The sequence below is a fragment of the Botryllus schlosseri genome, chromosome 11 (genome assembly GCF_051294905.1).
Source record: "Botryllus schlosseri isolate E-star chromosome 11, Bs_hap1, whole genome shotgun sequence".
NCBI classification, from domain to species: Eukaryota; Metazoa; Chordata; class Ascidiacea; order Stolidobranchia; family Styelidae; genus Botryllus; species Botryllus schlosseri.
This window is the reverse complement of record NC_137246.1, coordinates 28,426,897-28,571,075: the sequence shown is the minus strand read 5'-3', so window position 1 is coordinate 28,571,075 and position 144,179 is coordinate 28,426,897. Positions and strand designations below refer to the sequence as shown.

Genomic DNA, 144,179 nt, shown 5'->3' with positions numbered 1-144,179 from the left:
TTACCAGCATTACCCTGATTGGAATCGCTGGCCTTTTTGCCTGATATATCAGCGGAGCAGCGATGATTTTAAGTTAAAGTAATTTAATAAAAAATAATTTAAAAAATAAATATAGTGTGAGCACAGGACACCGATTCCAAACAGGAGCATTACTACCTGCAGCCTGTATAAGTATGATTTTAGCAGTTATAATTATACGCAAATTTCATGGTTGAGTAAGCACGAAATCCTCATTCTTCATACTGCTGCAATTGCTCAAGAACCGATCAATAAAGTTATATTAATTATATTCTATTCTACTCAGAATTGAGTACTTTAGTTGTACATGATATTGCAGAGAAATCTGAGAGGGTGTGAAGACGAATTGAAATATTATTTGGATGTTGACTCGAATTACTGATAGTCGGTAAACCCAGAAGCACCCTTGCAAGCATAATGCACAGGCAATAAATAAAGGTACTCTCTGAGCATGGCAATAATTATCTACTGAAACACATTATCATATAACGAGTAGAATAATGGCAAAATCAGATAATCACTGAATTAATATAATTAAAATTAATTAAAAAATGACCTATTTTGCATTATGCACCATATTATATTTTTAACCATGTTGCTGTCAAATATCAATAATAAAACTATGTTTCGTGCATTCTAGTTGGAAACAGCTTTCAAATGACACCTTGCTTGTGAATTTTGGTTTAAATAGAATTGCACCAGATGAGTTGAAAAATATCGTTATGCATCACCGATTTTAACATATGCCAATTTTGAAATCACGTTTTGAACCTTGACCCAATACTGTAGAGCGGGGATATTCGTGGTAAGTGAAGAACATGTACCGGCAATTATTGCTAAATAACATTCAAACCTTTACTCTACGTAACCTCTGAGCTATATCAGTTACAATCATACACAGGTTTTGTGTTACCAAATTTCATGGTTGAGTAACCACAAAATCATCATTTTTCAAACTGCAATAACTCGAGAGCCGTTCAACGAAATTGTCCGAAATAAATTGCGTTGTACTCAGAACTAGATACTTTAGTTGTATGTAGATTTAGAGAAAAATCTTGAGGGGGTGTGGAGACGGATTTAAAAAATATTTGCATGTTGACAGGGAATTACTCTACTAAGACGTGAATGATTGTGTTTACAGCCATCACCGGTTTAAGTGTCGCTTACTGAACATGGTTAATGTATTGAAAAAGTTTCTGTCTTTCCTTAACTTTGCTGCTTGCGAATACTGTATGAAAATCATTACTAGTGGCTCAACCCGTAGTGCAATAGTTTGCAGACTGAGGAAACAGGTAGCACAAGAACATAGTTTGTAGCTAGCAGATTAAAATGCATACTACTCATTAATCGAATGGCAATGTGGTGTCAGCTGAAAATATACTAGTTCATCTCAATATAGATATAGTAATAAGTAGGCCTAATCAATTGTATATTGAAGTTCTGTATACCTCCAAGAAACTCTTCAGTGTTTAAACTGCTTATGACACCATATATATTTATACTTAGCAGTTCATTTTGATGTTTTTCGTCTGCTTAAAGCTTCCAGCTTTCACTTTTCTTGTGCAATTTATTTTCCAAGCATCACAATCAAATTTCTGTTCCCTGTGTTGTATTTAGGTCCACTGTCACATTACCTAGGCCTAATGCTTTTCTCTTCCTTGTAAGAATTAGGTGCAATGCTGCCTGGAGAGCACTCTGAGTTTGTTTTCAACGGAAATAAATGTTCTCTTCAAATTCAAGAAGATTATCTAGAGATACAAACCTTGAAAGAAACCAAAACCGTGGACAATTATTCTCGGAAACTCATCCCGTTTTTTGAGTTACTATCCGTCAAGTTTATAGACTGCCACGAGGCTCAAGAAAAATGGAAACAAGGACTCACTATTGCAAGCCGTACCAAATTACCGCACATTGAAATAAAAACTGTGAAACGATCAAAAGACCACAGATGGAAATTAACGCATATCAAGTTGAAGTCTTCCGACGGCGAATTGTGTGAAAAATGGGCAAAAATTTTGCAGGGTAAAATTTCAAAATTTAGTTCAACTCGCCCGAAACATCTTTTAGTTTTTGTCAACCCGTATGGCGGTACCGGTTCTGCGAAAACAATATATGAAAAGAAAGTGGCACCCATATTTGCAGAAGCAGGTGTGAAAACTGATGTAATAACAACGAGCCAGAAACATGAGGCAAAAGACTATGTGCAAAAAGAAGACCTTTCTACTTATGATGGAATAATAGCTGTCGGTGGTGATGGCATGTTGAATGAAGTCGTGAACGGACTCTTAACTCGAACTCAGCTCGAGCATGATGGGAAGCTCGATGCTTCAAACAGCGACCCGCGGAACTCCCCAACTTACCGTCGGCCGAGCATGCGTGTCGGGGTTATTCCTGCAGGTATGCATAGGCTACTATTCATGAACATTGAACGAAGTAGCAGTTATTGTTAGGGCGGGGCACAATGATTATAGTACTTGAATCTCAATCGAGTATTAATTCTGATGATTCGAGTATAATTGTGACAGATTATATTTTTCGAGTAGTAAAATTGTACGCTCCTTGGCACTAAGAGGTAATTTGTCAACGGCAATGGTAGTTTTGATAGAATTTGTCACTGCGGAAGCCTTTAAACCTAGATCAGTCGTATCACAGCATACAAAACATGTAATACAAAGCTACAATCGTTCCTGGAAATAACATATCAATGAAGTCGTGATCAATCAACTTTATTGTTACAAAGTGCAATGAAATAGGCAGCATGTTCGGAAAAATATGAGAGTATCTTTCTTTAATATAATGTAAAACTGGCATTATGTTCTTCGTAGTGTCTTGAAACTTGAATATATATAGAAAAAGTGTGTGAAACACTGGTCCAACTCTTGGATATTTTACCAATGTTCTGTGTTTGATTTTGCTTATTGGCAAATGAATACTTAATTCATATTGAACTATTGAATATATCATTCGATTGTGTATTGAAATTCTGTACCTTCACGAAGTCATTATTACGGTAACTGAATACGTAGCCTACTTGTTAAAAGTTATTATCCTGTCACACTGTCTACCAGTTGTGTGTTATCATTATTATTACGTCACGTTGAGACAATAGTTTGAATTTGATTCATCACATTACGGAAGTTTGTTATTGATGAGAGCCAGTCGAAAAGCTTTTAGTGATTAAATTTTTAATAAAAAGTTGTTATTTCATGTAGGCCTAACTAGTATAAAATTGGAAAGAACATGTACAACTTTTGATAAGCTATACAAGTTGTAGTTCTGTACTAGTTACTGACCCGAGTGCCAGCCAAAAATATTCGGGTTTATTTCAATATGATTATGCAGATAGTGAAGTTGTATTCCTCCAACAGTACCTTGATCATATTTCGTGTAATTCTCAATGGTTTGTTAGAAAAAACGTGAGTTTGAAGTGAAAGGAAAATTTTGAACTCATTTGTGATTGGCACCTTTTGTTCGATATCTCTTTGTCCGAAACGAGGTTTCTATGGCTGATGCCTAACATAACAAAAGCTCCTATTCACGAGACTCTTTGCATAGCTCCACAGGCACTGTCTGAGCTTCAAAAATTCTAGGTCCTGATTGATTTTTACCGGAACCAGCCAGTGCTGTGTGAGGTAATGTTGTAAAATATGGGTTATGTATGATCGACATATTCTTGGTCAATAAAGATTGCTTATCACGATCAAGTTATAGCCTAATCAACCCGATCTTTCCATCTGTGTAACCTTTGTACCCTGTCAAACTGTAACTTGTTTGTTACCGGCAGCCTGTATAAAGAGAAAAGGCAATCGCCTGGAAAACACCTAACACAATAAAATGCTCTTCCATATATATTTAGATTAAATTCCAGAATCCATCATCCGGATTCCGGAGTTAGACAAATGAAAAATTTTCCGCCCCCAAATTGTATTAGTTTTTTTCCAAAGTAGATTAGAATTAGAATGACTGAATTCAACAAAAAACAATTTCACTTCATATGATATCAAAGTTGATTTTCATGCATAAGAATGCCAAATATCTGTTGACCAAGCTTGGCTCGTTTCGCACGATACAGATCTACTGTAGCATTTTCAGCAAGACTATATATGATATCACTAATAAAATGAGAGCACAGAAACATTTTCCAAATTAAATTACTGGCATTTCACTCTAGTTTCACAACTAGAAATATCTAGTTGACTAAGTCTGCGATCGTCCATCAGACGCCCTGAATTTGTTTTTATATCGACAGGTTCGACAGACTGTGTGAGCTTTGTCACCCAGGGCATCAACGACGTGGAGACATCCGCGTTGCATATCATCCTGGGAGACTCTCATCCTCTGGATGTAGTGTCGCTGCACAAGGCAGACGGAAAATTACGGCAATTTTCACTGTCTCTCACAGGTCAGAAGCAGATTTGTATCAACTATTGCGTTTTCAAAATGTGCAACTTCAACTAGACATTCTCACTTTTCAAAACTGGCAACTAAAACTAGAACTAAAAATCAGCGGATACTAACTGTAGCACAACTAACTAGAAATTGAAGTTCAAAAAGAAAGGGTTTTGCTTGTGAAATGCGGGGTTATTTTGACCCCCGAAACCCACCCCCTGGCTACGTCGCTGTTAGTTGTGAGCTAGCAAAAGCTGCAAGAACATCACACAACACCGACATCATGGTTCTGGCTGTTCGGCAACTAGTTTTATTTTAAATATGCAACTAGAACTAGAAACACTCACTCTTCGAAATTCACAACTAAACAGTTAGTTAGTTGGTTAGTTAAACATGTAGTAGTAAATTGCAAATACGTTACTTCACACATTGGAAGATGAATGTGTCATCGTGAAAAATGCAATACTACTGATCACTTCACTAATCGAGCAATTTTGGAAAACATTGTCTGCTACCACACACCACACACCACACACATAATTTCATTGACAAAAAATGACACAGATCCATCCCAAAACTACTTTCTACTTTCATAAACTGAAGTATAAAAATAAGTGTTTATGCAGCAAAAACTGAAGTAGAAGCCGCGCTTGTCTTAATACAGGGCTGGCCAACCTTTTTGGCCAAAGGGCCACATTCGATTGACGAACTATTACGCGGGCCACTGGCCGCGCGAAGCGCGAAAACTTTTCGAACTTCATAGGTCAATAATATTGTCACTTGACTATATTGCGGGCCTGCTGTATATCGCTGGGCGCAGTTTGCAAGGACTGGACTATTCGTCGCCTGGACACATCGATATCGAATGCTTTGACCAACATGCATCAATCATTTTGTGCCTAGGTTTCATCGTCGACGGTCTTCCTGCTAGCGCAAACGCAAGGTCGCATATGTTGAACGACACTTTGTCTCGTAATCGCTAATATAATTAGACTAAATCTGATACAAGGCGTTCTTTCATTTTCACAAAGGGGTAACAATATTTAAAGCCAGAACTCGAGTGACGACATGTTGCGCGAAACGTGAAGAAAATTTTTACTTATGATAAATCTATCTCAAATTATTCTGCTATATTGTAGTGTACGAAGATATACCAAAATGTGACTGGCTCATGGATCTGCCAATGGGTCGGAACTGATATTTTGGTCATCACATCTCAAGTGTTGCGGCAAGACTAATCAAATTTTTGATTGGCCTTTCAAGTTCACAATCTGTGCAATCCATTTTGTATTATATTACTAATTTCGGAAATTACCTCGCGGGCCACTCAAAACCTTCTCGCGGGCCACATGTGGCCCGCGGGCCACGGGTTGGCCGGCCCTGTCTTAATACATAACCAGTTAAGCTAGTAGCGAAAGCCTATCAGGTGCTCTCTGAAGAAGTACAAGTACTTCGTTGCTGTCCACCTCTGTCTAGCAGGATGCTAATGCAAAAGCTTTTCTGCAGGGTACGGATACTTTGGAGACACGCTTCGCTACAGCGAAAATTACCGCTGGCTTGGACCTCCTCGTTACACAGTGGTCGGCGCCAATGTCTTCCTCAAAAACAGATCGTATTCGGGAGAAGTCCATTATCTGCCGGCTGATGTGGACACAGGTAGCTTTTATGTAGGATATCTGAGTGATGCGGGTCAGAATCAAATGTCAGGCTTTCAGTTCAACGTTCAAATGCATATTTTTTAAGCAACCACTCTAAAAATAATGTCAATTCTACATCAATTTAATGATAATTTGGTATTTTTTCGACCATGCCTATTTCATTGTACATTACAAAACAATGACGTAGGTTGATGACCAGAGGTGGTCAAAGTAGTCACCGTCGCTACTCAAGTAGAAGTAGAAGTAACGCCGGAATTTCTACTCAAGTAGAAGTAGGAGTGGTGGTTCACAAGTAAGTGAGTAGGTACTCTACGCTTATATTTGCCTACAAAACTGAAAACTCAAGTAGAAGTAGAAGTAGTCTAAAATCACAACTACTTAAAAAGTAGTGTGAGTAGGCAAAATCTACTTCAAGTACTTCAAAAAGTACAAGTACTTCGTTACTGACCAACTCTGTTGATGACAACTTCACAGAACTGCCATTTTTTCTCACGTTTGTAGCTTTGTAATACAGGTTTTGTATACTGCGACAACCAATTGAATCTCAAGACTTCTACGTTATGTAAATAGTGTCGATACCAGAATAACGTTGATGATAAGCATCTTATTATAATTGGCGTATCGTTTCAGTACTCGAATAAAACGTCTCTCACTACTTGGCTCGAACAATTACAATTGATATTCGATTCGTATTCGAGTACTCGAAGTGAAAGCATTTTGCTCAGCCCTGATTTTAGTTCAAGTTGTTAAGCTACTCATGTGAATTCAAATCTCGCTGCAGATCCTCGCAAAGAGTCTTTCTGTCGAAGTCCGTGCTCTGTTTGTAAAAGCGGACTGGAAGACTCGGAGACGGGGCTCTTCACCCCCTCGACACAGAACGGGACGTTCGAGTTGAGCATTACAGGCGAAAACGAGAAACCAAAGAATCCTCCTGGCCACGTCAGAAATCGGTCTTTGTCTGAAGGTCTGAAATTTGCTCTGCGGACGTATGGCATACTAAATAACAGCCTACGAGACTGGAGCATGCGACAAATCGGCCTGTGTGTTAGGGTGGGGATTACATTCAGGATTTGGGATGGTTTGGGTTTAGATTTAGGGATAGGTTAGGCCTTGATTTAGGGATGTAGGTTAGATTTAGATTCAGGGTTAGCTTGGGCTTAGATTCAGGATTAGATTAAGGTTGGGGTAAGTTAAGACCAGTGGTTCCCAACCCTTTACTACTCATCGCCCCCTTATCAAGCTCTGCACAAATTTTCGCCCCCCATATTTACAGATATCAAAAAAGAGGACATGAACGGGGAATTTATTCACCCAACTCTAATCGCTGATGAATTGAATAAAAAACGGTCAATTTTACGAGTAGGTGCTCAGAATACCGGTTTCAGTCAGTGTACACTTTCCGTTACGTTGACTATTTTTAATTGTACTTTCGCGTTATATGCAGGATAAGCAGTTTTTATGTGCATTTTTTGGTCGTAATAATTGAATATACCGGATCTCAGTCGATGCTCTAACGTTTCTGTCGCCCCCTTGTTTCTCAAAAGCGCCCACTGTGGGGACGATATAGTTGGGGCTGTTATACGGGTTGATTTCAGGGTTAGGTTGGGACTAGAATATACATACGGTATGCGACGGTTAATTTCAAGGCTAGGGTTGTAGTTATAAAGTCGCATGCTAATGTGACGTACGCTATTTCAGGTTTCAACTCGATCAAACCGTCCGATTTTGTGGATTACTCTGATAAGATCGCGGCAGGCGACACAAAAATCAAGGTACCAGAGCTACTCTGCTATTCCTTGGAGACTTTTTGTCACTTATCATTTCTCCCGTTCTAGTTTGAAGAGGAGCCATCTGAAGATTGTTCGAACGATAAAATCGTTCCTTCGGCAAAACACGATCGTCCCAATTCGTTGCGATTTAAAGATGAGGAAAAATGGGAGGTGATTTTGAGCGGTATTTTTCTCGACAATTTTGTTATGATGATCAGTAGCAAACGGTTCTATACCAATACCGAGAATGGACATTACCGAGAATGCCATTACCGAGAATGCCATTACCGAGAATGGCCATTACCGAGAATGGTCATTACCGAGAATGGACATTACCGAGAATGGCCATTACCGAGAATGGCCATTAACGAGAATGGTCATTACCGAGAATGGCCAATGTCAAGAATATAGCTACCTGGGACTGACGTTGTCGAGAAATGTATACCTGAGCATCGATACCGAATGTGGCAACGACGTGATGCTCTCACACGACATGTGCAATTGTGCATATGCATAACATGCCTGCATTGCATATATTGCATTCTCGGTAATGTCAATTCTCGGTAGTGTCCATTCTCTGTGGTGTCCATTCTCGGTAATGGTTTTCTCAGTATTGTCCGGACACCATAGCAAACAGGGGCGCGAACTTGGACAGCTAGATGTCGAATTAAAGCGAAATGGCGGTAATCTAATTTTCATCTAATTTATGAAATGTCTGTACGCTCATTTTAATTCACATCTAATTAGCGGTTTTCCTGAAAATGCAACAGGAAAACTGTATCGTGCGCAACGAGCCAAGCCCGCTGTACAGGCATTCGCCGTTCTCATGCTCACAAGAATGAACGATGATTTGATATTAACGAAAATTTAATCAAGGTCCAAGGTTTTGCAAATTCAATAATTTTAATTCTGCTATAATTTAAAAAAAAGCTTTGCAGCTGTAATTCCAATCTAATTTGAAAAAGCTTGAAACTTTCTAGTTGTCAAAGACTGCGGAGATGTTCAGAAACGAAGTGCTTGGAATTCTGGAGTACTGGAGTTGATTTTGCGTGCTCGCACTTCTTATTCTGGTGCTCGTGATTTTAGACTGCACTTCTACTTAACTGGTGTCAGTCTTCTTTAACAACATTTGACATAGAATACCTACTTTTTCACCTACTACTTGGAAATTGCTACTGCTACTTGCAACCGAGTGGATATTCACAATGGTAAATCTACTCAAGTACTGACAACAGATACTTTGAAAATTGCTACTTTTACTTGAGTAGAAATCTAGTTATTGAAAGTACTTGCAAATGACCCTGCCTACTTTTCAGGTGATCCGGGGCAACTTCATGTCTGTGAATGGGGTGGTGATGTCGTGCGCTTGCGAACGATCACCCCTGGGTCTCTCCCCCCATTCGCATCTGAGTGATGGGGCCGTCGACCTGATCATGGTCAAGTCCTGCACCAGGCTCGAGTTTTTGCGATACATGATCGCTCATGCCGGAAAGTATGTCGTAATATAGATAGAGACGGCTGACAATTTTTGGTCACTCCGTGAACTGATATAGTGACGCCAAGGCTTGATGATAGCGCAAAATTTATCAAAACTGTTTTTGAACGATTCCAAAAATATATATTATAATCTTGTCACGGCACTGCAGTTACCCCAAAATTGATCTGAGAATTTGAAAATTGCCATTTGTCATGACGATGCCAAATTTCGATATGAAAAAATGACATGTTCAATGGCTGGTTCTGTAATTAATAATTATAGAAGTGCCCACCATAAATACTATTATTCAGAATTCGAAACACCGATAATTTGGCTTGTACCAGGCAAAATTCAGCCAAATTTGCTATGCAGCTTTCATGGGATTGCCATTAAAATTCGGAAAAAGTGTATGGTATATTTAAATTTTTCGACTATAGCGCTTCGCTTCTACAGGTTGTAAATGAACCAAATTTGGCGCGTGGCATTATTTAAGCCAACCTAAATTAAATTTGTAGAAAAAAGTTGTTTTTGAACAACCCTAATGTACAGACATTCCCTTATTAGGATAAACTCTGAACTGATACTGAATGAACTTCATGCAATCATTCTGATTGTAATCTAATTCGGAAGAAACCGTGTAGCTATCATTCTAATTCTCATCTAATTTGTAAAATACTGTAGCTATAATTCTAACTAATCTAAATTTAGAAGGTGAATGTTTCTGCTCTCTTCTGTACAGGGGAGATCGTTTCGACTTTCCATTCGTCCAAGTCCGTCGAGTCAAAGCGTTTCAGTTCATCCCAATGCAGACCGCGCTTACCAACCAGTGTGATGTCACACTGCCCTCTCCCAGCTCAAGTACAGGAGGTCGCGTCCATCTCAGCCTCGAAGACCTGCGAGTGAAATACAAGCGTGGCCGAGGTTCCAAACCCAGCAAAAGTGAGAGAGAAAATAACGAGACAAGTCCCGTTAGTTCTTGGAACTCTGACGGAGAGATTATCGCAGAAGCAAACATTGCGGTTCGTGTTCATCGCGGATTGATTTTGTTGTTTTGCCGAGGGATAGAATCCACGGAATGATCAATTGCTCTATAAAATATGCTTTTAGAAGTACTGAATTTTAATGTCGCGACAAAAAATATGTTGATTATGACAAGTTGATTCAACTCGAAGCTTTTTCACCGACTATCACCAGTAGGGAACATCTTAAATGCGATAGAAGCCAAATTCGCAATATTAAATGAATTAATTTTAAATATAGCAACAATTTTGCCATTGCAACGTAAGTACACAGAATTGCGAATGGAAGATAACGGACACAAATTAACCTATAAAATAGTAACGCAAAATGATTGATATGTGTAATTTTCTGAAAATAGATTTGATCACCGTGCTACAGAGTCGCACAATAGCCCCCAGAATTACTTTTCTCGAATTTACAAAATCAAAATTGTTAAAAATCAAGTAATTTTGCCTAAAATCTCAATTGAAAATGGAAGTATTCAAATAACAGTACGACCCTAGGAAGATTTCTTTAGTGTTGTGTTGTTTATTTGGGTGTTTTCTAACCAAATTTGTGTCTGTGTGTTGTTGTTTGACTGATTCATCTTCTACCTGACAGTTTTTAGGCAGAACTACTTGTTACACTTTAGATCTTGCTAAGTAGAAAGTCATTTTGGATGGGTGTGCATCAGTATTATGAGTGAGATTGTGTGAAAATTTGCTGAAATAGCCTCTGTAGCAAGGTAGCCGAATGTGTTTTCGGAAAATCTGTCATTTTGCATTCGTATTTTATAGCTAAATTTCTCTCTGTTATACCGTAACTGTTGTCTGACGTTCGCAACTCGGACGAAATTTGGCTGACTGTATTTACAGATGTTCACTTCTGTTGAGAGTCGGTCAAAAAGCTTCCTTAAATTTGTCAATATCAGCATATTATTTGTTGCCTTATAAAATGAAATGTGTTTCTTCCTGTTTTTTAATTGCATTCTTCCCACCGGCCGGGTATTAGTTTGGAACTATGAAATTCTACCTATCGCAATAACCTTGTTCCACTTATTCTTCCGTCTCATAGCACTTGGTTCGCGGATGCCAAACCACACACACACACACTATTGCTTTTCTCTTCTGTTGCATTTTAGTGTATTTTCCGACTCACCCTTTCAATGATGAGAACGACTTTTATGCGTGTTTTAACCAGGGCTGGGTGAAATCGAGTAACTGAGTGATTCGATCCTGATTGTACTACGTGTTTCGTATGCTGCGATACGACCTATCGAAATTTCAGACCTTCCACAGTGGAAAATAGCATCGAAACTATAATTCAAGTCATAGATTAGCTTTTAATGGCAAGGAACGTATCATTTTAGTACTGCAAAAAATTGATGCTCGATTGAGATTAAGAGTTCTCGAATGATTGTGCCCAGCCTGAATTTAACGTTTTTATAGGATTCGCAATTTTGTAACTGTGATCTCCTTGATTTGGCACGTGAAACGATTGCCCCGACGACGCATCATTGTGCCATGAATACAAGCAGCTATCTAATAGAGCTACATCTTACGTGGTGTTGATCATACGTATGGGTACATTTTATTCGTTTCTCGGTAGGCGCTTTCAATTATGCACAGCAAAATTGCTTGTAATATAATTTTGAGAAGCATGTACGAATCTGATTTCAGAAAGTTCTCTGCTTAGCGAGCTTCAGCTAACTGTCAGTATGACTCGAGTCAACTACTCTGTCTACTCAGAATTGCTTCGCGGGTCGGATGAAAACATTGGCAGGCCGTATGTTTGATACCCCTGATGTAGCTATACATATACAGTTATTGACGAATTTTATTAGCAGTTCTATTTGTGCGTGAGCGATAAAACGCATTTTTGCATATATATTTAATTTTATATTCGTTATTTTATTCAAGATAACGGCCAATTAACCTGTCTTTAACGCATCTAGCAAAATGTAATGACTTTGAATGATCACTCATACTTCGAAATTTCAATTTGACTTGACTCGAGTCTCCTTCAAAAATCGATTGACTTGACTCGAGTCAAAATTTGCAATGACTCGTGACAGGAAGGTAGTGACTTGATCCCAACACTGATACAACGCCCTTTGCAATCATAATTAACTCCAGATTAAATAGTTGATTCAATTGGTGCCTAAATCATCTTGCGAAATGCATTGACTTAAATCATGACTCGTACTTCGTAAATTCGACTTGACTTGAGTCATGTCTAAAGTCAAAATGTGCGATGACTTGCAAAATTACTGGATTTTCGAATCTGCTAGAACTAGACGGGGATTTTGACTCCTAAAACCCATCCTCTGGCTGTGTCACTTGGTAGTGATGACTCTGAACTTGCAAGAACATCACAAAAGAACGATTCACGCCAAACGACGACGCATGTTCTCTAGTTGTTTGGAAACCCAAGTTTTCTGCAATTAGAACACTCGCTTTTAAAATCCGCGAATAGAACTAGAGCTACTCAGTTTTCAAAATTCACAACTGCAACTAGAACTACTTGAAAAGACAGTGGTTAGCTGTCCTCCAACTGACTGGATGGGTAGTTTGCATAGGTCTGGCAGCAACTTGTTCCTCACACTGCTGGCTGATACTAAGCTGCATCCAATGCAGTCCTGGTTGTTAGACAACTCAGTGTGGTCAACATTTGATTTATTGGCAATTTGGTCGAGAACATTCATACATATTCAAGACGCAGGTCTCATGATTTGGACAGCGATGGCACAATTTTTCTACAGAAGGGAGTTCGAATTGAAGGTAGATTAAGTAGGAAATATGGAGATACAGACAGAACTTCAATATACAATTAAATATATACTCATATTGAAATGAATCCGGATATTTTCGGCCGACACTCGTCAGGGGTAATCGTCAGCAGCTAGTAGAGAATTAAAAAGAACATTGTATATCAACAATCGTATCACCAAATATGATGTCACCGGCATGAAATTTCGAATAATCAGGGTGAAGAGATCGCTGTAACAGTTTAAGATGGTACACAAACTCCTGTTGGCACCAACTTGGTTGGCATATTTTGATAAATATCGACTGTAAGCTGGCACTCAAGTGAAAGTGTGAACGACCTTGCCCGATGACGTGAAATCTTCCCGATCATTTTTCGCACTACTAGCATTAACCAACAAATATTTGCCTCGAGTCACGATTTTCTGATGACTCGACTTGACTCGAGTCATTTTTCAAAATACGGAAATGACTCGACTCGAGTCAATTAGTGTATTGACTCGACTTGGACTCGAACCAAGTCATATGACTCGACACTCAGTCGGCCAAGACCGACATTTCATTGTAAATTCGAAGAATTGTAAAGCAACCACCATGTTGGGATTTCGTATATTGGTACTGTTACTTCAAAATGAGACCAGAAACTGCTAAAAGTGAGGAAAATTAGTATACTATAAATGCGAACCAACCGATATCACCAAACATAGTTATAAAGTTGGTTTCATCAAGATTTTAATCGGAAATTGAGCAGTCAACATCATGACTTGGACTCGAGTCATAATACCGTGACTCGGACTCAACCCTCTGCTCGATGACTTGGACTCGGACTTGACTCGGTGGTAAATCGAAAATGACTCGACTTGACTCGAGTCAAAACTATAAAAGTGAGATTGACTTGTGACTCGAAGCTTTGTGACTTGGTTACAACCTTGAGTCAAGCTTTTCTCCGAGCATAAATTGAATAACATATTGATATTGAAATTAACCCGAATATTTTCGACTGACACTCATCAGGGTTAATTGTCAGCAACTAGTAGAGAGTTGAAAAGAACTTTTATATATCAATAAACATATATCTTGTATAGTATAAGAAAGAGAAAGTGATATATTTTATTGATTAGTCCAACCAAAAAGGGAATGACTTGGAGGTACTATTCGGTCGACAAAATCATTTGTGGAATGCTCCGGTCTACTGCATTCTTTGTGTTTCTCCATCAATCAGAATTTACCGTGCTTACTACGGCCCAGAATAACAAGATGGCGAATAGACAAGGTCACCCGTGTATTAAAAAAGAAGAAAAAGAATATGCCTCATGACGATGGAGCTGGTAGGCCGTCAATCGGTGGTAGTACTTTCAGTTTGGGCCCCAAATCTGCCGTTTCATGTCCTTGAACTTGTGGCGACTCTGGTGCTGGAAAGAAATTGACATTTTGAAAAAGATGTGAGTCTTGGGGGTTCATAGCTGCAAACGAAAGAATTCATCTACATCAGACGTGACTCATGTCATTTGATTCTAACAATTAATGTTAATCTGTTGTTGGATAGCCAAGAGGCGACCTCCATCAAATTGTCGAATCTTTGTAGTATTTAACAACACGACAGGCCAAGAATACTTTCTAACTATATAAAACTGCAAGTTGACGAAATCCCACAAATTTTGAGGTTGACGGACAGACAATTTACTGATTCCTCCGAAATAAACATAAATTTGACTGGAGATGACGATATGACCTGTAACAGTGTTGCTACTCGTCACCACCATATTAGTGAACTTTAATAGTGGATAGTATCCAACTACATAACAGACACGAATAGATAAACACATATAAATGAAATAACAACAGTCAGCAATATGCTAACCATGGATGTTGAAAGCAGTAATTGGGGAGATAAAACATGGAACATCAGACAATCACGATCATTCACTCAATGATGCTGTTCTCAGCAAATGATCAATATATTGAGTTCTAAATTCATGGTAGACAGACAGACATTTATTGATTCAGAGAGAGAGAGAGAGAGATATGATATTCTTTTTCGCCTGCACCATCGAGATGCTTTGACGACGGAGTTGCGATACGGCCCCATGAGGTCATGTAGTCCGTGCCCCCGTCTTTTTTTCTCCTCCATGCTATCCGTAATTGCTGAGCGCCCAGCATGATAGCTGCGGATACCAATTTTCGAGTCTTTGGTATGACCCGGCCGGGGATCGAACCCACGACCTACCGCTCGAGAAGCCGGACGGATAACCATTACACTATCTCGCTCATCAAACATAAAATGTGACTAGAGGTGACGATATGACTTATAAAGGCAAGTTCTTTGAGACCTTCGGGCACACTGTTCTAAATTTTGGTTCCCTATATTCGATAGACTGTTGTGTCAATGCAGAGTTGATGCGGTGTACAAATAGACGAGCAGGTTCTGATGATCCAATGCACGGCAGGTATTGAAGAAAGGGGAAATCATTCTTAACATTTATGCATCAGTTTAGATATTTCATAATTATATACATCAGGAAGTTCAAGTAGCCTAATCTAAGACCGAGTAAGTTCTAGAGAATCTATGCCACAAATATTCCTTATGGCTCGATTTTGGATGACACAATTTCTGTGTGTGCCCTCTCCTATACACATAACCTATAAAGATGATGGAAGAAGAAAATAGATTTTTTGTTAGATGAAATTTGCCACATACTGGGATTTGACATCTTTGCGGAACACGTCGTTTGCTCTTGCTTTGTTACTGGCACAGTCACGCATCGATGAACGTGTCTCTGATTCCAGGGGGTGACGATCACTTTGTTTTGGCCGATTTCCCCGACCCGGTCCCAAACAAAACTACCGTGCAGCTTGAAATGAAACGTAGAGTAAAATTAGTTTCAAATTTTGAAAATTCATCTCATAACTCGTGCATTTATGCTTAGGGCTTAGTGATCCGAGTGCTTCAATCTGAATCGAGTATTCATTCTTCTGAGTTGATTAGTGTGAGATGATTTTCTCGATTACGTTAACTCAAATTATATGCTCCTTACCAGTAAGAGCTCATTTATCAACTGAACTGAACGAGAAATATAGTTTCGATACTATGTTATGTATGTATGCTGCGATGCAACAAATTCAGGTTTTGAGGATTCTACAGTGGAAAATACATTTGAACCCATAATCTCCGTTAATAAATTAACTCTTCGTGGCAATTATAATTACAGCATTCAAATAAATCATCTCACACCACCTAACTCAAATCTTTAGATTTAATACTCGATTCAGATTCGAGCAATCGCATCATTGTGCCTATCCCAAAACAACTCTCTTTATATCAAAATACAATGTGTAAAAAGTAGTAGTTACCTCAAAAACTGTTCAAGTGAAAGTAGCCTAAAACAAACACTTGCGTAAAAAGTTAGTGCTAGTGAGTAACACCTACATGAGTACTTCAAAAAAGTAGAATTACATTGTCACTAAGCATGTTGGTTGAAAGCGAATGACTCTCTTGACAATTAGGAATTTATGTATTCACAATAACGCAGTGTGAATTTATCTGATATTGTATTGAGGAGGTTAAAAGCCATCGATTTATGAAGTGCTATACAATGCTCCGTTACAAACATGGTTGGAGTTAATTTACTTTACGTTCTCAGAACAGCGGCCGGGCATGATCGGGAACATATTAATTGTCCTGTAACAATAAACACGAAACATTCCATTGTAAACATTACGAAACAAAGAATAGACATTTAATGGGAGGTATTACTTGATCATTTTCAAATCAAGTATTGATCTCTTGTCACGCGATTAAGAAATAAAGGACCATTTATATCCACAGCGTAAGAGATTCAGAGCAACAGGTCATGGCTGAAAACGTAGTTTCTTTGCATGTGGATGTCTGTATGGAATCTTTATGAAAACTTGCTCTGCGGTATGTTCTTAATAAAATTTCACAGTCAGACTTGTACAAACTACTGCATATTCAAAATGCGCAACTAGAACAAGAACTACTGTACTCACTTTTAAAAATCCACAACTAGAACTAGAAGTAGAACTACTCAAAAACCCAGTAGTTAGTTGGCAATCAACTGACTAAATTGGCAGTTTTTACAAATCTGTCCAGAGCAAGGGACGACAAATATGATGACATCATAAAACAGGAGCAGGTCTTAATTGACATGAAGACATCCAACCTTTCCTCTGATTGGTTCGTTTCTGTCAAGCCTCGAATTATATCCGTGTTTGAATGAAATGCTTTCCAGAAGACAGTCGCCCGAATCACAATTTCTCTTCGGTTCGTTAACAGGTACTGAAAACAGTGACAAATTTAATCGCATATTAATATACATAAATATCAAGCAATTTATAAGTAAAAAGTATTCTAGGGTCAGTTTTGCCTATAAAAACTCAAACTTGTGAAGTAACAATAGCAGTAGTCTGAAATTGTAACCACTTCACTAAGTATGGCAAATAGGCAAAATGTAGTACTTGTACTTTTCAAAGTAATTTAATTAATCTGTGCCAACCTCGACTCTGCCACTCAAATACTTCAATAATCCAAAATACTGAAAGTAAGTACTTGTTTGGAATAGTTGTGAAATGCAGGTTGCAGTAATGCTGCTAAAGTAGAAGGTAAAGTAGAGCCTCTACTCAGTTGCAAGTCGGAGTAGTGTTTTGTGAGACACCGTATTCTAAAACTGCAGGGACTATTTCACATTTAAGTAATAAAAGAAAGCAGTTTGCATCTAGAATCGTTAAGTAGAAGAGATTCTTGGAGATATAAAACTTCAATTTACAATCGAGTAGTATATTCATATTGAAATAAATCCAAATATTTTCAGCTGATACTTGTCAGGGGTAATCGACAACTGACGGTGAATTGGGAAGAACATTTTTCGAAATTTCATGCCGGTGATGTCATATTTTGTGATACGATTGTTGATATAAAATGTTTGTTCTAATTCTTTACTATATTTGCTGACGATTACCCCTGACGAGTGTCAGTCGGAAATATTCGGGTTTATTTCAATATGAATATACTATTCAATTGTTAAAGGGGCACTGCACTCTAAATATGATGTGGTCTCAAATTGAAGGGAAAAACGAAAAAAAAATTTTGGCCGCAGCTGTTCTCTTCAGAACGCCACCGTAATGGAGCTGCAATTTATTGAAATTTACACAAAAACTTCACGCTCCAGCAGTCACGCAGAGATTAAACTTTATATATAGTTGTTAGCCGATGTTATGAAAGAAATATGTCGTACACGCCATGGTGGTTTAGATACCGCGTTCAATGGAAGATGTCTAGTCAGGAGATTTATGTCAAAATCGGGCCAAATGTATTCTATTTCTTTAGGACAGAAATAGATCATGTCCTATTCTTATGTATAAAACATTGTTTATGGATAGAACATTCTTAGACATGATCTATTTCTGTCCTAAAGAAATAGAATACACTAGGCCCGATTTTGACATAAATCTCCTGACTGAACATCTTCCGTTGAACGCGGTATCTAAATCACCTTGGCGTGTACGACATATTTCCTTCATAACATCGGCTAACAACTATACAAAGTTTGATCTCTGCGTGACTGCTGGAGCGTCAAGTTTTTGTGGTAATTTCAATAAATTGTAGCTCCATTACGGTGGCGTTCTGAAGAAAAATGCTGCGGCCAAATTTTTTTTTTCATTTTGGCCTTCGATTTGAGACCACATCTTTTTTAGAGTGCAGTGCCCCTTTAAGTAGAAGTAGAAAGTGATGGAAACCAATGCCCTCCAACTGTTCAAGCAGAAGATGGAAGTAGTGTTACAACATCAGCACTCCAATCATATATTGACATTGAAATGAACCCGACTATTTTCGGCTGACAAGCCTCAGAGGTAATCGTCAGAAACTAGTAGACAATCCAAAAGAACATTGTATATCAACAATTGTGTGGTAATCCTGGCTATCACACACTTATACTCACAAATGCCTTTGGCAGGAATTGTGAACGGGTTGCTCGTGTGTCGCGTGTTCCTGTGTACCGTAGCGCCTCCTTGAAAGTCACATCTTTGAACTGTTTCCATTGATTTCGGGGGATCTTTCAGCGACTCTTCGCTTGTTCTTGATGGCCACCAATTGGTTTGTTCGGCGTCAGTGCTTTCTGTCGCTACGTAGCAGAAGGGTTCGTTCAACCACCTGCCAAAATCAAAGGTGCGTGTTTGGGAACAGACTTGAACAACTGGGTAATGTTGGTTGTCTAATTATACTCATTAGAACAAAATGCCGCTATTCTAATTTGTTGAATGTTTCTACACTCTCATTTTAATTCTGATCGTGTTTCTAGTTTTTCTGAAAATGCTTCAGGAGAACTGTATAGTGTGAAAGGCATCAAGCTTACTGTACAGACATTTTACATTCTCATGCTGATGAGAATCAACTGATTTCATATGACGAGCTTTGTTGCATTTCTTTAGAATTAAATAGCTGCTTCGTGGTACAGAACTTGAATATATATAGCTTTCAATAACCACATCCATTATAACCCAATATTTATTAAACTCGAACACTTTTCGGGTGCCTCTTTTCAAGAGTTAACGGCACACTAAAGGGATTTAAACAGATCTAAAAGCAAAAAACCAAAAAGGCAAAGTATGACGCAACAGTCAAAATCGCAGATCATGAAATTCGCATTGTACCAATGGCAACAATAACAAACTAGAAGTATATGGACATACGGTACTATAGTGGCAATGCAATTTGTAAATGCTCCAGGCCGAGGTGGGTGTGTGATTAAAAGACTACTCCAAGTCGTTTCGGCACCCTCCTATCTTTTCATAATACCGCAATCTTGTGGTGCATTGATTTGATAAAAATTTTAATAAAATGATGATGATGAAATATACTCTCTCTTTAAGATTTGTGGACTAAGGTTAGTGTTCTTTCCATATCTTTCACGTCTTATATATACTTATGTTACAATTCCGAGGCATTGTGAAGAGATTTTAAAATAGCTTGAGTAAACTGACTCATCGGAAAAGGAACTTACCTGACATTGTGTCTCAAGAATCTGCTGTGCCATGGATGTGGACAATTGCGTCGTTCCGGTTCCCTTGGATGAGTTGGCGTCGGAGAGTTCCTTCTCTGTGTGTGGTTCTTGTTCAGCATCGAGTCGCCCATTGCGTCATCGCTGATATTGGCGTCAAAGATTCTTTTGGAATCTGGGCTGCAATAAAATTGGCACATTTATTCAGACTTCTATTTACTGTAGGCACCAATGTTCCCTCTAATTTTTGACGAGGCTGCGCACACGCACCAACTCACTGCGCAGACCTTGGACAACAGTGCATAACGACTAAAAAAAAGGTCATCACTTCGGATTTTTTGTGCGCAACTTAGATTTTCTGTGCGCAGAGACCGTGTCAGCACTGCGCATTTGCGCAGCTTAGAGGGAACATTGATAGGCACACGTCCATTATACCAGACATGGAAATCTAGATAATTATAGTTGTTTAATTAGACTAATTAGAGAGAAATGCTGGTAATCTTATTCTTGAAATGTTTCCATGCTTTCATTTTAATTATACTGTAATCTAATTTCTGGTTTCTTGAAAAGGAAAATGCCACAGGAGGACTGTATCGTGCGAAACGAGCAGGCTTGGTGTATCGACATTTGTCATTCTCATTATTATGAGAAAAAAACTATAATTTGATACAAACTAAACTAGATTTTTCAAATTTTGTTGTATTTCTTTGTAATTCAATCTAGGATTTTGCGAACTGGATGTGTCCAGTAAATTACAACTTACTTATATTGACTAGAAACACGCTTTTTCCGAGCCATGTATATTTCCATTGTCTGATACATTTCGTAAACGCAATATACTATCTTGAATTAAATGAGAAATTCTCAGGACTCAGAATAGCAGCGCTAAGGTTGAAACCCGAGATTGCAAAACTTCGATAGGGGAAACACCATAAGCAAGTAGTATCCATAGCAACCGACACTATCAAGCGCTACGGAGTCAACATGACATCACGCCATCATCGCTATATCAGTGGTTCTATTATTTTCATTTGATCAAAACGCAAATGCTGTAATATATGGATAGGATGATGTTGAAACGACCAAGTACGACTAATCCATCTAACAACAACATCAGCCTACTGGTATTTAGGGTTACCATAATTTGGGAATCTGAAAAGAGGGCACTTTTTCAAAAATATCATGCCTGCCTGGAGTAAAATCCTGAGAAAATGGTGAATTTTTTTTTAAAAAAAAGGTCATCTTTCCGACTCAACTCCTGAAATACCCATCCCTCTCTGGCCTAAAAAAGATCATTTTTCTTATTCAAGTCCCGAAATGCACGTCGGATCGCTAGTAGTGGTTACTTGGCCGCCGATTTCCTATTTCTCAGTCGAATGCTAACAACCATATTGAATTCTCAACTTATATTCAACTGAAAGAGCATGTTCCTAGAGGCGGAAATATATTTTCTATTACAATTTGTGGACGACATCGCTGTTCTGTAGGCTATTTATCAAATTACGCACTGTGCATTCCCCTTTTTAATTAGCTTTCCGTTCTTGTACTGTAGACCTTGGAAGTCGTTTCGACATAGCTGTAAACGACTATGGTTTCGATTCCGTCCGTTGTATTCATGGTATTACAATTCTTGTGACGTCTTGAATCGTAATCGTGATACTGCAAGACTCACATTGTTCGATGCGATACACAGGACACAATGCGAAGTAATAAAAAGATAGTAAACTGAATGCATGAAAAATGAGTCGAAATACAAGCAATTACTACTAAATAAATACAGTCCATCCTCAAGATTACCGGACCACGACTGACCTATCGATCTCGCTTCCCATGACATGCCGCCCTATTTCTTGTCGCATTCTTTTTCTATACTATCTTCTTTACCTTCATTCAGTGTGCATGCCTCCTCTTTACATCGCCTAGGCCAAGGTGGGTGTCAGATTCCATAGACTACTCCTTGTCGCTTCGACATCTTCCTGTCTTTTCATTGTATCGCATTTTTGTGGTGTATTGAACTGATAAAATTGCTAATAAACCAATGATGATGATGATGATGATGATGCCGAAACGACCGGTTACAGTCTCTTGAATCGATTGTAATGGTGGTCGCTTCGAGTCCTTCCTGTCTTTACGCAGTATCGCAATATTGCGATAAAATTGAACTGATAGAATGCGTGCTGGTACCAAATCGAATGGGAGACATTCACATCTATGGTCAACCACTAGAGGCGCGCACTTCCAGTCCTTGATTCATAACTGAGGTATATGTCGAGTGCTTTAAATGGACGATGTCTCGTTGTTGTATTGCGTCCTTGTGACGGGGAATGGATGGATGTTGACCAAATTGTTGGTCATGTGTATTGAACACTTCGAAAAGAATTATTTTGTGCATGGGAAACGGAGTGAGGCAGCGACACGGGTACCTACGTGAGATCAGTCGATACAAGCAGACTGGTTGAAATCAAGAATCATCGCACCCGACAAGATCTCAAGATCAAGGCCCACGGGGTCTGAAGAGCATACAGTCCGAAAATCAGAATGCGATATAAATCGACAGCTATTTAAAAGTGAAGCTGACATATAACTCGACCGACAACGCTCTGCTCGGAAGAAACAGTATGCCAAGTACCGGTACTGAGTTTACCAAGCTGTCTGAATAGTCTCGAGCCCTTGATCTGCGGATCCTGAACTGGATATTTGAGAGTAGCTGCGTAATCGAGATACTTAGGGCTGTTGGTCGTACCGTCTTCTATGACAGCATGTCTTGGTATTGATTAATCTCATGCTCCATTTTTGGCGGGGTGTTTGCAGTCCAAGACTGAAACCTGGAGGGACTACCGCTATTGATTTTTCAAAGGCTATATATATAGCGACTAAAATCCGATTTGGAAATTTTCGAGGACGATATTATGGTGGTAGATGAAATGTATCTGCAAAATGTGTGCTATTTCACTGAGGTAACTACTGGCCATTATAGTGATGATGATACAGTCTTTCAGTCTGAGCCGTTGTTGAATATTTTGTTGCTGCCTTCATTGCCAAGAATCTATACAAAGTAATATGCGGTAACTACTGACTATTATGGTGATGACGATACAATCTTTCAGTTTGAGCCGTAGTTGAAAATTTTGTTCTGCCTTTATTGCCAAGAATCTATACAAAGTAATATGCGGTAACTACTGACTATTATGGTGATGACGATACAATCTTTCAGTTTGAGCCGTAGTTGAAAATTTTGTTGCTGCCTTCATTGCCAAGAATCTATACAAAGTAACATAAACTGCATTAGGTCTAGCTTATCCCTCATGGCTGATTAAACTGAATATAGATATGAACAATAATCGAGTTTGTTGCATAGGCCTAGGTTTCGGTTGATTATACCTGCATTGCAAGTGGTTCATTTTGTATTCGATTGCTTTGCTACTCTAGATTCGGCTAATTGGCTCGCATCTACCTGCACCGACAGTATTATGTGTGTTGAAATTTGTGATAGGTAAATCCCGAATCGCTTGTAATGATCATTGCAAAAATTGTACAGGTGTTGCTTTCCGGGTAACTGTGATCTTTTTATAAAAATATGCAGAAATTGGTTAATTCTTATCTCATAGGACACTCTGTTTTCCGCAAAGACATAAGAAGTGATTGTGAGAAATAATGTATTAAGAAATATGTTTCTGGAATCTCAAATTTAGGAGTATTGCTACTTTGGTAAACATTTTCCCCAGGTTCTGCAAATTTTGTTTCTAATATTTTTCAGTTATATGCACCATACCATTTAAAGTTCGATGTGTCTATAGTTGTAAAGTTCTATCTAACAGATTTTGTTGATATCATTTTTCTGTTATATGCACTATAGTTATCGAGTTCAATGTGGATCTCGTCTTGCAGTAGCCTATGACTGCAATAAACTATTTTTTACAAACATTCTGTCTCTGTGTGTTTATAGACGGTAAGAGTCAGGGAGCATTATGGCAATGTGGCATTTTCTGACCAATTAAGTGCACAGCTGGTAAGGGTGGGAAAATAGACTTTTGGCCTCGTAATGTTCATGGAAAGAGGCTGGGTGTAAGGACTGCAGACTGCATTGGATTCATCTTATACCATTCTACCAATGATAGGACGGCGTCTATACAAATCTCAAAGTCTATTCCAAGGGCCGAGGTCAATTCTTCCACTCAAGTCGTTTTGATACATGCCTATTGCCAATCTTTTATCGTATCGCAGTCTTGTGGTGTCTTGATTTATTAGGATTGTTAACAAAACGCGCTGATTGTGCTACTGCCGAGACCCGCACTACAGTTTTCCAAGCATTAACCAACTAAGCCAGATAAGAGACAAATTAGAAACTATTCCGGTACTTCAAAATGGGGCCATCAACCGTCTGTATAAAGCCCGTTTTCGAGTTGAAAAAGGCTGCTACTCCACGAAAAAACTGTTGTCGTCTTGAATAAATTCATGGTCGAGTATTTTTTAAGTGTTTTTGGTGAAGTCAACGTATTACCCGCAGCAGGAACGCGATACCTACAACGTAAGACCGTCCGTTGATAGCAGTTAACATATACCGCAGTGATGAAAGAAGGACTGGTATCGCGCGCCTCTAGTGGTTTGACCATAGATGTGAATGTCTCCCATTCGAAAAGATAAGAACAAATTTGAGTCCGGATTCTTCCCAACCGGATGCATTACGTTATCTCCGTGAAAGAGGCAAGGCTCAGCAGCGAATCAGCGAAAAAGGCAAAAAAGTCGATTTACCAAGGTATAAACAAACAGAATTAGCGTTTTGATACGAATTAGCGCTTGGCAGCTGAATTTATTCGTGACAGCCTTGATTCAGGAAAATCATTGCTGAGGAAATTTATTGTGTTGCGACTCTAAACTGTTTTGATTCATTCACGGTATACTGCATGAATGAACGACTTTCGTTAGTTTTGAAACTTTATCATTTCCCTACTGGAATCTCGGTACGTTTTGCCTAATATAACAGGTGAGCAGCGATGATTCTAGAAGTTAAAGTAATTTATTAAAATATAATTAGTAAATAAAGAATTGTGTGAGCACTGGACACCGATTCCATACATGCCTTCGGGCTCGACCAATGATCTATATGTATATTCACGAGATACGGTACGGGTACGGTATGTAATGAATTTTGTCGAAGCTTTGATTTTAATATCGTTATCAAGTAAGTCCTCAAGTGGAGCTGGTTGGACTTTGAACGTAGTCGCAATCAACTGCCAACTGGGTCCGGCTACTTATTGCACGTCTGATTTGTCACAGCTATGGTGCTACAATCAAAGACCCACAGTTGCTATTTGCTATATGATCCGGAGTTGGTATCCTGCCGACATAGCCGTGACAGCCGAACATGTCAATATTGCCTCATTTGCTATAGATACAGGCTTATAGGAGTTCTAAAATGCAAATAGCAAAATGCAATGTGAAGAAGATAGCCACAAGCTTTGTTCTGATTTCTTGAAACCAACAATGGCATGACAAATATATTGACTATATCGCTTGGGATTGAGAAATATATTTTTCTGTATTTTACCTACTTGTCATTGTTGGTAGATTTCCTCTTTCCTTCTTTCAAATTGTAATGAGAGACTCTTGGAGGTGCAGCAGAAATGTAGTGTACAATTGATTGATATATTCCTATTGAAATGAATCCGTAAACAGAAGGAGTTTCTGTATTATCTAGAAATAGTATACCTACCTACATTGGGCTAAGCGATCTGTTTGTTGTCTCGATCATTCCGATTTGCAATGCCGTTGACGCCATGTTTAGTGATATATTTATCTACAATGTTGTGTTCAATTAGCTGCTATAGTGCTGACAGTTACCCGTGCCGTGCCCAGTGTCAGCTGAAAATATTCGAGTTTATTTCATTAGGAATATATTACTGAATTATATTATACACACTTTTACTGATTGGAATGCAGCCAAAGTTGGTGTGCAATCATGTTTTAGACAACCACACAATTTTGTAAGTTAGCTAGTGAAATTTGGAAACAAGTCATAACATTCCAAATGTATGGTTTGGAATAGTGAATATAACATTGCGCTTCATTGCAGCGTTGCATATCGTAGATCATGTCCCGTAGACCACCCCCACCTCGTCTCGCCCCCAAACCGGGAATGGTAAAAACATACCGGGCCCTTTACCCATACGCTGCACAACAACGTGATGAGCTCACAATCGAAGAAGGCGACATTATCTATGTCACAGATCAGAGCGACGTCAACTGGTGGAAAGCCACTTGCAAAGGAAAAACTGGTCTCGTCCCAAGTAATTACATATCAGAAGACAACGCAGGATCGATTGATTTTCCGTTGCATGAAGCTGCCAAGCGTGGCAATTTGGATTTTTTAAGGGAATCACTCGCGGCTAGAATCGGAATCAATGGACGCGATAAATCCGGCTCTACCGCTCTATACTGGGCTGCACATAGTGGACACGGCGAAATCGCAGAAGAGCTGTTGCTGAATTCGTTGTTGGATATTAATGCACAAAACAAGCTGGGTGACACGGCTTTGCATGCAGCTGCCTGGAAAGGCCACGATCAAATCGTGAGCCTTCTTCTGGGTAAAGGCGCGAATCCTCTGTTACAAAACAATGACAAAAAGACGCCCTTTGAGATCGCGTCGTCTGCGGGCTGCGCGAGTTTGCTCAAGCCTAAAAAGAGAAATTCTCTGGGAAGCTCTAACGATGAATATCTCGGCGACGGAGATGATTCGGATTAAAACCAGATTTTGTGTTACATTTTGATTGAATTTACTGCAGACTTTCGGAATCATGATTAACGTATTGAACTTCAGACGCTAAGATCGTGTGAATTGGTTACTAGGGTTGGGCAAAATTGTCAGAGTCGGAAATTGTATCGAAACTATAATTCCGGTTGGCAACTTAAGATGTCATAAGAATATGATTGATGTGGAAAGTTCCAATATGCAACTAAAATAATGTAATGGCAGTCCACATCACATTGAAGATAATTTGGTATTTTTCGACCATACCTATTTTATTGCGCTTTGTGACAATGAGCGGGTTGATCACAACTACACAAGTATGTCATTTCCACTAACGTGTGTAGCTTCGTACTTTTATGTTTCTTATGCTCCGATACGACAAGTCGAGGTTGCAAGGCTCTCACTGCAGGAAAATGATATCGAAACAATAATCGCAGTTTTAAATTATCAGTACTCGTAAAAATCATATCTACTCGACTCAAATCATTGTGGCCAACCCGAGTGGTTACCTGACCACGAAATTTACAGTCACTGATTCCACTTTTGAAAGACTTTTACTTTATTCTTATGAAAACGTCTACTTTCTGGTACATTCCAGTATGTCGGATGCACTTGTCGGTGTAACAGTACCGACCATCATACAATCCACATTCATGATTGAATTATTATTGTTTGGAAACATGCATTTCATTGTTACGCTACTGTCTGCATGTCTTTCACTTGATACTTGACGTCATATGACCCAGAGCCGAACAAATAACATCTCTGGTCCGGTTGTTTTATTCTAGTTTTGTGACCGATATTTCATATTTACTGTACAGTGTATACTGACTGCAAAGTTATTAGTCATTGGGGTTGGGCAAAGTCCGAGTACTTGAGCGATTCGGCTCTGAAATGAGTTCTAGGCTTTGGGAGTCTAATTGATTTCAAGTATAACTCTGTATGATGTCATAACAGTATTTATGATTTGGAAAGTTGAACTATGTACCTTTTAGAAACCACACAACTTGAAGGACTTCGATAGTTTTTTCAACCATTCATATTTCATTGCACTTTGTGACAATGCCGTCGGTTGATCATGACTTCACAGATGCGTCATTTCCACTCACGTGCGTAGCCTTGTACTACATGTTTCGAATACCGCGGTACGACCAATCCAGGCTTAAAAATTCCAACATTGGAAAATAGTATCCAAACTATAATTCTCATTGATAAAATGACTCTCTTAGTGACAAGGAGTGTATAATTTCAGTACTCTTTCAAGACTCGAATCGTTAGAATTAATACTCGATTCAGACTCGAGTACTGGAATCATTGTGCCTAGCCCTATTAATCATAACGCAAGTAATTTTTTATATCTCAATTCTATGTCATACTCGGATATTCATTTTACTTATAATATACAGTTTATCGAATTTCTATAGCCAATAGAATGACTATTTGCTCATGGTGAGAAAAACATTGCATCTCTTGAATAATGTGCGGAAGAACAGCTTGTACATTGGAACCCGGTCAGCTAGCCAGAGCCGCAAGGTGATATTTGTTCGATGTTAGATATCTCTTGAATCATCACCTGTATTGATGCAAACCCACTGGAATGTGTTGACTCAAATGCTGGTGACTGTTAATGACTAAAAATTGTGTGGCAACTGTCAATTTCTGGTCATTGTTCGCTAGGAATCGATAACTTTGAGTACTTGTCGGATTGTAGTCTGACTTATCCTTCTTCAGACTGGCTGTTGCATTTGAATTTATATTTAACAGTATATTGAAATGAACACGAAGATTTTCCGCTGACACTCTTCAAGGGTAATCGTCGGCAACTAGTAGAGAATTCAAAAGAACATTGTATATCAACTATCGTATCACAAAATATGACGTCACCAGCATGAAATGTCGAATACGAGAGCGTTCAATGTACTATTTTAAGGTTGTACACAACTCCTTTTGTAGACAAGCTTGGGCTGATGTATTTTGATAAAGGTCGACTCCAAGCCACACAGATGAAAGTGTGAGCGGCCCCTTCCAAAGGCGCGAGATCTGTCGTCTTGATAATTTTTTTCACAAGCAGGATTATCCAACAGATGTTTGCCAATGGCAAAGTTTATGGCCTTTGATCGCTCAACATCAAGCTTTAGCGGTTGAGTCACGGGCGGGCTTTCCACCGAGCGTTATGCACGTGCACTTCAGCCCAAGCTTTGTCTACAGAAGGAGTTTGTGTACCATCTTAAAATAGTACATTGATTGAACGCTCTCTTATTTGAGATTTCATTCCAGCCTGGTGATATCATATTTTGTGATACGATTGTTGATATACATCCAGCAGGCCTAGTTTGTACAAGTCTGCCCATTATCTTCAATGCAATAGGATTACCAAATTAGCTTCCTGGAGGTAGTGATAATGGTACACAATCAATGCAGAGCTTGGAGGTACAGAACTTCAATATACAATTGCATAGTATATTGATATTGAAATGGACCCAAATATATTCGGCTATCACTCATCAGGGAGAATCTTCAGCAACTAGTAGAGAATTGGATCAACAATCGTATCACTAAATATGCTTCCACAGATATCGAAATGCAAAAGGCAAAGAAGTGAGTCCCAGATGGAAGGATGGCGACCAAAATAAATACCAACCGAGTTATAACAAAGCGCCGATGTCGTATTGCCCCATTCTGATTCATTCCCAGCATTTTTGCAAGGGGGAGGATTATACCAACGATGAAAGGGTGATTGTATCGATGAAGTGGGGGCTCGTTCCAACCTGGGTCAAAGGTGGGAGTGATTCAAGAATTCCATTGTAGCATCTCTCATTGCAGAGTATGGCAACTAGAAAATGTTCAGCTTTTCCAAATTACATTAAAATTGGAATGATTGAATTCGGAAAGACTCGGAAATTGATTTAGTTTCCGAATTAGAAAGGAATGTAACAAAAATCACTCGCGTCACGATTATTTGATGACTCGAGTCAATTTGTGTATTGACTCGATTTGTACCCAAGCAGACTTGGACAACTAGAAAATTTTCAGCTTTTCTGAATTAGATTAGAATTAGAATTAAAACTCCACAGTTTTTTTCAAATTAGATTAGAATTAGAGCTACATAGTTTTTCCAAATTAGATTAGAATTAGAGCTTCACAGCTTTTTCCAAATTAGATTAGAATTAGTGCTACTAAGCTTTTTCCAAATTAGATTAGAATTAGAATTAGAGCTACTTAGTTCGCAAAAACTTGGAAATTGCATGAAATTGTATATGGGAAATGAATACAGCAAAATTCAGTTCATATCAAATTACAGTGCGTGGTGCAAAAGACCGTCAGGCGATAAGCGCCACATCTTTTTGTTTAATAAACAACAACAGTGCATCCCCATAACTATGAGAATGGTCAACTTCTGTACACCAAGCTTGGCTCGATTTTTACCATACTTTAATAGAATATTACTCTTTTATGGTAACCATGGGCATCGCCCATGTTAGTCAGAACGGCGATGTACTAAAGTAAAGTTTTAAAAACTAGAATGTTGTTCGCAGATTACAAGTTACTCTAGCAGGCTAATATTCATCATAATATCTACTATGACTGCACGGTGTAAGTAAGGTGATGGCGGCTTGGCACTGTATTTACCTGCGCGAGAGGGATATTCTTGTTAACTCACTGCAATATGCCTCGGACAAAGAGGCATTTTCAGGAAAACAATAATTAGATTAGAACTAGAATTAGAGAATAGGGACATTTCACTAATTAGATTAGAATTAGAATTCGAGCATAAGAACAATTCACAAATTAGATTAGAATTAGAATTAGAGCATGGAAACATTTCACAAATTAGATTACTGGCATTTCGCTCTAATTTAGTGAAATTAGACAACTAGAATTATCTAGTTGTCCAAGTCTGTACCCAAGTCATTGTGCATGACTCTAACCAAGTCGTATGACTCGAGACTAGGACGACCTAAACAGACATTTCATGGTAACTTCAAATAATAGTAAAGTCGCCACTTGATTGCTATTTCGTCTATCAGTCCTGGCTGAGGAAAATTATGATATTGTGAGCGAGAGAGAGTCTTTATTTTCATCCAACCAAAATACATAACAAACGGCAGTGATGGTGGTACAGAAAATATGCTTGCACAGTATTCGGTATTAGATAGGAATGATCGATAAGACCGTGAAGGTCATCTAGTCTGATCAAGCCAGCATCAAACAGGTACACTTGACTCTGAACAGTCTGGTTGTAAAAAATGTTTAGTTAAGAAAGGAAAATAGTAAAAAATTAAACGATGGTAGCAAATGATCAATGAAGCAAAGTCTGGGCGAGGTAGGGCAACAGTCAAATCAAGCAGAGTTGAAAAGAGTGGGTTGAACTCAAAACTTGACAGTGAAGACAATGAATTGGACTTAGACTTGAGTCACAACACTGTGACTCTACCCTATACTCAATGACTTGGACTCTGACTTGACTCTGTGGTGAATTGAAAATGACTTATCTCATCTCGAGTCAAAACTAAAAAAGTGAGATTGACTTGTGACTCAGAACCTTGTGACTTGGTTACAACTCTGGTTCAGACGCATCCAGCACTCCTCAGTACAAGATGAACAACGCTCGGAGCGACACGATGTTAAGCAAAGCGTCGTACAGACGGCCTCTCGAGAAAGGCCAACGATGTGTCGTGTTGGCCGACGGCTTTTACGAATGGAACACGACAAAGTCTGGCAAGCAGCCTTATTACATCTATTTCAAAGATGACGAGCCAGGTGCGGGTGACTCTGATCAATGCGTCACACTTGTACAAACCACCAATCTAGTTGGCGATCAACTATAAGACCGGTTTTTTGACTAGTTCTACTTCTAGTTGCAGACTTTGAAAGTGAGTAGTTGCAATTGTAGTTGGGATTTTGAAAAGTGAGTAGTTCTAGCTCTAGTTATGCATTTTGAAATTTGAGTGGTAGTTGTAGTTCTTGTTGTGTAGTTTTGAAAGTAAGTAGTTCTAGTTGTGGATTTCGAAAATCCGGTAGTTTGTACACTTCTGCAATATGTCCATGTTTTCAGGTGGTAAGAAGCTCGTCACGATGGCAGGAATATTTGAACGACGCGAGGAAGACGGCGACGAAACCTTTTCATTTTCCGTCATCACAGTCGACGCGCATTCAGAGTTCTCGTGGCTTCACCACAGGATGCCCGCTATGTTAGGTAGGCTACCCCCGTACTAAGTATAGCATATGATTTTTTGATCCCCTGAAAATGCTACAGGAGAGCTGTATTGTGCATAACAAGCCAAGCTAATTGTACTGACATTTGACTTTATCATTCGTATGCGAATGAACTCTGATATGAAGTGGACCTGATTTCTTTCTACTTCAGTCTTCCATTCACTTTCACGCAACTGAAGATATTCTAGTTGTCCAACTATGATTGTTTGATAAAGTTGACGTGAATTGATGCTACCCCAGAAAACGAAGATGAAGTCCGCAGATGGCTTGACTTTGGCTCGGTCCCTTTGAAGGAAGCGAACAATCTCATTAAACCGAAGAGCTGCCTCGCTTGGCATCCTGTGGCGACTACTGTCAACAATTCGCGGAACAATCAGCCAGAGGTTTGATTGTGTGTGTGATTATAGTGTTGCCGTAGTTCTTGAATGCGGTTGGACAACTCGATAATTCTGTCATTCTAATCCTATTCTAATTTGGAATAGATGAAAATTCCCTAGTCCAACTTTGAGTCAAAGTGCTCACTGCTCAGTCAGCGCACGTACTAGAACAGAAGTACACATGGTCAAAGTAGCCAACATTGCTACTCAAGTAACAGTAGCCCCGTAATTCCCACCCAATTACAAGTAGAAGTAGCAATTTCGAAGACACGTAGAGGAGGATCTGATAAGTACTCATATATGTAGTTTTAAGGAATTATATTATTCCAGGGTTGTAACCAAGTCACAAGTCAGTCTCAATTTTATAGTTTTGACTTGAGTCAAGTCGAGTCATTTTCAATTCACCACCGAGTCTAATCTGAGTCATGGTATTATGACCCGAGTCCAAGTCATTGTATTGACTGCCCAGTTTCCAGTTAAAGTCTTGTTAAATCCACTTTCTATAACTCTACTTCGTGATATCGAATGGCTCGCATTTATCATATAATAATTTCCTCACTTTAGCAGTTTCTGGTCGTATTTTCAAGTACCAGTACCAATAGACGAAATCCCAATAGCGTGGTTACTTTACTTATTTACTATTCTTCGAAATGACAATGAACTGTCGTTGTTGGCCGTCTGAGTCTCGAGTCATGCGCAATGACTCGAATCCAAGTCGAGTCAATGCGCGAATTGACTCGAATCGAGTCATTTCCGTATTTTGGTGAAATGACTCGAGTCAAGCTGAGTCAATACACAAATTGACTCGAATCGAGCCATCTCCATATTTTGGTAAAATGACTTGAGTCAAGTCGAGTCAATACACAAATTCACGCGAATCAAGTCATTTCCATATTTTGGTAAAATGACTCGAGTGATGTTGAGTCATTACACAAATTTACACGAATCGAGTCATTTCCATATTTTGGTAAAATGACTCGAGTCAAGTCGAGTCATCAGAAAATCGTGACTCGAGTCATTACAACCCTGGATTATTCTAGTCGTCCAAATCGACTAGCTCGAGGTAAATGCCGGTAATATAATTTGTGAGATGTTTCTATGCTGTGTCACCTGTCATAAATTTAATCTAATCTTTGTTTTTTTATGAAAATGCTGTAGCAGAACTGTATCGTGCAAAACGAGCCAAGACATTTGCCATTATCATCCTTATGTGAATGATTTCTGATTTGCTATGAATGAACCTGATTTTTGTTGAACCGGTATTTCTTTCCAAATTGAAATTTGACTCCATTTTCAAGTTATTGCCAATTTAGACATAATGTATGTACGGAGCTATAATTTTAACTAATTTGGAAAAAGTGTGTAGCTATCATTCTAATTGTAATCTAATTTGAAAAGCTGACAATTTTCAAGTTTTCGAACTCTGGCGCAAACACGGATCTAATTTTCGTTTCTTCTGCAGTGCATCGTAAAAATCGACCTTGGTGAGAAAACACGGAAACAAAACTCTGAATCCGCGGGAATGATGAAATGGCTTTCAAAAGCTTCTCAGACAAAAGCAGATATAAAATGTGAGAGTCCTCGTCGGAGCGGAGAAAAACGAAAGTCAAAAGATACTGCTTTAGACTCGTGGTTGAAGAAAGCAAAGAAGTAGCTGACAATGGCGGTCGCTGCACTCAAGATTGGTGATTAGAGCACAACAACATCTCAAGATTTAGACCAGAGCTCGATCGATGATGGACCTACAACAGGCCATGTGCGCAAGATATAATCTCTGGCCTAAACAGTCGCGTCTCTAACAGGCCTAGTGCGCACGATATTATCGTTGGCCTGAGCAATCGCATCTGTAATAGGCCTCGTGCGCAAGATGTCGTTGCTGGCCTGAACTATCGCGTCGCGGGCTTTCGCTGCTATCTACGATTGTTTAGACTAGAGAGACATAATGCTGTTAATTGTATAATGATCAGGGATGGTTACGTCACGATTGCTCGACAGTGACATCGAAAAACAGAATGATATCGAATACTAAAACATAATCATCGCCGGTAACTTCTCATACGCGCAAGTTTTTCAACACGAGAAGCTTGTATAGTCGGCATTTACGCATGTATGCTATTCATGAACTGCGAATGCAGGGTGCGTACTAAACATGGGTACAGGCTTTTTCCCAGAATCTACATGCCATTTTAAGGGTGCGTATTATACTTGAAAAATTACGGTAGATGAATATTCTCAGGCTACCAGTCGCCGATTATACTTCTCTGACGCCTTACTGCCATGTGGTAACGGAACATTGCCGACATTCTTTATCTCTTGTGGCCGATACCAATATTTCTTTCAAAGTGTGATATCGTTTCGCTATGATTGGCGAAACGGTAATGTTTGGGCGACGGGCGTGCTCTACTCTGAAGATAATTTATTTGTTCGTAAAATATTTTTCCATTTCGTATCGATTTATTACGCCTTCCATCGGATGCCAAACCCGTTTTCTGTTAGGAAAGGCAACGATATATTGACTTTGATGTCATCAACATGGCTTGTGCAAAAATAAAATCATTTTCAGTGACTTGTATGTTTTTGCGTTTCGTGTTACTTTTCATTTGCGTCGACTTTCATTTGTTCAGATGTTACATACATCAGGGTTGTAATGACTCGTCATTTTCGCAAAGTTAGGAAATGACTCGACTCAATCTGTGTATTGACTCGTCTTGGACTCGAGTCATTGCGCATGACTCGAACCAAGTCATATGACTCGAGACTTAGATGGGCAAGACCGATATTATAATTTCGAAGCATAGTAAAGCTACCACACTATTGGGATTTCGTCTGTTGGTACTGGTACTTGAAAATGCGACCAGAAACTGCTAAAAGTGAGAAAAATTAATTTATTATGAACGCGAACCATTCGATATCATCAAACAGAGTAACAAAATGCGGGTTAACAAGGCTTTAACTGGAAACTGAGCAGTCGACACAATGACTTGGACTCAGACTCGAGTCATAATACCATGACTCGGACTCGACCCTCTGCTAGCTGACTTGACTCGGTGGTGAATTGAAAATGACTCGACTGGACTCGAGTCAAAACTATATAAGTGAGATTGGCTTGTGACTCGGAGCCTAGTGACTTGGTTACAACCCTGGCATGCGTTGAAGACAGTTGATATATAAAGTTCTTTCCGATTTTCTGGGGTCCCTGACGAGTGTCAGCCAAAAATATTCGGGTTTTGTTTCGATATCAATGTTATTCAATGACATACTTGATTTCAAACAGCAACGAGTCCATCCGAGTAGTGAGTACCGGTGATGAGAAGTTAGCGCTTCACCTGCTTGTTTTGTTAAGAAGCAATGTCAGCCACTCAATTTATTGAATTTTTCATCACAATACAAGATCACCATAAAAGAAAAAGATAAAAAGGTTTCGAAACGACTTGGAGTCATCTTTTATTTGAAAAACTAACGCCCGCTTGTTTTGTTGGAAAGCAGTGTCGATCAATCTACTTGCAGAGGTGGTCACTGGTCAGTAACGAGGCAGGCTACATGTACTACTTTTTGAAGTAGGCCTACTTCAAGTATAGATTTCGCTTGCTAAAGTGGTTATGATTTTGGACTACTTCCACTGGACGGTTTTTAACAAAACCAGGCATATAATACTTCTAATCTTCTACTTGAGTACAGCCGAAAGACTACTTCAATTATCAACTCCGGCTACTTACTTTTCATCGTGAAAATCGTTCCCGTATGTCACTCCCACAGTTTGTTAGTGGTACCAATTATGAGGTCCGCCTTCATCTTGGGCGTTTCATGTCCTCGAAATCGCATCATCATCTCAATACTTACAGCCAAACATATCAACACGCAGCCTTGTACTCATTCGTTGGTCTCCTGACTTTTCAAGCAATATAGCCTCTTTCTTTCAAAGCAGACAGACGCCATATAGGGCTCAAATATGTCACCGAATATAGTTGTAGGCTACGTATCTCCATTGTTTTGTGGTATTTGTACTTAGGAATTACACCTGGCCAATAGCGGATGCTACCATTGTGTTCCCTGCACGCTGATGCTACGCCAAAGTTCCTTCATTGTCGGATGCCAAGCTCCGTTATAATCATCCATCGATAGGATAAAATATATAGTCTGAAGTCAAGCATTTTTCGCTTTGAACGGGTCAAGTCCGACCGACTGGAATTTTTATGACATGATAATATAAGGGTATAAGAAACCCAGAGTTCGTTGAAATGCCGATTCGGATTAGAGGTAGCTTGAGTCAGGGTAAGGTGTGTACTGTGTATGTCACTGCGTAGGCTATTCTTTCTTGGTTGTCCCCGGGCTTCACGTAAATTAAAGGCCTGACTTTTTCTGCGTAACGCGGCAGCAGGCCTCGTATACAAAGACACCGATTGTTGTTTACCATACAGCATACACATGACGCATCGTCTTTATTGAACCAATAGAAATTCCGAATGCATTTAGTATTTCACAACAACACACAGTTGAATGTTGGGATCAAGTCACTACCTTCGAGTCACGAGTCATTTCGAGTCATTGCACATTTTGACTCGAGTCAAGTCAAGTCAATCGATTTTCGAAGGTGACTCGAGTCAAGTCAAGTCTGTCGATTTTTGGAGGTGACTCGAGTCAAGTCGGGTCAAGTCAAGTCAAGTCACGAGTCAAGTCATAATTCAAGTCAAATTGCCTTTTCGAGGTATGAGGCGCGATTACGTCATTGTACTTTGCTAGCTGTCTGAAATACAGATTGAGTGGTCATTGACTTTGAACCACTGAGCTATATGAACTTTGAACCGATGAAGGGATATAGAGTTAAATATACACGCAAGTAAGGCACTGTATCGCTCACATATAAGTAGAACTAATAAACTACGTAAGTAATTGCACAGCCTCAGTTTATAGTTACCAGCCAAAATAGAGAACAGAGAAACGAATTGATAAGATGCAATACATTACCCTTTTGCAAATTGATATGATACAATTCGAGCCTGGTCGAGCCTGCTGTGGTTAAGGGCTATATAAACTATTTACGAATTCAATTTCAATTAAGCAAGAAAACAAGAGGTTTGGTTAGGTTAGGGTTGCCATACGTCCGGAATTTCCGGACATGTCCGGAATTTCACTGTTAAAACTGCGTCCAGGAGGAATTTCTAAAATATGCCTAAATGTCCGGAATTTTGAAGTAAGCTCATAATTTTTCCTAAATCAACATAGACAATATTATTTTTTGGGCAGATTTACGCTACATGAAATTTATCGTCGAGCTGCGCGCGATTTAGTACCATGTATACTGCTTTTAATTTGGGGACTACGACTACCACCGTCGCAAAACTGCGATCAAAAATAAATAAAAATAACATTCAGTTACAGATACGGGGCTAATTGTTATCGCAATTACAAGATAACAGTATGCTCATAGAGTCGGTTTAGGCCGTTTGGACATGACTTAACGATGTACAATTACGCTCCTTGCGTTGTCCTATTCATCATCTTCCACCTGCTCTACCGCTAACTCTGATCATGTGGGCGTAGAGAGGATAAAATTATATAGTAATATATGGAAGAACCAATATTATTGACGTAAATCATTCAAATCATTTAACGTCCAGATACATATAGTAAGCCCCAGAAGTTGCATCGATTATTATGGGCTCAAGATCAGTGATAATTTGGGCGGGAGGAGGCTGAAAATGTGGCTTCGGCCCTGGTTACAACCTACAACACAGAACAACATACTCCTGAACCGGATTGTGACTACCTCTAGTCAATAGACAAAGCTTTGCTGGTGTGACGTCATATTATCCACAATGTGCTCATACCTCATTCTGAAATCCGCTAGTGGGCGCTAAAGAGCGTCTGGAATTTGGATTACAAAAATATGGTAACCCTAGGTTAGGTTAAGAACACAGAACAGATATATACCTTTTGCTATCAAATTACTTTACTATACTATAGTTTACTTCAACATAGGCTGTAAGCTTCGATCACTTCGTTTGCGATCAATATATTTGTGATGGAACAATGGAGGCTCAGTGAAACGCACGATCAAAGAATGATTGGTCGCTCTCACGGGTTACACCAGCGTTGCGCGAACAATCCGACCATATGCAAGATACAGTGATTTTATCGACACCGATTCCTTGATGACTTGAAATTGACTCGTGAATTTTGCTCCGAGTCACGAGTCAATCCACATTTCTGATACGCCGAGTCAAGTCAATTCATTTTAGCAAAGTGACTCGAGTCAAGTCAAGTCATACGAAAAAGTGACCCTAGTCCGACTCGAGTCAAGTCATGACTCGAGTCATCCCAACACTGGGGCATGGAGGAGTTTTTGTAATTCAAAGACCACCTCCCAATTTGAGGACCACATCAACCCTGTCGGATTTGAGATTCAATTAAGTCCAAACATCAATCCATAATCACTTTCGTTTCCTATCTAAACCGCGGTAATCACGTTGAAATCTGTTCAAAAGTCCCAAGGAAATGGAAAAAGTCCTAACCCACCTCAAATTTATCGTCATTTCATATCCGATCCAAATCCGTGTATTTTTTTAACCCGAATCCGGATCCATCCTAATTTTTAGTGCATTTGGACGAATTTTAAGGAATATAATGAAGCGTCATGTTGTTAACGCAACCAGTCGAGTGACTAATCGTTACAATTTGCATTTTCCATTTTCCACTGACAAGTCATCAAGAATGACGCTGCTCCGGTTTCCCAAGTACGGCCAATAAAATTGCAGCTGCATAAAAACGTCGACGTACAAATTTCTGCTGTCAAACTCAAGAGACGTCCAGGTATTATTCTTCAGAGCTGTAAACGTTTTCTTCCACAACAGAGGTCTTCCGTTCCCTGACCTCTTGCTATGCACGTATTCCCACATCCGTACCTGCAAAATGATACCGTTTATGAGCCTATGTATTAGGCTATGCTAAAACTTGTTTAAAAGTAGTCGGTCTAAATCAGGAATCTCATAAATTCATAGTTGGACAACCAGAAAACTTTCAGCTTTTCAGGATTAGATTGGAATTAGAAGATTAAAACAGCTGGATATCTTTACCTTGAGCGAAGGGAAAATTTACATAAAAGGCAAGGTTTTCTTAGCGCTTTCTCAAGTTGATTGGGGTGTTTGGTTGTAATAAGCGTGAGATTGGCAAGATCGTGCACGAGTGATTGCATGGATTCTGAATCTGGCATATGCTAATATTAGACTTCGACTTCAATATCATTCACCAAGAGTATGGATGATGTATAAAAATGATGCACCTTTTTTATGCGATCACCAAGAAGGTAATGCAAGTTTTACACCACATAAAGTGAGTTTGGTGTTTGGATCCATGCCTATATTTTGCAACGATGTCGCAGGTTTATCCAGACTTCATAGGAATGAGATTTCCACTATAACGTGCGTAACTTTGTACTATACATGTTTTGAATACTGCGATACGACCGAGATTCCAAGGCTTCGACATTGAGGAAAAGTATCGAAACTATAATTTTCGCTAATAATATAAATCTTATCGGAAAGGGGCGTATTGTATGGTTTCGATCATTACAGCAGCCTCACCATTTATTTGAGTGTATAAGTACTAAATACTTGATCAAGCTGCAAATAAACGAAAGACAAGCTTTACCTAAACGTGCACTGCAACTCGTAGAGAGTCGATATAGAACTCTCTGTCAGATAGGGCTGGGCAAAATCGATTACCTGAATCACGTAATATGCCACGTCTAGTAATCGATTATCACTCATTATGACATAACAAAATGTATTACGTCAAAGTTCAAATATTTACCGTTTATGCCACCACAAACAATATAATGCCTGTTAACCATCACGTAATTAGGAGATATTTCGGTATTTTTGCGACCATACCGATTTCATTCCTCTTGGTGACAATGATGTGGGATAATCATGACTTCGGAACTGTGCTACGTCCAGTAAACTTCGTAATCGTAGCTTCCTACTGTATGTTTCGTATGCTACGATACCTCCAATCAAGGTTTCAACAGTGAAAATTAGTATTGAAACTATAATTCTCATTGATAAATTAACTTTCAGTGGTGAGAAGCGTATAATTTCTGTACTCAAAAGAATGACTCGAATCGTTAGATTTAATACTCGATTCAGATTCGAGTACTCGAATCATTGTGCGCAGCCCTATTGTCAGACTGGTCAATATAGTCATGAGTGACAACTTGAGCCAAAACCATACACGCAACAGGCACTTGAAAAAATCCTCCATCAGTACTCGACTCGAATCATTAGAACTACTGTTCGATTCGGAATCGAGTACTTGAATCTTTGTGCGCATAGTAATACTTAAATATCGTAGCCTTGATTAATGTAGCATTTTCTTAAGTTGATTGGAGTTAATTGACTGCAACAGTTTTGCCACAGCTGTGAAAAAAGCTATTTTGATGTTTTCATGATGGAAATTTTGGTGTGATTTTCCGCCTCCTTTTCTTTGGGTTCGTCCACTGGGTTGGTTTTTGGTTGGGGCCGAGCACTTTGAGCGGTTGCTGCATTTAAATAAATAGTAATATTAATATAATTCGATTGGAGTCTTCAACTGTATTAAGTGCAAGTCAACAGTATATGAAAGAATAGGACTGTTTCTTGACTCAAAAAAGGGACACCACAGTAGGGTTACCATATTTAGGGAAACTGAAAAGAGGACAGTTTTTAAAAATTTCGAGACTTACAATCCAAACGGTAAATTTACTGCGAGTTTGTAGTTAGTTGACTGAAAAAGGGTCAACTTTCCGGCTCGACTCCCGATAGACACGGCGTATCGTTACTTGAGTATTTATTTCCTATATCTAAGTTGAATTTTAACATACATTTGACCAAAATTTTAAAAAAGATGACAAATTCTCAAAAAAGAGGACATATGGGCGTCCTCCGAGGACAATTTCAAAAATGTCAAAAAAGAGGACGTATGTATGGTAACCCTACACTACAGCTACTTCCTTATTGGACAAGAAATTTACCAGGCAGTTGTCGTTTGAAATAGGAATGATCCTATTCGTTGAGAACATGACTAAATCGAGAAAGTGAACAATAAACATACGACAAAGTCGTCCTCTTTGTCCGTCAGTATTGCGAAAACGCGGAACCGAACGCAGTAACTTCCCGGCGCAAATCTCGGCGTCCAAATCACGGCTCTATCCTTCGGTGAACTTTTCTCCAAACCCAATCCTAGTTTCAGGCCCTGCGAGAAACGTGTTACTCGTTATTCCACGCGGTATCACCTCACACCATAGTTCGACAACTATTAGAACGTTTTCAGCTTTTCAAAAGATTATAATCAGAATGATAGCTATACAGTATACACATTACGCAGTGTTTTTTAAAATTATAATTAGATTTTGCTCTAATCAGTCTAATTAGACAGGTCAAATGATCTAGTTGTCTAACCAAGTCTGACGTGGTCGCGACACGTTGCGTCCAATTGACTTTGTTGTTTCGTTCGTTCAGCATTCCGCAAAGGTCTCCGGCCGTGTCGAAATCGCAGCTCCAGCTCGTCAAGTAAGTCGAAGCGAACTTGATCACAGATTCGTCTGTAATCGAATCGACTCGAGCATTCTTAGAGGTGATCAGAAATGAAGCTTTTCTACTTTTTCGGAGTACTCAAGTAGTTTCTGCCTATTTGCACCACGTACTCGAGTCGTTTTGGTTTAAGATTACTTTCATTTTGATATTTGGGTTCATTTCAACATGAATATACTATTCAATTGTATATTGCAGTTCAGTAGCCTACCTCCAAGAAGCTGTTTAAATTTTGATATTTGCAATAAAAACTATTTACTTCTTATACTTTGCATTAAAATATTATAAATTATTCATGACATAAATAGTAAATAGCCTTCTCAAAGTACTCGAGTACGCTAAGAATAATTGCAAATAATTAGTTCAATAGTTGTTCACACACTTTTCTCTTCTTATACTAATAATAATTCCATTTTTATATCAAAACTACATACTTTATATATCTTGGTTTTATAAAGTAGAAAGTAGTTTTGCAGTTAGTTGCATCACTTTCACGTTACTCCTATACTTCTATTTGACGATTTCTACTTAGCTTCGCTTCCATTGGTTGGAATCGAGCCAAATTGGTTTCGCATCGTTTTTGTAGACAACTTAATAATTTAATTTAATTTTTAATCCTTTTTATAATTCATCCACAAGTTTCAAAGTCCAATAGCTTCGATTCTACTAGTTGGAATTGAGTCAGAGGTTTGGTTTTTAAGCCAATATAACAACTTTATCGAATATTAGGCGCAAAAATTTGAAAAGAATTTTTTTCAAACATTGCTATACTAACTATACTTTGACCATCCTCTGGTAATAAGACTTTTACTTACCATCACACACTGGCGACTTCATATGTCCGAGCTTGACGTGCCGATGGTAGAAGCATTCTCGAGGAAGCAAAAAGAGAACGTGAATAAAAGCTATATTCGACAAAGTGTTAACTTTCTTACGAACGCATCTCGGCACCGCGTCCAACTCCCACTCGGCCTTCAAGTTGTTTCCTGCTTGCAATTTGCAGGCGGCGTTCCATTCGCGCGCGTACGGGAAAAAGCGAAAGTCTCCTTTGCACGAAATCGAGCAGAACGATCCGACGGGTTTGCCGGCCGGACAGAATGTCGTGTTGTATTGTAGGCTGTTCTTCAGACCCTTCTGACCGCACGTGACTGTTTTCTCGTCGAAATAAGAGAAACGAGATATCAATGATCATTTATAAAACAGTGTCGTTTGTTATCAAATAAATAACAAATAACATTGACCTCTATTAGCTCAATTTCTACTAACAATTTCATCAGATCAACACACCACTGACCGCGATATACAATGAAAAGATTGGAAGGTGTCGAAACGACTTGGAGTGCGTCTTTGAAATCAGACCCCCGCCCTGTGCCCGATCGATATGTAAGGAGGAGGCATGAACACTGAATGAAGAGTAAAAGAACCTAACGCAAAATGACAAGCGACAAAACGAGGCATATCGCATATGACGATAATAGGCGAGGTCGATATATCAGGTCGTGGTTCGGCAATGTTATAAACAGTCAAATTCTCACCTCCTGTTGAAATGAGTCTGGTTGTTAGATCAGGCATGGTCGTTCGTCGAGTTGTTTGGGGCGCGGGCGAGCTGATGATGGGCAACATCTCGTCGTTACCTGCCATAGATTCGGTCAGAAGTTAGTTTGGATCAGACTTGGACATTGGACAACTATACATCATTATAGCTGTCAAATTAGACTAATTGGAACGTAATGCCGGTAATCTAATTAAAATCTCATTTGTGAAATGCTTCTACGCTCTCATTTGAATTCTAACCTATAGTTTCTGGTTTTCTTGAAAATGCTACAGGAGAATTGTATCGTGCGAAACGATCCAAGCTCGGTGTACAGACATTTGTCATTCTTGTGCTTTTGAGAATAGACGTTGATTTAATATGAACTGAGTCTGATTTTTGTTGTTTCTTTCTAACCCGAAATTTAATTCAATTTCTAATCTCTTTGCGAATTCAGTCATCATTCTTATTCTAATATGATTTGGAAACAACTGTGTAGCTAACATTCCAATTCTGGTTGGCACTCAAACTTGAAAGCCGTTATGTTTCAATGATGGAGTGCTATGAGTGACCTTCTTTCAATTGATTGATGTCTTTCCGAAGTTGGTCGGCGAGAGATCTCCATTCTGCTCTAAGTTCGTTGAGTTCTGGAAAAACGAACGTAGATTCGTTTCGGCCGCGGCGGATTTAAAATGTGTCCCACCTGTTTTCAAGTTGCGATTTTCTTTTTCGACGTTATCGAGGAGCTGGAGGCACGAAGTCGAAGTTTCAGATAACTCCATCACTTCTGAAATGAAAAAGTCTCGACTTGAATACAATTCAAGCCATGTTTTCTTCTTCATTCGCTTTTACGGTTAAAACGACACGGGGTACATTTTTCAGATATCGCATAGCTTTCAACAAATGCTGGTCTGGGAAAAATCGACTACCCGTAATTTTACATGTAGGCCTATAATGGGCAAAATTTTACCGATTTTTTGTCCTATTGGTAGAACAAGTCTGGAAAAAATCTCCCTCGAAATAAAACTTCAAATCACACATTTCTTTATGTTTGCTTTCAATCGCGCATCAAATTCAACCATAGTGCCAAGTATTTCGTATTATCAGCGTTGCGCGCTACAAATTGGCGCTAAGCGTGTTGCCAATTAGCGAGAGTCGTCTGTACTGCCCAATACTCGACTTGACTAGATTAAATAGTATATTCATATTGAAATGAACCCGAATATTTTCGGCTGACACTCGTCAGGGGTAATCGTCAGCAACTAGTAGAGAATTGGAAAGAACATAGTATATCAACAATCGTATCACAAAATATGACGTCACCAGCATGAAATTTCGAATGAGAGAGCGTTCAATGTACTATTTTTAGGTGATACACGAACTCCTTTTGTTGACAGAGTTTTGGTTGGTGTATTTTGATAAAAGTTGATTCCAAGGCACACAAATGGAATTGTGAACGGCCTCGACCTACGATTCGAAATCGGTCGTCTCGATAATTATTCGCACAAATCGGATTATCCAACAGATGTTTGCCGATGGCAGAATTAATTGCCTTTGATCGATCAGCATCAATCTTAAGTGGATGAGTTAAGGGTGAGCTTTTCACATCGCGTGACGCACGTGTTCTGATAAATCTGGGGACATGTTGGTTTATGCGGTCCTGCAGACGTCTTGACGTTCTTCCCACGTAGCCACAATCACAGTGGCACCTATATTCGTACACTACATTACTTTGTTGAAGTGCAGGAAGCACGTCTTTGCGTGTTGAAGGGAGCAGTTGTGTTGTTGTAAAAATCACATTGGTTTTGACTGTATCGTAACATTTACCGACAGCAGAAATCAATTGTTTTTCAAAGCGGGTGGAAATGGGGCCAATCCAAGGTAGATGGATATAAACATCTTTTATTGTTCGTGCGGTGGGCTCTGTTCGTTTTTCTGCGTTGAATTGCGTTAATTTCCTCTCCATGCCGCGGCTGATGACGTGTTCAGGGTAACCGTTATCAAGTAAGATTTTTCGGATGTAGTCAAGTTCTAAACTCAGTTTGTTACCCGAACATATCATCAACGCTCTATGCACGAGTGTGCCTATGAGGTTAATTTTTCTGCGCCGAGGACTAAATGAATTCCAGCGAAGGTATTGGCCTGTGAATGTCGGTTTTCTGAAAACAGACGTTTCAAATTTGTTGGTATTGCGCTTTTCAACTAATACGTCCAGAAATGATAATGAGTTATTGCGTTCTTTTTCTATAGTGAATTGCAAGGCCGGGTGAAGCGAGTTTAAGCGAATGAGAAATTGGTCACACTATAGTATGAATATACACACTACACACACACTATGAATATACTATTTAATTGTATATTGAAGTTCTGTACCTCCAAGAAGCACTTGACTAGATGCGTAATACGTCATACGTGATTCAGAATCGGATCACTCAGGTACTCGATTTTGCCCTGCCGTAATTGTGAGTAGCCTACTCGAATCATTGTGCCGAGCTTTTAATTCATTCTCTGATCACGAATACTTGCCTCCGGTCAACGTTGTAATTTTATGGGTGTTAGCCAGGTGAGAGTTGAGCAAAAGCTGATAACTCTGCGACGTTACGCCTGCCTCACTTCCGCCTCGACCTGTCTGTTTGCAAGTAATTGGAAACTCGTTCCTGCCCAATATGTCGGGCGATGATCTGGCTGGGTCGCACCCTGAGAAATGACAGCCTTCTCTTGCTTTACATTTTAGTTCTTCTTGTCCGATTATCACACCGATACTCAGCGCAAAACTAACTAGCATAAGCCTGAACATGATCGTCGATTCGTAAACCTAGCTTAGCGTGCTATTTCCAGTGTCCAGAGACGTCCGAAGATTCTGAATTACATTTCAAAACAAATTTGCTCCAGCGTTTATTTTCTTGACAGCCCGAGGCTCGGATTTCCATTTCGTTTGATTCATTGCAAATGAATTCAAACATACTTCGTCCACTCAACTTTTAACCGCACTCCTGACGTCATGAGATTGCGGTCTTCATTAGTTACTATAGTGAAGGTTATAAAATCGGGATTTAGAATTATAGGCAAAGGCCATATGTATTATGCCATTGGCAAACCTGTTAGATAATTCTGTTAGTGCGAAAAATGATCGAGACGACAGATTTCGCCTCGTCGGGAGAGACCGCTCACACTTTCATTTGTGTGCCTTGGAGTCGACTTTTATCGAATACGCCAACCTAATTTGGGCCCACAGGAGTTCATACCATCTAAAATGATACATCAAGCGATCTCTTTTCACTGATTAGTCGAAATGTCACGCCGGTGACGATGATTTTTGATATAGCCTACAATGTTTTTTTCCAATTTTACACTTATTGCTAGCGATTACCCCCGACGAGTGTCAGCCGAAAATATTCGGGTTCATTTCAATATCAATATATACTTTTTAATTTTCTATTGCAGTTATGTACTTCTAAGAAGCTCTTAGAGCAGTGGTTCTCAACCTTTTTGTCTTCGCGGACCCCAAACGTTTTAGTTCCAATTTACTTTTATGATCGTGCCATATAGTAATCTGTCATGAGCAAATATTAACTGTAGGCTAGTGATAAACGGCAACGAAATTATTTTAAAGCGAATTTTGCATAGCTGCAATTATTAAAATACATGACCGTGTCTTGAAAATCCGCACCGTTGGACATGAGCGACTGCCGAAAATCCTGTAATTTCCACAAAGATATGTATGGTATAGCCAATGTCATAACGCGTAGTGCTTGTGACCATGTGACGTCAAGTTTTGGTATGACCGCAACATATGTGGCACCAATATAACGTCCAGCCTATATAGTCATTTCTATCAGGCACAGGGCTGGCCAACCTTTTCAGCCAAAGGGCCACATTCGATTGACGAACTATTGCGTGGGCCACTAGCCGCGCGTAGCGCGAAAATTTTTTGAAGTTCATAGGTCAATAATATTGTCAATTGACTATATTGCAGACCTGTTGTATATCGCTGGGCTAAGTTTGAGAGGACTGGGCTATTCGGCGCATGGACTGGACAATGTGGACATATCGATATCGAAAGCTGCGACCAACATGCGTCAATCACTTCGTGCCTAGGTTTCATAGTCGACGGTCTTACTGCGAGCGCAAACGCAATGACGCATATGTTGAACGACACTTTGTCTCGTCATCGCGAATATAGTAAGACTCAATCTAATACATTAGGTATTCTTCCATTTTCACAAAAGGGCAACAACATTAAAAACAAGAAATCGAGTGACGACATGTTGCACAAGCTTGTAGAAAAGTTTTACCTTTGATAAATCTATCGCAAATTATTCTGCTTTATTGTAGGCTTACCATATGTCCTCTTTTAAGAGGATTCGTCCTCTTTTTTGACTTTTTTGAAAGTGTCCTCGGAGGACGCCCTTTTGTCCTCTTTTTTGAGATTTTGTCCTCTTTTTTGAAAATTTAGGTCAGATTTAGATCAAATTGCGAGCGATATGCCGCAAATTAGCCGAGAAGTGACGCTCCGGCGGGTATTTCGGAGGGAAAAGTGGTGATTTTAGCTCTGAGCGAAAAGAAGACTTTTTTTTTTTTTTTTAGTGAACCGATCACGAAGTGGGAAAAATTTACCGGTTTTTGAGAATTCTTCTCCAGTTTTGCATGTCTGAAATTTCTGAAAAAGTGTCCTCTTTTTACATTTCCAAAATATGGTAAGCCTAGCTTTATTGTAGTGTACGAAGATATACTAATATGTGAATGGCTGATGGATCTGTCAATGCCTCGGAACTGATATTTTAGGCATCACATTTATAGTGTTGCGGCCGGACTAACCAAATTTTTGGTTCGCCTTGCAAGTTCACAATCTGTGCAATCCATTTTTGATGATATTAGAAATTTCGGATGTCTCAGACTTGGAGTATATCTGAATGTATTTGAAGGAACATAATAAAGCGACATATTGTTACGTGAGCAGCAGCAAACTATGTCACGGAACCATTCATGTGATTATCCATTATAAGATTTGCATTTTCCCTTTTCCACGGACAGATCATCAAGAACCACACTGCTCCGGGCTCCCAGATGAGACCAATAAAATTGGAGCTGCATAAAAACGTCGACGTAAACATTCCTGGTGTAAAACTCCAGAGGCGTCCAAGTATTATTCTTCAGAGCTTTGGACGAATTCTTCCACAAGAAGGGTCTGCCACTACCTTGCCTCCTGCTATGTATGTATTCATATGTATATACCTGCAACAAGACGCCGTTTATGAGTTATGACCAGAGGTGGTCAAAGTAGTCACCGTCGCTACTCAAGTAGAAGTAGGCGTTATGGTTCACCAAGTAAGTAGGTATTCTACGCTTATTTTTGCCTAAAAAACTGAAAATTGTCAAGTAGAAGTAGAAGTAATCTCAAATCATAACTACTTAAAAAGTAGTGTGAGTAGGAAGTTTTGATATCATCCTATCTGTATTTAGGTATATAGGAATAGGATGTTGCATGTGTTTGTCCTTGATGTTTTTGAGGCACATACTACAACTCATGATGATACAGATTCACACGACACGTGCATGATGTGTCGGCTATGCCGCTGGACAAGGGAGGTCCAAAATGGCCTTGCAAGGCTTGCAGCACCCTCCATGCTACCCCAGTAAAACCGAGTACCAAGTGATGCAGTCATGGATACCAGTGGTACTAATCAAGTCGTTGGTCTGACCCGGCCGGGGATTGAATCCACGACCTATCGATCAAGAAGCCGCAAGTTCTACTATTACGCTATCTTGTTGGTCTGTTGTGTATCGCATTTTACATCAAACAGTAGAATACGTGGTCAGTAATAATGTACTTCTAGTTTTTGAAGTATTCCAAGAATACTTTGCCCACTTTTACCACTTACTCAAGTAGTTGAGATTTTACACTACCACTTCTCAACCGTTCCAGTTTTTTAGGCGAAACTAGGCCTGCAATACCACCCTTTGACTTAAATCTCTACTTCTTCATGTCAAAATTCATGGCGTTGCTTCTACTTCTACTTGAGTGACTGCTTTGGCTAGCTCTGAATATTAGAACAGCCGATTATACTGCAGAACAGCCGAGGGTTTTGTGTCAATTGATTGAGGTATTTGGATGTATTAATATCGAGTTTCATATCGCTATGTAGCAGTTTCTTAAGTTAATTGGAGTATAGACTGCTTCAGTTTTTGTCGCAGCTATTTGTTGGCCACGTTTTATATAGTTCCTTTTTCGAATCAGAGAGGTTCCATATTTGGTGAGAATGCTATTGAATAGAACAATAATGAGCAGAAACATACGACAAAGTTGTCCTCTTCGTCCGTCAGTATTGCAAAAACGCGGAACCGGACGCAGTAACTGCCCGGCGCTAATCTCGGCGACCAAATCACGGCTCTATCCTTGGGCGAACTTTTCTCCAAACCCAGGCCCCGATTCACGCCCTGAAGGAAACGCGATTCGTTTTTACACGCTGTATCACCTCACTGCCTACTTGGACAACTAGAAAATTGTCAGCTTATCTAGATTAGATAAAAGCTTGGAAATTCAATTCAATTCCGATTATATCAAATCAAAGTTCATTCTGATAAGCATGAGAATAGCAAATGTCTGTACAGCAAGCTTGGCTTGTTTTGCACTACTGTTTTTCTCGAGCATTTTCAGGAGAACTTAGAAAGTAGATTAGAATTAAAATGAGGTCATGTAGAGACATTTCACAAATTAAATTAGACTTAGATCCTGGAATTTCGTTATATATATATATATATATTATATTGAGACATCTACAATGATCTAGTTGTCCAGGTCTGGCTCACTGCTAAACGGTCCAACCGCGTCTGAGATCTTCACAACACGCTGCGTCCAATTGACTTTGTTCATTCGTTCATTCCACATTCCGCAGAGATCTCCGGCCGTGTCGAAATCGCAGCTCCAGCTCGTCAAGTAAGTCGAACCGAACTTGATCACAGATTCGTCTGCAATTGAATCAACTATTCTAGCATATTTGCTGAGAGGCGGTCAGAAACGAAGTAATTCTACATTTTCAGAACTTAACAGGTTCTGCCTTTTTGCGCTACGCCTTCCGTTTTAGATTACTTCGATCTCGTACATTTTACTAACCAAAACGAATATTACTTTATACCTCTTGGGTTTTATAAATAGGAAAGTAAATACTTCTAACTCATTGCTTTTCAGACCTTTATTATCCCATTTCAGTCGAAGTAGTTTTGACACATCTTGTAAGTGGAAATTTTCGGCGTTACTTATTCCACTTCTTTGAAGACCAACGTTGGCTATACTTTGACCAGTGCTATAGCCTTAGTTTAACTCACCATCACACACCGGCGACTTTTTCCAACCGAGCTCGACGTGCCGATGGTAGTAGCATTCTCGAAGAATCAAAATGTAAAACTGAATAAAAGCTATTCGACAAAATGTTCACTTTCTTACGAACGCATCTCGGCGCCGCGTCCAAATCCCACTCGGCCTTCAAGTTGTTTCCTGCTTGCAATTTGCAGGCGGCGTTCCATTCGCGCGCGTACGGGAAAAAACGAAAGTCTTCTTTGCACGAAATCGAGCAGAGCGATCCGACGGGTTTGCCGGCCGGGCAGAATGTCGTGTTGTAATGTCGACTGGTCATCAGGACCTTCTTCTCACACGTGACTGTTTTCTCGACGAAAAGAGGAGCGAGAGATCAGCGATCATTCAAATCATGTCATTACCAAATAAACAACCGATAATCAATGTATATTATCAGCAGCGGTGGTCAGTAACGAACTACTTCTACTTTTTTGAAGTACTCAAGTAGCTTTTCGCTACTTGGGTACTTACTCAAGTAGATCTAATTTCCTGCTACTTCTACTTCGTAATATTATGTGAGCGACTTACTTACTTTCGCTATTTTCAGTTTGTCAAGTAGAAGTTGTTTAATCCTCTAATAAGGAAGATATCCTGAGGAATTTCGAGGCTGTTTTCATGGAGTATCAACATTTAATTGCCATAAAAGTTGAATAAAGCCCAGAATTTTCGTCACGCTTCGCGCACAGTGGATATGGAGTGACCAATATGATTTCACGAAAGTATCGGTGAATATAATTAAGGTAGCGGCTTGTGTGGTTCCGTTCACACCGCATTGTCGACCATATGAAATATTTCATCACAGTATATATGGCCCATTATAACGTTTGAAACTGTTGTTTCGCAATCTAGCATTTAGTTATCATCTCATAATCTAGCAGCCCATGGCGTGGAAGATCTGGAAGAGTGGGGTCTGACTTTTTTTTGAGCTTTACACCTGTTTTAGCATACCAGCTTCGAAACTTTCTGGACTAAAGACATGAAATACATTTTCCGCTTTTAGAAGTAGTATTTGCATTTATCTTTCAATTCCCAGTATCATACTTTGAGTTCAAAATAGTTTCAGTTCTTTTGTATGCAGAACATACATGTTGAAGTGTAGTAAGTGTAGTAATGCCTTCAATTTCCGGAAATAAAACTACACAATATGGCATTTTTACGATCCACTTAATTTTTCATTAGCGTTTACTAATCGGGCAAAGTATTTACACCAAATCCGATACAACTTCCACGTATTGATCTTCGACTAAACTACAGGCGTTATAATATGGGGTAGGGCGCCATACCATGATATTTTCTAAAACGGGCTGTTCGAGTAAACAGAAGATTAGTATCGCATTTCGATATCAATAGGGCCTACTATTATTTTCACCACATGATGCGGAAGAATGCTTTTGCTGTCGAAAATTGGATACCTCCTGGGTTGCAGCAATATGAATCAAGCTCGGCAATTTTCGCATAGCTCAATTCGCACTTTTTGGCAATCCATGCGAACGAATTACGATCGTATTCACAACTACTTACTTACTTGAGGAGATGTAAAGTCAGTCAATTCTACTTCTACTTCAAGTAGTTTTAAGTTGCTCATGGAAGAAGTACTTCTACTCGTACTTGAGTTGGTTTTTTCGTCGCCACTTCTACTTCTACTTGAGTAACTTTCTTGACTACTTTGACCACCTCTCATTATCAGTTCAGTTTACTATTAACAATTTTATCCGATCGAAACATCAGACGATTGCGATACAAATGATCGAAAAGATAGGAAGGTGTCAAAACGACTTGGAGTAGTCTTTGGAGTCAAATACCCACCTGGGCCTAGGGCCTAGGGCTCAGGCAATGTAAAGAGGAGGCACACTGCACACTGGATGAAAAGTCTATAAAAGGACAAGCGAAAAATGCGGTGATATATGACGGAAGGCGAGATCAATAGATCACGTCGGGGTTCGGTAATTTCGAGCACTCTGACTAGTAGGCCTATTATAAACAGCAAACTTCTAACCTCTTGTTGAAATAAGCCTGGTTGTCAGATCGGGCGTGGTCGTTTGAGGTGCAGGCGAGCTTATGACGGGCAATTTCTTGTCGTTACCTGCGACGGATTCGGTCAGAGGTTAGTTTGGAACAGACTTGGACAACTATCTATTCGTGGAATTAGGCTGTAATTAGAACAACATGCCGGCAAACTAATTATAATACTATTCATGAAATGTTTCTAGTTGCTCTCATTTTAATTCTAATCTAATTTCTGGTTTTACAGAAAATGCTACAGGAGAACTGCATCGTGCGAAATAAGTCGAACTTGCTGTACAGACGTTTTCGATTTTCGTGCTTATTATGAGAATGAACTGAACTTGATTTTTGTTGTATTTTGTACTAAATCGTAATTGAAGCAAATTTCCACATTTTTGCGAATTCACGCATTCTAATTCATCTAATCAATATTTTTTTAAACTGTATATATAGCTATCAGGCTACTCTAATTCTACTCTAATTTGGAAAAGCTGAAAATTTTCTAGTTTTTCTACTCTGTTCGAGACCCAAACTTTAACGTCGTTATATATTCAATAATGAAGCGCTTATTCTTGACCTTCTTTCAACTGATTGATCTCCTTCCGAAGTTGGTGGGCGAGAGAGCCCCATTTTGCTTCGAGTTCGTTGAGTTCTGGAAATACGAACTTAGATTCGATTGGGCCGCGACAATTCGGAACGTCTCTCACGTACTCTTTTTCACGTCGCGATTTTCTGTTTCGACTTTATCGAGGCGCTGAAGGCACGAAGTCGAAGTTTCAGATAACTCCTTCACGTCTGAAATGAAAGAGTCTCGACTTGAATCAATTTCAAGTTCCTTTTCGAAATTTTAATTAATAGCGGCTTTTCACTCAATTAACAGATGCTGAGAGTAGGGTTTGCAAAATTGAGTATCATTGACGTTGTCGTTGACATCGACATTGACCATAGGAGAGATGTTGGAAGTTCAAACATTTACCTTTATCACAGGGTTACCATACGTCCTCTTTTAAGAGGATTTGTCTTCTTTTTTGAAAGTGTCCTCGGAGGACGCCCTTTTGTCCTCTTTTTTTGAGATTTTGTCCTTTTTTTTTAGAATTTTGGTCATATTTACAGCAAAATTCGACTGAGATGGCCGTAAATCAGCACCGAAGTGACGCCCCGGCGGGTAGTTCGGGAGCTGAGTGGGAAGTGAACCTTTTTTTTAGTCAACCGTCCACAAACTGGGAAAAATTTCCCACATTTTAGAAAATTCTCCTCCGGTTTTGTGAGTCTGAAAAATCTGAAAAAGGGTCCTCTTTTCAGATTTCCAAAATATGGCAACTCCACCTTTATGTGACAGATTTATACGTATGCCTACATCACATTAAAGATAATTTGGTGTTTTATCGATCATGCCTATTTCATTGCAGTTTGTTACAAATTACAATGGCGTGAGTTATTGCATGATCACGAATTCACAGACATGTCATTTCCAATAATGTACGTAGCTTTGTGCTACATGTTTCGTATGCTGCAGTAGGCTACGACCAATCGAGGTTCTAGGCCACTACATACGCTCCTTGTCACTAAAAGAGTTATCAACGTAAATTATAGTTTCGATTGTGATTTCTGCTGTGGAAGCCTTGAACCTCGATTGGTCGCGCGTCATTGTGCCCAGCCCTATAGCTTAGAGAGATTAATGATGAGCGTATATTGATTTCTGAGAATCCGAATCCGTCCGACAGCTTGAGTGTCTGAGCAATCGTCCGAGTCCGAACAATCTCAACCGAAAATCCATGCGAATCCGAATAATGCCGTCCAATATCCAAAACAAATCCGAATCGAATGACATTTCCGAAGAATCCTTGTACATCTGAGCTCGAGTTATAGTTTTTACAAACGCTAAGGTGTGGATTAGCTGGTATCTATATTTGCTTGGATCTTTGACTGAGCAACTTTATAGTGTTAGTGGTCCTATCAGAACGTGTTGACTGTCCGTGTTCGGTAATCCAGCTGATGATTTTTTTCTTTCGATTTGAAATCACGTCACGTCTGGTCAGAACTATCCAGCCGAGGTAACCATCCGAAAATATCCGAAACAAAATTTGCAATAGAATCCGAATCCGATACGACTGTCTCAAAATTGTCCAAAATCCGGTCCGAACACTATCCGAGCCCGTCCGATGCTCATCACTGCTATGAATACTCGCCTACAGTCAGCGCGGTCATCTTCTGGGTGTTGGCCAGGTGAGAGTTGAGCAATAGCTGATAACTCGGCGGCGTCACGCCTGCCTCATTTCCACTCCGAGCTGAAGCCTGTTTGCACGTGATCGGAAACTCGTTCCGGTCGAATATGTCGGCCTTGTCGGGCGACCATCTGGCTGGGTCGCACCCTGAGAAGTGACAGCCTTTTCTTGCCTTGCATTTTAGTTCTTCTTGCCCGATTATCACTTCGATACTCAGCATAAAACTAACGAGTATAAGCCTGAACATCGTCGATTCTTAAACTACGCTCTGACTGCTATTCCCAGTGTCCAGAGACGTCCGAAGCATCTGGATTATTTTCAAAACAGATTTGCTCCAGCGTTGATTTTTTCACTGCCCGAGGCTCGAATTTCCATCTCGATTGAGTCATCGCGAACAAACATCTTCTATACTCAACTGAGAACCTCACTGAGACGTCAAAGGATTGCGGTCTTAATTCACTATTACATTTGATGTTACAAAATCGGGATTTCAGGCTCACCTCAAAACTTCCAGACATGATGCAACCGAGTTTTCCACCCAGATCTCTTTTTTTCGACCTCATGCTCTCAAATTCAATCACTTTGACGACTTCAGTTAGCCATTTGTCATCCATTCCACCGGTTTAAGAGACTCTGCGACTACGAAAATTAGAACTGCTTTGGCCTTGGCATTATACGATGTAGTTTCACTGAATATTGGCTGTCATGTTACTGGTAGGCCTATCGCTTAAATGATTTTGTCGTTTTGTAATTGTAAAAGCATGCAACCATACATGTGTCGGTCCGACTAATCGACTGTTGTTATCTGCGTATTACTTCCAAAAGGGCCACTCAGAAAGTTTGACACCCAGGCCAGCGCTCAACGATAGCTAGCAAAGGAAACAGCAGGCTACGCAAGAACTGATAAGTTACTTGAAAATGATTTTATTTTGCACATGCCACGTTGACGACATTAAAGTCAATATATGGTTCCCTCTCCAGACAGGAATCGGGATTTGCATCCGATGGAGAGCGAAAGAAATCGATACGAAATAGAAAGAAATATTACGCAAACAAATAAATTATCTTCAAAGTAGAGCCCCAGCGAATATCGGTTCGCCGATCATATCGAGTCGATATCGCACTTTGAAAGAATGTCTGTATATGCGATAACAGGAGAATAATAACTCACATTTTCCTGACGTTAAACCATGGTAACAGGGACACAGAGAAGTATAATCTGCGACTGCTAGCCTGCGAATATTCATTTATTTTTTATAATTCACAAGTGTCCGTCTATGCCACCTTTCTAGTTTATTTCATGTCCGTCCAAGCGTAGATAGTAATCGCAGTGAAACTGTTCAAATGAATACACTGAAGTTTAGGAAACGCACCTTAAGCTAGAAGCCCTATCTCATGAATATCGGTGGAATAGTGCTAGTGCTAGTTTTCAGAGGTCACAGTGGCCATCGTTGCTGAATTTCTCGAGTGAAGTTCCGCTGGAGAAAAAGTCGAAGTAGCGGTTCCAAAGGAAGCAAAAAGAAAGTGTTCCAGACCTAGTTTTTGCAAGGCAACCGAAAACTGTCATGCGAAGTGGAAGAGCAGTGTACACCACTTGAGAAAGCAGTGCAAGTAGGCAAAATCTTTCAAGGCCTAGAACACATTCTTGTAAACTGCTACTTGAGTACAAATTGACATAGTTACTTCTACTTGAGTACCAATGTTGACTACTTTGACCACCTGAGTAGAAGCAGTCAAAAACATAATCACTTGAGGAAGGATTGCAAGTGGGCAAAATCTACTTGAAGCAAAAGTACATCAATACTGAGCACCTGTCGGTTTTCTCGATATTGCCTCAAAAGTATGATATCGGTCTGGCTCTACTTGGGAGAAATCTGATAAAGTCACAGCATCATTTTATCAATCACAGCCACCCCCGCGTACGAACGTCCTGTGCTCATTGTGGTGGGCAGCAAAGACCACGTATTCGTTTTAGGATTGTAGCATTCCACAGTGACCAAATTAGAAGACCCATCGTCACCCCCTACAACATACAATAGTCCGTTTACAGACGCGACCCCCGCGTTCCGCCTGCACATGTTCATATCCGCGATTTGCTCCCAATGATCGGTCGCGGGGTTGTAGACTTCTGCGCTTTTTTTGACGAGGGGTCCGTCGTGACCCCCCACCGCGTACAGCAACCCGTCTATGACCCCGACCCCGGCGCCGCTTCGCCTGGTGCACATTTCCGACACAAAAGTCCATTCTTTTGTTTGCGAACAGAAGCATTCCACGGAGGAGAGGCAGTTTCGGGACACCCCGTCGTAGCCCCCTACTGCGAACATGACAAATCCGATGACCCCGACCCCTACGCTGCTCCTGCGCGTGTTCATGGGGGTGCAGGGACGCCATTCACCGAGTTTGGAGTCAAACACTTCAATGGAATTCAGGCCTGAAAAGTGATGTTGTTAGCCGAGTTCGGCGACTAGAAAATATTTGGCGTTTCTAAATTTGGGTTAGAACTGGAATAACTACACAGTTCTTTCCAGATTACGTTAAAAATAGATTGATCGGTACACATTAGTGTTCAATTGGAATGATCGCCACACATTTTTTCATATTAGATTACAATTAAAATGATGGTTAGGGTTAGTTTTTCTGAATTAGATTCGATTAGGATGATAGCTACTGCTAAATTAGATGACAATTAAAATGATGGCTACACGGGTTATTTCCAAATTAGATTAGAATTAGAATGGTATCCACACTTTTTCCAGATAGACTAGAATTAGAATGATAGCTAGTTTTTTTACAAAATTGTATTAGAATTAGAATGATCATTACATTTCTTTCCAAATTAGAATAGAATTGGAATGATAGAGCTTTTCTCCAAGGTTAGAATTAGAATTGCTGAATTTGCAAGAAGTTGGATATTGAATTAAAAAGTAAGACCCCAAAAATCAAGTTCAGTTCATATCAAACCAGTGTTGATTATCATGAGCACGAGAATAGCAAATGTCTGTACAGCAACTTTGGCACGTTTTGCACGATACAGTTTTCCTACAGCATTTTCAGGAAAACCAGAAATGAGATTATAATTTAAATCAGGGGTTCTCAACCTGGGGGGTGCGCCCCCCTTGGGGGGCGTAGGAGGCTCTCAGGGGGGGCGCGAGAAATTGACGAAGTCAGTATAGGGGGGGCGCGAGAAATTGACAAAGTCAGTATAAATTGTACGTGTCTGAACATGTGTTTCACATCCATTATGAGAAGACGATTAATGAAGATGAAAGTTATTCCATATTCGAGAAAGCTTGCAAAATACAAACTCTAGCAACCGCGCTCAACGGAGTATAGTCTGATTTCAACTTCATTTGAGCAAATTTTTGAAATTCTTTGGAGATATACAGAGCAATTCCCACGTGTAAGTCATTCATTGCTTCATAGCTTTGACAGTAGCCTAAAGCTTGTCGCTCTAGGCAGCTCCTGTTAGTAGCTTGCGAACTGCACTGCCTAAGACAGACTTGGATGCAACATAGGTTGCCCGGTTTCGCCCTCAATTAGACTATAAATCTACACAATTTAATTACCTTCCAAAAATGATCAAATTCAGCCTGGCAGGACAGAACGACGCCTTGCTCTCTGTACTCACTACCAGCATCAGGATTAGTCTCAGGGTGACCTACCTTGAAATTAATTAATGGGTGTCTTGTTCAATGTTTTTTGTTATTTTCAAACATGTTTGGAGAAATTTGTCAGCAATGTAAAAGACTCAACAACTGGAATGCAGATTCAAAATTGGCGTAAGATATACCTTATGTATACTATTAGATCAGGGGTGGGCAGCCTGCAGCCGTAGAAGGGGATTTGAGCGGCCGTCGACACCTAATTCAATTAGTATGAGTTGGCGGCCGTAGACATGCAAATTGCAATTACGAATTCACTGCCGCATTTTCGAGAGATTTTAATTTATCTTGAAATTTTCTTCGCCCTCCGCGCAATTCAACAAGACTTAATTTTTCGATTTTAATGCAGTAGCGCCCTCCTTAATCTGAGCCGGAATGGGAATTGGCAAGAAATAACAATTCGTTCGCGGCCCTGAAAAATTTTCGCGCTCCGCGCGACAGTATGCACCACCCGGCAACTATTCATAACATTGCCACTCGCGATTTCGGTGCGTACAATAGGGCATTGTGAAAAGTAGAATAGTCCGGAGTTCACTGGGAATGGATATGGACTGTTTACCATAGGAATTTTGCGTCCAGATCGTTCATTGCGGCTATGCCCTGGAATGCGGCCTTACGCTACATAAGCAATCGAAATGCAGCCATGATTATCAAAAACGTTGCCCACCTCTGTATTAGATGATGTGCTCTTTTTGACATGACGATAAATGCAAGGGGGGTCAGGGGGGGGGCGCGATTTTTTTGATCATCTCCAAGGGGGGCGCGTGTCAAAAAAGGTTGAGAACCACTGATTTAAATGAAGCATTGAAAACATCTCACAAAATAGATTACCGGCATTTCAATCTAACTAGCCAACCCGAATTATGAAATGTCGCTACACTCTTGTTTTGATTCCAATCTAATTTCTGGTTTATCGGAAATGTTACAGGACATTCTCATACTTCTGAGATGAACTTTGATTTGATATGAGCAGAACTTGTTTTTTGTTTTACTTCAATCTAATTTTGAATTTTATTCAATTTCCAAGAGTTTGCGAATTCAGGAATTCCAATCGAATTTAGGAAGCTAAAAATATTGCAGCTGTCCATCTCTATTGCACTGTCCTCACCCGTTGAGCCGTCAAACCCTCCAACAGCGTACAGCAAACCATTGAGTACAGCTGCACCAAGCGTAGAACGTCTGGCCTCCATGGGCGGTCCGCTCATCCATTTGTTCTTGTTGGGGTCGTAAATGTCCACGGTACGGACCCGGAGTGACCCGTTGAAGCCTCCCACGGCCCAAATTCGGCCTTGATGCACAACCACCCCAGCCCGGCACCTGGAAAGTAAATAATAAAATTTAAATCCGGGGATACAGAACTTCAGTATGTATTTAATAAAACTTACGAAATGATTATATTAGTAAAATATATGACAAATCAGTATTCAGACTTTTGGGGTGCATATATTTAATTTACATATTAATAGTTCATTCATGCTTACAATAAAAGTAATATTAAAACGTATAATAAATATAATTTGAAGATACTTCCAGGGGTACGGACTTCAACATACATTTTGATAACAATATTTAGGCAATCAATATATTATTAAAACGTATGATAAATCAGAAATTTGAAAATACTTTTCTGGATAGAGGACTGTAATATACATTTTAATAATAATATCTTGATGCATTAAATACATTATTAAAATGTATCGATCAGAAATTTGAAGATAGATCAATATACATTAAATATTTTGGTATGGTAATGAATAGGCCTATATTATTGATATGCATGATAGACCAGAACATTAATATACATTTCAATGATATTTAGACTATGTAATGAACACATTATTAAAATGTAGGATGCATAATAAATTTTAATACATCTTTTGGGGTACATAACGCTAATACATATTTTAACAATATATTCATTACATCAATATATTAGTAATATTAATGAAGTATTATTAATATTTACATAATGAGTATATTACTAAAATACATATCAAATCAAAAATTTGGAGAGACTTTTTGGGACACAGAACTTTCAGGTACGTTTATATAATATATTTTAGTCTGAATTTAATATAATCATTTATTAAAATATTTGAAGAGGTTCTTGGAGGTATAGAACTTCAATATACAATTCAATAGTATATTCATATTGTATTTATTAAAATGTATAATAGTTCAGAAATTTTGTGACAATTACGTCATGAATATTCTTCTACAAATACCGACCTCCGTGTGGACATCTCGGCGACTTGACTCCAATTCTCTTCTTTGTAATCGAAACTTTCCACCGACCGAATAGCTTTTGGCGCCTGACCTCCGACAACATACAGGACTTTCGAAAGACCTGAACGTCAGAACAAGGCATGGTCAAAGTAGTTAGCGTGGCTACTCAAGTAGCAGTAATGATGTAAATTTCCACTCAATTATAAGAGGCAATTTCCAAGACCTATAAAAATCACTTCAATTACAGAAAACAAGTCTGAAAAGGACTCCACCAAGTAGTTTTTAAAAGTAGACTTGGTTTTCACTAGTTAATCACAGGTGGCTACTTTATCAATTTCAAGATGCATCTCGGAAACTAACAAAAAATTACCTAATGATGCCACATAATAGGTGATATCAAACAGTCATGTCCCCAGTCACCGGCATAAAAGCATTTATCTAAATCCGCCAAACTAATTTGTGCCCGGAGGAGTTTGCGTATCATCAAAAGACAATACATTGAGCTTGAGCCATCTGCTCGCTTCAATGATTCAAATTTTCATGCCGGTGACATAAAATTAATAATATATGACCTCTGACGAGTGTCAGGCGAAAATATTTGGGTTATTTCAATATCAAATATTATTCCAATGCATTTTTGTACTAAAATTTCCACAAATAAACATGTGCAAGATTTCAAGTACAAAACCAAACCTACCGGGCGGCACTCTGGGTCTGGTCCGCGGGTTTGACATGTGGGCTCGCTGGTCCGGTTCCAGGAGATGATATTTCATGGCTTCGATCAAGAAGTCTTTGCAGGCGTTGTTCTGGTTGATGAGCTCCTCCTGTCCGACGCGAGTCACCAGAAAGTCCCGCGGTAACAGAGGCAGACGAACGTATTCCAGGAGTGACGCCATCAAGCTCTCTCTGAATGATGATTTGAAAGCAAAGTTCTAATGACTTGAACCGAGTCGCATTTTTTCATTGATTTGACTCGAGTCATTTTCTAAATCATGCAGAATGACTCGACACGAGTAACTTTGTGTAACTGCTCGACTTGTACTTGAGTCATTGTGCATGACTCGTCCATATGACTTCGGGTGTACTATAAGACTTATACTTGAAAGACTAAAGGCCCTGAAACGGTCTTTTCTCTATCTTTGCACTGCTGCCCACCACAACTACTATTATGACCAATTACTGAATGGAAAGATAAATTTTTTCGTGATTTCCTTGAGAAATGAAGATTAATTTGAAAATCCAATTTTTTATCAATCATACTGCTTCAAAGTACATTTTGCAATAATTTTTTTTTGTGTAAACGGAATCCTACACGGATTTTCAAGTCCTCTCCCCCCAATTTTGTTTCATCCGTAACTTTTTTTTTCTTCCAGTTTAGAGCGAAAATGTTGATTTTTTTTCAATTCCTTGGCCTCAAAATTGTATAATTAGACAGTTTAATTGATTCTCCACCATCATTACAGCAAAAAATATGAATTTTTAAGATTTTATACTAGATTTTGACCAAGCCTACTCCTAACACAATTCACAGAAACCCTCACCTCTCTGCAATATCGAACTTCACCCAGCTCACGACAGCTTCAAAAACTTTTTCTTCCGAGCTCACGGAGAGTCTGTCACTATCGATGAGGTCGGTCAGTTGCTCGCCGGTCAGACTCAGGAACTCGTCCCCTGAAAAAGTAGGCAATTTTGACTAATTAACTCAACGAGAACTATTTGAAGAAACTCTTGGAGGTGCACAACTATTATATATTATCTACTAGTAGCTGATGATTTCCCTGCCAGTGCCAGCCAAAAATATTCGGGTTCATTTCAATGCCAATATATTAATCGATCAAGTAGAAGTGAATGTACCTGTGGGGAGTACTTTTAGTGGAAGTGGAGTGGAAGTACTAGTGCTCCAAAAAGTACATAGATACTATGTTATTGGCCAACACAGGAAGAAAACCACAGATAAAGAAAGACGCCTGTGTAGGTCTGCGAGAGGTAGCGGGGCTACATACTCATGTACTGCCTAGAACAGGGGTTCTCAACCGGGGGTCCGCAATTTCAGGGGGTCCGCGAGACCTCTAAATTTGTAAAATGATTGATAATCTAATTTTTTTTTAAATTAGGCAAAACATGAGGCAGTTTCCCTACACAACTGTTACTACCTCATCAGAATAATCGTCTGACATATGTAATATCTTATAATTCAAATTAATTTTAATTGCCAAAGCGCCACTAACCTATTGATACAAATATATTGCTGTTTAGAGGCGTTTTGTTGGGGTTTGTGGAAAAAATAATAACCAATATTCCATTATAACTAAATGCTAGATAAAAATGACTAGGCTGGATGTGATATGTTCATTAACAATATGTTTCTTCATTATGGTGCCATAAATCTTGCGATCACATCACAAATGTTGTCGGAAGCGTTACGCGTGCAAGCCGTGCATATCTTATTTAATAGCCTCCATCTATATTTGCGGGCCTGGATTTTGGCACTCGTTCATATCAAAACGAAGACGCGGATTTTCAAGACACCACCCCGTACTTCAAGAAGTGACCTACAGATATAAAATTAGCCATGGAATAATAAAGGTCTACCCAATTTCTACATGAATAGTATGATGTTATTTTCAATAAAAGTCATTTCGTTGCTGTTTATCACAAGCCTACAGTTCATATTTGCGCAAGACAGATGACGGTGGCACCATAATTGAGCTAAATTTGAACTAAAACTTTAGGGGGTCCGCGACGTCCGTGGCGGTCAAAAAGGGGTCCGCGAAGCAAAAAAGGTTGAGAACCACTGGCCTAGAATCAAGTAACTTTTACCATACCAAATTGATTCACGAATGTAATTCTGTGAAACTACCAGAGGTGGTCGAAGTAGTCAAGAAAACTACTAAGTAGAAGTAGAAGTAGTGGCAAAAAATCTACTCAAGTACGAGTAGAAGTACTTCTGCCACAAGCAACCTAAAACTACTTGAAGTAGAATTAGAATGTACTGACTTTAAATCTACTCAAGTAAGTAAATAGTGAAAACAATCCTAATTCGTTCACATTGGTTGTCGAAAGGTGCAAATTGAGCCGTGCGAAAGTTGCCGAGCTTGATTCATATTGATGCATTCCAGGAGGTATCCAATTTTCGACAACATACGCATTCGTCCGCATCATGGAATGAGAATGCTAGTATTGATATGGAAATGCTATACTAATCCTCTATTTTCTCGAACAGCACGTTTTAGAAACAATCATGGTATGGCTCCCTCCCCTATATTATAAGGCCCGTAGTTTAGTCGAAGAGCAATACGGAGACATTGTATAGGATACACACTTTGCGGCGATTGCGCGATTAGTAAATGTTAATAAAAAATATGGTGAACCGTAAAAATGCCATATTGTGTAGCTTTAATTCCGGAAATTAAAGGCATTATTGCACTTGCTTTTTTCAACATGTATGCTATCTAGACAAAAGAACTGATATTAATAAGAACTTAAAGTATAGGCTATGATACTGGGAAGTGAAAGTGAATATGCTACTTCTAAAAGCGCAACATGTATTTCGTGTCTTTAGTCCAAAAGGTTTCAAAGGCGGTATGCTAAAACAGCTCTAAAACTAAAACAAAGTCAGAGTCACTTTTCCAGATTAGGACACGCTATGGATATGCTAGATTACGATATGATAACTAAATGCTAGATTGCGAAACATCAGTTTCAGACGTTATTATGGGCCATATATACTGTGATGAAATACTTCATATGGGCGAAGGGCGACAATGCGGTGTGAACGGAACCACGCCATGACGCCAACCCGCTACCTAAATTATATTCACCGATACTTTCGTGAAATCATACTGGTTACACCGTATCCACTGCGTGCGAAGCGCGACGAAAATTCTGGGCTTTACTCAACTTTTATGAAAATTAAATGTTGATACTCCGTGAAAACAGACCAGAAATTCCTCAGGCAATCTACCTGATTGGAAGATTGAACTACTTCTACTTGACAAACTGCAAATAGCGGAAAGTAAGTAAGTAGATCACAAAATATTATGAAGTAGAAGTAGCGAAAATCAGATCTACTTGAGTAAGTACCCGAAGTAGAGGAAAACTTCTTGAGTACTGCGAAAAAGTACAAGTACTTCGTTACAGACCAGAGACCACCTCTGGAAACTACATTCCAGCTTGCTGTAACATCGAGAGCAAACCCAGAGTTGAAAAACTAGAAAATTTTAAACTTTTGCCAATTAGATTAGATTGGAATTACTGAATTCAGAAAAGAAGCATAAAAAAATCAATTTCAGTCCATATCAATTTCTGAGTTCAATCTCATAAGCACGAGAAAGGCAAATGTCTGTACATCAAGCTTGGCTCGTTGCGCATTATGCAGTTCTGCTAGAGCATTTTCTATGAAAACTAGAAATGAGATTGGAATTGAAAAGAGGGCATAGAAACATTTCACAACTTAGATTAGAATTAGATTACCGGCATTTTGATCTAATAAGTCTAATTAGACAACTAGAATCATCTACTGATCCAAATTTGAAGAGCTTCTTGGAGGTACAGAACTTCACTTTATAATTGAATAGTATATAGGCCAACCGCCCGGATTATTCGAAATTGCATGCCGGTGAAGTCATATTTTGTAGTAGCCTACGATTGTTGCTATACAATGTTGTTTCCAATCCTCTACTAGTCGCTGACGATTACCTCTGACGAGTGTCGGCCGAAAATATTCGGGCTCATTTCAATACGAGTTCATTATTCAATTGTTTATCCAAATTTGCTCTCACCGTTGACAACGTCAGTGAAATGCTGCTCCGAGAATGTTTTAGCCTGATCGAGCAGGTCCTGGCAGGAGTGAATGTCCGCAAATTGCCGAATTCCCAGACAGTTGGAAGGATGCAGTTGAGATTGCAGAAAAAGACAGCACGATTCTCGAACGTAACAAAGCTCCAACAAGCTAGCCGCCGGGAGCAAGTTTTGTACGTTTTCTTCTGTGATTTCAATTTGCGAAGTGTAGACGTATTCCACAATTTCTCTCAAAGCGTCGCCGTGAATTCCGTTCAGTTTGACGCGATCGGCCCTGCATTCCGACATCTTGCCTCCGAACATGGCCGTGAAATAGGGTGACACCGACGCCATGACTAGTTTGTGGACGGGTATTTCGGTGCCTTCCGCGACTAGCATGACGTCGCACATGACTCTGTTTTTGCGGAGCTGGTTCATCAAAGCGAAAGCTTCTTTCGGGTGTATGTCGTTGTGAAACTGTTGGCCGTTAGTAGGCACCCGACCTGTTGTAGTGGTGTTAGGAATTAGAATTACTACATTCACAAGAACTTGGAATTTGAGTTCAATTATGAATTAGACAGAAATAATACAAAATCAAAGTTCAGTTCATATCAAATCGAAGTTGATTGTCACAAGCACAAGAACGGCAAATGTCTGTAAACAGAGCTTGGCTGGTTTCACACTATACCATTCTCTTGTAGCATTTTCATGAAAACCAGAAATTAAATTAGATCTGAAATGAAAGCATTGAAACATTCTACACACACACAAATTAAATTTTAATTCTATAGCTAGCAGTTTCTTCAAATTAGATTAGAATTGCTGAATTTGCAAGAACTTGGAAATTCAATTCTGAACCAGAAAGAAACAACAAAAATGAAGTTCATTTCATATCAAATCAGAGGCATTCTAATAAGCACAAGAATGACAAATGTCTGTACACCGAACCGATACACCTCTCTCTATTGAAGCGTTTTAAGGGAACGGGAACCCAGAAATTGGATTAAAATTACAATTGAGATAATAGAAATATTTCAAAAATTACATTAGGATTAGATTACCGGGCATTTCGTTTGATCTTCACCGTAACTATTTACTATCTATAGTTGTCCAATACTGACCTGTAGCATCCGTAACGGCAGCGGCCGTACTTTCGCTGAACGATTCGAGCGGATTGCCGAGAAAGTTCATCGTCATCATTCAACAATAAAGGAATCTAATGAAATAAAATGCTTGAACTAGGAGATAAGATTTGTTTTATTCTCACAGTCTCACTCAGTTATTTGTATTTTAGGGTTCGGTACACCACCACAATAATAACTGTCCCAGCTCAGTGCATTCAAGTCAGAAATCAAGCAGCTTCCCTTCTGCATAAAAGATATCTCGTTAACGTGAAGCCCTGCACATATTCATTCACATATTCATGTGCAGCACTTTTGTTATGGTGCTTCCGGATTAAAGTATAGATAACAGAGATGAGCATGGATTAGGATTAGGTTTTGAAAAAACAGGATTTGTGAAATTTTGTCGGATTTGGATTGGATTTGGATTAGAGATTTTTTTCAGAACGGATTAGGATTTGGATTGGATTTACCTATTTACTGGGAGATTGAAATGTCGTGTGGCGAATGGCGACAAACTTTATTCAGATCAGTTATTCAGATCAGTTATTAATGTACTCATTGTTACTAAGTTATCTTGAATCAAGTGAATCGTTGGTTATGAAAGAAAATTTTCGAATCCCTGCATTGCATAAATTAGTATTTTTTCTGAATTTCCAGTTGGAATCGGATTAGGATTGGACATGGACTTGAATATGAAAAAGTTATGGATTAGGATTTGGATTTGGATTGGAAGGTTCGGATTTGGATTGGATTAGGACATAGAAATTTCAAATCCGCTAATCTCTGATAGATAACGGACGATTTTCATTTTTGCTCTTGGGCGCCGCCATCTTGGCCTATGGTTGGCCAGAGCTGAATCGAGCTTCATAGGCGCAGGTGACTGTTTTGGAGTTGGTTACGTTCTTTAACGCCGTGCGTTTTCGCTTTATGGTGGTTCCGCGTTTTGGTGCAAAATAAGTATTGATAACATACTCATAATATACGCTATTTATATACGCTAACATACGTTATTTGCTGACGATACTCACCTCTTCATAATATCCAGCACTGTCGATGGTTTGCATGCATCTGTGAATAGGGAACTCCCAAAAGTGTCGAGATGGCTCCAAGCAAACAAACTAAGTTTGAATGCAGATAAGACCGAGATGCTCGTTTTAAATAATGCCAGTCATAATTTCACTGTGAACAAATCTCAATATGTGACTCAGCAAAATATCTCGGCGTCACCATTGATTCCAAATTGTCTTGGAAGCAGCATATTGAATGCACAATATCAAAACTAGCTCGGTGTGTGGGAATAATGACCCGTCTCCAATCTTTGGTTTCCAGATCAGTGCTACGAACTATCTAATTCTCTCTTTTCCACTCTCATCTGGAATATGGAATCGTAGTATGGGGAAATGCATGCCAGAGATGAGCGGATTTGAAATTTCTATGTCCTAATCCAATCCAAATCCGAACCTTCAAACCCAAATCCAAATCCTAATCCATAACTTTTTCATATTCAAGTCCATGTTCTATTCTAATCCGATTCCAACTGGAAATACAGAAAAAAATACCAATTAATGCAATGATGACCAATGATTCAAGATAACTTAGTAACCATAAGTACATTAAAACCTGATCTGAATAAAGTTTGTCGCCATTCGCCACACGACATTTCAATCTCCCAGAAAATAGGTAAATCCAATCCAAATCCTAATCCGTTCTGAAAAAAATGTCTAATCCAAATCCAATCCAAATCCGACAAAATTTCACAAATCCTGTTTTTTCAAAACCTAAACCTAATCCATGCTCAATGCTCATCTCTGATTCATGCACAACATTTTTGTGCAGAATTCGAACCCTGCAAAACCGTGCGATACGGCTGATCTCATCTGTACCTTTACGTACCAATTTATCGCCTTACTACCGTAAGCATCGAATTTTGCGAGTTGATGAACTATATCGCTTCGAAGTATCAAAAGTTGTTCACAAGTATTTTTCCAATAGTCTGCCTCCTGTGTTTGATGACTTTTTCATACCTGCTAAACATGTCCATTCCCATTACACGAGATCCTCGTCTAAAGGAAACATCTATACTTACCCCCACCCAATAGCAACCTAACTAAGAGATCTATCGACTACTCGGGACCTATCATCTGGAATGCATTACCACCACATATCCGTGAATTGCCTTATAATAGATTCAAAAAAGCCCTACTTGATCACCTCTTGTCGTTACACTAACAATGTTGCCCTACCTCGCCCAGACATTGCTTCATTGATCATTTGCCACCATTGTTTGATTTTTTTTCTATTTTCCTTTAACTAAACATTTCTTTACAGCCAGACTGTTCAGAGTCAAGTGCACCTGTTTGATGCTGGTGTGATCAGACTAGATGACCTTCACGGTCTTGTCGATCATTCCTATCTAATACCGAATACTGTGCGCGCATATTTTCTGTACCACCATCACTGCCGTTTGTTATGTATTTTGGTTCGATGAAAATAAAGACTCTCTCTCTCTCTCTCATCAATGCTATACAATGTTTTTCAGCGAAAAACCGAGCTGGTTTACAGTCGTTTTACAAAGCTTTCTTGTGCCGGTGTGTGACAACTTTTCACTCACAAAAGCCGAAGAACCAGTAAGGCCCTGTGGATATGCAACTGTACCACTCAGGTATTTCAGTGTTGGGATCAAGTCACTACCTTCGAGTCACGAGTCATTTCGAGTCATTGCACATTTTGACTCGAGTCAAGTCAAGTCAATCGATTTTCGAAAGTGACTCGTGTCAAGTCAAGTCACTCGATTTTTGGAGGTGACTCGAGTCAAGTCGAGTCAAGTCAAGTCAAGTCACGAGTCAAGTCACAATTCAAGTCAAATTGCCTTTTCGAAGTATGAGGCATGATTACGTCATCGCATTTTGCTAGCTGTCTGAAATACAGATTGATGTGGTCATTGATTCTGAACCGATAAACGAATATAGAGTTATACACGCAAGAAGGCGCAGTACCGCTCACATATACATAGAACTGTTAGACTATACGTAAGTATATAGTTGCATAGCTTCGGTTTATAGTTACCGGCCAAAATTGAGAAACGAATTGATAAGATGCAATACATTACTCATTTACATATTGATATGATACAATTCGAGCCTGCGCCAATGGTTGAGGATTATACAAACTAAATTTGAATTCAATTGCAATAAAGCAAAAGGTCTGGATAAGGTAAGAACAGAAAACAGAAATGAATATTATGCTGTTAAAATACTTCACTACTACTAGTTTACGACAACGTAACCTGTACGCTTCGATCACTGCGTTTGTGGTCATTTTATTTATGTGAGAACAATCGAGGCTCAGTGAAACACACGGTCATTGAATGATTGGTCGCTCTCACGGGTTACACCAGCGTTTCGCGAACAATCTGAACTTACAGAAGATACAGTGATTTTTATCGACACCGATTACTTGATGACTTGAAATTGACTCGTGAATTTTGCTCCGAGTCACGAGTCAATCCACATTTCTGATGCGCCGAGTCAAGTCAAGTCAAGTCATTTTAGCAAAGTGACTCGAGTCAAGTCAAGTCACACGAAAACGGTGACTCGAGTCTGACTCGAGTCAAGTCATGACTCGAGTCATCCCAACACTGGGTATTATAGCTGCATCACTCAAGTATCAGCTGTATCACAGCCAGGGCGGCAATGACACTAGTCATGATTTTCTGATGACTCGACAGCCGTAGCAGTACCAACAAGTAATACCAGATAGACTTTGAGGCCATAGCATAACCCTATATGTGAAATAGTTGATCATAGCATAACCCTATCGGTGAAATAGTTGATCATAACGCATATAAAGTAGTGAATTTATTTGACTAATAATCATTATGTGTTATGTGTACACTGTACAGGTTGATTTTCAAAGTACCGTTAACAAAAAATCTATAGCCTATTTTATATAGCTTATAGGAAATCGGATATGAATGCAGATAAGGGACCGCGGACTGTGAAAGGAAGAACCCATTTGCACTGTTGCGTTCCAAAATGCAACAATGACTCAAGAATGACGATGAATTTATCTTTTCACAGGTTTCCTGTTAAAGAAGAAACAAGGAAAAAATGGGTACAAAACATTCGGCGTGAAGTTGGGCCAAATTTAAAAGTAAGTAAATCATCACAACTGTTTCAGTCTCTCATATGTTCTGTCCAGATAACTCATGACATTTGTATAGATAACTGTAAATGTAGACCTTCTTCATAAACTGCCATATTTGCTTAATTCCATGGCGTAGTTGTGCAATGCAAGTGCATACTTTAATTTCTGTCACATGGCATGTTCCCCCATTGGTTACGTGTCATTAATTTTTGCATAACTGTATTTGCGGTGGACATGACACTCCAGAAGAAATGCCGGGTTCAAGCAGCACTGATCAGACAAGATGAAACATTGTTGGATCACAGCTATTGTAAAGAAGATTTACCCCTTTCCGAAGAGTTATGTAAAGCAAAGGAACGAAGACAGGATTTGAGTTAAAGTTCAATAACGGTTCAATGACGATGCGTATATTAACAAATCCTCTAGCACACTGACGGGAGGATACCAGAGATGAGCGGATTTGAAATTTCTATGTCCTAATCCAATCCAAATCCGAACCTTCAAATCCAAATCCAAATCCTAATCCATAACTTTTTCATATTCAAGTCCATGTCCAATCCTAATCCGATTCCAGGTGGAAATTCAGAAAAAATACTAATTTATGCAATGAAGGGATTCGAAAATTTTCTTTCACAACCAACGATTCACTTGATTCAAGATAACCTAGTAACCATAAGTACATTAATAACTGATCTGAATAAAGTTTGTCGCCATTCGCCAAACGACATTTCAATCTCCCAGAAATAGGTAAATCCAATCCAAATCCTAATCCGTTCTGAAAAAAATCTCTAATCCCAATCCAATCCAAATCCGACAAAATTTCACAAATCCTGTTTTTTCAAGACCTAATCCTAATCCATGCTCATCTCTGGAGGATACACACAAGTCTTGAGGCATGGTTGACTGCTATTCTATCATGCATGCAATCCTTTCTTTTCCCACCTGTTCAATAAATAATCAACTTTCGACAGTTCTGTGCGTCATTTATGTTGACAAATTGGGCCCGTAGACAATGGACGAGTTATTGACAATGTATTGAGCATTTGCTAGAAACTAGCTAGTTTTGCAGAGCTATCCGGGGCACAACTGGAAGTGAGGGGTTTGGTGCATGAGAACACCATGGAGACCAAAGTATAAACCCGGTTAAAATGAAATATTTCCGGGTCGCCATGACCCTTTCATGTCCAGCAAATAGGTTGGGTGTCACTGACAATTCTAGGCAGTTCGTCATCAGATCTTGAAATAATGTCCATCGTTCCATGGTCCACGGCGTTGTGGTTGGTCAATATGGCACATCTGCACCTGAAAAATAAGAATATACGGCAGCATTTTGTACTCGTATTTAAAGCTTCGTATAATTCGTTATTATTTGGGAACAATTTAACTGCTTATACTTAGCTTTACAAGTTATTGCTTTACCAATATCACGCATTGACGGCAGCTAGAGGCAAAAAAATTCACTGGCAATCCTGTCTACGTCAGCAAAGCTGAACGTGGGTAAACCTGTCAACAACTCAGAATATACTAGTTCCATACTCTCGGTTCGGTTACTGTCTAACATGTTCCTGCCATTTGTGACATTGGAGATAAACATTGGCATCAGTGCATTTTGGAAAAATGCAGTTCAACGGATAAGGATTCTCAAACAACTAGTAAAGAAATAGGGTCCTGATTTTGCTAGCAATGACATGAAATCAGTCACAACTCACAAGGAACAACTGATTTTGCACCTTCGTTCCGCTTCGCTGAGGCTGTAATCAAGATTGTCTTTGCGTGCGACTGTAGGATTTCTGGCAGTGTTGGGATCAAGTCACTACGTTCGAGTCACGAGTCATTTCGAGTCATTGCACATTTTGACTCGAGTCAAGTCAAGTCAATCGATTTTCGAAGGTGACTCGAGTCAAGTCAAGTCAGTCGATTTTTGGAGGTGACTCGAGTCAAGTCGAGTCAAGTCAAGTCAAGTCACGAGTCAAGTCACAATTCAAGTCAAATTGCCTTTTCGAGGTATCAGGCGTGATTACGTCATTGTATTTTGCGAGCTGCCTGAAATACAGATTGAGGGGTCATTGATTTTGAACCGATGAACGAATATACAATTAAATATACACGGAATTAAGGCGCTGTATCGCTCACATATAAGTAGAACTAATAATAAACTACGTAAGTAATTGCACAGCCTCAGTTGATAGTTACCAGCCAAAATAGAGAATAGAGAAACGAATTGGTAAGATGCAATACATTACCCTTTTGCAAATTGATATGATACAATTCGAGTCTGCGCCAATGGTTGAGGACTATATATAAACTATTTTCGAATTCAATTTCAATAAAACAAGAGGTTTGGTTTAGTTAAGAACACAGAACAGAAATAGACATTTTGCTATTAAATTACTTTACTATACTATAGTTTACGACAACGTAGGCTGTAAGCTTCGATCACTTCGTTTGCGATCAATACATTTGTGAGAGAACAATGGAGGCTCAGTAAAACGCACGATCATTGAATGATTGGTCGCTCTGACGGGTTACAGCAGCGTTTCGTGAACAATCCGAACATATGCAAGAAACAGTGATTTTTATCGACACCGATTACTTGATGACTTGAAATTGACTCGTGAATTTTGTTCCGAGTCACGAGTCAATCCAGATTTCTGATACGCCGAGTCAAGTCAAGTCAAGTCATTTTAGCAAAGTGACTCGAGTCAAGTCAAGTCATACGAAAAAGTGACTCGAGTATGACTCGAGTCAAGTCATGACTCGAGTCATCCCAACACTAATTTCTGGCAATCCAGAAGTTATCTTCCAGTGCGCAGAATTCAGTGAATCTGGTCTTGAGCGAAAGCTACTGTCGCTCCGATTTCAAAATTATAAATTCAAATATGATCAGACACTGATCCACCTAGAATCCGCCCTCCAAGTCGGAAATATCGGCATAGTCCGAACAATCGGAGAGCCGCAACGGGTCATTGTTTTACGGTTATCCGATTGTTCTGAACAATGCACATAACATAACACAAAACATCGTTGGGTTATATTTTTCATCTGAACAAGTCACACACAATGTACAATGCGATAAGACACAATGCGATGTCATGAACAGATAGGAGGATGTCGAACGACACGCAACCGTGGCGATCCTTTACTCTAACATCCACATCGGCCTAGAATGCCCGATGTCACAGTTCTTTTCGAAGTTGATCTTTTTTGAAGCCGCGGCCCTTTCTACTAGTTCTTTCCATTCCTTGTGAGTGCGTGCTTTCTTTCGTCGGGTCTTTTACTGGGCTTTTTTGTCGCCGTAAGAATGACAAAGGCGGGGGAAGAGGAGCCCAGATAAACCTCCGACGAAAATCGAACCCGGTCCGTCAGATTCGTGGGCGCTTATCGTAACCACCGATTTTTCGTCAAAGTCTGGAGCCTGAACAGATTTTAATTTATATTCTTGGAATCAGTGTGACAGTATAGCTTTCGATCAAGACCAGATTCAGTAAATTCTGCGCTCTGGGAGATAACTTTTGGATTGCCAGAAATCAGAGGTGGTCAGTAACGAAGTACTTCTACTTTTTCGAAGTACTCAAGTAGTCTTCCTCTACTTCTGGTACTTACTCAAGTAGATCTGATTTTGGCTACTTCTACTTCTTTTCGCTATTTTCAGTTTGTCAAGTTTGTCAAGAAGTAGTTCAATCTTTCAATCAGGCAGATAGCCTGAGAAATTTCGGGGCTGTTTTCACGGAGTATCAGCATTTAATTTTCATAAAAGTTTAGTAAAGCCCAGAATTTTCGTCGCGCTTCGCGCGCAGGGGATACGGAGTGACCAGTATGATTTCACGAAAGTATCGGTGAATATAATTTAGGTCAGGGGTCGCCAACTCAAAATAGGTCGCGGGCCACTTTTCCAAATTCCTGGAGGCCGCGGGCCGCATGACATCAATATCGATATAAAAGTAGGCAACGCAGTTCAACAACCACGTCTGATAACTCTACGTTATTACAACGCTGTGCTTTCTAACATAGGCGACGGTTATAGTCACCACAAAAGAACTAATATTTTATTGAACAAACACAAATACAATAAAAGGTATCATGATCATCAATGTCATTATATTTTGGACTATGAGCTGTACACGATACCGGACAATGACAACACTCTTGAGCCGCTAAAACAGGGGTGGCCAACATTTTTGTAATTCACGGCCGCATTTCGCGTACTCATGTAGCCTGCGGCCGCATACCGGTGGTTAGTCGTGATAAACTAGCTGGGGCCAAATACCCACGTTATCATGTCCATGTCCATTGCCGGTACACTCCGAACTAATCTATATGCACATATCGGCTTACTATGCGCACCAAATCGTTAGTAGTTACGTTGTAAATAGCCACAGAGAACCAATCTGTGGTCGCGCGAAGCGCGAAAAATTTTCCATGTTCATGAGTGAATTTCGTCAATAAATATTAGTATAGTTTCACATATTACTATAAAATATTTATCCTTTCTCGGCCAATGTGATCAGATTCCCAGATACAGCTGATGCAGGGGGTATCTGCGAAAACTTAGGGTTGCTATTACAAGTGTCGACAGCCGCATAATTTTCCTTCTACTGCTGCAGATTGGCCACCCATGGATTGAAGAATCAATATTGGGGTTAGCTATACACGGTAGGCCTACTTGCTAGACAACTATCTTCTCGTAAAGCATTGTCTTTTGGAGCGCCCGAAGTCGTTTTGCAGGCGTCTCGGTCTTGGCAGTGGTGGGCCATTGCACGTCAAGACAATATGCCCATTCGTACCAGCAAATTCTTCATCCATGGAATGATATTACCATGCCGAAGCCGTATCAACTAGTGAGTAATAGTGATAGTGGGCACATAGAATGGCTCACTTTGAAAAACAACAACATTATGTTTCAACTGAAATCAATTCTAGCGTTTTAACATGATTTACTAAGCGTTTTTCTGAATTTTTTTCAAATCAGGTCGCGGGCCGCAAAATAGGACCTCGCGGGCCGCATGCGGCCCGCGGGCCGCGTGTTGGAGACCCCTGATTTAGGTAGAGGGTTGGCGTGGTTCCGTTCACACCACATTCTCGCCCTTCACCCATATAAAATAATTCATCACAATATATATGGCTCATCATAACGTTTGAAACTAATGTTTGGCAATCTAGCATTTTCTTGTCATATCGTAATCTAGCATGTCCGTGGCGTGTCCTAATCTGGAAAAGTGGACTCTAACTTTTTTTTTAGTTCTAGAGCTATTTTAGCTTACCACCTTTGAAACTTTCTGGACTAAAAACATGAAATACATGTTCTGCTTTTAGAAGTAGTATTTATATTTCACTTTCAATTCCCAGTATCATATACTTTGAGTTATAATTAATATCAGTTCTTTTGTCTGGATGTTGTAGTATAAAAGCAAGTGTAGTACTAGTAATGCCGTTAACTTCTGGAAATAAAGCTACACAATATGGCATTTCTACGGTCCACCATATTTTTTATTAACGTTTACTAATCGCGCAAAGTGTTTACACCGTGTCCTATACAACTTCTCCGTATTGCTCTTCGACTACACTACGGGCCTTATAATATGGGGGATATGGCACCATACCATGCTATTTTCTAAAACGTGCTGTTCGAGAAAACAGAGGATTATTAGCATCGCATTTCCATACCAATACTATCATTTTCATCCCATGATGTGGACGAATACTTATGCTGGTATGCATCAATATGAATCAAGCTCGTCACCTATGGCATAGCTCAATTTGCACCTTAGTCCATTCAATCAGGATCGTTTTCACTACTTACTTACTTGAGTACTTTTGAAGTCAGTCAATTCTACTTCTAGTAGTAGTAGTAGTAGTTTTAGGTTGCTTATGGAAGAAGTACTTCTACTTGTACTTGAGTAGCTTTCTTGACTACTTTGACCACCTCTAGCTATGCCCAAGCTAAATTTGCCTGAAAGATGTAGCACAATCATAAAGGTATGCGTGGTATCTCTGGCTCGGATCAAGAATCCAATAAATATGCACCAAACGATACCAATTGATATATATATTCATATAGAAAATGTCCATTACTCGGTCGATGTCAATTTTCTCGGTTGGTGACGGGAGCTTATGCACTTTCCCATGCTTCTTGAGTTCCCTTTCAGTGGGAAATATGGCTTCACATACATCACAACTGATTCCACTCCAGTCCTTCGAAGCATTCGGCATTCAAGCTTGCGGTAGTAGGTGCGTGAGATAGGAGGTGAGTATCGTCAACGAAGAGTGTGGTATTCAATGATGAGGTTTCAAAGATATCATTGACATATAAAGTAAAAAGGAAAGGTCCAAGAACAGAGCCTTGCGGAACACGACTTAAGCGCCAGCACGCCCGCTACGGCGCTACACTGGCAATCTCTCATCTCTCGAAGCAAATGCTTCGCAGACTACTTTATCGATATAAGATTAAGGTCGTGGGAAATGAGGTTAGTTGCAGGGATTCGCGAGAAGATTATTGGCACTCCCTGCTGTGACAACTGTTACAAGAATAGTATATTCATATTGTAATGAACCCGAATATTTTCGGCTGACACTCGTCGTGGGTAATCGTCAGCAACTAGTAGAGAATAAGAAAGTTACTGACGATTACCCCTGACGAGTGTCAGCCGAAAATATTCGGGTTCATTTCAATATGAATATAGGCTACTATTCAATTGTATACTGAAGTTCTCCAAGAAGCTTATCAAATAATAATAGTATTACCAGGGTTGTAACCAAGTCACAAGGCTCCGAGTCACAAGTCAATCTCACTTTTATATTTTTGACTCGAATTCAAGTCGAGTCATTTTCAATTCCCACCGAGTCAAGTCCGAGTCCAAGTCAGCGAACAGCGGATCGAGTCCGAGTCATGGTATTATGACTCGAGTCCGAGTCATTGTGTTGACTGCTCAGTCCAGTGAAAGTCTACCTAAACCCACTTTTTTAACTCTGTTTGGTGATATTTAATGGTTCGAATTTATAATATATCAATTTTCCCCACTTTAGCAGTTTCTGGTCGCCTTTTCAAGCACCAGTACCAACAAACGAAATCCCAATAGTGTGTTGGCTTCGAAATTATCACAATGAAATGCCGGTCTTGGCCGTCTGAATCTCGAGTCAATGACTTGCTTCGAGTCATGCGCAATGACTCGAGTCCAAGTCGAGTCAATACGCAGATTGACTCGAGTCGAGTCATTTTCGTATTTTGAGAAAATGACTCGAGTCGAGTCATCCGAAAATCGTGACTCGAGTCGGACTCGAGTCGAGTCATGACTCGAGTCATTACAACCCTGAGTATTACCGGCAATAATACCATAAATATCCATTATTACCAGATAGTTTCTGCAAAATCACGCCAAAAAAATTTGTCGCGGATGAATATCATTTGGGCATTTAAATCAGTCGTCACCCTATCCTACAGTCTCTATAGTACAACCACCATATTTTGGAAATCTAAAAAGAGGACACTCTTTCAAAAATTTGAGACTTGCAAAACCGGAGAAGAATTCTCAAAAATCGGTGAATTTTTCCCACTTCGTGTTCGGTTGACTAAAAAAAAATAAAAAGGTCCACTTTTCGCCCAGCCGGAGCGTCACTTCTGTGCTAATTTACGGCATATCACTCGCATTTTGCTCTAAATATGACCTAAATTTTCAAAAGAGGACAATCATCATCATTGGTTTATTAGCAATTTTATCAGTTCAATACACCACAAAAAATGCGATACAATGAAAAGAAAAGAAGATGTCGAAGCGACAAAATATCAAAAAAGACGACAAAAGGTCGTCCTCCGAGAACACTTTCAAAAAAGTAAAAAAAGAGGACAAATCCTCATAAAAGAGGACGTATGGTAACCCTACCCTATGGACCTATGGTGCAACTATCGAATGTGACTATGGAACGGAAACTCCTGTTTTTCCATTGTTAGGTCACGCTCGACGGAATCTAGCGGTTTTGGTCATTCGCAACGCAACAATCGCTAGCCAATACTAGCCAGCCTTCAGGATTACCGGACCACGACCTAACATCGACCTCGCCCTCCGCCATATGCCACCTCATGTTGTCGCTTGCCTTTTATATTCTCTGTATTACTTTTCATTCAGTGTGCATGCCTCTTCTTTACTTCGCCTACGGTAAGGTGGGTGTCTGATATTAAAGGCTACTCCAAGTTGTTTCGACACTTTCCTATCTTTTCATTGTATCGCAGTCTTGTGATGTTTTGAAACGATGAAAATATTAATAAACCTGATTGATTGATTGATCGCAACAATTTGCCGTGGTTAAATGGAATATCACACTTATAGATACTCAACTTTGACAACGAAATTACTACCCCAATTAGTTAGTGGTATTCTTGAAACTTGATGCAGTGTTAGATGACATCACCAAGATATAGAATTCGAAAGGTAGTCGCTCAACTCGGTAGTCAACACAATCAAAATCAACGTAGGCCGATATCGGCTTTTCCGAAAAACTCGTTATTGGCTAGGCTAGGCTGTGTGAAGAGTGCACCTACACAATACATGCCATACTCGACTTCCATAACGAAATTAGTAAATTACTAACCCAGCTAGTTGCACAATCGAATGTGGCTATCGAATGCCTCGCTCATTCGATAGTCCAACTAGAGATTGCAACTGCAACTACAGTCTCTACAGTGTAGCTGTGCAATGTGCATGCCTCCTCTTTACATCGCCTAGGCCCAGGTGGGTGTCTGATCTTAAGACTACTCCTAGTCGTTTCGGCATCTTCCTATCTTTCATTGTATTGCAGTCTAGTGATGTTTTGAAGTGATGAAATTTTATGAATGAACTTGAATACTCAAACCATAGACACACAAATTGTAGTAATCGTCACGGTTCAGTCAATTCGCATCACAACAACATGCCGGCAACCTTTTTTTGCTGTCTGCGTACCGGTTTCGGTTTCAACGTAGGTTAGTACTAGTAGTCTATAGTTTCACAATGATTCTGTTTCCTCGGACTTGTCATTTGATATTCGCGCAAATTAATTGTACCACTGTCGCCTTTTTCATTCACTGTGTGTGGTTAGTTTTGAATATGATCTCTACAAGATGGTAAAAGACTCAATGAACGGTCGAGTGTCTGCAATACAATACCAATACAATCGTCAATACCGGTATCCGTTTAGCCCGCGCAGGCGTGGAATCATTTTCGCATAATGATAAGGTAATAACCAAGTTTCATTACCTTTAGGGTGGGACTGTGGACTATGGTCTGGCTAACCCGTTCTTATCGTTTAGTGTATTTGTAGGCCAGGGGTGGCCAACCTGCGGCCGCAGAAGGGAACTTGTGCGGTCGTTGACACGTTATTCAATTAGTATGTGTTGGCGGCCGTCGATTTGCAATTTGAATTTACGAATTACCGGTAACTCCCGATTTCTAGAGAGACTTTAACTGATCTTGAAATTTTCTTTGCGCTGCACGCGATTCAATATGGCTTAATTTTTGGATTATATTGTATAGCAGCGCCCTTTCCAATCACCGCCAACAGTACCGATTCGAACAGCGAAGCAAAATAATGCGCCCCATATTGAAATACAAACTCGCAATCGTATGCTCCTAACTATACCAACGGTTGCCGGTGAACTCAGACCTCGGTGAACTCGGACCTCGGCCCTCGGGAAATTTTGTATTCACGGATTGAACGCGACGCTCACATACTCTACTTGTTTGTTTTGTGGTATTCATGGTGTTTCTCGAATACTATGGACCTGGGTGAATTCCGCCCCCGAACAATTTTGAATTAAAGCTGGGAGCTGGAATATTAGGGTTGCCGGAGGTGGGATATTAGGGTTGCTGGGGGGCCGGAGGTGGGATATTAGGGTTGCCGGAGGTGGGATATTAGGGATGCCGGAGGTGGGATATTAGGGTTGCCGGAGGTGGGATATTGGGGGAGGGGGATATTAGGGTTGCCGGAGGTGGGATATTAGGGTTGCCGGAGGTGGGATATTAGGGTTGGGGGAGGGGGGATATTAGGGTTGCCGGAGGTGGGATATTAGGGTTGCCGGTGAATACAAAATTACCCGAGGGCGGAATTCACCGAGGGCCGGGTTCACCGAGGGCCGAGTTTGTAAGGCTGAGTTCACCGAGGTCTGAGTTCACTGGTAATCATATCAACAATCCTGATGGGAGGTCGAGAAATAACGGCATGCAACAAAGTGACTAATAACAATTAGCCAACCCGAAGACGCATCATCATTTATTTTATAACTTGTCCTAAATTTTAGAAAACACCCTCTCCATCAACTTTACCAGTGAATCTGATCACAGGGGCTGAGAAGGAATAACAGTTTGATAGTTATATGTAAAACTATTAATGTCAAAATTCATTATTGAAACTGAAACTTTTTCGCGCTTGGCCTGTCTAAGAACAGTCCCGCACCATTACCACTCCCTAACATCACTCGCGACTTTAGGGCATGTAGTAAGCCTATATGATTCTATAGCTTAGTCCGAAGTTCACCGGAAATGGCCATAGACAATTTAACATGGGTGTTTGGCATCCAGCTAATTCATTACGACTATGCCCTGGAATCGGCTACATCAGTAGTCGGAATGCGGCCGTGAATGGCCAAAAGGTTGGCCACCCCTGTTGTATGCCAACGGTCCCCAATTTCATGAGCGCATCACTAAGTTAAACTTCCTCGAATTTAGTGTAATTGCTAGTCATGGCAGTTTGTCCAATGTCAAAAAAGTTCTAAACTCACGGTTTATGATTTCCTCTATATAGTTTTATGAACTGCAGTTCTCCTCTTTCGACAATCCATTGCAAATTAGTTATAGGCTTAATTAGGGCGATTTTTTTTACCTAACAAACGAAAGATTTTGACATTTTTGACTTTAAAATACGACCCTAACCCTAACGCTAGAATTTTGACCTTATTTTGACTTTTTTTGACATGTCACAAAAATCACCCTAGTCATAATATATTTATTGAGTATACCGGTATGTTAATTGACTTATTCCTCTGCTCTTAGGTTCTTGTCCGATTACGAAGTGAGTATTAGAATCGAGTATTACGCAGTTTAACATCACAATCATCAATATGGAAAAAGTGGAAAGTTCAAATCTGCACCTTTTATGTGACCGGACCATAACCTGACATATCGATCTTGGCTTCCTTCACATGACACCTCGTTTTGTCGCTTGTCATTTTTTATTATCCTCTGCTACTTTTCATTCATTGTGCATGCCTCCTCTTTACTTCACCTAGGTTTGGATGCGTGTCTGATTTCAAAGACTATACTCCAAGTCATTCTGACAGCTTCCTATATTTTCATTGTATCACAGTCTTGAAATTATAGATTAATTGTTACTGATACGGAATTGAATGTTCTCATTCACGGTGGGTAATTGAGAATTGTTATTTTCTCTTGAACCAGCAGCCGAAGATTGTATTGTAAAACTGATGTGGCGACATGATAACATACTTTATCAAGTTGTTTCTGTTTAGATCAGTGGTCGGGAACCTATGGCTCGCGAGCCATATATGGCTCTTTTGGGCATAAAGTATGGCTCTTTGCGAAATTTTTATTTTTGTGCTTAATTTATCAATATTGCAGCAACTTGTTATTGAATCTTCAGCATGACCAGTATAATTATTCTCGTGGCAGTATAAACATGTCTTTGAGAAGGTAATGCAGTGGCTTATTCACGGTTAGGGGCTCGGACCCCTTTTTCAAAATTATCAAATTTAAGTTCTTGTCTTTCCTGCGACCAATCTTACTCTTGAATTTCAATGTACCCGCCACGAAATCTCGGATTGCACGATACGTCGATTGATCAATGAGAATAGCAGACAAGGCGACGACGCCTGTATGACAATGCAGTTTTCAAATACACATTGTCTTCCTGATCGACGGCGAGAAATGAGCTGCCGTTGAAGTGACATTCACAATTATAAATTCAAATTACAGACAACGCCATAGTTATCCACGTTCTTGACAACGTAGCTTTGTAGTTGCTGTTCAAATGTAGGCGTGTGGCACAACGTTGTCTTACCACCGAATACTTTGAGAATTGACAAGTCGAATCGAAATCGGTGCGACAATTACATTCGATTATTACACTGGTCAATAAAATGAAGAAAAACAATGGACAGTACATCGGAGAGCCGTTTCTGGGTTTCCGAGGTTGCTGAATACGAATATCACATTAGCTTTTTCACAGCTTGCTCAGAAGATACTTATACCCCTAAAAAAGTCCAAAATTACTGTATTTACCATTGAATATTTTACTTGGTTAGAAGAAAATCGTAGTTTTATCTAATTTTATTCTGCACATCAATAGATAATTGACTACGAAAACCCTCATGTTGTCCCCATGGTTATCTCCGAAATAGGAGCCAATTTGAAAAAACGAAGGTCATATTCGGAATCAATGCCCTTCAGAACCCCCAAAACCACTCTTAGGGTGTCTTCATACTGAGTTTCGGTAACATTGTATCCGGTAAACATTTACCGAAATCATTCAATACGAACGTAACCCCTCTGGTGTGAACGTAACATTTTCCGTAAATGTTTTCGAAATATGTGCAATATGAACGTAGGTGGCGCCGTACCCATTTCACCAAACTGTCAATCATTTGGTGCTTTTCGAAAACCCTCTGTTCGTATTGACTTACGGTACCGGTTACCGGTACTTCTGGTGCTGGTGTCTTTTGAGGACGACAGTTGGTATAAGCTATGATCGTGACACTTGATTTTAGTTATTTTTTGTTACTCATGAAATTATTTTATTTATACAGTGAAAATGGCTAGCAATGACAATAATGTTCAGTCAAGGGGATATACTTGGACGGTGGAGGAGACAGTTATATTAGTTGAGCAGTGGGCTTTATACCACGAAAAGCTAGTAAAAAGAGTAGTAAAAAACAGGGATGCCTACAGCAATATTTCAATCAGTGTTCCTGGTAGAGACTGGGATGCGTGCTACAAGCGCATGCAAAAGCTACTGAGAGAGTATAGAAAGTATAAAGATGATCAGAAAAGGACAGGAGGAGGAGAGATTCATATGCCCCCTGCCTTGTCAGGAGTGTATGAGACACTGGATATGACCTTATGCGATAAAGAGCTGACAAGCCCGCAACTAGTGCAGTCCAGTTCAGTATGAACAAAATCGTTTTCGTAAATATTTCGGTAAATCTTAGGCAGTGTGAACGGTGTTAGTTACGGTAACTGTTTCGGAATCGGTTCGGAAACTCCAGTGTGAAGACGCCCTTACTTTGTCTGCCTAAAATATGTGTTGACCAGTGTTATCAGTTATTATAAATTATATGATATTTACGATGAATTGTGCTATTCTAATCTCGGCCGTGCCTCACCTCTGCCTTACCTCTCCTTTCGCGATATATTTTCGAACGTTAAATATGCGAGTTGCGTGATTTTCGTAGTATAAATGTTCAAAATCTAGTAGACAGGTAAGGCACTTCCTCACGTTCCTCCCCTGAATGCTGCTGTGTAGTGACCATGTTTTGTTCCGCCTATCTTTGTCATCATGGGTCCTCGCATTTAAGAATATCATCGAGACAAACCTACTATTTCTTATAACTGACGAAAGTCTCAATTTTGTATGCAGCTTAACCGAACTAATCAGACTACAAAGCCACCAGGAATACCATACATCACCAGAAGACGCATTACCTGTAAAAAGCGTGTAAAAAGTATTTTCATTCGTTTACTGTTGCCTACGTCTGCTGGAAATCTAAATGTTAATTGTCTTAAAGCTTAGAAAAATATCATTTGTCTCTCAGTGCAATACAATTAGGAATATATAACTTGCAAAAGATCTATGCAGCTCAAGTTTCGCATACTCATTACTCAAATTAAGCAACCAGCATGATCAGTAGGAGTTTTACAGATAAAAGACAGTGCAAACGATGAATCCATGTATAGTGATTTCGAATATGCGCTGATGTATCCATGTATAGTGATTTCGAATTTGCGCTAACATGACGTCACGATTTTTCAATTGTGACGTAGTAGTTGATTTAAATGTATGGCTCTTTATGAGTTAAAATGGAAAATATAGGGTCAATATGGCTTTTCGGACAAAAAAGGTTCCCGACCCCTGGTTTAGATAGTTTCTATAGCTGTGGCTTATGGCTTTTGCCGCACTGAGAGTTTATAGAAGTTCCTTGTGATTGAAGAAATGAAGACAAAAAAACTCAGGTTGAAGTCGCAGAAAAATATAACATCATGCTCTCTGACGTGTCTCACATATGGAGCACATATCAGCAAAGCGATCGGTGCAAAGCTCAATGGTATAAATGGCTCGGTGATGCTTTATGGTCATGGTCATAGGCGCCGAGTTACGGGGTGGCGCAGCCACCCCATGACATAATTATGGGGTGGCGGCCACCCCATACAAAATGCTTGAACGCCCGCTGTCAATTAGCGAGTCTGTGATTATCGCGTAAATGCCAACTATGTACTATTAACCGATAGGCGCGCGACTAATTGTATACGCAGCTTAAGCTAGTGCTTAACGGCCAAATAAATTGTAATCCGTGATTAGTAATCATACAATCGACGCGACCTCATTTACGACGTCGATTTCGACAGGCGTGCTCTGAGAAACACCAGCTCTCTCTACCGGACGAGCGAATTCACGTTATAGCCTACTTCTCTCAATTAAATTGTATTTGCACGCATATTCGTTTACAAAATAATTCTTGAGTTAGTTATGTGATAGCCTTTTTAATTGGACCGCGACATAGGACAGTGTGTTTGTGTATGCCTGCGAATTGAAAGTCATTCCTGCGCTAAGTGCGCATATTCAATTGCAAAGAATTGTCGCGATGTCAGACTAGGAACTCCATTGTGCCCTACGCAAGTTGAGGAATTACTGATTAGATGCGCGCTTTCTCGTTTGCTACCATCTCTAGGCTACTAATTCTTGTCTGCTTTAGACACTCGTATTCCCTCGAAGACACTTATCAGTGTATCTGTTATTAACACTGTGCATTGTGCAGTGCACGGCGTTGAATTATGTTGTCAAATATTGATGCAACAAGAAATTCTCGGTGGCGGAAATTATGAATTTATTCGATTAATTTGAGCGGGAACCTTTCAAGTTCCAATAAACTTCATTGCTGGACGGACTCTATCGGGCCCCGTGGATATACTCAGCTATCGCAGCTATCACTTGTGGATATACTCAGCTATCACAGCTATCGCAGCTATCACCAAAAATCGCAGACATACAGGTCATTTAACGGTCACGTATCGTTTAGGGCGCAGCTATCAGCGCTGGAGCTTGTCTGGGTTGAAACAGTGCGCAGCTATCAGATCCGGAGCACGTCAGAGTTGAAATAGTGCGCAGCTATCAGATCCGGAGCAAGTCTGAGTTGAAATAGTGCGCAGCTATCAGCTCCAGAGCACGTCCGTGTTGAAATAGTGCGCAGCTATCACTACTGCGGATATACTCAGCTATCGCAGCTATCACCAAAAATCGCAGACATACAGGTCATTTAAAGGTCACGTATCGTTTAGGGAGCAGCTATCAGCTCTGGAGCTTGTCTGGGTTGAAATAGTGCGCAGCTATCAAATCCGGAGCACGTCTGAGTTGAAATAGTGCGCAGCAATCAGATTCGGAGCATATCCGGGTTGAAATAGTGCGCAGCTATCAGCTCTGGAGCACGTCCTGGTTGAAATAGTGCGCAGCTATCAGATCCGGAGCAAGTCTGAGTTGAAATAGTGCGCAGCTATCACATCCGGAGCAAGTCTGAGTGGAAATAGTGCGCAGCTATATCAGCTCCGGAGCACGTCCGGGTTGAAATAGTGCGCAGCTATCAGATTCGGAGCATGTCCGCGTTGAAAGAGTGCGCACTGCGCAGCTATCAGATCCGGAGCACGTCCAGGTTGAAATAGTGCGCAGCTATCAGATCCGGAGCAAGTCTGAGTTAAAATAGTGCGCAGCTATCAGCTCTGGAGCACGTCCTGGTTGAAATAGTGCGCAGCTATCAGATCCGGAGCAAGTCTGAGTTGAAATAGTGCGCAGCTATCACATCCGGAGCAAGTCTGAGTGGAAATAGTGCGCAGCTATCAGCTCCAGAGCACGTCCGTGTTGAAATAGTGCGCAGCTATCACTACTGTGGATATACTCAGCTATCGCAGCTATCACCAAAAATCGCAGACAAACAGTTCATTTAAAGGTCACGTATCGTTTAGGGAGCAGCTATCAGCGCTGGAGCTTGTCTGGGTTGAAATAGTGCGCAGCTATCAAATCCGGAGCACGTCTGAGTTGAAAGAGTGCGCAGCTATCAGATCCGGAGCACGTCCAGGTTGAAATAGTGCGCAGCTATCAGATCCGGAGCACGTCCAGGTTGAAAGAGTGCGCACCTATCAGATCCGGAGCAAGTCTGAGTTGAAATAGTGCGCAACCACCGATTCAAGTCCGAGTCCAAGTCATAGAGCAGAGGTTCGAGTCCGAGTCATGGTATTATGACTCGAGTCCAAGTCCAAGTGATTGTGTTGACTGCTCATTTTCCATTTAAAGTCTTGTTAAACCCACTTTCTATAACTCTGTTTGGTGATATCGAATGGTTCGCATTTATAATATACTACTTTTCCTCACTTTTAATAGTTTCTGGTCGCATTTTCAAGTATCAGTAACAATAGGGTGGTTAATTTTCTATTCTTCGAAATTGCAATAAAATGTCGGTCTTGGCCGTCTGAGTGTCGAGTCATATGACTTGGTTCGAGTCATGTACACATATAGACTCGAGTCGAGTCGAGTCATTTCCGTATTTTGAGAAAATGACTTGAGTCAAGTCGAGTCATCAGAAAATTGTGACTCGAGTCATTACAACCCTGACTCGAGTCATGACTCGGAGCAAAATTTACGTGTCAATTTCAAGTCATCAAGTAATCGCTGTCGATTAAATCACTATTTTTTTATACTATCTTCCTTGCTTTTCATTCAGTGTTGATGCCCCCTCTTTACATCGCCTAGGTCAGGGGTCTCAAACTCAACTTGTGTCGCGGGCCGCATCAATCAAATGATTCCAAAATATCAGTTCAAAATCCATGCCCTTTTTTCCATTTGAATATCTTAATTTTACCATACACAATATTATATTATATTTTAGTACGGTTAATAAACGTTTTATTCTTGCTACATCTCTATTCGTAAACAATGGAATCGGCAATATAATACGATGATTGGCCGGTTACAGTTATAAACCCCTTAAACCAGTGGTTCCCAACCTTTTTCGACCCATCGCCCCCTTTTCAAGGTCAACACCGATCATCGCCCCCCCCCCCCCATATTTTGTGTACCGAAAATTGGGCATACAAACTGTAATCACCGGCGGGTTGACTAAAAAAAAGGTCAAATTTTCGGCTCGATGTCTAATTTGACACATTTTTGTAACTAAATTTCCGTGGGTTGACTAAAGAAAAGGTCAGCCGTTTTGACGCGTCATCGCCCTCCTATCGCCCCCTTCGCTATTCTCGCCCCCCGTCGCCCCCTTTGTCCATTTTCGCGCCCCTGTCGCCCCCTTCGTCATTTTCACCCCCGCGATATCGCCCATGTTGGGAACCACTGCCTTAAACAATGGCTCCAACGATAATAAAATTTGGTATATTTCTATAATCCCTTTGTTTTAATGGTACTGGCATCAACCCTGCGTGTGAGGAATACAGCAGATTCAACTGTAAATGCGCACGTTGAAATTTATTTAATTATAATTAAATCGCGATAAGCGTTTCTCTAGTAGCTGTGGATCTTTCGACTCAAAAGCCGTGTAGCAGTGCGACGAGAGAGAGAGAGAAATATGATATTCTTTTTCGCCTGACGACTAGGGCTGGGCAAAATCGAGTACTTGAGTGATTCGATTCTGAATCACGTAATATGCTTCGAGTCGAGTCGAGTAATCGAGTATCACTCATTATGACGTCACAAAATAATGTACTATGTCGAAGTTCAAATATGTACCTTTTATGCCATCACAAAGAACATAATGCCTGCTATCCGTCACATTAAAGTTACTTTGGTATTTTTCGACCATGCCGACTTCCTTAGCACTTCTTAACAATCTTGTGCGATAATCATGACTTCGGAAATGTGTTTTTTCCAGTAACGTTCATAGCTTTGTACTATGTCTGGTATGCTGCGACACGGCCAATCCAGGTTTCAAGGCTTTCTCGGGGGAAAATAGTATCAAAACTATAATTCTCGGTGATAAATTAACTGTCAGTTGCGAGGAGCGTATAATTTCAGTACTCGAAAAAATCGTATTTTACTACTCGACTCGAATCATTAAAATTGATACTCGATTCAGATTCGAGTACTCGAATCATTGTGCCCAGCCCTACTGACGACGGAGTTGCGATACGGCCCCATCTAGTCTGCGCCCCCGTTTTTTCTCCTCCATGCTATCCATGATTGCTGAGCGCCTAGCAGGGTAGCTGCGGATACCAATATTCGAGTCTTTGGTATGACCCGGCCGGGAATCGAACCCGCGACCTACCGCTCGAGAAGCCGGACGCAAAACGCGCTAATATTTGAATTATATTCCCGTGTACCTGTAAATTCTCCATGTAACCTGCGTATAATGGTTTCGCGTTAGCCTATGCCTCCTCGGAATTGAGTGTCAATGCCTGCTATTTGTTTCTAATGGTGACTGGATTGAAACCACAACACCGTTGTCGGTTATAGTTATAATGTGGTCTATGAACATATACTCTACAACTGATGTCTTGAGGGATTATTTAATACAAGTATTTCTTACTAAAGACACCAACGTTTTCCAGAAATGTACTGGATAATAATACTCACATTTTTCAATCTACTCAAAATTGCTTCGCGGGCGAGATGAAATCGTCGTATCCGGACAATACCGAGAATGCTATTACCGAGAATGCTATTACCGAGAAGGACAATACCGAGAATGGACATTACCGAGAATGGACAATACCGAGAATGGACAATACCGAGAATGGACAATACCGAGAATGGACATTACCGAGAATGGACAATACCGAGAATGGACATCACCGAGAATGGACAATTCCGAGAATACTATTACCGAGAATGACTATTACCGAGAATGGCTATTACCGAGATTACTATTACCGAGAATGTCTATTACCGAGAATACTATTACCGAGAAAGCCATTACCGAGAATGTCTATTACCGAGAATGCTATTACCGAGAATGGCTATTACCGAGAAAGCTATTACCGATAATGTCTACTACCGAGAATACCATTACCGAGAATGACCAATACCGAGAATGGACATTACCGAGAATGCTATTACCGAGAATGACCATTACCGAGAATGGACACTACCGAGAATGCTATTACCGAGAATGACCATTACCGAGAATGGACACTACCGACAATACACTTTGGCGCACTAATGCTCGGCGACCTCATGTCCCAGAGACCACCCGAGGGTGTCGACGCGATAAGCGATCTCCCCATTTGCTGTACAGACTAACCGAACCGATCGGGCTCGGAATAGTCGTTTGAAAAATCGCAATTTTCTTTTACACTTTTATACCCGTTTTTACGAAATCTTCGAAATTTCCATCATTGTTTTACGTATGTTAAAAAAATGAGTGATGTAGCTAGACAGACAGTGTCGCAATGACCTAGATTTGTTTTGCTACACGTGTTACGAGAACACGTTGAAAATGAAGCGATTTAATATGTGAAATGGCACCAAGTGCACTTACAAGGAGTGTTTATGGTATGACGTTGGGAGATCAAGATAAACGCCGGGCACTAGCATTATAGGCTGAAACTTCGCGCTTATGGACTCAAGGTAAAGTCAAATTTAACTCAATTATCATGCAACCGTCATCAGTCTTGTGCACACATTAACTGTAGAGTGCTAAACCGGAAAAACTGTATTTTCCTGAAATATCACCATGATATATATCGTAATTCGGTGGACTTTTAATATTTCAAAACGAATTCTGCTGCATTTCTTGAAATACGTGGCCGTGGCTTGAAAATCCACGCCTGTGATTTGATATGAACGACTGCCTAAAATATGTTTCCTCAAAGATAGGTGGTCGCGAATATACTATTAACGCGTAAAAGCTTCCGACGATATCTTTGGATATATTCGCAACATATTGCCCCAATATTGAGAAAGTGATTTTCGAAAATCTAGAATAGAGGTTATGTGTATCACAGAAGAAAATATATTTCGTGGCGAGGTCTCAATAACTTTGCAGGGACGGATTAGGAATTTATAGTCTACAAATTCTATCCCAAAGTATTGTTTCCAATTTTGCGGGTACAAAGAACTTCAAATCCCAATTTTGCGCAAACATTTCAAAGTCACCCTGACTGATCTTTTAGTACTCTAACTTTTCTTCGCACAAACCCCAACATAACATCTCTCAGCAGCAATGTTAGTATCAGTGAGCTATTGGCAATTAAAAGGAGTTTACACAGTACGGTATATTTCATATCAAACCCCGTTCTGTTGATGTGAGTCCTGAAGTTTTTGCACTTATGAAGCGAAACTGCCTCACGATTTCCCTGATATTAGGTTATAAATCATTTTGCAAATTTAGAGGTTTCGCGTACCCCCTGAAAATGCGTCGCGGAACCCCGGTTGAGAACCACCGGTCTAGATGATGCATATCAGTATCGGTTTAATATTATTTTCATCAATTCAAAACACCACAAAACTGCGATACAATGAAAAGATAAGAAGGTGACGAAGTCTTAGAGATCCGACGCCCACCTTAGTCTAGGCCAGGGGTTCTCAACCTGGGGGGCGCGGGGGGCTCTCAGGGGGGGGCGAGAAATTTTTGTCGATGTCTGTATATATTGTGACTAAACAGGTGTTTCACAACCATTCTAAAGAGACGATTATTGAAGATTAAACTTAATTCGTATTCTAGAAAGCTTGCCATACTCAAACTCCAGCAGTCGCGCTCAACGGAGTATAGGCTGACTTCAACTTCATTTGAGCAAATTTTTCATATTCTTTGAAGATTTAGAGAAATTCTTACGTGCAAGTCATTCATTACTTTACGCATTTTTTGTGGTGTATTGAACTGATGAAATAGCTAATAAACCAATGGTGATGATGATTAGGCGGAAGCGTCGTTCAGCTGCCACTAGACGCTGACAATGGCATCGGTTACGCCCGTGATTCTTACAGTAATGGTAGCGAAGGGTAAAAAAGTTGGTCGCTACTGCATTACACGCACGTAATATGGTACGTAATCTGTACCAGTGTTGGGATCAAGTCACTACCTTCGAGTCACGAGTCATTTCGAGTCATTGCACATTTTGACTCGAGTCAAGTCAAGTCAATCGATTTTCAAAGGTGACTCGAGTCAAGTCAAGTCATTCGATTTTTGGAGGTGACTCGAGTCAAGTCGAGTCAAGTCAAGTCAAGTCACGAGTCAAGTCACATTTCAAGTCAAGTTGCCTTTTCGAAGTATGTATGAGGCATGATTACGTCATTGCAATTTGCTAGCTGTCTGAAATACAGTTTGAGTGTTTATTGATTCCAAACGGATGACCGAATATAGAGTTAAATATACACACAAGAAGGCGCTGTACCACTCACATATACGTAGAACTGTTAAACTACGTAATTGCATAGCCACAGTTTATAGTTACCAGCCGGAATAGAGAACGGAGAAACGAATTGATAAGATTCAATACATTACCCATTTACAAATAGATATGATACAATTCGAGCCTGCGCCAATGGCTGAGGACTAAACTATATTCGAAGTCAATTTCGATAAAACAATAGGTTTCGTTAAGGTAAGAACATAAGAACAGAGAACGGAAATATAAATGTTGCTATTTTATTACTTTACTACTAGAATTACAACAACGTAAGCTGTAAGCTTCAATCACTTCGTTTTCGGTCAATTTATTTGTGAGAGAACAATCGAGGCTCAGTGAAACGCACGATCATTGAATGATTGGTCGCTCTCACGGGATACACCGGCGTTTTGCGAACAATCCGAACATATGCAAGATACAATGATTTTTAACGACACCGATTAGTTGATGACTTGAAATTGACTCGTAAATTTTGCTCCGAGTCACGAGTCAATCCACATTTCTGATACGCCGAGTCAAGTCAAGTCGAGTCATTTTAGCAAAGTGACTCGAGTCAAGTCAAGTCATGCGAAAAAGGTGACTCGAGTCTGACTCGAGTCAAGTCATGACTCGAGTCATCCCAACACTGATCTGTACGTAATGTGGTTATGGTCTGTGGTTACTTTGGTCGTCTCCAAGTCCACTGTGTTCGGTACCATAGTCATATAGTGTCAGTCCCATCAAATATGTTAGGATGATATGGTAATGTGCATTCTCGGTAATGTCCATTCTCGGCAAAGTCCGTTCTCGGTAATGCCCATTTACGGTAATAGCATTCTCGGTAATGTTGATTCTCGGTATTGTCCATTTTCGGTAATGTCCATTCTCGGTAATGTCCGTTCTCGGTAATAGCATTCTCGGTAATGTCCATTCTCGGTAATAGCATTCTCGGTAATGTCATTCTCGGTAATGTCCATTCTCGGTAATGTCCATTCTCGGTAATGTCCGTTCTCGGTAATGTCCATTCTCGGTAATAGCATTCTCGGTAATAGCATTCTCGGTAATGTCATTCTCGGTAATGTCCATTCTCGGTAATGTCCATTCTCGGTATTGTCCATTCTCGGTAATGTCCATTCTCGGTATTGTCCGTTCTCGGTGATGTCCATTCTCGGTAATAGCATTCTCGGTAATGTCCATCTCGGTAATAGCATTCTCGGTAATAGTAGGGAACCGAAATCGTCTGGCGGTCTGGATGGGGCCCGCGGGTCGAATGTTTGACACCCCTGGCCTAGGCCAAGGTGGGTGTATGATTCCATGGACCGCAAACAAAGCTATCACAGCTTACGTAGCAGTGTTGGGATGACTCGAGTCATGACTTGACTCGAGTCAGACTCGAGTCAACTTTTTCGTATGACTCGACTTGACTCGAGTCACTTTGCAAAAATGACTTGACTTGACTTGACTCGGCGCTTCAAAAATGTGGATTGACTCGTGACTCGGAGAAAAATTTACGAGTCAATTTCAAGTCATCAAGTAAACGGTGTCGACTAAATCAATGTAGGCCCTATTTTGTGCGTGGTCGGATAATTCACGATACGCCGTTGTCACTTATTGTGAGAGCAATCAGTCATTCACCGATTGTACGTTACACTGATCCTCACAAATACACTGACCGCAAACGAAACGATCACAGTTTCGTTGTTGTTGTTGTAGTAGCAGATTAATTTAATAGCATCGAATCGCTGTTTAATGGACGGCTCTGTCCTTACATTGCACAGCACTCAACTTTACCAACCCTATATCAATTTCTTTCAACTTCTTGAGGCTTCGTATTCTATCCTCTATTTTGGCTGATAATAAAAGAATGTAGCATGTAGCTCAGAGTTGTCATACTCAACTGACGTCGCGGGCCGGATTCAAATATTCAGATCACTCGCGGGCCGCACCAGTCAAATGATTCCAAAGTATTACTAACTCTTAACTCAATATATGCACTTTTTCGCATTCTCGGAATTGGGTGTCAATGTCAGCGTTTTCTCCTGACGATGACTAGAAATCACTACTCCGCTGCCGGGTGGTTATAATGTGGCCTATGAACTGAACATACTCGAAATTTGCTATCTTGAAGGAATATTTATTAGTAGTATTTCTTACTACAAATTCGAGAAATATATTGGATAAAATCAACCTATACTCAGAATTGCTTCGCCTGCCGAATGAAATCATTTGGCGGGTCGTATGTTTGCCACCGCCTCTATGTAGCTGTATACAGTTATTGACGTATTTTATTAGCAGTTCTACGCGTGCGTGAGCGATGCAACGTATTTTTGCATGTATATTTAACTTTATATTCGTTATTTGATTCAAGATAAATGACCAATTGATCTCTCTTTAACACAGCTAGTAAAATAATGAATTTGAATGATCACTCATACTTCGATAATTCAATTTGACTTGAATTGTGACTTGACTCGTGACTTGACTTGACTTGACTTGACTTGACTCGAGTCACCTCCAAAAAACGACTGACTTGACTTGACTCGAGTCACCTTTGAAAATCGATTGACTTGACTTGACTCGAGTCAAAATGTGCAATGACTCGTGACTCGAAGGTAGTGACTTGATCCCAACACTATTACGTAGCCGTAGTAGTAGATTAATCTAATAGCAATGTGTCTCTGTTTCTTAGACGGCCCAATGCTCAAGTTGCGCAGTGCTCACCTTTACTTACCCTTTTGTATGATTTAAATAGAACAACGATATAGTCTATTTGTTTATATTCTCACGGATGTGCAGATGGGTGGTGTAGGGCGTAGGCTATTGTACCATATAAATTTGTTTCAACCTCTCTCTGTATTCGGTTCTATATTTATCACGTGTTTTATTAGCAGTTATACGTGTGCGTAAGCGATACAACGCCTTTTTGCATGTATATTTAACTTCATATTGGTTATTTGATTCAAGATAAATAGCAAATTAATCTGTCTTTCACACTGCTAGCAAAATGTACTGACTTTGAATCATCTCTCATACTTCGAAAATTCAATTTGACTTGATTTGTGACTTGACTTGAATCGACTTAACTCGAGTCACCTCCAAAAATGTTTGACTTGACTTGACTCGACTCAAGTCACCTTCGAAAATCGATTTACTTGACTTGACTCGAGTCAAAATGTGCAATGACTCGAAATGACTCAAAGGTAGTGACTTGATCCCAACACTGGTCTGGACTCAAATTATGCGCAGCTATCAGTTCCGAGCCATGCCTGGAGGTATTTGGTGCGCATCTATCAGCTCCGTCCGGAGGTATACCCTAAATTTCGTCATCAGCACAACACCGATGGGCGATAGCCAAGTGTGTGGTTCGAAATATAATGAAAAATTTACGACTGCTCCAAAGCCGAAATACCGAAACATGACGACGATAACGAATATTGGCCTGGTGTAAAATGACCAAGGTTGTCGAATGAAACGAAATCAATATCAATACCAACAACGGCGTCAATAAGCTATATAATAGGCTTACCATATTTTGGAAATGTAAAAAGAGGACACTTTGTCAGAAATTTGCAAGATGCAAAACCGGAGTAGAATTCTCAAAAACCGGTGAATTTTTCCCACTTTGTGATAAAAAAAAAGGTCATCTTTTCGCTCAGAGCTAAAATCACCGTTTTTCCCTCCGAAATACCCGCCGGAGCTTCACTTCTGTGCTAATTTGCGGCATATCACTTGCAATTTGCTCTAAATCTTACCTAAATTTTCAAAAAAGAGGACAAAACCTCAAAATAGAGGACAAAAGGGCGTCCTCCGAGGACACTTTCAAAAAAGTCAAAAAAGAGGACAACTCCTCTTAAAAGAGGACGTATGGTAAGCCTACTATATAACATTCCTCAGGGGTAGTTTCCAAAGATTCATTAGAAAGGTAGGCCTATATGTAAGGCCCTTACGCAGCATTGGTTATTCGACGTGCTTTCATGAAACAGTGCGGAGTGGTTTCGCGATGTGTTTAACACAAGGCGACGAAGTTTTATACCGTACCAAGCTTAGCGAAGGATCTGCCACGGCTCGGATTTCGTGCTGACACGTCGACGTAACATGCTGAAGGGCCGGAGTTTATTATTTACCTGATTAAACGGTTTTTTGCCATGTTTGTCGACTTCCTGCGTATTCGAAAAATTAAACATTCGCAACGCAGATGATACGGGTGTACGTTCTATTGTTAATCCCATTGTGTTTAATTCAACTCTCATTCAATGTATTAAAAGCATAAAAAAAAACAATGAAACGAAACATGAGTGCTACGAACAATGTGCAAAATTAAACAATAACGAATGGACTTAAAAACGAATGCAATTGAGTAATTCAATTGTTATAAGGATTGGGGTTTCACTGAAATATCCTCAGTTTTGTTTTGCGTTTTCGGCCGACATGTTCTGGTTTCTTGCCCGCATTTTTCTCAGGGACTGTTACCAGCAATTTTCCATCGGATGATATCTGGCTTTTGTTATGACGCATGATGGGCTCTGATAGGAATGAGAATATCTGTTCACCGCCTGTACACTGAAGATAGTCCTTGCATGCCATGTAATGAATGAATTTGAATCCGGAAGTGCTCCGGAGCTGATAGCTGCGCATAATTCGAATCCACGTGTGCTCCGGAGCTGATAGCTGCGCACTATTTGAACCCAGACGTGCTCCGGAGCCGATAGCTGCGCACTATTTCAACTCAGACTTGCTCCGAATCTGATAGCTGCGCACTATTTCAACCCGGACGTGCTCCAGCTCTGATAGCTGCGCACTATTTCCACTCAGACTTGCTCCGAATCTGATAGCTGCGCACTATTTCAACCCGGACTTGCTCCGGAGCTGATAGCTGCGCACTATTTCAACTCAGACTAGCTCCGAATCTGATAGCTGCGCACTATTTGAACCCAGACGTGCTCCGGAGCTGATAGCTGCGCATAATTCGAGTCCACATGTGCTTCAGAGCTGATAGCTGCGCACTATATCCACTCAGACTTGCTCCGAATCTGATAGCTGCGCACTATTTCAACCCGGACTTGCTCCGGAGCTGATAGCTGCGCACTATTTCCACTCAGACTTGCTCCGGATCTGATAGCTGCGCACTATTTCAGCCAGGACATGCTCCAGAGCTGATAGCTGCGCACTATTTCAACCTGGACTTGGACGTGCTCCGGATCTGATAGCTTCGCACTATTTCAACCCGGACGTGTTACGGAGCTGATAGCTGCGCACTATTTCCACTCAGACTTGCTCCGGATGTGGTAGCTGCGCACTATTTCCACTCAGACTTGCTCCGGATGTGGTAGCTGCGCACTATTTCAACTCAGACTTGCTCCGGATCTGATAGCTGCGCAGTATTTCCACCAGGACGTGCTCCGGATCTGATAGCTGCGCACTATTTCAACCCAGACGTGCTCCGGAGCCGATAGCTGCGCACTATTTTAACTCAGACTTGCTCCGGATCTGATAGCTGCGCACTATTTCAACCTGGACGTGCTCCGGGTCTGATAGCTGCGCACTATTTCAACCCGGACGTGCTCCGGAGCTGATAGCTGCGCACTATTTCCACTCAGACTTGCTCTGGATGTGATAGCTGCGCACTATTTCAACTCAGACTTGCTCCGGATCTGATAGCTGCGCACTATTTCAACCAGGACGTGCTCCAGAGCTGATAGCTGCGCACTATTTCAACCCGGACATGCTGCGGATCTGATAGCTGCGCACTATTTCAACCCAGACAAGCCCCAGCGCTGATAGCTGGGCCCTAAACGATACGTGACCTTTATATGACCTGTATGTCTGCGGTTTTTGGTGATAGCTGCGATAGCTGTGATAGCTGAGTATATCCATAAGTGATAGCTGCGATAGCTGAGTATATCCACGGGGCCCTCTATCGCGCACAACTATGTCGCGGATCGAATTTCAAACCATCGGGGTTTGTATTTCCATTGATAAGGTTGCGGCATGCGCCCTTATTGCTCTTGCTACAATAACACCTGGATAATTAAAATCGCACCATCAAATTCGACTGGCTGATCAGGACCTGCGTCTGCCGTAGGTCCCGGGCTGAATAACCAGCCCGTTGTCGGTATTAAAACCCTAGGTGCGTAGCCAGTGAGTTTCTCATAAAAACTAGAAATCCAGTCCTTATGAAATGCCAATTCACTAATTCGTATTATCGATGCTGCGTACTGAAAATTAGCGAGAATCATTTGTATGCGAAATGGGTCATCGATGTCTCATTGGTACTATCGGCGGTGGTATGATTTAGCGCCCCCGCATGCAGGCCTGCTACCGTCTGCAGAATCACTTTCGCCAAACCGTAACAATCTCTGAGTGTAATATTGTTAGTGTTTATGTGTCTTTTTGATTAAAACTTATGCCCGCGTCTGAACGAATTGTGCTCGTTGTTATTGCCGAATCTTGGTATTTAGGCATGACTAGCGCACCTTGTAATTGTAATTGTTGAAGGTTTGCGGCATGTCTGCAATTTCGTTATCAGCGCAACCTTGCCGGCCGATTGTACGTACAGTCCGATAAAATTGATCACTACTATGTATTTCGCGCAGCGTACTGATGCTGATTTCAGCAAACTGACGATCCTTATTAGATGTACAAATTCGCCCTCATCGCTAGAAACGTAGATTTCATCGCGCGCTCTGAGAAACACCATCTCCTATCGCGATTTGACGACCAAATATACGATCACCTTCTACAAATTAAAGTGCATTATTTGCATCGTGGAGGGCCGCAAGCCGCGTTTAAAATATTTTCTGAACCATTTTGTGATAAATATTCTCGGAGCGCGAAGTTGAACAGTGTTTTATTGTGTGTGCCTGCTAGTTGGAATTTATTCCAGTGCCCATAATTCCAATTATGCTTTGCGAACGTAAATCGGGAAATGCAGCAATGCAGTCAAAATCGATGTTTTAATCAGCAACCAATTGTCGCGATGTGAGCTACTTAATACTAAGTAAAAACCCATTGCGTTGGCGGTAATGGATAATTACTGATTGGCCGCGCGCGTTTGTAATCATCATTCTTGCCTGTCTTTCGTGATCCAGAAGTGTCGCGCCGTGTTGCTGCTCAGTCCCGCGACGAATGCCGAGTGCGCTACAATCAATGACCTACTTTAGCAATCATCTCAGCGGGAGATCGCGTCGCGTTACACTGTGTGATGCGATATGCGTGCACAGAATAATCTCGCTAATTGGCCCCGCGTAACACTGATAACACGGCTTGTTGAATTGCAACTGAATATTAGCGTCAGAATGGTCATTTCAAAAGGAAGGGGTTTTGCGTTTTAAAAGGAGGGGGTTTCGACACCCCCCTGGCTACGCGCCTGCCGCCACCCCATGCAAAAATAGAAGTCGGCGCCTATGGTCATGGTACAATGACATCAAGCACATCAAGAGCATTCGACTTCACAATGGTATGTTGAGGCTCAAATCGCAGGAATTTATCAAAGATATGAAATTGGATGGGTTGAATCCGAAAAACTCTTGGTATCAACGTTGGCGCAAACGCTGCGGAGTCAGCATAGACAATGCGGTTACGTCAAAGCAAACAAAAGCTGTTGAGAGCAAGGAATGAAAAGCTTGTGGCCAAATCTCCGAAAAGATTTTGAGTTGCAGTTCTTGTTTGCCGAACGAACGAATATTTGACATCTTGCAAATGGGATGCCAGAGACTCACTCAGATGGGATCAACGTCTTGCGATAATCGACGATGCGTCATTGAACTGGTTTAATAGAATTAAACATTCGCCGGTTTGCATCAACAGTGCAAGACTTCATGAATAAGTGAAAGAATCTGTAAAATATTTAAAATACGGCAATTTTTTTTATCCTCCGTACGAGTGGTTCAATATTTGGCGAAATCGTCATAAAATTCCTCTAGTTGTGCACGGGCCAACAATTGAATTTGGACTATTTCACGGGAAGGTCGAAGTGAGCCCAGAAACTAAAGCCGAGGTCTCGGAGAATACAAAAAATGTCTCTTCTGCGACGCTGAAAGATATTTCAAGCAAAAATATATCAGACAACATTGAACCCATTGGTCCATCATCTGCGAAGGCCGAATTAAAAAAACACAGAATGCGACACGATTCCTTTGCAAGAAACACTCGATATTCACAAAACAAGGTAGAACAAGAGATATCTGACATGGATTGCACACTGCTGACATGGTACTTTGATTCCACATCTTTCGGACAGGTTGTGAGCTCAGATTTTCTGGAAATGGCACGCCGTTTCGCAGAAATGCTGTGCCATGAAAACTTCAAGCAGCCGCTTGATTTTCTGAGTCGTTGGAAGAAAAAGTTTGGCTTGCCCGAAAATATCTCAAAATCAATAGGCGAAAGTCAGAACGGAGTAATTTTATCGCAGTCCGATATGGCCGTTATCAAAGACAAGTTGAAGCAACACGTTAGTTTTGATGATATTGCCATACATTTTAAAATTCGAGGGTCAGACGTGGCTCGAATCGCTCAAAGGGAAAGACAGGCGCAGAAATCGTTCAAAGATTTAAAAGTGACTTCGCTGGACGATTGCATTCTTGTTTTAAAAGAACTTTACAGGGCAAGGAAAACATTCTATGAAATGGAATTTCTTCAATGACAGTCGCAGGTATTTGGAAGCATCGGTTGATATTACTTGCCATAAACAAATTCGATAATTTGGATTTATATTTAATCTTTTGGTATACGGTAATAAATGTAATGGCGGGCAAGCTGATGTGGATAATAGCGTTGTACTGGAGAATGCGCACTAATTTGCAAAACGTCTAAAGAAGACAAATTTGGATCTATCTAAGAATTGGCGAATGCGCTTCGGTTTGCTCTCTCGCAGGAGGAATTGTGGGGAAAAGGTCGCCGTAAATGATTTTGGACCACCGGCAAAACGCATCAAAGTCCTGTCGCTTGAAGTTACTGTTGAAAAGCTGAAGATGTAACTCATGACACGTCTCAATTCAAAGAAAACCATGTCTGCTACAAATCACAAGAAATGGTTGGAAAATATTCTCCCTTGCGTCGAGATGTTATCACAGATATCGCAGAGGTCAGAGCCTCTCAAAATATCCCTGAAAACCTTCAGATGGCGGTCGCTCAACTTGAAGTTGACACACCAGTATATCTTCGTACATACAACGCTACTTCATGTAATTTTAATGAGAAAATCTCACAAGATAACTCTGAAAACCATACGATTGAGGTCGCACAGGCAACAAATCCTGCATCCATCGCTTCTTTATGTAATGTCGATTTGGATGCCTCTCAAAATATCTCTGAAAATCGTAAGATTGAGGTCTCTGAGCCAACAGATGACATGCCAGCAAGTAATCTCACTTCAAACGCTATCTCGTGCAATTTTGGTGAAAATGTCTCTGAATATGATAATACCGGTATTGAGGTTGCTCAGCCAACAGATGACATACAACCAAATCTCCACGCTTTTAACTCCACTCCATGTAATTTCGATGTGGAAAAATCCAATCTGATTGATCATAAATCCTCAAATATCCTTCCTTGCAGTGAGAAGGTTTTCGACGCGCTGTGCACTATCGGCGAACTGGTGGCGGCCGAAGGCATGGACATGGGAAACTATTTGAACTTGGTGAAGCAAGTTTTAGATAATATACTGAGACATTCCCGTGCGCAGGCTGATTTCAATTAATTTTGTACGTCTTATCAAGCTTGCCCTCATTCGTTGTATGTTTCACGTCAATTTCTTTTCATTCCTACTGTTTTGTGGTGTACTTTTATCTGTTGAAAATACTGTTTCAGCCATTGTTACATGGCTTAGTATTGTATTTGAAAAATTACTGTACGCTGCTATTTAACACTGTATGTGTGTTTTACACAGTAGTGCAGTATATGGTAAGCTATTCGTTGAATCATCTGGTGTGGAATGTGCAATGCAACTAACCTAAACGTATAACCCTTGTGCCAGTTATGAGATCGGTGCCAATTACTGCAGTATTTTCTATGCCTGTCTTGCCTTTACACAAGACCATGTAACAAACAATTTATTATTGGCTCTATTCGGACAAAGCTGTTTCTCTGCTTGATACCGCTGAAAGTGAGCGGAACCAAACTGTCCGAATTAAGCCATGTCGACTGTATTTGTTTCAGTTTGGATTGCTTCCATAAATGTAGCTATGCCGCTCCCGCTCTGTGAAAAATTCCTTGTGATTCGAGAACTTGCGAAAAACAGGCCTAGAGCTGAAGTCGCAAAAAAGTTTGTCATCAAAGTCTCTAAAGTGTCCAGCATTTGGGAGGAACGGAACAAACCTCAGTATAAATGGCTCGCAGATGCTTTGCAGTCATGGCACGATGACCCAAAACGTGACAAAAGTATTCAACTTGACATCAATACATTAAGGATCCAAACGAAAAAATTGATCAAAGAGATGCAGTTGGGTTGGAATAATCGAGCAAAGGCCTGTTATCAAAGTAAGCGCAAACTCGACGAAGAGTCTTTGCCGGTGCCGTCAAAGAAAACAAAAGTTACAAACAAGGAAGAAGCTTTCTCTACAAAAATCTCCGATAGTGATTTGAGTTGCGCTTCTTGCTTGCCGGACGGATATCTGACATCTTGCAAATGGGACGTCCGAGACAATGTCAGGTCGGATCAACGTCTGGCGATAATCGACGATGCCTTATTGAACTGGTTTAATAAAATAAAACGCACGCGAGATCACATCAACCATGCACGACTTCGTGAAAAAGTGAAAGAATTTGTTGAATTTTTTAATTACGGCAATTTAAATCCACTAAATAACTGGTTCAAGGCTTGGCGGCTACGTCACCAAATCCCACCGGTTGTTAACGGTCCGACAACAAAATTCGGACTTTTTTACGGGAAGGTCGAATTGAGTACAAAAACGAAAGCTGGCGTCTCAAAGAAAACAAAAAATGCATCTTCTGAGACATTAAAAGATATATCAAGCAAAAGTATCTCAAACGACATTGATCCTAATGGTCCATCCTCAGCGAATGCTAATTTGAAATCCACAAAATGCAACGGGATTCCTTTGCACGAAAAACTTGATGTTCAAAATATTGGCACAAAACTCGACGGCGAACAAGAGATTACCGACATGGATCGCGCTCTGCTGGCGTGGTACAATGATGCCGCATCTTTGGGTGAGGTCGTAAGCTCTGAAACTTTACTGGAAAAGGCGCGTCATTTCGCAGAAATACTGTGCTATGACAATTTTGAACCACCCCCTGATTTCCCGAGTCGTTGGAAGAAAAGGTTTGGTTTACTCGAAAATATCTCGAATCCAAGCGAGTCAAAAGACAAAAGTCTGAACGAAGCTATTCTGTCGCAATCTGACGTGACAGTTACTCAAGAAGATAAAAATGAAGTCCGTGATATTGCCAGAAAATTTAAAATTGACGAGCCAGATGTGGCTCGCATTGTCAAAAGAGAAAAAAAAAACAAGAAAATAGTGAAAGCTTTAAAATTTATTTCGCTGGAAGATTGCAATCTTGTTTTAAAAGAACTTTACAAGAAAAAGAAAACATTCTCTGAGATCGCTCTCTCTTTTAGTATTCCTGAGACTACTGTTAGAGGTATTTGGAAACGCCGGTTTAAATTACTTGCCGCGGACAAGCTGGACAATTTGGATGCATATTTACTTTGTTGGTACAATAAGTGCAAGCGTGAGCAATCTGATGTGAATGATCGCATTTTACTGAAGAAAGCGAAATATTTTGCGAAACATGTAAAGAAGACAGATTTAAATCTATCTAAGGATTGGGTGAAGCGATGGAGAAAGCGATGCGGTTTGCGAGCCTGCAAGAAAAATCCTGTGAAAAAAGTCGACCCAAATACAGGACACGATTTCGGACCTCCGGCAAAACGCATCAAAACAGTGTCCAGTTCATCTACTGGCAAAAAGACTAAAGACATAACATATGACGCTCCTCAACTCAAAGAAAACAATGTCTGCCGTAAATCGGACCAAGAAATAATAGGAAAAAATAGTCCTTTACGCCGAGATATTACCACAGATTCAGCAGAGGTGTCAGCATCTCATAATAGCACAGAAAATCATAAGATGGAGGTCCCTCTACAAAAAGACGATTTTCCAGCAAATCTCCACGGTCACGACTCTACGTTAAGTACTTTTGATGAGACAAAACCTGAAGTCATCGATCATAAAGACTCGAATACCCATCCTTGCAATGAGAAGGTTTTGGACGCACTGTGTACTATTTCTGAACGCTTGGTGGCGGCAGGCATAGACATGCGAAACTTTTTGAAACTGGAAAAGCAAGTTTTGGATAATATACTGGAAAATGCTGGTTCAACTAACTGATTTCAACTCTGTCCCATTCGTTTTTGATATAATAAATCGTCAACAACAATTTGATGTGAATTGAGAGTGGGCACAGGTGGAGAACTGTGTCAACAAAAAGATGTGTATCATCTAAAAATAGTTCATTGAACTCTCTCTTATTCGAAATTTCATGCTGGTGAGATCATATTTTGTGATACGATTTGGTAATATACAATGTTCTTTCCAATTCTCTGCTAGTTGCTGACCATTACCCCTGACGAGCATCAGCTGAAAATATTCAGGTTCATTTCAATATCAGTAATGAATACACTGTTAAGTTGGACAGCTAGAAAATTTTTGAGCATTTCCAAATTCAATTTGAATTATAAAACCGCAGTTTGTTTTCAAAATCAAACTGGAATCGATAAATTCTCAAAAGCTTAGAAATTGAATCAAATTCTGAATTAGGAGGACATACAGCGAAAATCAAGCTCGGTCCAAATCATATCATTTTCAGGAAAACCAGTGCTTGGAATAAAATTGAATTGAGAGCATAGAAACATTTCACGAATTGAATTGCTGTGATTTCGCTTCATAAGTCTAAATGAACGAGTAGAATTATCTAGTTGCCTAAGTTTGCTGGTAGGACGCGAACCGCATCTTGTAATGATAACGTTTCTGGTGGGGTAGGCCATTAGCATTGAAAGTCTCAAATGTGACGCGGCCACCACAAACTGCTCTTCGACCCTTGCATAAATCTGATGGACTAAATAAAAAGCCAAGTTGACGACAATTTAAGCACCGTGCTTGCGAATCTGATATCGTGATCAGGCCTTGACATTGGTATTAATGTCAACGGGAGTAATGTGAGACTATATGAAGCATATTGTTTGAATATGATGAATTGAGATATCACTGACTCTCTGTGCCTCACCTTCCGCTATATCTTTGAACAATAAATAAATTTAACCTCCCCTTTGTCACATCATTTCTGTTGTTTGCCTCTTTAGGCATCTTCTTACACTTTTCATTCAGTGTGCATGCCTCCTTACATCGCCTAGGCCCAGGTGGGTGGGTGTCTGATTGCAAAGACTACTCCCAGTCCTTGCTACCTTTTGATGGTATCGAAATCTTGTGGTGGGGTGTACTGAACCACTTTCATAGATCTTGTACATTTGACTCAAACAATTTCCCTGAACAGTGCACACCATCATTGTGTTGCTGAAAACCGAAATTCTTTATATATCCGAAAATATTCAGGAGAGCAGAGTGCAGACAGCAATTGATTTTTACAATGCTTATATGATATGGCATGCATCAAGGAAGCTACAGCTTAAAATGAGTCAAATCATCCAGAGGTGTTTAAACTAATCACCGTCGGTTGGGGTCATGAAAAATGAACAAGGGGGACTCAATGATTCTAACCTTAACCTGAATTCAGTTGATAAAATTCCCTTATTCCAGGGGTGTCAAACATATGGCCCGCGGGCCACATCCGGCCAGCCAGTCCATTTCATCCGGCCTGCGAGGTAATTCTGAGTAAATTCACATATTATTGTACTATACAACACATTTCCTAAGAGAAGTAAATGTCGAACATGTTCATTGGTCACATGATAACCTTCTACCAACAATTTCGAGTTCTCACTCAAGTAACTATCAGGAACAAGGAGGTGACACTGACATGTAAGGGAGGCAGAAAGTGCACAACCTGTCAGATTTTTCTGGGAAAATGGATCAAATTATAGCTATTCATAGTGGCGGACACGACACTCTGAAACCGTGGTATGTATAATACATGGAGGAATAGAACTCAAATATATCTGGTTGCACTGCTGATTTATTATTCTGACCCAAAAGGCCCAATACCCATTTTCCATAGAAATCGAATGGTCAATTGGTGATATAAAAATTATGAGGAAAATTCCAGCGCCCTCGTGTACAACCTCTTCTATTCCTCACCACAAATATACGCAGGGCCAAAGACGCATCACGATGAAAACATTGAAATATTCCAACTTATACGGTCGTTAGATACTCTGTTTTAGTCGTTTATAACTGTATAACTGTCCATTCATGGCATTTTGTCAAGTCCATTGTTTGCAAATAACGGTGTTGCTAGAATAGAGCCCGCATGATTCGTGATATAATACTATACTTTGCATGGCGGTCCATAATAAAGCATTCCAGTGATAAACAAACATATGGATTCGGAGGTGACATTTTGGATCATTAAACTGGTCCGGCCCGCGACCCGAGTTGAGTTTGACACCCCTGCCTTGGTCCAACTCTGGTTGGGGTATCGTAAAATTGGGGTAGGATTTTGCTGTTTGCAGTCAAAGCAGTCATCGTTGGGACTGAAATAAAAGTATTAAAGTAAGTACTCTAGCCCTAGTTTTGCCTGAAAAACCGTCGAGTAGAAGTAGTCTAAAATCATAACCAGGCAAGTAGCGCGAGTAGACAAAATCTACTTTAAATTTACTTTAAAAAGTACAAGTACTTCGTCTCTGACGACCTGGAAATATCACAAGTATTCCCGCGATAATGAAATACTTGAATTACTGGTCTGGTTGAAGTGAGGCAGAGAAATACATAAAATCGAATTCAATACAGACTTGGACAACTAGAAAATTCTCAGCTTTTCCAAATTATATTAGAATTAAAATTACAGCTACAAATTGTTTTCTAAATTAGAGTAGAATTGGAACTATAGCGGCACAGTTGTTTCCAAATTTGACTAAAATTATAATTATGGACATAGTCTTTTTTCTGACTAGATTAGAATTAGAGCCACTGAATTCGCCAAAAATTGGACATTGAATGATGTTCCGTTAATATCAGATCAGGGTTCACTCTTGTGAGAATACGGAACGTCTGTACACAGTGTACAGCAAACTTAGCTTGTTTCGAATTATACGGTTCTCTTGTACCATTAACTGGAAAACCAGGAACTACATTGGTATTAACATCAGAGCATATAAACATTTCACAAATTAGATATTATAATTAGAGCAAAGAGAGATTCCACAAATTAGATTACCGGCATTTCGCTCTAATTAGCTTAACCATGCAACTAGAATGATCTAGTTTTCCAAGTATGATTCGATATATAACAAGCATTTGCTTACAAAATCTATGGAAAGTAATCTGTACTGAGTGACTATATGGCAAAAAAGAAAAGCTTAATTCGGGTAGAGCGTATCAAACAGTCATGGTGGCTCTTACAGCACTTCGAAATTCAGCACAATGTCAGCTACAGTCATAGAAAAGTATGAATGTAATATTATCGCAAAACAGTGGGAGAATACAATTCAGTAACTCGCATTACAAACAAAATAATTTCAATACATATGATTGAGTTATTGAGTGGTTTCCAGTGGGGCGGTCAAACCCCGGTTTCGTACTCGACATGATCGTAGGAGCCTGGGGTGGGGGCAAAACGGGAGAGATGAGATCTTTCGCTGTCTTTGAAATCTGCAGGGAGGGAAATGAGCGGCTCGTTCCTCGCGTCGTGCGTCTGAAACACAAAGCAGTACAGATGAGCGGATTTCATAATAAATAATAATTTATTATTAAAGTCTCATGGAAAGTGGAATGTATAAGAAATTTCAAATCCATAATAAATTTTGTCGGTCTACATCAGTGGTTATCAACCTTTTTGACCTTGCGGCACACTTTGAAAATGAAAAGTAGTTCGCAGCACACTAGCACAGTAGTTCTGAACTCTTGGCTTACGGCAAAGGCAAACTACCAGAATGTGCAGCAGCGACCACAGTCTTACAGAGGTGGGCACTGACGAAGTAGGCTACTTGCACCTTATTGGCTATGCTACCGAACCAAGTATACTTGGAAAATATCAAGGCAACCACAGAAGATCGATAACTACGCAACTAAATTTAAATGATGCACACATTGCGTACGTCAGGCAGTAGGTCTAGTGCGGTAGCGACCAAAATTTATACCATTCGCGACCAATAGGCCTACTACAAGAATCACTGACGTAACCGGTGCCGTTGCCAGCTACAGATAGGTGGTTGGTGTCATTCCTTGCTTGAAACGCCAAATATGACAAAATTAAAAATGGTTGGCACGCCAGTTGTAATATTTTACAATTTTTGATATTTTGGATGTAATATTTTACAATTTTTGATATTTTGGATGTAATATTTTACAATTTTTGATATTTTGGCACGCATCATACGAAAGGTTGCCGGCCCCTGTACTAGATTGAGATAATGTAACTATGGTCGTCTCGACATCCTTGTATCTGTTCACTGCACCGGAGTCTACATCGCGTGTCTTATTCGGGTAAATTCAATAGAAAAACCAACAATGACACAGTCAAAATTTGGATTTTTGTTATACTTCGACCTAAGTTTACCAATTTGCTCGTGGCACACTTGAGCAATCCAATTGGCACACTAGTGTGCCGCGGCACACCGGTTGAGAATCACTGGCCTACATCAAATTTCAAAACTGGTAATGGCTGGAATTTCTTCAAAAGTCGCACAAAAATGGAAAGGTATCAGAAATTTTATATCAAGTCCATATCCAAGCTCATCTCTGCGAAGCAAAAGCTTTTCCAAATTCGATTAGAATTGGGATGATAGCCACACAGTTTTTCCAGAATTAGATTATTGTATAGTATATTCATATTGAACTAAATATATTTTCGGCTGACACTCGTCAGGGGTAATCGTCAGCAACTAGTAGAGAATTCAAAAGATCATTGTATATCAACAATCGCATCACAAAATATGACGTCCCCAGCATGAAATTTCGAAAGAGAGAGCGTTCAATGCACTATTTTTAGATGGTACACAAACTCCTTCTGTTGACAGAGTTTGGGTTGGTGTATTTTGATAAAAGTCGACTCCAAGGTACACAAATGGAAGTGGACGTGTGAAATGTGTGTGTGTGTGAACTTCCATTTGTGTTCATATTAAATCAGAGATCGTTTTCATAAGCACGAGAATGGGGCAAGCTCGGCTCGTTGCACACAATACATTTCTCCTGAAGCATTTTCAGGAAAACAGGAAATTCAATGAGAATCACAATGAGAGTAAAGGAACATTTCGCAAATCAGATTGGAATTGGATTACTGGCACTTCGATCATACAAGTATAACCAGACAAGTAGCAAGATCTAGTTATTCATGCATGGCATTGAAGTGGAATGTTGTCAATATTTACCGCGCTGGCAATCTTTCTCATCTGTTCCGCTTCTCCCGGATTGAGACTCGACACCATTTTGGAGAAGAATCCTTCTCTGTCCTGCAGGAGCAGATGCGGTTCGTCAAACTCCTGCACACGGCCTGCGTCCAACACCTGCATAGGGAGACAGAGAGAGTTTATTTATTTTGTCAACCATGAAATTAAGAAACATATGTCATGCGAGGAATTAATTGCAAGTTCAGCAAAATATAGCAAATGGATGATTCGATGCATGATGCAGTGTAAGGTTTCGAATCAAGTATTGGAGTGTCACTCATTATGACAACATAGTGCCAAAGCAGAATAACATTACCAATGACAGAAAGTAGCAATATGAACATTTTATGAGACCACAAGCAAAATAATATGACGTCTACATCATATTAAAGATAATTTGCTGGTTTATGTATGCCGATGTAGAGAGACCACTGAAGGTAGAGAGCTTTGATATACAATGGAATAATCCATTTAAAAATAAACCCGATTATTTCCGGCTGACGCTCATCAGGGGCAATTTGATGATACCGTTGTTGATATTCAGAGCAGGGTCGTAATGGCTCGAGACTGAGACGGCCAAGACAGACATTTCACTGAAACTTCAAAGAATAGTTACGTTACCACATGATTGGTATTTCGTCTATCAGTTCTGATGATGGTAAATACGGCAAGAAACTGTTAGGACTGAGAAAAATTACGGTATTACTTGAACAGGGTTGAAAAAAGTGGGTTGAGCCGTATTGAACTCAAAACTGAATAGTGACTCGAGTCACAACACTATGCCTCGGACTTGACCATCCAGTCACTGACTTGGACTCGAACTTGACTCGGTGGTGAATTGAAAATGACTCGATTCGAATAGAGTCAAAACTAGAAAAGTGAGATTGACTTGTGACTCGAAACCTTGTGACTTGGTCAAAACCCATATACAGAGTTCTCTTGGATACGTGCGCGATGATCAGGACTTTGCGGCAATGTTATTTTCTCTAACATACGAAGCTTTGCATTACGTTGCATTGTTTTGGATGCTGCAACACAACCGATTCAAGTTTCAAGGTCTCCCACGTTTGAAAGAAAGGTGTCCAAACTGTGATTCACGTTGATATCATGTCTCTAAGTGGGAAGGACCCAATAATTTTAGTGTTTGATAAAATCATCCATCACTGCTCAACTTGATTCGTTAAAATTGCCACTCAATTCAAATTGGAGTACTCGAATGATTGTGCTCGGCGCTAATCGCGCGCAAACGCGACAAGATGTCGAGTTATTTACTAGAACGCGGTCCGAATCGATGATGGTGTGAATCCGATGAGCGATCGTCAGAACCGTGCACGTCGCAAACTTTGCACGGATTGTCTCTTGAATCAGTCGGTCGGTCCTGCAGAAACAGGGAGGGTCATACAGGGTTGAAATGACTCGAGTCACGATTTTCTGATGACTCGACCTGTCTCGAGTCATTTTCTCAAAATACGGAAATGACTCGACTTGGACTCGAGTCATTGAGCAGGACTGTGAACCAAGTCATATGAGTCGAGAGTCACACGGCCAAGACCGACATTCCAATGTAATTTCGAAGAATAGTAAAGTAACCACGCTATTGGGATTTCGTCCATTGGTACTGGTACTTGAAAATGCGATCAGAAACTGCTGAAAGTGAGGGAAATGAGTATATAATAAATGCAAACCATTCGATATCAACAAAACAGAGTTATAAAAAGTGGGCTTAACAAGAATTTAACTGGAAACTGAGCAGTTAACACAATGACTTGGACTCGAACTCGACCCTCTGCTCGGTGACTTGGACTTGACTCGCCGGTGAATTGAAAATGACTCGACTTGACTCGAGTCAAAACTAGAAAAGTGAGATTGACTTGTGACTCGGAGCCTTGTGACTTGGTTACAACCCCGGGAATCTACCAAACTAGATCTGAATTAGAATGAGAGCTGAACAGTTTTTTACAAAAGTAGATTTCAATTAAAATTCTTGCTACACAGTTTTCTCCAAATTAAATTAGAATTAGAGTGATAGCTGCAAAATAAAAAAAAAATTAGATTATAATTACAATTATCGGTACACATTTTTTAAAAATTAGATTAAAATAAGGATAACTGAATTCGCAAAAACTGACTTCAATTCAACATTAGCAAGAAATGCAACAAAAATCAAGTTCACTTGATATCAAATAAAAGTGGAACCTCATAAGCATGAGGACGGCAAAATGTCTGTCATTAAGTTTGACTCATTTAACGCGAGACAGTTCTCTTGTAGTATTGTCGTGAAAAAGAGAAACGAGATTAGGATTAAAATAAGGGCATAGAAATAACTAGGATTATCTATTTATCCAAGTCTGCGATCTAGTAAGCAAGCACTGTTCCAACCTGAGATCCACATTTGCCGTCGCCTCATCGATCACCAAAATCTTGCAGTTTCTCAAAACGGCCCGAGCGAGACATACGAGCTGACGCTGGCCGACGCTGAAGTTGGACCCTGATTCAGCCACTTCAGAATTCAGTTTCGAAGGCAGATAATCGACGACTTCTTTCAATTGGACCTGAAAAGAAGCTCAAAAATAGAGATGGCGTTCGAGGCGCCCACTGGCAAGCAGACTTGGACAAGCAGATCATTCGAGTCACGTGATTGGACCAGTGTTTGGTCAGCTGCATACCACCTTGTCTGATTTTACTCAAAATTTTACTGGTGTTTGTTTGTCTTAGTGTTGTTACTATGCAATAACACCACTAAATAGCCAGAGTACACAATTTAATGTGATAAAATCAACTGTTTTGCAAACAGAAGCTGGTCTTGGTATAAAATTAATCACAGCACAATGAAGATCATGTCCAGTGTTCAATCGTTCTAATTATATTCCAATTTGGAAAAAAAGACTGTGTAGCTATTATTATAGTTCGAATATCATTTGGAATAGCTGAACATTTTCTACAGGCAAACCACCTGTTCCAAGGCCTCCCACAATTCAGAGTCGCTGTACTGCTGGAAAGGGTCCAAGTTGCGTCTCATGGTCCCGGTGAATAGAATGGGGTCCTGCGGGATGATGGCCAGTGCGTTCCTGAGGTCATTCAGTCCCAGAGGAGAAATGGGGATTCCGTCGATTAGGATTTCTCCTCCACTCAATTCGGAGAGACGGAACAGAGCCGAAATGAGAGAGCTTTTTCCGGCACCAGTTCGACCGACGATTCCCACCTGATGAAAATGTAGAAAACGTGTACTAGACAAGTGTCGTTGAGGTTAATGCTACCTAACTCTGTTTCGTGCATATATAAATACATATTTTTTGATGATATATATTGGTGTGTACATTAGGGTTATGACTAAAAAAAAAAAATTTTGCCTGTAGCAGGAATTGATGAACATTTTGGTATAAATTAATAAAATCATAATCATTTTGTTCAAATCGAATAAAATGTCCCGGACAAACTAACATCAATTTTCGACAGTGGTACAAATATGGAAAAAAATTAAAATTCAAAGATATTCTTTGCTACAAATTTAATCTTCAAATATATGTCCTTTTACACTTATTGTAAAGTTCATTCATCAATTTGACCTCCCTTTCTGTTATTATGTTAGTGCCAGGGACATCTACGACGGACATATCCGACTTCCAATGGGGTTTTGGGGCACTTTATCGCTGCAGGACATTCGACCGCAAAGATAGATCTTTGGTATATTCTAGAGCCCGACCGATATTGGATTTTTGGGTCGATACTGATAAAACCAATATCTCACACCTTAGCCGATAACCCCAATACATTCAGCCGATATTCAAAAGAAGTTGGATGTATACATAAGCACATTTTCAAATCTTCAGAGGGCATTTATTTGAACATCTTTACAGCCATTGTTATAATTAAACATGAAATGAACTAGAAAGGCTGCATCTGGACACCTGTAAAGTGTAAGCTATATGAAATATATCAATATTCTCAGTCTAGCGATCAAAGATTATAGTTTTCTGGCTTCCTTCCGCCATGTTGTGACGTCACACGCAAATTGCCGTTAATTTTTCAACTCCAATGGCCGATACCGATAATTCTTTCAAAGTGTGATATCGTCTCGCTATTATCGACGAACCGATAATCTAGTATATTCCATCCTTAGACATCTGGTTAGAATACCAGTCTTCCTGACACGCATTTGCGATAAATAAGCATCTCCAGAGTTATTCTCTATCTGGGGAAGTGGAAGTACGCAACGCAACCCTTGAGCACCCTCTCGCATTGCGTAGAGCTGGAAGTTTATGCCATTTGATCAGTGGTAATCTATACTATTTTCTTTGAAAGAACGGCATGTTCTGCACATGCCATAGATAAACTTAAAATCATCCCTACATCCTCGGTTTTCTAATATTTTCATCTGAAATTCGTGCTTGGTGGATTGCACCTAGTTTTCGTAGTGTTTTACCACATCATCTTCAAATTTGTAGCTAAGAGTTGGATTTCTTGAAGACGTTGGATCGAAGAACTCTAATATATGCTTTAAGAATCGATAATATGATGTTGGCAAAGGATATGAAAACCCATGCTCATCATTGCATTTCGCAGTTTCGAAACAACGCCATTCTGCCGTCCAGTATCAACAGATGCTACGGTGTCACATATGATATATGAGATTTTCAAATTTTCCTGTACATCATATTCTTCTAAGCGGTTTTCTAGACCGCTGAAAATACCTAGAGTTGTTCTACTTTCGCCTTTTCGAACACCCAGTTTGATTTGTGTCAAACAAATTGAAATTATACGATATATACAGTCTACATCTAAAATCGGAATTAATGATTATTTATTAATTATTTAATATTGACTGTAAACAAGAACACGATAGGAATAATTCAATCTGGGCGATCAAAATGTACCAAAATACTATTTTAAATCTTCGCAATTGGAATTGGGTCAGTTAAATTCAAATCAGTCGATAAATAAATTATATAGTCTGTATCTATAAAAGAAAGCCTATCCTCCATACAGTGAAAACTGGAAAATTTTTTTGCGGGAGGTTTTTGTTCAAACAGTCTTAACTTTTGTGAGTTTTGAAATCAGGACACAAAAGCTCATCATTTGTGACTACAGGACACACAAAATTTTGAAATTTTTTTTTAGTCATAACCCTAGTGTACATGCTCACTAGGGTTGTCCGATAACTTTTTTCTTCAAATTTTACTGACTTTTCAATTAAGTTGTTTGGCTGATGAACAACAATCACTACATGCCAAATTTGCCTCAATTTCAACCTCTAGAAGTGAAGTTATTGATGATCAAAATTTTGCATTTGAAAAAATAATATGTACAGTGTTGAAATACCCATCATAAATGCTATTATTTAAAGTCTAAAATTTGAACTACAATAACTTCGCTTCCACCGTAAAATGAGTTATAGTTTGCACTAAATACTCTCCCGTGTGACGTCTGAATCTCAAAATCTGACGTACCTCCTAATCTACATTGTCATCTCTGCTCTTGTTTGATTTTTGGTGTGATGAACAAAAATTACTATTTTCAGACACTCTTGAAGTACAGGACTTCAATATACAATTGAATAATAAACAGATGATACAATTGTTGATATACAATGTTCTTTCAAATTGTCTGCTAGTAATTGACGATTACCCCTGAAGAGTGTCAGCCGAAAATATTCGGGTTCATTTAAATATCAATATGCTATCCAATAGTATTGAGAATCCTATCAATCTATGTTCACAGTCTCACTTTTTCTTGCGACCTGATGTTGATTCGAACATCCTTCAGCACGGCCGGTCCGCCGTCATAATACGCAAACGACACCCGGTCGAAAGTCACCACCCCGTACCGGGGCCAATCGGACGGCGGTTTCTTATCCGGCACTTCGGCGGGGGCTTCGGGGGGAATGGAATAGTATTGTTGCACCCTCTCGACGGAAGTCATCTGCAACAAATTAGAAGGCTGGAAAATTTTCAGCTTTTTCAAATTAGATTAGAATTATAGCTACAGTGTTTTCCGAATTAGTTCAGAATTAGAATGATAGCTATACAGTTTATTCCAAATTAGATTAGAATTAGAATTATAGATAGTTTCTCTGCAAATTAGATTACAATTAGAATGATAGCTACACAGTATGTTTCCAAATTAGATAAGAATGAATTGAAACAGAAATCGAGTTCAGTCCATACCAAATCTCATTTCATTCTTATGAGCATGACCATCGCAAATGTATTTGCAACATGCGCGGCTCGTTTCACACGACATGGTTCTCCTGTAACATTTTCGGGAAAACCAGAATTGAGATTAGAATTAAAATGAGATCATGGAAACATTTCACAACTTTAGTTTAAAATTGGATTACCGCCATATAACTCTATCCAAATAGTAATATCTGCGATCAACTTTCAAACAGCGAAACCATTTTACCAAATTTTCAACTTCCGTGCTCTGTCGCACCCCCCATTGGAACATGCCGAGAAGTAAGATCGCGTAGCTGAGGGTCAGTCCGATTTGTCCGGGGGTGACAGGAATGAGGGGTAACGTCGCTATTGACATGAATGCAATTGTGGCGACAAACACAGTGCTGAGGAGGTCCAGACGTACTCCGATCCAACGCCCGGCGCAGATGAACAGATACCACGCGCCTGAAATGGAAGACAATCAACCAGCAATACTAAGTAGTAGTATCGAGGTGTAATTCAAGATTTCCAACACTATGATACTGTTTTGACTAGAGGTCGACCGATATTGATTTTTACAGGCCGATACCGATATATCGGCAAACTCACAAGGCCGATATTAATATGGAAGGAGCAGAGAACAATTTCACCAAAAATATTATATATTAGGCAAGATGGCACTTGTTCATGCCACAGAAAGCTGAACAACAAACGAGAAAACTGAAATTGAAAATAATTATTCCGCAATTGTGCACATTCGTTGAAAATTGGGATGACCCAAAAAGCAAAACATGATACAGAATTGCAGATCAGTCCAGAAAAGGTAGATTGTAATGCAGGAAGCATAGTTTCTCTGCATGCTCACCTAGCTAAACTCGTCCTGCAAGGGTAAATCTGTCATATATCACCCTTTGCGTCGTCGATTTTTTGAGATTGAGAACACGGAGCATTTAATTTCCAATATTTTTGAATTTTTTTTTAAATAAAAAATATTGGCCGCAATATCAATAATCAGGAAAGCTCTAAATATCGGCCTCGATAATCGGCCATTTCGATAATCGGCCGACCTCTAGTTTTGACATCATAGTTATTGATATTCGATTTTGTCCAGGCCTACTCACAACTGTGAAGATCTTGACGTTCGTGAAATTTCCTTTCAAATTCATCTTCCACACGAAAAGCTCGGATGGTCGTGATGCCTTGAAGGGTGGAGGACAGCAGACTGAACACCGGACTTCGTGCTGGAGATAAAAATTCAAAAAAATCACTATAAAACACACTCATGCGCTGTAATTTGAAGACGAGAGCCTGACCGATATCGGATTTGTCAGCCGATACCGATAAAACGATAACAGGCACTTCATCAATATTCAGAAGGTACGGCATCTAGCTTAAGGCGCACACCCAAAACATTGGAGTTCTTATTTGAATAGCTTTACAGCTGGACATGAAACAAGCTAGAAAGGCTGCATCTTGACCAGAATTGAACCAGCCTACTAGAGAATTATAGATTTTCCAAATCAGATTAGAATTCTAATATAGCTAGACAGCTTGTTTCGGAATCAGATTCAATTCACTATAGCTGTAATTAAAATGATTTATTTCACAAAAACTTGGGCGTTGAATTAAATTCCGAATTTGACATATAAAATAGAATCAAGAAATACGAAAAATCATCCAAGTTCCGTTCAGATTTCATTCTTGTAAGCATGAGACTGGCAAAGGTCTGTACGCTGAGCTCGACACAGTTCTCATGCAGCATTTTCGGGATAACTAAAACTGAGATTGGAATTAAAATGAGATCATAGAAACATTTCAAAAATCAGATTGCAATTAGATCAAAAGCATTTTGCTTCGAACAGTCTAGAAAACTAGAATTATCTAGTTTCTGATCACGAAACCAACAAACAAGTGCTCGCGAGCCATATATGGCTTTTTTGGGTATAAGATCTTTGGCATATTTTCAATTTTGAACTTAATTTTATCGATATTGCAGCAACTTGTTCGTAAATTTTCTTAACGGCTAGAATAGTTATTCTCGTTGCAGCATAACCATGTATTTGAGAGGCCAAGACAGTGGCGTATCAAGGGATAAGAGCCAGGAATCCTTTACAAAATCCTCAAATTTAGGTTGCTGCAGCGCCAGCGATTAATATCCCTCGCGAATTCGATGTACCATCACACATTGGTTGATCAAAGAGAATAGCGCGACATGGGGACGCCTATACGGCGATCCAGTTTGCAAATGTGACATTTCAATTACAAATCCAAATTACAAACAACGCTTTGCCATTGATAAGTAGCTTTCTAGTACTTCACTTAAAATATTGGCGTGTAGTGCAACATCTTTGTTACCGCCGAATTGAGAAGTCGATCAATATTTAGATTTTAGGAATCAGTGCTACAGTTATATTAGATTAATATCAATTATTATAAATTCTCAGCTATTTACGATGGATTGCGCTACCATGGGATGATTAGTAGCCTACCAGTTTTTACAGAGAAAATATGGCGCCCACGATTAATCCCATGTAGGGAGTTGGAATTTGTGCTATCATGACGCCACGAATTTTCAATTTTGACGTAACAAGTGATTGACTTGTATGGCTCTTTTGGAGCTAAAATGGGAAATATAGGGCTAACATGGCTCTTCAAACAAAAAAGGTTCCCGACCACTGCTATAAGCAATACATAAACATTCCCAGTCTATCAGTCACAGATTATAGTTTTCTGAATTCCTACCACCACGTGATGATGTCAATAAAATGATAGATAATTTTTACCACTAATGAACGATACTGATATTTCTCTTACAGTACGATATCGACTGGATATTATCAGCAACTCGATAATAATCAGTCGAGCTCTACCCAAGACAAAGTAAGAGACTCGGTTTACTTACAAGATCCTTCCAACCTCTTGATGTCTCGCGATGTTTTGAGGTAGTATTGTCGCAACCAAAAGAAATACACGACCATCGGCAGCACGATAATCACGACCAAGTAGTTAATTGCGATCGCCAGAATCATAATGCTGAAAATCAGCCCGCAAATCTGAAATTACATCAATCGTTTCCAGATCAACGACATCATCTGGTGATCGGATCACACACATTGAACTCAATTCATCCGAGGAAAAAATCAATGCGCAAATTGATCGGGATTGGAAATAGATTGCATTGCAGGGCAGTAGGGATGTTCAACTGTTTTAGCAAATGTCAAGCTATGAAATTTCAAAATTTGCATCGGCCCGTTATAACTCTCATGATATAATTTACAGTCATGCAAATATAATAACGATATACAAAATCCAGCAAAAGTTATAAGTGAAATGTATTTCATGTTCCGTTAGTTGCAGGCTAGTGGAGAATTGGTGATTTATTTATCGTTAGTTCTTTAAATCTTGGTTTAGCGGCTAGGTCAACATAATTTAAGTACTCAGAAAAACCATGTCTCATTACTAGAATCGTTAGAATTAATATTCAATTCAGATTCATGCATTCAAATCACTGTGCCCTGCCTTACTTGTAATGCATACGTGAAAAGTATTCTTTATAAAGTCCACGTCTGAAAACACCGACTCACAGGTGTAAGCAGACCCAAACATAGTGAGAATTTGCGCTCCTAATTTGAGAAGAGCAGGAAAATTATTTGTGATTTGGCACTGTTAAAAAATACTGAGATAGGGTCCGAACTCAACACAGAAAATGTCATTCGGACCGCGGCCCGCCAGTTGAGCAGTGCTGCATTAGAGTCTTGATCAATGCATGCAAACAGCGACCCTTATTTCTAAATTTCATTACAAAATACTCACAAAAAGGAAATCGAAAAAGGTCAACGGCAGTAGATCGTCGATTTGACCGATATCTTTGGAAAATCTATTAAGAATCCTGCCTGCAAAACATAAACATTTGATAAGACTCTCGGAGGTAGGGAACTTCCATATACAATTGAATAATATATTCATATTGAAATCTGGATATTTTCGGCTGACACTCGTCTGTGGGTGTCAGTCGTCAGCAACTAATACAGAATTGAAAAGAACATTGTCTATCAACAACCATACCTAGACTTGTACAAACTACTGGGTTATCAACATGCGAATTTTCAATACCGGTACTACAACTAGAACTAACGACATTTAAAAATCCGTAACTAACTAAAACACATCGAAATAGATTCAATGCCAGAGTAGCTTACCAATTATTATTTTATCGGAATCGGTTGGGCTTGTCACATGAACATGAACGTCAGTACAAGTTTGAAATGGGAGAAGTTCCGACCAACAAAACACACCCCATGGCCACACTACTGTTCGTAGCGATGACTCTGAGCTATCAATGGCTGCAGGAACATCACACAACAGAACGCCGGTATCACGATTCACACCAAATTATGACATGTATTTTCTAGTTGTTCGGCAACTAATTTTTTTTAGTATGTAGCTAGAACTAGAAGTAATCACTTCACTAGGCCGATTTCTTTTTGACATGTCAAAATTTGTCTGAATTTTGTCAAAATTGTAGCGTTAGGTCAAAATTGTTTACAAAGTCAAAATCTTTTTGACCTCTGCATTTCGTCTGTATCGTAGATTTTGTACTGTCGGTGAACGTATCATTTGATATTTTACAGCTTGTAGCCTACTTCATAGACCTACCGTTGTAAACAGCCAATCGTCTACTCATTGCGAATCATAAACGGTCAAATAAAACAAATAGCTCGACTGGTGTTATGGTCAGCGTACCGCATTATCCTAACTGAAGAAAGACTGCGTGGGCATTGCTTGTTTCTTATATTAAGAAGTGCATGATGAAAAATTGTGATGTAGACAATATTGTCAGAATGAAGCAACACGGTGTGTCACCAGCAGTGTACGCACAACAGGAAAGTATCTCTTGTTGTACTACAACAAATTTAATTATTTCTACCATAATACGTATTGTAACTACTGGAATTCTTCATACGGCCAGATTTCGTTAAAATACTAGTTTTTTCATGTATAAATTAGTCTGTTTCTAAGCCAAAAACGTTTTTTCGGGCCAAACTACTTCGTTAGGACAGCCAGTTCCAACCAAAAATGAAGATAAGTTGTACAATTTTAACATTATGTGGGAAAACATCTAATTTACACACATTAGGTCAAAATTTGGTCAAAATTCAGTTAGTTTAGGTAAAAAAAACGCCCTACTAATCACTGATCAAAATGCGCAAATATAACTAGAACTATTCCCTTTGGAAATAAGCAACTAGGATTAGAAGTCGAACTATTCAAATAAACAGCATTGGTAGTTTGGTAGTCTGTACAAGTCTGACCATATAACTGTCATGAAAATTCGAATAATAACATAAACATTCCAGTAAATTTGTCTTGCGCATTTTTCAAAACCCACCAGAAGGATTTGTGTCGAAGAATCTGACGGGAGCTCGTAATATGGCTCGAAACATTTTGTTGTGCATGTGGATCCCGGACGACACGCACACGTAGAAGTGCATCATCGCCCTGACGATGATTATTACGAAGGTGGTCACCGTCAGCACTGTTGAACGAAAGTGCTGAGCTGATCATGAACGTAGATTGTTATAAGAGTGCGTACATACCTGCGTACATTTTGAGATAATAGCCAGTGTCAAACTCCGGCACATCAGATGTGAAGCTTGTCATGGCAATTGTAGTTAAGGAAAAGTTGCCTGGGTTAACGGGCAACGTTTCCAATGACTTTTTGTACTCGCCATAATTCGAAGCCCTGACAAACAAACGTGTCTCGACCAATCAGGAATAGGGCTGAGCACAATGATTCGAGTACTCAAAATTGAATTGAGTATTCATTCTAATGATAAGAGTTGAGTAGCGAGAGATTATATTTTCAAGTACTGAAATTATGTTTTCCTTGACAGTGAGAGTGAATTTATCAACCAAAATTATAGTTTCGATAGCATTTTCCACTGTGGAAGCCTCAAAACCCCGATTGGTCGTATCACAGCATAGGAAACATGTAGTTCAAAGCGACAAACGTTACTAAAAATGACATATCTGTGAACTCAGCATCGAACCAGAGCATTGTCACAATACCAAATTATCTCTAATCTGATGTAGGACTGCCATTATATACTCAGTGATAGCGGAAATGTACATGATTGAAGTTTGAATAGTATATTCATATAGAAATGAACCCGAAAATTTTCGGCTGACACTCATCAAGGGTAATCGGCAGCCAACTAGTAGAGAATTAGAAAGAACATTTTATATCAACAATCGTATCAATAAATATGACGTCACCGGCATGAAATTTCGAATAATCGGGAAGGAAAGGCTCAATATACTATTTTTAGATGGTCACCCCTCTGACGACCCCTGATGATTACCCCTGACGAGTGTCAGCCGAAAATATTGTAGTTCATTTGAATATCAATAGACTATTCAATTGCATATTGAAGTTCTGCACCTCCAAGAAGCTGTTTCAACTTTCCACATCATTTATACTATTTTGGCGTCATAATGATTGATACGCGAATACTCGACTCAGAATTGAACGACTCAGGCACCGTAAACCGGGGTAACATTGGACAATTCTCAACAATTCCGCTTTGTATCTTGGAAATGCTAGGGTGCAGGGGAGGCAAGTTTTGTGTTTTTTTGGAGTCATGGAGCAAAGATTAGAATTAACTAATCCAAAATCTTCATGGTCATAAATAAGTACCTTATTTTTGTAAATTATCCGTGTCCAAAGTTACCCCTGCATGTGGGGTAACTTTGGACAATGTAGTTTTTTGTATGCCTTTACCCTCTATTGTTTATGAAACCTCGTAAATGAGGGTTATTTGGTAAGAGTTGATGAGAGCAGTGACGAATACTGAAACAAAATAGTATATGTCTGGCATCTTGCATGATTTTTACCTAATCCCCCCCCCCAAAAAAAAATATTTAGGTAGTTTATGAAGGCTAATGCCCCCTTATTCATCCCTTTACTCAATTTTCCCTCATGCCTTCACCAATTGGGACTTATAATAACGTGTGGTGACAACGGGGTATCCCACTGGCAGTGTCAGCAATCGACAGCAAACATTAAGTATGTTAGCGTGATTTATGCCGATTTCGAATATATTACTGTTCTAGAAAAGATATATTTTCCCTTTCCTATGTCCTCTGATGGATATATTTGTCGTAATTTACGATATCCCATATTCAGCAGGCGCATCTTTAGGAGTATGTGATAAGTTTTTCAAGTAGCTTACACCCGATTACAATCTCTCAGGTCATTGCCTACCCATTTTTTCATATTTTGGCAAACTCTTAATTTATTAACCTTCTCATTCCATTTTAAGAAGCCATCAAGAAGTCATAAGGAATATAGTTGACGATACCCTTTGACGCAGATAAAGCAGCCACTTTCCAGAGCTCTAAATATCACATTTTTCACTGTCCAAAGTTGCCCCGTTCTGATAAAATTTGATGGGGTAACTTTGGACATCACATTTTCTTGTATTGATCTAAGGGTGAGCCCACTGAGATTTTGGCCATGGATTAAGACTACTTAGAGGTATCTGCTGCCAAGTTTTGAATCGATGAATCACATGCTATCTATGTTTGGCTGTAAGAAGTTTATTGGCCATCAATTTTGACGAAATTGACCCCCTCCATTAATTTATCGATGTTGGGTCAAGTTTATCTGGTAGTGAAATGAATCCACCTTTTATAGGGACTACTTGTAGTACTGTTGCCTCATGAAAAAGAATTGGACATCCAGCGGCAACCCTTTTTCATCAATAACCATTTAAATCTTTTACTGCTTAGTGTCCAAAGTTACCCTTAAGTCCAAAGTTACCCCGGTTTACGGCACTCGATTTTGCCCAGCCTTAATCAGTAACAAGTAAAAACTCACCAAACCGAGATCCACCATTCGCACAACAGAAAAGAAACATGGCTGGCAAGGATGATGAGAAGAAATAAGAATAAAAAAATGTTTCCGGCACCGACGGAGAAGTATTCCTTGTAAACGCGACCGCCGACCCGGCCCTCGGCTCTCTCCTCTTCTGGGGCCGGAGAAAACTCGCCCTGGTGAACAAAATATGTTTTTTTATGCAGCAACATCATCTTCAGGAAACCGCCGACTCACTTCGTCCGCCTTCAAAATCTCCTCGCCACACAAACTCATTGTTTCCTTCAACATAACAAATCGAATATTGTCACCGCAAACTAAATCTCTCATATATCTAGTCATGACTTGAGCCTGAACATTATTATTGGTCTGACGATAATATTGAGTCGATATCACACTTTGACAACGATTAATTTGACCAAAAAGTACCCAAAAAAGCCAAGAAAAACTGCTCACCTCCACCAGTAGAGAAGGCACCGACGTCGCGAGTTTCAGCTTTGGAGACTGCGGCTTACGGATGAGAACTGAAAATGAAGGTAATTCAAATCGTGTGATTACGGCAAAAACGAACCGTTTGATGCTTCGGAATGAATATAGACTTCCACAAACTACCAATCTATTTAGTTGAGGGCCAAATATCTGTTTTTTGAGTAGTTCTAGTTAGTTGCGGATGAAATATAAATTAGTTGCCGAACAACTAGAAAGCATGTGTCGTCATGAAACGTGATACCGATGTTCCAACGAGTCATTTTCAATTCACCACCGAGACAACTCCGAGTCCAAGTCATCGGGCAGAGGGTCAAGTCCGAGTCATGGTATTATCACTCGAGTCCAAGTCCAAGTCATTGTGTTGACTCATCAGTTTCGAGCTTCTTATAACTCTGTTTGGTGATATCGAATGGTTCACATTTATAATACACTCATTTTCCTCACTTTTAGCAGTTTCTGGTTGCATTTTCAAGTACCAGTACCAATGGACGAAATCCCAATAGGGTGGTTACTTTACTATTCTTCTTAATTACAATGAAATGCCGGTCTTGACCGTCTCAGTCTCGAGTCATACGGCTTGGTTCGAGTCATGCGCAATGACTCGAGTCAATACACAGATGGACTTGAGTCGAGTCATTTCCGTATTTCGAGAAAATGACTCGAGTCGAGCCATGACTGGAGTCATTACAACCCTGGTCAAAACCCCCCAAATTCAAACTTGTACGGATGTTCATGTTAAGAGCCTATCCGATTCCGACAAAATAATAATAAAAGACTTGCTTCGGAATTGAATCTAGTTAATTCTATTTTAGTTAGTTGGTTGCGGGTTTTCAAAGGGCGTTGGTTCTAATTACGAGTTTTGAAAAGTCAAACGTTTTAGTTGTGGTTCTAGTTTCACATTTTAAAAATCTATCGGATTATACAAATATGAATTCAAACCTGACGTCTCGTCATCTGACAAATAGCTCGAAGTAATCTCTTCTTCATGTTCCTTCTCTCGTTCACCCAACAAAGCCGCGAAATCCGTTCCGTCGGCCTGCAACTCGTCGTACGTTCCGCGGCCTGCGATCTCTCCCTGAAATATTCATCTAAATAGTCTCGACATGTCAAGAGTCTGAACGTGCGGCTGTCAACCTCTTTGAGAATAATGATCTGGTCGGCGTCTTGCAGAAGTTGTAGCTGATGCGTCACCAGAATTCGAACCTGGCATGCATGAATGAATGAGGGTGAAATATTCAGACGTAGTAAAAAGCTTGCCCGAGTACTAGGGCTGTTCAAAAATAACTATTTTTAAAATCCTGCTGGCTACTTGATTAAATTGTTAAATTGCATACAAAACAAAAACGGCATAGGAAAACTATTTTTTCAAATCCACAATTTTCTACTTCAATAACTTCGCTTCTACTGGTTGGAATTGAGCCAAATATGATGTGCATCGTTTTTTAGAGGATCTAATGTCAGAAACACCAACTAACAATTTCATGAGGTATCCAGTAAAATTTCAATTTTTCATTTTTTTTTCATTTAATAAATCTAAAACTTTATCCTCTAATAGCAATGCCTCTACAGGTTGGAACTTTGCCACATTTTATGTGCGTCATTTTTGTAGGCAACCTAACAATTTTACCAAGCAGCCAGAAGAATTTGAAAAACAAACGCTATTTTTGAACAGCCCTATTCTATAGTTATGAAACATGAACCCCGAGTCAGGTCAACTCCATTCCGCAAAGTGACACAAGTCGAGTCAAGTCATGTGAAAAGTTGACTCGACTCATACCAACACTGCCCTAATCACAATATGAACCCACACCTTATCTTTCAGAAGTCCCGATATACAATTCTCGAACAAATGGTTCCCAACAGAGGCATCGACAGCGCTTAACGGGTCGTCAAACAGACAGACGGTGGCCTCTTTTCTGTAAGCCGCTCGAGCTAGGTTAACCCGGGCTTTTTGCCCCCCGCTCAGAGTAACCCCGCGTTCGCCCACCACGGTCTGATCTCCGTTAGGCAGCAGCTCAAAGTCCTGAACAGAATTGTGCAACTAGGAAATTTACAGCGCTTCAAAAGTTGATTAGAACTAGAATGACAGATATACAGTAGGGCTGTTCTGTTCAAAATATAAACTTTTCCTTCAGATTTCACCGGCTGCTTGATAAAATTGTTAGGTTGTCAGTAGAGATGATGCGTACCAAATTTGGCTCAATTCCAACCACTAGAGAAGTTATTGCAGTAGAAAAATTTCTAATTCTATGAATTTATAATAAATAATTAAAGAGTTGGTCACCGTAAATAATATTTTATTCAAATCCAAATTTTTCCACTGCAATAACTTCGCTTCTATTGGTTGGAATGAGCCAAATTTGGTGTGAATCATCTCCACTGACAGCCTAACAATTTTATGGGGTAGACAGAAAAATTTGAAATTTAATTTTTTTATTTTGTAATGATAAATTCAAAACTTTCTACTGCAAGAATCTTGCTTCCACCGGTTGGAATGGAGCCAAATTGGGTGTGCAGCGTTGTTTTCACCAGCTTAACAATTTTATCAAGTAGCCAGCGAAATCTGAAGGAACAGTTTTTTTTGAACAGCCCTACTATACAGCTTTAAAAATTAGATTACAATCAGGATGACTGAATTCGCGAAAACTTGGAAATGGAATTGCATACCGTAGAATAAGAAAGAAATTTCAACAAAAAGTCAAGTCCAGTTCACAAGATCATTTCTCGGTTCATTTGATACAATACCATTTTGCTGTAGCATTTCCAAGGAAAACGAGAAATTAGATTAGAATTAATAAACTCACAAAATTTTGAATTGAATTAAATATCGAAATAGAATGGAATTGAAATGAGAAACATGTCACAAGTTAGATTAGAATTGTTACTAGCTGCTACTGCAACTAGAATTGCCGAATCGCAATAACTTGAAAATTGAATTAACTTCTGAATTTGAATCAAATAGAACAATAATCAAGTTCAGTTCGTATCAATTAGAGTTGATTCTCGTCAGCAGGAGAATGACAAATGTCTGTCAATCGAGCTTGGCTCGTTTAGCAAAGATACCAGAAATGAGATCAGTGTTGAAATGATAACACAGAATCACTTGACAAATATCAAATAACAATTACATTTCCTGATTGCTCTAATTAGTAGAATTGGCCCAGAACTCACTCGTTCAAGCCCGCACGCTTTGATCACTTTGTCGTACCAACCCCAATCGAGCTCTTCCCCGAACAGAATATTTTCCTGTACAGTTCCGGCGAACACCCACGGGGTTTGATTTGCAAACGTCACTTTTCCGTTCACTTCAATTTCGCCGCTAGACGTCGGCAGTTCGCCCAAAATGGCGCTCAAAAATGATGACTGTAAATTATTATAATATTCACAAACCGTGCAAATTGGCAACAGGGTTCGGCAAAATCGAGTACCTGAGTGATTCAGGATTCCGGGGACTAATTGATTAAATTTTCAGTTGCTCAATTCCAACTGGTAGATATCAACGCGCAGGAGATTGAAAATTTTGGAACTTGATATAGAAAATTTTTAAATATTTTTTCAAACTTTACTGGCAACCCCATGAAATTGAGTTGTCTAAAAATGATACAAAATTTGACGTAATTCCAACCCGTACCAGCGAAGTTTTTCATTCATAATTCTGGGACTACCCACCGTCCAGGCTATTTTCGCAAATCCAAAACTTTCAACTACTATAACTTCGCTTCTACCGGTCGGAAGTGAGCAAAACTTGGTAAGCATCGTTCTTTTAGACAACTTAACAAGTTCATGGGGTTGACAATAAAATTTGAAATTTTTTTTCATATTTTTTTTAGATTCATAAATTTCAAACTTCTGTGCAGGGTTGTAACCAAGTCACAAAGGTCCGAGTCACAAGTCATTCTCACTTTTATGGTTTTGACTCGAGTCAAGTCGAGTCATTTTCAATTCACCACCGAGTCAAGTCCGAGTCCAAGTCATCAAGCAGAGGTTCGAGTCCGAGTCATGGCATTATGACTCGAGTCCGAGTCCAAGTCATTGTGCTGACTGCTCAGTTTCCAGTTAAAGTCATGTTAAACCCACTCTTATAAATCTGCTTGGTGATATCGAATGGTTCGCATTTATAGTATACTGATTTTCCTCGCTTTCAACAGTTTATGGTCGCATTTTCAAGTACCAGTACCAATAGACGTAATCGCAATAGGGTGGTTACTTTACTGTTTTTCGAAATTACAATGAAATGTCGGTCTTGGCCGTCTGAGTCTCGAGTCATATGACTTGGTTCGAGTCATGCGCAATGAGTCGAGTCCAAGTCGAGTAAATACACATATTGACTCGAGTCGAGTCGAGTCATTTCCGTATTTTGAGAAAATGACTCGAGTCAAGTTGAGTCATCAAAAAATCGTGACTCGAGTCGGACTCGAGTCGAGTCATGACTCGAGTCATTACAACCCTGCTCCTGTGCGTTGACATCTACCAGTTGGAATCGAGCTAAATTTGGTGTGCAGAGTTTTTTAGGCAACCTAACAATATAATCAGTGAATCCCCGGAATCCAGAAAAAACAGATATTTTTGAACAACCCTAGTGCGTAGCTTTTCAGCCTACTACATGTTTCGTATGCTGCGATACGACTAATCGAGGTTTCAAAGCTTCCACATTGCAACAAATCATCGAATCTCTAATTCTCATTGATAAGTTAACTCTTAGTTGAAAGGAACTTATTATTTGATTACTCGAAAGAAGCACGTCTCACTACTCGACTCGAACCATTAGTACTAACAGCCTACTTAATTCAGATTGGAGTACTTGAATCATTATGCCCGGCCCTACTTGGTAGAAATAAAATTGTACCTTCCCAGAACCAACAGGACCGATGACAGCTAGAAGCTGTCCAGCCTCGACACGGACGTTGATGTTCTTCAACGTTGAAGAAGAGTCTCCACTTCTTGCGTCATTCTGATATGTGAATTTGGCTTTAAAAGAGACTCTTGGATGTACAGAACTTCAATAACAATTGAATAAGACATGCTTTTTGTAATAAACCCGAATATTTTCGGCTGACACTTGTCAGGGGTGATAAAGAACAATTGGATATTAACAATCGTATCAACAAATATGACATGGTAAATGATATTTACACTTACAATTAGTACCGTAGAAAATTAAATTCTAAAAATACTATGCTTGCTCCAATTATTATCAAACACTAAACACTCACCATAAACCACTTTCCACAAAATTTTCTCATTTCCACAAAACTTATTTTGTCCTCGTGAAACTTGTGATTATTTCCAACAACATCGTTGGATTTGATATCAGCTCTGCATTCAACGGACTGGAACTCGTCTCGAAGTAGGAACGCCTGCAATAGAGTCCACATGCCAGAACAAGTTCAGTATAGTTTTATTTATAATTTTGTCATTTCAAAACACCACAAGACTGCGATACAATGAAAAGATAGGAAGTAGGGTGGAATATAAAAATGAAACATTTTGAATTTCAAATCGGACACTTGATATGTGGTGCCAAATATGAAAAAGTAATTTCTATCATAATTTTGGGCACGTGCACACTCTGGTGGTCGTGCAATTTCACCGAACGAGCCAAAAATGGCTAATTTTGCTATGCTATATATCGATTACCGCTTACACTAGAAAGCTGATTTTGGGCATAAAAAATGCAGAAGCAACAAGTTTTTATCTCACTTCCACAGAACTTTGTCGTAAAAATGAACAGAAAAAAAATTACCAGCAAATTATTGATTTATAGACAGTATTTAGGTAAAATTAGGCACTGAAGCAGTAGTTATGATGTCAAAAGCGTGTAGGGATTGATCTCATGACTGACAACTCCATTTTGATAGCACATGAATGGCAAATTCATATTGAAAACAAAAACATCAATTCTATATTGAAGTAAATATTTCGAAGATGGCTTCACTACTAGAGTATTAGTCTGCACAGACTTTTAAATCTTGTTTCGTATTAAAGGATTTCATCTGCTTTCTAGACTTCAGTTTTTGTCTGATGAGACCGTCTCTACGTTGCAATTCTGACACATGGGCAGCTGCTTCGGTCATAGGAAGGTGTCAAAACAACTAGTAGTCTTTCAATCAACCACCCTCTGGGGCCTAGAATCAGGCTTGCACAATCTGCGTGATTTTCAAAATTTGCAACTAGAACTAGAACTGAAACTAACGATATTAAAAAATCCGCCACCAATTAAAATATAACTCATTCATTTTTATTTATTGGAATCTGATCAATTTTCCGCCAGATTCACGCCAAACGACATGTTTTTTAGTTGCTAGACAGCGAATTTTTTATACGCAACTAGAACTACTCGAAAAACCAGTTAGTTAGTTGACCGTCAACCTACTAGAGTGGTAGTTTGTACAAGTCTGTATAGAAGTGCTTTTCTTTTCATAGACGAAGGTACATTTTCATCTGATACACAATCAGACAAACCTCAATTCTCTTGATTGAAATCTTGGCTTCCGCCATCTTCTCCACTGCCAACGGGAAGAAAAGCCCCAGTGACAACCGTATCACGTTGTAGATCCCGATCACTTTGAACACCTGTAAACGGTTCAATTGATTTGTATTTTGTTCACGGAAATGCATGATTCTTCACATAATTGACATGGTAAGTAACAAAATCCTTCAACTTTTTCAGAGTAATGAAGAAGATTTCACTGATTTGCAGGGTTGTAACCAAGTCACAAGTCAATCTCACTTTTATAGTTTTGGAGTCGAGTCATTTTCAATTCACCACCGAATCAAGTCCGAGTCCAAGTCATCTAGCAAGAGGGTTGAGTCCGAGTCATAGTGTTTTGACGAGAGTCCGAGTTCAAGTCGATATTTTCACTGTTCAGTGTTCAGTTCAATCTGTTTCAACCCGCTTTTCTAACTGTGCTCGAGTGATATAGAATGGCTCGCATTCACAATATCCTAATTTTCCTGGTCTTTACAGTTTCTGGCCCCATTTTTCAAGTATCATGAGCATGACTGATAGATGAAATTGGTAACTTTACGATTCTTCTAAGTTACAATGAAATATCTGTCTTGGCTGTCCTAGTCTCTAGTCATATGTCTTGATTCGAGTCATGCACAATGACTCTAGTACAAGTCGAGTCATTTTATGCAATTGAAAAAATGACTCGAGTCAAGTCGAGTCACCAAAATATCGCAATTCGAGTCATTAACACCCTGCCCATTAGCACTCAGACTTGCGCAACTAGATCCTTCTAGTTTTAGTATACGAAATTTCAACGTTGTCTAAAACAAATTTTTCTCAGTGATTCTAATCCGATGAAGCAAAGCTGTGTGAGTAGTGTATCTGAATGATAGAATTTCCCACCGTGAACACTATTTTATTCAAGTCCAAACTTTTTAATCACCAATAAATTTGCTTGTACGGGTTGGAATTGAGTCGATATTCTTTCCAATTGTCTACTAGTTGCTGACGATCACCCCTGACGCCTCAAATATTCGCGTTCATTTAAATATCAATATTTCAATTGTACATTGAGTCAAATTTGCTATTGAATATCTCTAATTCTTTGGCCATCTCTAGCTAGACTCACCTGTGAAGCAATCAGCTCGCCGCCTGTCAGCACATAGACCACAAATGTGACGCAGGATATAATTTTCGGACTGCATGTGAAAGTTGACAGGTTGAATGCTCTCAACATGGCCGTCGACATGATTTTTCGGACTTCTTTTCTGTAGCAAGCAGAGATGGTCGATAAAAAAAAAATTTCTACCTTTTCGAAGTACTCAAGTACTGTTTGCCTAATTGCAGTACTTTGCCAGTGGGGCTGTTCAAAAATAACCTTATTTCAAATTTTACTGGCTACTTGATAAAATTGTTAGCTTACGGTAAAAATTTTGGATATTGGATTTTACTCCGTGGGTTTGGAATAGTAAAAAAACAGTTTGGCGATGGGTTTCTATCAATTTTATGAAGAAAGTTGTCATAAGAACCACGTTAAATAGCCCCTGTGTCATGTTAACTGAAAACATTTTCAACGATTCTACCTATTTGTGTTGACATTGGTCATTGAGCAGCATTTGCGAAGATACATCTTGCAATTTTGGATTGACCAAACTCGAATAGTTTCAGCTTTTCCAAATTAGCCTACATTAGAATTAGAATGATAGCTACAGTTTTTTTTGCAATTGAGATTTCAATTAGTAAGCAATACAACAACAATTAAGTTCATTTCATATCAAATCAATCTCACGAGTATGAGAATGGCAAATGTCTGTACGCCGAACATGACTCGTTTCGCACGATACAGTTCTCCTGCAGCATTTTCATTAAACCGGAGATGAGATTTGAATGAAAATGTGAGCATAGAAACATTACGTACATATGATTTGAATTAGATTACAGTCATTTTGTTCTAGAATTATACAGACGTAACCACGTTTTTCAAAAGCAAACCTCCTGATGAGAGCTACCAGACTGGCAAACGGCTTTTCCCACGAATACATCTTGATGATTCTCATCCCGGTGATCACTTCGTTCATCATTCTGATTCGCTCGTCAGTGATGATTGCAGTCTTCATTCTGGCGGAAATATTGCAGTTCACGGTTAGTGTTGAGCACAATGTTTCGAGCAGTGTTGGGATGACTCGAGTCATGACTTGACTCGAGTCAGACTCGAGTCACCTTTTTCGAATGACTTGACTTGACTCGAGTCACTTTGCTAAAATGACTTGACTTGACTTGACTCGGCGTATCAGAAATATGGATTGACTCGTGACTCGGAGCAAAATTCACGAGTCAATTTCAAGTCATCAAGTAATCAGTGTCGACAAAAATCACTGACTCTTGCATATGTTCGGATTGTTCGCGCAACGCTGGTGTAACCGCGAGAGCGACCAATCATTTAATGATCGTGCGTTTTACGGAGCCTTCATTGTTCCCTCACAAATAAATTGACCGCAAACGAAGTGATCGAAGCTTATAGCTTACGTATAGCTTATAGCTTACTAGTATAGTAAAGTAATTAATCTCTGTTTTTACCTTGACCAAACCTCTTGTTTTATTGAAATTGAATTCTAATATATTTTATATAGTCCTCAGCAATTGGCGCAGGCTCGAATTGTATCATATCGATTTGTAAATGAGTCATGTATCGCATCCTATCAATTCGTATCAATTCTCTATTTCGCCTGGTAACTATAAACTATGGTTTAGCAGTTCTACGTATATGTGAGCGATACAGCGCCTTCTTGCCTGTATATTTAACTCTATATTCGTTCATCGGCTCAAAATCAATGACCACTCAATCTGTATTTCGGACAGCTAGCAAAATGCAATGACGTTATCATGCCCCATACTTCGAAAAGGCAACTTGACTTGAATTGTGACTTGACTCGTGACTTGACTTGACTTGACTCGACTTGACTCGAGTCACCTCCAAAATTCGAGTGACTTGACTTGACTCGAGTCACCTTTGAAAATCGATTGACTTGACTTGACTCGAGTCAAAATGGGCAATGACTCGAAATGACTCGTGACTCGAAGGTAGTGACTTGATCCCAACACTGGTTTCGAGTACTCAAATCTGAATCAAGCGTAAATTCTAATGAATCGAGTCGAGCAGTGAGGGATGATTTTTTCCAGTACCCGATTTTGCCAAGCCCTCTTAGTTGGAAAATCCGACTTGCCTCAGTTTTCCGAACACCCGACCGTTCAAACTCTGTATGATCATGATAATGAAGAGAATTCCCATCCCTGCTAGTACTGCAGGGCCCACCGTGTCCCATAACAGATACGTGCATATTACGGCCTGGAGAGGCCCGACCCATATGTAGTGCATGAATAACGGGAGCTGCAACACATCAACAAAAATGATAGATAATGTAAGTCTAATATAGCTAAATAGTATGTTCATATTGGAATAAACCCATATATTGTCGGCTGACACTCGTCAGGGCCAGAAAATTTCCAGCTTTTCTAAATTAGATTAAAATCAGAAATAAATCCATACAGTTTTTACAAATTAGACTAGAAATTATCAGATTATAGGTACACAGTCTTTTTTAATTTGATTACAATTAGAAATTTAGCTGTATAGTCTTTTCCAAATTAGATCACAATTACTGAATTCGTAAAGACTTTGGAATTAAATCAAGTTCAGTTCATATCAAATCAGAGTTGATTGTCATAAGCACAAGAATGACAAATGTCTGCACGGCAAGCTTGGCTCGTTACGCACTATACAATTCTTCTGTGGCTTTTTCAGGAGCACAGATTAGAATTAGAATATTGGCATTTGGCTCTAATTAGTCTGATCACTAAACTAAAATTATCTAGTTGTCCAAGTCTGGCCAGGGGTAATCGTCAGCAAGTAGTAGAAAATTGACAGCAACATGGGCTATATCAACCATCGTATCAGCTAATACGACATTGGATGAAAAATCGAATAATCAAGGCAAACGAATGGTTAAGCTCATTGTAGGCTACTATTTTTAGATTATAAACAAACTCCTTCTGTTGGCACAAATTAGGTTGGCCTAATTTGATGAAAGTCGAACTGCAAGGCACTCATATGGAAGAATAAATGGCTTCTCCTGATGATGCGGAATCTGTCGCCAAAATAATTACTGCAAACAGAAGGAGTTCATGTATAATCTAAAAATAGTACATTGAGCTTAAACCATCTGTTAGTCTCAATTACCGTATTCAAGTTTTCATGATGGTGACGTCTATTTTGTGATACGATTGTTGATAGACAATGTTCTTTTCAATTCTCTACTTGTTGCTGACGATTACCCCTGGCGAGTGTCAGCCGAAAATTGCGGGGTTTATTTCAACATCAATATAGTAATTTACTGTATATTGAAGTTTTACACCTCCAAGAGCGTCAACAAAAATTTGTTATAGCTTGCCCTGTGTATTTATACTATCACACATTTAGTAAATAATTCGTAAGGCTTTATCAACTTCAACCAACATCTACTGTGATTCATGCGTCGAGTCATACTTCATTTAGGACTTTGCATCTGTAAGTTTACTCATATCCAATATCATTTGGCACACTCAGCAGTGTCTGAAGGTAACATAGTCACGTTATCAGACTTTGAAAACTAGATTATCATTTCATTTGTGTAATTGGATCAATTAGAACGAAATGACGGTCAACTAATCCTAATCTCAATTGTGAAATGTTTCTGCGCTATAACTTCAATTCTAATCTCATTTCAGGATGTCATGAAAATGATATCAACTGAACTTTCCAATTTAGAAATGAATTCAATTTTCAAGTTTGTTTTTGTGAGTGCGGTAATTCTAATTCTAACCTGTTTGAAAAAAAAACTCTAACTGGAAATTCCTAGTAGTCTAGCTTTGGGCTGAAGCCTTAGAAATCACGAACAAAAAGAAATCATACATTATATTACATGCAATGAGGAACTCACAAAATCGAAGCGTATAACGTCTGTCGCCCCAAGATTTACGATCTGCCCAGTCGTTGTCTGGCTCAGCGATTTCTGGCTTAACCTGAGAGTCTGAAAACGCAAAGGATGAATTCAGTCAGCTTAGCTTAAACCCAGCCCTCATGGACTTGTTCAAACTATTGAATTTTCAAAATGTACAACTAGAACTAGAACTACTCAATTTTTAAAGTTCATAACTAAAACTAGAACTATCAATTATCAAAGTTCATAACTAGAACTAGATCTAGTCACTTTTAAATTCCGCAACTAAAATTAGTAGGGCCTACTACTCACTTTTAAAAGTCCCCAACTAAAAGAAGACCTAGAACTACTCACTTTTAAAGTCCGCAACTAAAATTAGAACTACTCACTTTTCAAAGTTCATAACTAGAACTGCTCACTTTGAAATTCCGCAACTAAAATTAGAACTACTCACTTTTCAAAAGTCGCAACTAGAATTAGAACTACTCGCTTTTCAAAGTTCGCACCTAGAACTAGAAATACTCACTTTCCAAAATGCACAACTGGATCTAGAGCTAGAACTACTCAAAAACCACTAGATAGTTGACCATCAGCAAACTATATTGGTACTTCGTACAAATCTAGCCCCTTACCTTCTTATACATGAGAGCGCAAGTCGCCACCCTCAGATGCCAACCAATTCTCTGCACGTAATAAAAATATGTGTGGTGCGATATTGATATGGCGAGTGAGACCAGAGTGATTCCGGCAGACAAAAGATAAGCGTGAGTCGTCGACGATGTTTCTATCGTTTCGAAATATTGAATCAAATTTGCAACCAGCAACGGACTGACGACGCGGAGTGCTTCCTGTGAGCAGAAAACCAAGATTTCACAAGTTGGCCGGTTGGAAAAATTTCCAGGATTACATTACTATTATATAGGGCAGGGGTCGCCAACTCAAAACGGGTCGCGGGCCGCATGAATTCAATATCGAGATAATATAGGCCTAACTCTGGAGTTCTAGATATCCCTGAGGCCACAGTCTCACTACCTCGTTTTAAAAACTCGACATAGGTAGAACACCATGCTCTCTAACATGGGCGATGGGCATAGTTACTACAAAAGAAATAATATTTTATTGAAGAAATACAAATACAACAAAAATATCATGATCCTCACTCTCATTCTATTTTGAGCTATGAGCTGCATATGATACCTGGCAGCACTTTTCAGCGACTAAAGAATCGATATTGGGGTTAGCTAAAAGACACGGTATTTTCTGGAAAACTATCTCAGCGTAAACTTGATCTCGTAGGGAAGCCCTAAGTAGTTTTCTAAGCGTCTCGGTCTTGGCAGTGTCTGGGACATTTTACATCAAGGCAATATGCCCATGCCCATTCATATCAGCTAATTCTTGCTCCATGGATTGCTATTACCATCGCTGAAGCCATATCAGATAGTGAGTAATAGTAATGTTGGACACAGGAGAATAGCATATCTTGAACAAGAACAAGAATCTTTCTAATCAACAATCAATTTCTGCATTTCAAAATACTTTCCTAAATGTTCTTCGTAAATCTGAAATCATGTCGCGGGCCGCAAAAAATGACCTTGTGGGCCGCATGCGGCCCGCGGGGACCCCTGATATAGGGCATAGGGTTGCGGAAAATCAAGTCCCAAAGTGATCCTAAATCGAGTATCAGGCTTCGAGTCTAGTGTGTAAGTCATAACAGTGAAAGATCTGGAAAGTTCAAACATGTATTTTTCTGCTACAACAAAGAATGCAATGCCAGTTCTACATGATACTAAAGATATTTTGGTATTTTTTCCACCGTTGCACTTTGTGGCAATGCTGTGGGTTGATCACAAATTCACAGATATGTCATTTCCACTAAAGCGTGTAGCCTTGTACTACATATTTCGTATGCTGCGGTATGACAAATTGAGGATTAACAGTTGAGAATACTTTGGAGACTATCATTTTCGTTAATGAATTAACTCTATAATGGCTCGAATAATTGTGCCCAGCCTTACACACAGCCAGCAATTAGTCGATTTTGAGACATTACATCGAGATGAATAGAGCAAAACCCCAGAAAAGACCTGTTAACAAAATGACATTCACCTCTACAGCAGCCACAATTCCTGTTTTGGCGAAAAGCGACCAATGAGTCCGGACCATGGCGAGAGTAAGGCTCGGTTTTCCTCCTATTTTCAGTTTTCCTAGCTCTTTCTTCCAATGGCTGAAATTATAAAAAGAAGGAAATGTGCTTGTAGATACTATTGGAGGTACAAAACTTGAATAGAGCCTATACAATGAAATGACATATAGATATTGAAATAAACCCGAATATTTTCGGCTGACACTCGTCACCAACTAGTCAAAAAGAACATTGAATATCAACAATCCAGGGTTGTAACCAAGTCAAGAGGCTCCGAGTCACAAGTCAATCTCCCTTTTACAGTTTTGACTCGAGTCAAGTCGAGTCATTTCCAATTCACCATCGAGTCAAGTCCAAGTCCAAGTCAGTGAACAGAGGGTCGAGTCCGAGTCATGGTATTAGGACTCGAGTCCAAGTCATTGTGTTGACTGCTCAGTTTCCAGTTAAAGTCTTGTTAAACCCACTTTTTATATCTCTGTCTGGTGCTATCGAATGGTTCGCATTTATATACTAATATATATATACTAATTTTCCTCACTTTTACAAGTTTCTGTCGCATTTTCAAGTACCAGTACCAATAGACGAAATCCCAATACTTTACTGTTCTTCGAAATTACAATGAAATGTTGGCCTTGGCCGTCTGAGTCTCGAGTCATATGACTTGGTCCGAGTCAAGCGAAATGACTCAAGTCCAAATCGAGTCAATACAAAGATTGACTCGAGTCGAGTCATTTCCGTATTGTAGGAAAATGACTCGAGTCAAGACGAGTCATCAGAAAATCGTGTCGAGTCATTACAACCCTGCAACAATCGTACTACCAAATATAGCGTCACGGGCATGAAAATTCCACTGTTCCTTCAAATTATCGCCGACTAGCTGACGAGTGTCAACCGAAAATATTCGGGTTTACTTATTATTCAAATGCATACAAATTATCCCATCTTGGACTTTGAAAAACACAAATGACATCATAACCTACCTCTCCAATCTTTTCGTGACTTCTACTGAAGTGTCGATCTGCGAAAGCCGCAACATGTCATCCTCCGCCAGAGCTTTCTTTGCTCCCTTGCTGAAGAACGAGTTAAGCCACCTGAGAGAGAGATATTTGTCAGTCTCTCTCATAAATCCCAAAAAACTGAAACTCACCAATAAGTTAAAACAGAAACGATGTTTGTTGTCTCTCTTTTATTTGGCTGCATCTTTTTTGCTCCGTCTTCTCCGCAGCCCGGTGAATATTATGGATCTAAGTATTGCATATGGATTTGGTTCAAATCTTTTAAATATCAATATTGAGGTTGTTCAAATATAATTATTTACAAATTTACTGGCGTGTTCATGTAATTGTTAGGTTGTCCTAAAGAACGCTGTTCATCGAATTTCGCTTCCTTCCAATAAGATCAGTAAGTAAAGTCAAATTGTTCTTCTTATGCAATACATGAAGAGGTCAGATTTTACACAATTGCGGTAGATTAATATATAGGATAATTATTATAGAAAGGACTATACATCCTTGTCCTGCAGACAGAAACCGACAATCCAAATTTGCATTCCTCTCGATTCTCATTTACATTATGGAATCATCTGGCACCGACACACGGGTATACATTACACGGCTAGTTCTTTTTATGACATCGTCAGTTATTTTCCATGAAGTATACAATAATTGAATAATGTAGTCACACTGCAGGCTAATAGTCGGCTGACTCTCACCAGGAGTCATCGTCAGGGTATTTCAAGGTGATCCAGTCGGGAATTGAACCCACGACCTACAGATCAAGGGGCCGGACGCTAGACAATTACGCCATGTTGTCTGTACGACTACAATGCTTCAGGACTACTTCAAGTCTTTCGAATCCTTCGTCCTTCCTTCCAATATCATGTCATTTTAGAGCAATCTTACGGTGTTTTAAATTGATGAAATCATCAATCAACTGAACTAAATTAATACAATGACAACATGCTGCTGATTTCCTCACTAAAAGCATTCCGACCGACTCTCTTCAGTGCCGAACGCTACTAATACGTTTAATGAAATTCCAAGTATTTCCTATTAAGTTATTGTTTCGTGTTGTAAAAATATTGCGCAATTCCCGTCATGGTCCAACGACCAGCGTTGAGCGGACAGCAACTTTCGACAATCCGAATTCGAATATAAACGGAAAATCCGCATTATATAACACCGGAGCTGAGATACAGTTAGCATATAGCTTTTGCAAAAAAGCTATGGTCAGCTTATTCAGGGCAGAGATCATCAGTTACCTTATCCGGGTGAATGCTAACCGACTTATTAAAAACTGTTAATCGTGGCAATCCTCGGTCCAAATCGCGTCTAAATTTATACGCCACGATTCAGGATTAATATTTAATTACTCCCACGAAACGCATTCTGGAGGATAAGCTAACTTTAGCCCTATCAATATCAGACTAGTGTTTGCCCTTCCAGGGTTTGGTTATCTATAATGATGATGATTTTCTGATTTGTAATCAAAATTGACTTCTGGCTACTACTATCCGTAATTATCCGAAACAAAACTTGCGACATTCGGAAGATATCCGAATAAAAATCTGAAATATAGTCCATATATCCACTGCCAGAAAATTGTGCAAAATCCAATCCCAATCCGAATGATGCTCAGCACTGCAAACAACCTATAGCTCGATCACGAGATCCTCGTCTAAAGGAAATATCTACTTACCCCCACCCAATAGCAACCTAACTAAGAGATCTATCGACTACTCGAGACCTATCATCTGGAATGCATTACCACCACATATCCGTGAATTGCCTTATAATAGATTCATAAAAACCCTACTTGATCACCTCTTGTCGTTATACTGACACTGTTGCCCTACCTCGCCCAGACATTGCTTCATTGATCATTTGCTACCATCGTTTAATTTTTCTTCTATTTTACTTTTTTAACTAACATTTTTTACATCCAGACTGTTTAGAGTCAAGTGTACCTGTTTGATGCTGGTGTGATCAGACTAGATGACCTTCACGTACGGTCTTATCGATCATTCCTATCTAATACCGAATACTGTGCATGCATATTTTCTGTACCACCATCACTGCCGTGTGTTATGTATTTTGGTTGGATGAAAATAAAGACTCTCTCTCTCTCTCTCTCATGTCGGCCACACAGTGTTGAGAAATGAGAAAATCTTGCCTGTCTGCGACAAAGCGAGGCAAACTGCTTCGCCAGACCCCGCAGATCAGAACTTATACTACAAAACTACAGGCCTAAAGTTGACCCGACCGAAACTTCTAATAATATTTCTAAACAAAAGTGAGTGCTATATTCCAACAAAATTCTTTGTAAAATCGTGGAACTACTGCTCGTTTATTGTATGTATCTTCGGCGCATTACGGTTAAACGCTACGTTTAAAATGATTGAATTTAGGTCACTATTTATCATCCCGTTCCTCCTTTGCAATATTGAAAAGAAATGTATGTGTGACGCAGCAGCCGTTCTCACATTTTTCCAGGAACTGAATGAATTACGAAACGCCGTTTCCCCACAAACCCCTGCACTCCATTGTAGGCTCACCAGCGGATTTTTGGTTATCCGATTTCAGATATTCAACGGCTTGGACATAAATAATGACATCCTTCGTGAATAGGTGGATCACTGGATTGGATTGGATTATTGTATACTTTAGCAATGTCAGCTAGCAGCAGTTGTCGCCATCTTGTGGATGGTTATCGATTGTCACTGTTATGGTGTGTTTTTACGATTTACACTTTACCGTGGGTTATATTTTGAGTCATTGCACCTTGTAGGTACTGAATGTTTATTGTTTATATATAGCTCAGTGAATTAGCCACATACAATACACCCCTGGGGTAGGTTCTGTTTTCGTGTACCACCTTTTGGGGTGTGTGTACCAATCAATAATAATAATAATATTGATATGTTTATCAATCTATAATGGTTAGGTCTGATCCGAGTACTCGAATCTGAATTGAGTGATAATTTTATTGATTCGAGTCGAGTAGTAAAATACGATTTTTTCGAGTACTGAAATTATACGCTTCTCGCCACTGAAAGTTATTTATCGACGAGAATTATAGCTTCGGTATTATTTTCCACTGTGCAAGCCTTGAAACCTTAATTGGCCGTATCGAAGCATACGAAACATATGATACAAAGCTAACGTTACTGAAAATAACACATTTTCGAAGTCCTGACCATCTCACAACATCGTCACAAAGTGCAATGAAATCGGTATGGTCGAAAAATTACCAAAGTATCTTTAATGTGATGGATAACAGGCGTTATGTTCTTTCGGGTGGCATAATGGTACATATTTGAACTGTGACATCTGCCATTCTGTTATGACGCTATAATGAGTAATACTCGACTCGACTCGAAGCATATTACGTGATTCAGAATCGAATCACTCAGGTACTCGATTTTTCCCAGCCCGAATAATGCTGGTTAGATTATATTTTCATCTGCCCAAGACACACACATAATTTACAATGCTGTATACAAGACACACAATGCGATGTAATGAACAGATAGGGGGATGCCAAACGACCAACCAGTTGGGGTCTCTTAAACTGGCATCCACCTCGACGTAGTGCTCTATGTCAGAGTTGAAGACGCTCATAGGCCAAACGCCAAATGCCGAGCGGCGGCCGAGCGTTCTACACCCACCTTGGCCTAGGCGATGTAAAGAGGAGACATGCACACTGAATGAAAAGTAAAAGAAGATAGTATTGACAAAAGCAAGCGACAAAAATGGGGTGGCATGTGACGGAAAGCGAGATTGATATGTCAGATCGTGGTCTGATAAATGATGATGGCTTTGAAATCAATCACCCACCTTGGCCTAGGCCAGTGGTTATCAACCGGGGGTCCGTGAAGCATTTTAAGGGGATCAGTAATAATCTGTTTCTCAATTTTGGTGCCATAAATGTTACGTCTTGCGATCATACCCGAAGGTGTACGTGGCGAGATGGCGTAGTGCTATATAATCCACAGTTGCAGCACCAATAGCTTGTGGATTCGTGTCCGACCGAGGTCGACTCCAGAAATCCTATACCTCAAGTGTTGGAGGTTTATCTAGACTCCTGCTCGCCATGTGAAAGCGGTGTCTTATAAAAGCCTGGAAGTGGGCCATGCTACATGTCGGCAGCTACGGAATAAAAATGAAGAAAAATCTACCTGGTGTAAATGACAATGACATGAAAATGACAAACACCGTGAATACCGCAAAAATAAAACTAACAATACCCGAAGGTGTCGTCGAAAGCGTCACGCGTTATTTGGCTATTATATTCGCCACCATCTTTGTGAAAATGGATTTTCGGCACTCGTTCATATCAAATCAACGACGCGGATCTTTTGGAGTCGACCCCGTATTTCAAGAAATGCCGCTACAGAATTCGGTCTAAAATATTAGTTTTCCCAATTTATACATAAATAGTATGATGTTATATTGAAGAAAAGTCATTTTATTGCTGTTTATCACTACCATACAGTTCATATTTGCACAACACGGGTGACGGTTGCACGATAATTGAGCTAAATTTGTACTAAAACGTGGGGGGTTTGTGGGGGTCCGTGACGGTGCAAAAGGGGTTCGCGAAGACAAAAAGGTTGAGAACCACTGGCCTAGGTGATGTAAAGAGGAGGTATGCACATTGCACAGTGCACACTGAATGAAAAGTAAAAGAAGATAATATACAAAATCAAGATACAAAAATGAGGTGACATATCAGAAGGCGAGATCGATAGGTCAGGTATTGGTCCTGTAATCTTGAGGACTTACTATAGTAAGCCTATTCATTTAGTAGAAATTGCTTATTGTATTTCGATTTGAATGTGGACATGCTCGTCGACTGTCGGATAGCCGGCAGGATGCTGTTTCACATGTCAGGTCCGGCATATTTGATGGAGCGATGATCATTTAGGTCGATCATAGGCTATAT

At 39.7% G+C, this 144,179-nt stretch overlaps 9 protein-coding genes and 1 long non-coding RNA gene across 14 annotated transcripts; 4 read left to right on the top strand and 6 right to left on the bottom strand.

Annotated features, from left to right (window-relative positions):
- The first annotated feature begins 1,140 nt into the window (after positions 1–1,140).
- LOC145449616 (ceramide kinase-like) lies at positions 1,141–11,972 on the top strand. The gene is made up of 8 exons (XM_080328011.1): positions 1,141–2,415; positions 4,268–4,420; positions 5,914–6,063; positions 6,847–7,029; positions 7,764–7,837; positions 7,901–8,005; positions 9,151–9,326; positions 10,051–11,972. Exons 1-8 carry the CDS (start codon positions 1,695–1,697, stop codon positions 10,388–10,390), a joined length of 1,902 nt encoding a protein of 633 aa, XP_080184137.1. The 5' UTR covers positions 1,141–1,694; the 3' UTR covers positions 10,391–11,972.
- Positions 11,973–14,340: 2,368 nt separating this feature from the next.
- On the bottom strand, positions 14,341–21,015 carry LOC145449634 (uncharacterized). Its single transcript, XM_080328031.1, has 6 exons — positions 20,855–21,015; positions 20,095–20,271; positions 19,033–19,244; positions 17,257–17,372; positions 15,774–15,927; positions 14,341–14,487 (listed from the first exon to the last, which is right to left on the bottom strand). Exons 1-6 carry the CDS (start codon positions 20,911–20,913, stop codon positions 14,387–14,389), a joined length of 819 nt encoding a protein of 272 aa, XP_080184157.1. The 5' UTR covers positions 20,914–21,015; the 3' UTR covers positions 14,341–14,386.
- A 4,070-nt stretch (positions 21,016–25,085) lies between these two features.
- On the top strand, positions 25,086–35,005 carry LOC145449633 (abasic site processing protein HMCES-like). 3 transcript variants are annotated; one of them, XM_080328029.1, is made up of 6 exons: positions 25,086–25,226; positions 29,413–29,618; positions 31,412–31,600; positions 31,896–32,036; positions 32,297–32,439; positions 33,592–33,666. In XM_080328029.1, exons 1-6 carry the CDS (start codon positions 25,168–25,170, stop codon positions 33,649–33,651), a joined length of 798 nt encoding a protein of 265 aa, XP_080184155.1. In that variant the 5' UTR covers positions 25,086–25,167; the 3' UTR covers positions 33,652–33,666. The 3 variants fall into 3 exon arrangements, with proteins under 3 accessions (XP_080184155.1, XP_080184153.1, XP_080184156.1); XM_080328027.1 differs by lacking the exon at positions 33,592–33,666 and adding an exon at positions 33,896–35,005 and having other exon boundaries at positions 25,089–25,226; XM_080328030.1 differs by lacking the exons at positions 25,086–25,226; positions 33,592–33,666 and adding exons at positions 28,239–28,372; positions 33,896–35,005.
- Positions 26,165–28,245, top strand: LOC145449637 (osteoclast-stimulating factor 1-like). The gene has a single exon (XM_080328034.1). It carries the CDS (start codon positions 26,183–26,185, stop codon positions 26,831–26,833), a length of 651 nt encoding a protein of 216 aa, XP_080184160.1. The 5' UTR covers positions 26,165–26,182; the 3' UTR covers positions 26,834–28,245.
- Positions 35,006–38,457: 3,452 nt separating the features above from the next.
- LOC145449628 (uncharacterized) lies at positions 38,458–44,387 on the bottom strand. The gene is made up of 8 exons (XM_080328023.1): positions 44,234–44,387; positions 44,103–44,177; positions 43,535–43,633; positions 42,935–43,147; positions 42,815–42,871; positions 41,868–42,010; positions 41,521–41,661; positions 38,458–39,335 (listed from the first exon to the last, which is right to left on the bottom strand). Exons 1-8 carry the CDS (start codon positions 44,370–44,372, stop codon positions 39,102–39,104), a joined length of 1,101 nt encoding a protein of 366 aa, XP_080184149.1. The 5' UTR covers positions 44,373–44,387; the 3' UTR covers positions 38,458–39,101.
- Positions 44,388–48,428: 4,041 nt separating this feature from the next.
- Positions 48,429–55,644, bottom strand: LOC145449624 (uncharacterized). 2 transcript variants are annotated; one of them, XM_080328018.1, is made up of 9 exons: positions 55,078–55,644; positions 53,600–53,683; positions 53,466–53,540; positions 52,881–52,967; positions 50,975–51,187; positions 50,857–50,913; positions 50,357–50,499; positions 49,828–49,968; positions 48,429–48,765 (listed from the first exon to the last, which is right to left on the bottom strand). In XM_080328018.1, the coding sequence occupies exons 1-9, from the start codon at positions 55,358–55,360 to the stop codon at positions 48,523–48,525; spliced, it is 1,326 nt and encodes a 441-aa protein (XP_080184144.1). In that variant the 5' UTR covers positions 55,361–55,644; the 3' UTR covers positions 48,429–48,522. The 2 variants fall into 2 exon arrangements, 1 of the variants encoding a protein (XP_080184144.1); XR_013918311.1 differs by having other exon boundaries at positions 48,624–48,765; positions 50,341–50,499; positions 55,078–55,427.
- Positions 55,645–56,021: 377 nt separating this feature from the next.
- Positions 56,022–67,186, bottom strand: LOC145449618 (kelch-like protein 3). The gene is made up of 8 exons (XM_080328013.1): positions 67,056–67,186; positions 66,902–66,996; positions 65,783–66,283; positions 62,543–62,672; positions 61,699–61,907; positions 61,005–61,122; positions 59,884–60,092; positions 56,022–57,544 (listed from the first exon to the last, which is right to left on the bottom strand). The coding sequence occupies exons 2-8, from the start codon at positions 66,978–66,980 to the stop codon at positions 56,997–56,999; spliced, it is 1,794 nt and encodes a 597-aa protein (XP_080184139.1). The 5' UTR covers positions 66,981–66,996; positions 67,056–67,186; the 3' UTR covers positions 56,022–56,996.
- A 432-nt stretch (positions 67,187–67,618) lies between these two features.
- On the bottom strand, positions 67,619–68,285 carry LOC145449648 (uncharacterized). The gene is made up of 2 exons (XR_013918315.1): positions 68,132–68,285; positions 67,619–68,083 (listed from the first exon to the last, which is right to left on the bottom strand). It is a non-coding gene; the product is annotated as an uncharacterized LOC145449648 (long non-coding RNA).
- Positions 68,286–81,990: 13,705 nt separating this feature from the next.
- LOC145449614 (uncharacterized) lies at positions 81,991–105,910 on the top strand. 2 transcript variants are annotated; one of them, XM_080328010.1, is made up of 3 exons: positions 81,991–82,548; positions 85,173–85,352; positions 100,105–105,910. In XM_080328010.1, the coding sequence occupies exon 3, from the start codon at positions 102,759–102,761 to the stop codon at positions 104,973–104,975; it is 2,217 nt and encodes a 738-aa protein (XP_080184136.1). In that variant the 5' UTR covers positions 81,991–82,548; positions 85,173–85,352; positions 100,105–102,758; the 3' UTR covers positions 104,976–105,910. The 2 variants fall into 2 exon arrangements, with proteins under 2 accessions (XP_080184136.1, XP_080184135.1); XM_080328009.1 differs by lacking the exon at positions 81,991–82,548 and having other exon boundaries at positions 85,151–85,352.
- A 239-nt stretch (positions 105,911–106,149) lies between these two features.
- Positions 106,150–140,890, bottom strand: LOC145449645 (ATP-binding cassette sub-family C member 4-like). The gene is made up of 30 exons (XM_080328043.1): positions 139,384–140,890; positions 139,217–139,327; positions 138,200–138,317; positions 136,726–136,941; positions 136,094–136,183; positions 134,342–134,505; positions 133,110–133,235; positions 132,247–132,385; positions 131,129–131,239; positions 129,880–130,023; positions 129,513–129,617; positions 127,838–128,029; positions 126,477–126,689; positions 125,801–125,869; positions 125,606–125,741; positions 124,634–124,701; positions 124,415–124,459; positions 124,181–124,353; positions 121,899–122,044; positions 121,691–121,837; positions 120,115–120,194; positions 119,204–119,354; positions 117,423–117,542; positions 116,549–116,766; positions 115,871–116,065; positions 113,100–113,348; positions 112,526–112,698; positions 111,419–111,524; positions 110,129–110,263; positions 106,150–108,453 (listed from the first exon to the last, which is right to left on the bottom strand). The coding sequence occupies exons 1-30, from the start codon at positions 139,434–139,436 to the stop codon at positions 108,322–108,324; spliced, it is 4,125 nt and encodes a 1,374-aa protein (XP_080184169.1). The 5' UTR covers positions 139,437–140,890; the 3' UTR covers positions 106,150–108,321.
- Positions 140,891–144,179: the final 3,289 nt, after the last annotated feature.

Bases quoted from the DNA above. Each gene is read 5' to 3' on its own strand.
- LOC145449616 (XM_080328011.1), top strand. From the start codon at position 1,695: ATGCTGCCTGGAGAGCACTCTGAGTTTGTTTTCAACGGAAATAAATGT. The intron at 4,421-5,913 runs GTCAGAAGCAGA...GCTTTTCTGCAG, and splicing joins ATTTTCACTGTCTCTCACAG to GGTACGGATACTTTGGAGAC. The intron at 8,006-9,150 runs GTGATTTTGAGC...CCTACTTTTCAG, and splicing joins AAGATGAGGAAAAATGGGAG to GTGATCCGGGGCAACTTCAT.
- LOC145449634 (XM_080328031.1), bottom strand. From the start codon at position 20,913: ATGTATCAGACAATGGAAATATACATGGCTCGGAAAAAGCGTGTTTCT. The intron at 20,272-20,854 runs GTAAGTTGTAAT...ATTTTATTGCAG, and splicing joins CGTGTTTCTAGTCAATATAA to CCCAGATTCCAAAAGAATCT. The intron at 15,928-17,256 runs GTTGGATGTCTT...TTTCATTTCAAG, and splicing joins ACGAACCAATCAGAGGAAAG to CTGCACGGTAGTTTTGTTTG.
- LOC145449633 (XM_080328027.1), top strand. From the start codon at position 25,168: ATGCCTTCGGGCTCGACCAATGATCTATATGTATATTCACGAGATACG. The intron at 32,037-32,296 runs GTAGGCTACCCC...ATGCTACCCCAG, and splicing joins CAGGATGCCCGCTATGTTAG to AAAACGAAGATGAAGTCCGC. The intron at 32,440-33,895 runs GTTTGATTGTGT...TTTCTTCTGCAG, and splicing joins CGCGGAACAATCAGCCAGAG to TGCATCGTAAAAATCGACCT.
- LOC145449637 (XM_080328034.1), top strand. From the start codon at position 26,183: ATGTCCCGTAGACCACCCCCACCTCGTCTCGCCCCCAAACCGGGAATG.
- LOC145449628 (XM_080328023.1), bottom strand. From the start codon at position 44,372: ATGAAGAAGAAAACATGGCTTGAATTGTATTCAAGTCGAGACTTTTTC. The intron at 42,872-42,934 runs GTAAGAAAGTTA...TGCTTCCTCGAG, and splicing joins CGCGGTGCCGAGATGCGTTC to AATGCTTCTACCATCGGCAC. The intron at 39,336-41,520 runs GTATGTTTATTG...ATCATTTTGCAG, and splicing joins ACAAAGAGGACGACTTTGTC to GTACGGATGTGGGAATACGT.
- LOC145449624 (XM_080328018.1), bottom strand. From the start codon at position 55,360: ATGTTCAGGCTTATACTCGTTAGTTTTATGCTGAGTATCGAAGTGATA. The intron at 53,684-55,077 runs GCGAGTATTCAT...CTTTCATTTCAG, and splicing joins GATGACCGCGCTGACTGTAG to ACGTGAAGGAGTTATCTGAA. The intron at 48,766-49,827 runs GTATGTTTCTGC...GTCTTGTTGCAG, and splicing joins ACGAAGAGGACAACTTTGTC to GTATATACATATGAATACAT.
- LOC145449618 (XM_080328013.1), bottom strand. From the start codon at position 66,980: ATGATGACGATGAACTTTCTCGGCAATCCGCTCGAATCGTTCAGCGAA. The intron at 61,123-61,698 runs GTAGGTTTGGTT...TCTGACGTTCAG, and splicing joins CAGACCCAGAGTGCCGCCCG to GTCTTTCGAAAGTCCTGTAT. The intron at 60,093-61,004 runs GTCGGTATTTGT...TTTACTTTCCAG, and splicing joins GCCGAGATGTCCACACGGAG to GTGCCGGGCTGGGGTGGTTG.
- LOC145449614 (XM_080328010.1), top strand. From the start codon at position 102,759: ATGTCGACTGTATTTGTTTCAGTTTGGATTGCTTCCATAAATGTAGCT.
- LOC145449645 (XM_080328043.1), bottom strand. From the start codon at position 139,436: ATGCAGCCAAATAAAAGAGAGACAACAAACATCGTTTCTGTTTTAACT. The intron at 130,024-131,128 runs GTTTGTCTGATT...ACTCTATTGCAG, and splicing joins TTTCAATCAAGAGAATTGAG to GCGTTCCTACTTCGAGACGA. The intron at 125,870-126,476 runs GTGTGGGTTCAT...CATGCATGCCAG, and splicing joins CGGGACTTCTGAAAGATAAG to GTTCGAATTCTGGTGACGCA.